Source organism: Myxocyprinus asiaticus, chromosome 15 (assembly GCF_019703515.2).
Source record: "Myxocyprinus asiaticus isolate MX2 ecotype Aquarium Trade chromosome 15, UBuf_Myxa_2, whole genome shotgun sequence".
In the NCBI taxonomy this organism is placed as follows: Eukaryota; Metazoa; Chordata; class Actinopteri; order Cypriniformes; family Catostomidae; genus Myxocyprinus; species Myxocyprinus asiaticus.
In genome coordinates, this window is record NC_059358.1 from 6,672,965 (window position 1) to 6,817,143 (window position 144,179).

The 144,179-nt window shown below is 37.8% G+C and overlaps 5 protein-coding genes across 11 annotated transcripts in view; 3 read left to right on the top strand and 2 right to left on the bottom strand.

The window, feature by feature from the left end:
• Window positions 1-4,039: 4,039 nt before the first annotated feature.
• Window positions 4,040-67,482, bottom strand: LOC127453089 (OTU domain-containing protein 7B-like). 7 transcript variants are annotated; one of them, XM_051719160.1, is made up of 13 exons: window positions 67,268-67,482; window positions 66,698-66,742; window positions 18,837-19,017; window positions 17,969-18,139; window positions 16,660-16,884; window positions 15,668-15,769; window positions 15,141-15,268; window positions 13,989-14,095; window positions 13,162-13,289; window positions 12,667-12,816; window positions 12,234-12,348; window positions 11,480-11,558; window positions 4,040-8,986 (listed from the first exon to the last, which is right to left on the bottom strand). In XM_051719160.1, the coding sequence occupies exons 3-13, from the start codon at window positions 18,919-18,921 to the stop codon at window positions 7,532-7,534; spliced, it is 2,745 nt and encodes a 914-aa protein (XP_051575120.1). In that variant the 5' UTR covers window positions 18,922-19,017; window positions 66,698-66,742; window positions 67,268-67,482; the 3' UTR covers window positions 4,040-7,531. The 7 variants fall into 7 exon arrangements, with proteins under 7 accessions (XP_051575120.1, XP_051575118.1, XP_051575119.1 ...); XM_051719158.1 differs by having other exon boundaries at window positions 11,474-11,558; XM_051719159.1 differs by having other exon boundaries at window positions 16,660-16,887.
• Window positions 67,483-69,287: 1,805 nt separating this feature from the next.
• Window positions 69,288-74,840, bottom strand: LOC127453233 (RNA-binding protein 8A-like). Its single transcript, XM_051719479.1, has 6 exons — window positions 74,740-74,840; window positions 73,047-73,106; window positions 72,864-72,941; window positions 72,595-72,731; window positions 69,780-69,916; window positions 69,288-69,639 (listed from the first exon to the last, which is right to left on the bottom strand). The coding sequence occupies exons 1-6, from the start codon at window positions 74,798-74,800 to the stop codon at window positions 69,594-69,596; spliced, it is 519 nt and encodes a 172-aa protein (XP_051575439.1). The 5' UTR covers window positions 74,801-74,840; the 3' UTR covers window positions 69,288-69,593.
• Window positions 74,841-78,335: 3,495 nt separating this feature from the next.
• Window positions 78,336-79,418, top strand: LOC127453236 (type-4 ice-structuring protein LS-12-like). The gene is made up of 4 exons (XM_051719485.1): window positions 78,336-78,348; window positions 78,475-78,553; window positions 78,859-78,985; window positions 79,124-79,418. Exons 2-4 carry the CDS (start codon window positions 78,508-78,510, stop codon window positions 79,341-79,343), a joined length of 393 nt encoding a protein of 130 aa, XP_051575445.1. The 5' UTR covers window positions 78,336-78,348; window positions 78,475-78,507; the 3' UTR covers window positions 79,344-79,418.
• A 2,507-nt stretch (window positions 79,419-81,925) lies between these two features.
• LOC127453237 (type-4 ice-structuring protein LS-12-like) lies at window positions 81,926-83,714 on the top strand. Its single transcript, XM_051719486.1, has 3 exons — window positions 81,926-82,478; window positions 82,718-82,844; window positions 82,984-83,714. The coding sequence occupies exons 1-3, from the start codon at window positions 82,433-82,435 to the stop codon at window positions 83,201-83,203; spliced, it is 393 nt and encodes a 130-aa protein (XP_051575446.1). The 5' UTR covers window positions 81,926-82,432; the 3' UTR covers window positions 83,204-83,714.
• A 33,712-nt stretch (window positions 83,715-117,426) lies between these two features.
• Window positions 117,427-144,179, top strand: part of LOC127453110 (high affinity nerve growth factor receptor-like) — a 48,524-nt gene continuing 21,771 nt past the window's right edge. Inside the window, exons 1-11 of the mRNA XM_051719221.1 lie at window positions 117,427-117,614; window positions 126,208-126,282; window positions 126,498-126,569; window positions 132,447-132,515; window positions 132,716-132,867; window positions 134,112-134,254; window positions 134,954-135,092; window positions 138,367-138,699; window positions 139,023-139,040; window positions 139,577-139,638; window positions 139,720-139,822. Coding sequence (XP_051575181.1) covers window positions 117,427-117,614; window positions 126,208-126,282; window positions 126,498-126,569; window positions 132,447-132,515; window positions 132,716-132,867; window positions 134,112-134,254; window positions 134,954-135,092; window positions 138,367-138,699; window positions 139,023-139,040; window positions 139,577-139,638; window positions 139,720-139,822 — 1,354 coding nt within the window. The remainder of the gene's footprint in view (window positions 117,615-126,207; window positions 126,283-126,497; window positions 126,570-132,446; window positions 132,516-132,715; window positions 132,868-134,111; window positions 134,255-134,953; window positions 135,093-138,366; window positions 138,700-139,022; window positions 139,041-139,576; window positions 139,639-139,719; window positions 139,823-144,179) is intronic.

Consider the following 144,179-nt stretch of genomic DNA (forward strand, 5'->3'; position numbering starts at 1 on the left):
CTCGATTACACGCACCATCTAGCGCTGCAGTCAAGCACTAGGAAGTGTAATCGAGCTTAAAATCATGATTGTGCCTAGAAACTGCAATGAAAAGATGTACAGTGAAAGTTATATTTTCATCTGTTCTCACCCAAAACCGATTATATCACTTCATAAGACATTGATTAAATCACTGGAGTCATATGGATTACTTTTATGATACCTTTATGTGATATTTGGACCTTTAGATTTTTGGTCACCATTCACTTGCATTGTGAGGACCAACAGAGCTGAAATATTCTTCTAAAAATCTTCATTTGTGTTCAGCCGATGAAAGAAAGTCATACACGTCTGGGAAGGCATGGGGGTGAGTAAATGATGAGAGAATATTGATTTTTGGGGGATCTATTCCTTTAAAGGAGTGACCGGGATCAAGAAAATCACAGAAATCACAGTTACGGTAAGGCACTTACAATGGAAGTTAATGGGACCAGTCCATAAACATTAAAATACTAGCCGTTTCATAAGTATAGCCACAAGACATAAACATTATACGTGTTAATATGATTTCAGTGTGATATAACCACTTAGCAAACCTTATCTGTGTACAGTTATTTATTTCCAATGTTACAACTTCATTGTCATGACGACGCAACACCTGTAACCCTAAAATCATGTTAAAATGTATAATGTTATCTATTCTGGTTATACATTCGTAAGTGTGTATTATTTTTCATTTATTTTTTTAACCATTTTTTATTGATTCCATATACAAATTATACATATACAAAAAGAGTAAAGAAAAGTGTATTCCATCATTTACTAATAACACCATTTAAACTATACTAAGTACTAGTAGAAGGTGTTTAAAAACTAAACCAACTAGACTGTTGGTTTATCTCCTCTCAGAGATTGTTTTTGTTTGAATAATAAAGCAAATAACTTGCTAAGCCCATGAATCAAGATTATGTAATTAAAGCTTGCGTTAAGTCCATGTTTTACTGATTTTAAATGCACAAAATACAGTCAGTACTCACACATGTTTACAAACTATTCCTATTGGTGCACAACAATCTCAAAGTCATTTTACAGGTGAGCAAACACACTTGACATTCTCCCATTTTTCGTCACCTTACCTTGTCACCTGCAGTATCAAGGAATCAATTCACAGGAACTTCCAAACAGCTGACATACTGGGAGAGAGATCTTTAGATTGTGGTGTGTGTGCAGCATCAGTGTTGGATATGATCTGATCATGCAATGTGCACTGTGTGGAAAAGGCTTAAACTTGAAATGGATACCTGCAAAGCAAAAAACAAATGAAAACTGATCCTAAAGATATCAGTGTTCCTATTACTAATTCATTAGACTCTCACTTAGAATTTATCAGAGCAAAATAATTCACAAGCAATAACCCAAATAAATAGGCTACCTCATATATATAATTTAACTTACACATGATGAGCACTAATCTTGCAGTCACTAAATATAAAAGTTGTTTCCCACCTTATATCTGCAACAACCAAATATATTGTTGCATTAAGTTTTTTTCTTGGGTTTGCAGGAAAAAAAATAATAATAATGGTAAATCATTATAAGCAATCATAAGGAAAACCATGCTAACTGACTGTCCTCACAAGGCAAAGTTCACATACTGCAGTAATAAGCAGCATTAATTGTCAGGCAGTGCCTGCTAGAAATTAAACTTCAAATGAACTGACTTTGCAGTAACTTAACAACTCTGGGGGAAAAAAAAAAGAGGACAGAGATTGGCAACCTAATAAATGAATAAACAAAACAAATACAGGATTAAGTTGAAGTTTAATTAATTTAATTTAGTTTAAAATTACGCAGTTCAGTTTGATGATAAAATTGAAATGCGTTAATCTTAAATACATTTTAAGATTTTACTATTTTTTCCAGATTTTTCATGACCTTGGGTCAGTTGCGACTGAAATCTAGTCACTGCAAAATGGTCTATAACGGTTATTAAGACTCCATAGTTAGTGTGCAAGAAGTGAAGGTGCAAAATAATAATAAGACCCATTCAAACAACTGTTTAAATACAGTGAGCATTTTATTAAAACGGTGCAAAAAAGAAAGAAAAATAAAATAAAATTAACATAAAAATTAGATGTGCTTTCCACCTAGATTGCACTGTCACACAGCCTGGGGTCACCTCTCAAAACAAGAAGAAAGGTAAAAACGGCTGAAAACAAACACAAATTGCCCAATTAGCCAGAAGTAATGCACAATATGATAAATTGCATCTGCCAGTTCTGTACATGCAACTGTTTCAGTCTCATGCAAATTAAGAGTAAGCTGATGACTGTAGCTCTGTCACACCCATGAAAACATACCATATAAAAACAGTAAGCTACATCATAATGAAATAAAGCCCACGGTATTAAATAAGAGAATTTAGAGTGTGAAAACTCAAGGTGGACACCACCACCACTAAAAAAAAAAGTATTCAAAATGTGATTAAGTAGCATATTTGTTTCAAAATAGAAATTGAAATTAGGAAACCTCGGGAGGTGTGTCTGTTTGACACCTAGTCATGTAAGAAAGAACATCCTAGTTTCAGACCTAAACATCCCAAACTTTTGAAAAAATCTTACTACAAATATATATTTTCAAATCATACCTTGTCAGATTGCTGATGGAGAAATTTGTTCGCAAGCAACTCTCAAGTTCAAGAGATTTCTCTTGGTCAGTCTATGCTTCAGAATACTGACTCCAACATCAATTCGGCTGACTGCAACTCAGGTTACTGTCCTACAGCATACATTCATATCTTTAAAAAACACTGTAAAACTGCTTTCGATTTACAAAAATAACTTGAACGTATTTACACTTTTTTTTTTTTATATCTCAATACAAAAATGTGTGCACTCTTAGTAAAGTCCAATGCTTGGGGTGGCTGAATGAGCTTTCCATTCATTAAATAAATGGATCTGTTAAACGTAAGCTACAAGCACATTGCAAGAACATAAAACTCCTAAGGAAAGTAGCTGTCATTTCACTAACAATTTCCTTTTGTTTGTGCCTTGAAGCTGCAATATGTTTGCAAAAGCACAATTTACCAAACACACACACACGCACGCACGCACACGTGCACACACACGTGTGCACACACACACACACGTGCACACACGCGCACACACTGAATTCCTTTTCGCGACTTAGCAGAGTGGAAATCTGATCTCTGGGTAGATGGTACATGAATTAAATTACATTGAGTTATTTGCTTACATTTTATATTCAAGTGCTTGACCAGAGAAAAAGTTTACTTTCCAAATCCAAAAGCAGCAGCATACTCTTTGTCCCTTATTTACACCATGAAATTGAAGTGTCAAAGGTCACTAAAAAAGTATTGTATTGATTCAGAAAAGGAGATCCTGTAGCAGTAGAAACCTAAACAAGTGCACCATCTATTGGTTATAAGAGAGGACAACTTTTCAAATTGATCTTGCTGCAAAGAAATACTTCACTCTGTCAAAAGTATTATGAAATTCGATGCTTTATAGGGACAGTTCACCCAAAAATAAAAATTCTGTCATCATTTATTCAAGCTTTTGTTGTTCAACACCTGTATGTATTTTTTGTATGAAAAAAATAAATAAAATATCAATGAAAGTGAATGGTGACTGAGGCTGTAATTCAGCCCAACATTTCCAGAAGTGTTCCATGAAAGAATGAACGGTATGGAACATCGTGAGGGTGAGTAAATTATGGCAGAATTTTCATTGTTGGGACTATTCCTTTAAAATGTAAATGTTCAATAGAATAGTCCTTATACACAATTTATAGCTTCAAACATACACTGTCTAATATTGTGTAGGTCTTCCTCGTGTCGCCAAAACATCGCCAACCCGCATCTAAGAATAGCATTCCGAGATGATATTCTTCTCAACACAATTGTACAGAGCAGTTATCTGAGTTACCGTAGACTTTGTCAGTTCGACCCAGTCTGGCCATTCTCCGTTGACCTCTCTCATCAACAAGGCATTTCCGTCCACAGAACTGCCGCTCACTGGATGTTTTTTGTTTTTGGCACCATTCTGAGTAAATTCTAGAGACTGTTGTGTGTGAAAATCCCAGGAGATCAGCAGTTACAAAAATACTAAAAACAGCCAATCTGGTACCAACAAACATGCCACGGTCCAAATCACTAAGATCACATTTTTTCCCCATTCTGATGGTTGATGTGAACATTAACTGAAGCTCCTGGCCTGTATCTGCATGATTTTATGCACTGCACTGCAGCCACACGGTTGGCTGATTAGATAATCGAATGGAAGATTGTTGGTGCCAGATGGGCCGGTTTGAGTATTTCTGTAACTGCTGATCTCCTGGGATTTTCACACACAACAAGTCTCTAGAATTTACTCAGAATGGTGCCAAAAACAAAAAACATCCAGTGAGCGGCAGTTCTGTGGACGGAAATGCCTTGTTGATGAGAGAGGTCAACGGAGAATGGCCAGACTGGGTCGAACTGACAAAGTCTACGGTAACTCAGATAACCACTCTGTACAATTGTGGTGAGAAGAATGTCATCTCAGAATGCTATTCTGAGATGCGGGTTGGCGCTGTTTTGGCAGCACGAGGGGGACCTACACAATATTAGGCAGGTGGTTTTAATGTTGTGGCTGATCGGTGTAGGTAGAAACCACACAAAGTGGTATGTTGTAGGTTAGTAAATTTTGTTAGCATACTAGCCTAGCATATATAATTGTATAATTCATTATGCAAATGTTGAAAAATTTAACAAGTGATGTGGCCTTGAGCTGACAAGAGTTATACACAAATTTGCATTCGACTGACTACATTTGTATTGAATGTTTTAAAGGTGGGAGAATCTACCACCAGTGCAGTACACTAACAGCTACCAACATCAGCTTTTCAAATGAACATGATCACAGCAGCAACATCTTTTACAGAACTACTGAGCCCATTACACATGAGCAATGAGAGCTGTCGCATCAGTTTAAAGGAACAGTTCACTCAAAAATAAAGTTCTGTCATCAATTACTCACCCTCATGTTGTTTCAGTAGGTAGAGAACAATTAGCATAATGTCCAGGCTGCTCTTTTCCATACAATGCAAATGAATAGTTACAGGCATTTTGAGCTCCAAAAATGCACCATAAATGTAGTTCATTCAAATTCTTTCAAGTCTTAAGAAGAAATGACAGACCTGAAAATCTTGCTAAATATAGAGTATATGTAAATGAGACTTGAGAGATATGGCGGAAGGGAAGATTTTCAGTGAGTAGCAACTGATCATCCCTACATAGCTATCCTACGGCTTCAGAAGACTTGTGTCAATAAAGTCGTATGAACTACTTTTATGGTGCTTTTAGAAAGTCATGTGGATTTACATGGAATTACATGAGGGTGAGTAAATGATGATAGAATTTTCATTTTTAGGTGAATGAACCCTTTAACAACTAGCTGGCTTTAACAAAAGCTGTACTGTCTGTTAACTGCGTAACAGGATTTTTGAAAGGTCATGTTTGTCATAAAATAATTTGTCAGTTTAGATACCGAGAGATCTGCTATCATCTCTCAAATGTCCATGAATACTGACAACACTATAATCAACACTGTGAACCCAAAAACAAACAAAAGCAGAAATTCAGTTCACCAATCTCCTGAAGGATTGAACTAAGACTTTAAAGGCAACTAGGAAACAAGTGAGCTTGCGCGCAACACAGTGGCACCTAAAGCCAAACCCTGACCTCCGCAGTTCACAGGAGGAAACTGCAAGCTCTACCTCTAGAATGGAGCATACCGCTGTATGATAGCCAGGCATGAAGTACAGCAACATAACTGTCTTATCATTGTCACGTCTTAAACCCACAACCTTACACGTACAACCTCTGGTCACAAGAAAAGTGCTTGAATTTGTGCAGCAAAGTCTACCGACTGCTCCGTCACAAGTATATGGAGCAATAATGCGACGTCTTTATGCAATGGAATATATGTCCAGTGAATTTGAGGGTAGCCTGATATCATCAAGGAACATCCTGTTTTATTTGAAGCAGTAACATTTAAAGGGAGCTTACTTCTAAGATGTCAGATATTTTTTCAATATTGGCCTCTTTTGACCTGCCAGTAACTTGCTTGACTTGAGCTAATTTATTAGTATAAATACTTCAGTATAAAGACCGCACAATGTACCATTCCTAAAAAATGGGGACTTGGTGCTCATCCCATGTATTAATATTAGGATACGACTACAGAAATCATGACATTTTCTATGGACAATACCAATGACTTTCCTTGATGAAGGGCATCAACTTGGATCTAATTTCAAAGGTTTTGCACTTAAACCCTTTTAAAATTTTGTTTTAGGAATTCCAACATGGAGGGAATTTATTATCTGGAATAATTTTGCGTTGCCTCGCATTAGTTTGTGTTTTCTTACAAAAAGTTTTGCGTCCCTTTGCAATGTTGTGTGTTCCCTTACAATTATTTTGGGTTCCCTTCCAATAGCTTAATACATCCCTTATGAAAATTAATTTACCATGGTTTTCTTACAGTAACCATATTTCAACAATGATATTTGTAGAAAAACTATAGTAAAAATACAATCTTCAATCATTCTGAAAAAAACAAAAAACAAAACAAACTAGTTACTACAGTTTTACTATAGTTATACCATGCTTAATTTGTGGTACACGTACAATGATTTTTAAAACCATGCTTCCCACCAAATACCGTAGCACTACGGTTACTGTAGTAAAAGAATGGTTAATTTTCGTTAGGTATGGGTAAAGCTTTGCGAGTGAACCCAAAACTGCACGGTAACGCAAAACTATTGCAAAGGATGAAAAAAAAACATAAATTACTTCCTTGTCCTCTAAGGGGCTTCATATAACAGAATGTAAACAACAGTAATTTATAATACAGACATTATGTGTGAAGGAGTGAGAGAGACCTAAAGCAAAACCTTTGGCTGTCAAGGTTCAAGCTGAACATCTTAGAAGCAAGAAAGCACCATTTCTGAAGACAGCTAATTTAAGCCAGCTGGTTATGTCTTCAAAAGGGGTGCAGGTTAAAGTATTAGAGCATGAAACAAATGGGCCCTCATGGATAGCGCTCACTTTCAGTTGACATTGTATTGTTGCCTTAAAAAATGCAATATGGCAAATCTTATAATGATTGCAGATGAAATCCGATCCCATCTCTAAATGCCTATTATTTTATACAAATGCAGCTGATAAGCATTTTCTGGTTGTGCTTAATGTGTATTTTTGGGGTATACGCATGTTTGTGTGATGCAAGGTAGCACGTTGTGCTCCAATGTCTATTTGCCTGTGCTCTACATTCTCGCCACTAGAGGAGACAGCTAAGAGGATGACCACAACCAAGCAAATGTGGGAGGAGCTTAAAGCTCCTGCCTATGAGCCACAGCAAATGTAACACAACAGCAGTCCCATTTCCACCACGGCCAATCGCCATTGTCCCCTCGGTCACGGAGTCTCAGTAACCTGGTTCGGAAAGGCTGATCTCATCTCAAAGAGAAAGCAGAACCGGCTGTCTAGTCAGAACCTGTGAATGGCTGGCTCTGTTTCCCTTCTCTTCAGCTCCTCTCTGTAGCAGTATGAGCAGTAGTTGCCCGTCTCTGGGTGACCGTAGTAATTGCAGGAAGGCGTTCTGCATCTGCTTGACTGCAGACTGGCCAGGCCACCTGCACTGCCTAAGGAATAATGTCTCACTGGCATTGGCCCATTGTGACTATCCAAATTAGAGGGGAAGTCCCGCAAGCCATTTGTGTACCCTCCCTTGGTCGGTTTGGTTGGGTATTCAGTTGGGTCATGCTCCTGAGAAAAAGACGTCAGGCAGGGAGTGATACGGGATGGGCTCCCCAAAGTGGTGGAAGGTGGATGGTACTGGGTATGGGGAGGACCCTGTGCTAGGGGACAGTGTCGGGGTAGGGTAGCATAGGATGGCAGGCCAGGGTAAGAGGATGGTGATCCTCCTGCAAGCTGCCGTCGAGTATCCATGTAACCATGCATATGCAGATGTTGGGTGATTGGGGAAGAAGAATGATCAATGATGGTAGGCCTTGGTATGGGGACAACACCAGAGTACATGGCTGGGCTGAAAGAGGAGGACTTCAAAGCACTGAAGTTAGGAGGCGAGTTATCAGTAGCTTCCTCCTTGCCTTCAAAACCTCGGTAACTCAACTCCGGCACGTCCTTTTTTAATTGGGATCCACCGATTGTTGTAAGACCACCCACAGCTTTGCGTTCAGCTTCCCTCCTCTGTTCCTGCTCTGCGTGAAAGCGCTCCTCTGCATCCAACAGGTAGCGCTGGATCATCTCCTCCTGGAACGGCTGCCGGTTGCTGGTAGTGAGTAGAGCAGCAAAGATGTACTTTCTCTCACCTTGCATGGTAGATCGGAGGATGCTAAGACTCACCTTCACATCCGAACTATATTTGAAAGGGTCACCTTCGGAAGAGCAGTTTCCATTTTGACGCTCGCTGTTTGAAGAGGGTGAACCTTTCCCTGAGTCCTCAGAGCCAGTCTGAATGGAGGGAGAGCTGTCTTTACTGCCCTTGCTACCTCTCAGACAGCCTTTGATCTTTTCCTGGCCCTCCGGTTTGCCTCCACTCCCACTTGCATTCTTCCCTGTCATCAGGCCTCCCACATTCTTCTTCAGCTTACTGCCCAGGCTTTTGCCAAAACTGCCCAGCTTGTTGGCAACAGAGTCTGCGCGTTTCTTGTCCTTATCCTTGTCTTTGTCTTTCTTGCCCTTCTCCTTGCCAATTGTGCCGGTCAGCCCTGTCGAGCTATTACTGGATGAGCTAGAAGAACTGGATGTTCCACCACTAGTTTTGCCTGTTCCCCAACTGGTTCCAGCAGTACTGCTGTCTCCGTTGCCATTGGAACTGCTGCTGACTGACTCCTTATCGGACTCTCCAGAGTCTGGTGGGGTGCGGGCATCCTCTCCTGCAGATGCTGTAGGTGACTCTGGCTGGGCAAGTGGAGCTTGCTGTGGATGCAGACAAAGAAGGTCAAATATACAAGATGATTTAGTATCAACACGTGCAGTCCAAACTGCTAAATCCTCTGGTTTACCAGAGGACATCTGGAAGTTCAAAGAAATGCGACTTCACACATGGCCAGTGAAAAGCTAGGACATACCAACTGATTCTTTATTATTACTCTTTTCACATTTTAGAACAATAGTAAAAGTCATCAAACTTATGAAATAACACAAATGGAAGTATGGGATTTATATTGTGACCAAAACTGTAATATTTTGACTTCTTCAAAGTAGCCAACTGTTTAGGGCTGTTACAGTGGCAATTTTTTTAACCACCGTGGTGGTTAAGGGCAATCACCGCTGATGAACAGAGTTATACAGTGGTTGAAGGGCAGGGGAGGGAGTGCGTGCAAATTATGTGTTTACTGCGCATCAATCTTTAAAGAGTGCGTCATTGAACACAAAATAAAAATTAATTTTTTGTTATTTTGACCAGTTGTCATTTTCTGCAAAAAAATGCTCTAAATGACAATATTTTTATTTGGAATTTGGGGAAAAATGTTGTCAGTAGTTTATAGAATAAAACAAAAATGTTAATTTTACTCAAACACATACCTATAAATATTAAATCCAGAAAAACAGATAATTTTGCAGTGGTCGCTTAATTTTTTCCACAGCTGTGTATATGTATACATATGTATATATATTTATGTAGCCTATATATCAGCTTAATCAACTATATCAACAATATAAATATAGTATTATAGCCTAAATCTGTGAATTAACGAAGGTAGCAAATGCACAACGGAGCTTGAGTTCTAGATAATGTGCATAAACTGGCGCAAGCCCTTTCTTTTAATGTTGTTTGTTTACATGTTATCACAAATAAACTCTTCTGCGTTAGTATGTGAAATAATTTAGGAATTGTAACTTCAGTCAGGGACGAATACAGCTAGTCGTGGTGTGCGTTTGGCTTGAGTTGCACGCTAATGTTTATCTTGTGAATATGCCGTTACCATAACAATGCGCTCTGAAGCTCAAAATAAAGAAGTCTCTAAAAAATGTATATGTCTCTATGATAAAGTAAAGCACAGTTACTAATGATCTAATACTTTATTATACACACTAAATTACATTATTTCAGATATTTAATTCAAGTTTTCTTAAGGTCTTTTATGCAAGTTGATATGTTTACGTCACGTGAATAACTGCCGGAGGCACACTGCCACCGCAGTGGGGCGGTTGTCACTCTGATGCTACCAGCCCTACACCTGTTGCCTAAATAACAGCTCTACACACTCTGGGCATTTTCTTAACAAATTTCACAAATTATAGGGATGTTTTTTAAACAGCACAAAAGTTTTTTCAGTGTATGCTGGAAACTTGTTGACTGCTTTTCCTTCACTATGTTCTCCAAGCATTTAAAGTCAACAACCATTTAAATCTTTTGTACAGAAATGCATACATAAGCACAATTTATATGTACAGCATTTTAGAATTAGTCTTTTATTTGGCCAGTGTTTTTTTTATTTATTAGAGCTCAACAGGACCACTAGAGAATCTCAATGGAAATAAGCCATAGGCGTTACTGTGTTTGTTTATCCTTTAAGTTTTATTATTATTATTATTGTCTGGGATAGTATATATATTATCATTCCTGTACATTTTGTAAAAATGTGTCAAATAAATCAGATGAAATAAAATACAAAAACCTCCATTCACTTTCAATATAAGGAGAGATTTCTTATTTTGTGTTCCACAGAAAAAAGTTGAGCGGCATGACGGTGAGTTATTGATAACATTTCTTTGATTTGGGGGAGAAACCTTTCCTCTACCATTACGAAAAACAAACTCCAGACTGTGTCCAAACTTTTGACCGGGAAGTGACTGGTATTTAAAGTTACATAATCATAAAACTTAATCATAAACATCATAAACTTGATACCAAGGGCACATGAGTCATTTGAAAACAAGCCTCTGAAAGTCCACTAGATAAAGCGGTGTTAGCAATAAAATGTACATTGGTGTTGTCAAAATAAACATTTTCTGTAAGTGATTTCTTTCATGGAAAAGTATGCAAAAAATGTTCCTACTCCCTTAAAGATATTAATGAAATAAGTGTCCTGAGGTATCTCACCGGTCTCTGTGACAGCTGTAGACTTTGTAAGCAGCAAACAAAAATGATACTTTTCACCTGTCAATCATTTGCTGCTCCTGATTTAAAGCAGATCATTTAGGCTATTATCCATAATGTTTGGCAGTTGAGGATGCTATTGTGCCACTATTGAATTTGACAGCCACAGGAACAAACAATGCTGCCCTTTTGCTCAGTTTTGGTCTCAAATTTATTTTTGGAGGGCGGGGTCTTGTAATGAGGGGGCATGGCTAATTCAAAAGCTCAGTCAGGTGAAAGCTTCAGAACACTAAAATCGCTTACAGCACCTTTAACCATAAAATAATTGTTAGCATGCCCAACAAAGCAAAATAGCTCACCTGTACCTCACACGGTAGAGGAAGCCAGGTGACAGTCATGTAGCTGTGTAGCAGATGGAGCTTGGCCTCCAGAGATAGTGTTACACTGAAAACAAACAACAGACAGGTCAGAGTGCTGATATTTGCATACAAGCTTCATTTTAACTGCTTCTGATAACAAAGATGTAACAGTTAGATGATGGACATATTTTATGCCTGATGCATAAATTACATTTCTTAAAATATATTGTGTATGATTATTTTTGACATGTATAAAAGCAACTCTACTTCTGTGCCCCTTGTAAGATGTGCCGAGGTGTTTAGAGTGATATTTAAGTGAAATATTTTAAAACAGTACATTAAATAATGGGACATTTATTAAACTAAATGCAGATGCTGTTTCTGTGGAAAAAAGGGAACTACAGGTGTGACAGAATAAACTCTGAGCTATTTGAAGGCTTCCCTGTGTTCTATTCATAGCAAGCGTTTAGCTATAATCTGCATTAAAGAGCGAGAGTTGCTAATCTTGTGTGTTGGCCAACACCACACAGTCACAGCAAGCCCTACAGGACTAATACAATCACTATGGTCAGACATTACTGAACTCTGCTGTAGGTCAGTCAGAGCCGAGTCATTTGGCACTGCATAGTGTTGTCAAAATAACCTGAATACTTGGAAACATTCCTGTATCTGTAGCATTCTTATAACTGTGACACGTTGATTACCACTGGAAATCATTTCAACTCATCCCTAACACAGACGAGTGCATTGAAACTTCTACCTTGCTAGCATCACATTGTCGTTGTCATCTTTGCCCCACTCCCAGTCTTCCCCTGGATCCACAGCAAAGTGCAAAGGCAGCATCTTATGATCTGAGTCTGTCAACGGGATAACCACTGTGGAGATTTTTTTTTAAAGGTAACAAATGGTCAATGCATTCTGAATCACTCTTTTTCTGTACCACATTTTTATTACTGCTTAAAGTACAAACACAATACAGTGTTCAAGAAAACTTCAGAGTAGAGTTTAAGACCCTTGAAGGAATAAGCTGGATAAAGAGGATAAATAAAGACTTCATGGCAGCTACAAATGGTTGGCGTGTTTGTTTGTTTGTTTTACTTGTAAAACCTGGTTTATTGGGTAAGAACAAAAAACTGCATGCACCATAAAAGCAAAATGAGTTGCTACAAAAAAATAAAATAAACAGTCATCACCTTGTTCTTTTGAACTGTCCTTCTGCTCCATTGAGACCAGGGCTGAGAAATGGGCCTGGTCATATGCCAGAACAAGAGGGGAGCGGTGACACTTGTTGGCTGGTACTTCCAGGGGCAGGTAAATCCCTCCAAATGGGATTGGTGCAAAAGCTGAAGAACAGAAAAAAAAAAAACAACTCACACATATGCTTTGCTTATGTAGAATGGAAAGATAAAACAAAAGTTAAATATGATATAAAAAAATAAATAATTATTTTCTACCATGTTGCGGAACGTGTTAATATGGTAAATATGCTCATGGTTGTGACGTCATTAAATTACAGATTTTGGGGAGGGAGCTTTGTGTTGTGAACGTTAGACTGTCTTTTTAAAAATGGCAAGGAAGAACCTATCAGTTAATTTTCCAAGGTTAAGAAAACATAACAAAACAAGAGAAGCACAAGCAGTGTGGAGTTTGAGAGAGATTTATTGTAAGTGTGAATATATTCTTCATACCTTCTCCCCCAGAGTCTCGCAGCATGGTGTCGGCCACCACCACAATCGGCCTGCGGAGCACGTGAGCCAGAACGAACACATGAAACTCCTCCAGACTCTCATACACCGGCTCCTCCTGCGACTCAGCACTGCATGACACAAAACACACTCACGGCATGAGCGCAATACAGCAGAACATTTCTGGTTGTTCTTCAGTGATAAGCCTCATGTCATATGGAGATACCCAAGATAAAAATATACAACTTCAGGGGCCTGGGTAGCTCAGCGAGTATTGACGCTGACTACCACCCATGGAGTCGCGAGTTCAAATCCAGGGAGTGCTGAGCGACTCCAGTCAGGTCTCCTAAGCAACCAAATTGGCCCGGTTGCTAGGGAGGGTAGAGTCACATGGGGTAACGTCCTCGTGGTCGCGATTAAGTGGTTCTCGCTCTCAGTGGGGCACGTGGTAAGTTGTGCGTGGATCGCAGAGAGTAGCATGAGCCTCCGCGGTGTCATGCACAACGAGCCACGTGATAAGATGCACGGATTGACTGTCTCAGAAGCGAAGGCAACTGAGATTTGCCCTCCACCACCCGGATTGAGGTGATTAACTGCGCCACCACGAGGACCTAGTAAGTAGTGGGAATTGGGCATTCCAAATTGGGGAGAAAAGGGGATTAAATAAATAAATAAATAAATAAATTATTTATTTATATATATATATATATATATATATATATATATATATATATATATATATATAACACACACACACACACAACTTCCAGTCTGTAGCATAAAATCAGCTTCTGAGGAGTAAAAAGGAGTAAAGAAAAAGGTAAACACACCCGTTGCTGCCGTTGGTGCTGTAGTGTATCCTGGGTTCACTAGACGCCAACTTCAACAACTCATTCCACTCTTTTTGCCACTCTTCCTCCGTGTACACCAGCCCTGACTGCAAACACACACACACACACACACACACACACACAAAAATTAGGCCTCTGTTTATTACTTATAATTATGATTTGCTTTCAATACAAAATTGATCTTTGCATTTAAATTTCTACAAAAATTATTTACTTCTTTTTATTTAAATACTAAAAATTAGGGATGTCCCAATACCATTTTATTGAGAACGAGTAGGTGTACCTGTTTTTTTTTTTGTTGTTTTTTTTTCTGAATTCCATATCAACAGTTTATTTCAATTTTATCATCAAAATGGTGTCTAAATAAATAAATTCATTAAAACTTTAATCAAATGAAAATAGATCAATTAATTTCCAACATAATACTGTATTATTTTTATCAAATAAAGTGCTTTAATACAGAACCTCACAGCACAATCCAAAATACAACATCGGAGTTATTTTTGTCATATAAAGTGCTGCAAAACAGAGTATCACAGATGTGAGATATTGCTTTAATATAATACAATTACTATTGATTTATTATTAGCAGTAGTAGTATTACAGTGAATATTGCATAACACAGTAGTGATATTTTTTTGGTCATACTTTTTCCATTTAAATTGAGCTTTTATTTTGACGAAAGCTTTATTTTGGAGTGAAGCCTTTTAAGTTTCTGCATGTTTTTGACAGTAGCTTCTCACTTTCAGAAAAACAGGTCGCTATGTGATCCAATGTGATTATTAAACCGCAAAAGGCAGCTATTTAATTAAATAAACATGTCTGCATTTGCCTTGTGCTACGAAGTGAATTAGCACTCTGCTTGCCGTCATCTGCTACAAACAGAGCACAAAGCTCATGATGGTGTTTTTAGTGTATTAGCCACAGAGCTCTAAAAACGTATGAGCAGTCGGCGTTGGCAAAACACCGGCTCCACACATTCACAAGCGCTCACATTTGAAGCACGCAGCACATGCTTCAATAATAACCACACTAGCATATAACGTGATTTTAATTTGTGTGCTGAATGTTTCCAGAATGACATTCTTATGTCAGACGGTATCGGTTTTGATAAACATAAACTGCTCTAACCTCTTTGTTCTGCATAGTCTGCTGCCATCTCCATCTGCGTTTTAGAGCCTCCCTTTCTTGCCCATGATCCATCAGTGCATAGAGAGACTTCCGCAACATCAGGTCTCGGTCATGGAAGCCCCACATACCTGTATAGTAATGTTCATTAATGTAAAATTAATTTGAGTAATTTATAATCTGCCCCTCCACCTTAGCACTCAAATCTCATTCATTCATGCAAGGATAGTATGGCATGTCATGATCGCTCAAAGATAATGACATTAGACATCAAACTTGATGTGTGCCAAGTTTGAAGGTGCGCAAGCATGAATGCCTCATTGATTTTTGAAGAGAATAAATTGTGTTATATCCGGTAAACTTTGATCTAAACAAACTGCTGGAAGCAATAAGGACTATGAACATGTTATGGCATGCATGCAAGATGTTTCTACAGTGGAATAAAAAGGTACAATGCAAAAAGGGCACAAAGTGTAGTCATCTGCTCTGTGCTGATCACTTGCAGATCAGAGGACAGTTTGGACACTCACCCAGAGAGGCTGCATGTAACAGGCAATTCCCATCTCCACTAGTAGCCAGAGGCAATAAACTCTGACAGCCAGTCCCCAAACGAGTCCACCAGTTTAGCCGGCCTTTTAAAAAAAAAAAAAATAGTCATAAATGACAACTTTCTCAAGTCTGTGGCTACAGACACTTAACACTTCCTAAAAGTCTTGCTATAGCTCTATTCAAAAACCTAGGGAGATGCCTAGATTGGCAGCATTTTAAGGTGACATAGGTGCACTCCAGACATGAAGGCTTTTAGGCATAATTATGCTACCTTTTAAGATATATTCTTCTGGCCAAATTCTAAGGCAGCACCGCATATGTCCTTTACAAGTGAGAAATGTTGATTATAAATATACTTGAGCTTTATTTAATAGTGAAAAATAAATGTACTTCTGCTTCATTCAATACAGAAAACTAATACAGTTAATGAAAAACAGAAAGTTCCTGCAGTTTTTAACCACATCCCACAGCAATACAGTGTACAAGAAAACAGAGAAATATGTACAATTGTACAATAACAATAATATACTGTAGTTATTTTTAGTTATTATAAAATGTCTACATTTGTAATATATTTCTGTAATTTCTTAATGTAGAAATAATAAACATTATTATTATGATTATTACTATTCAGAATTATTCAGTGTTACTGTAAATTAAAATGATATCATATTTAAGTAGACTGGGTTCCAAAAAAAAAAAAAATTAAGAGAAAAGCAGAACCCATCACAAGTGCTAGATTGCTAGATCTCTTTTTTGAAGTTATGATCTTTTGCCTCGATTCACAGTCTCCACAGTTTTATGTAGATTTCAGTTAGCATGCTGCCACAGAAGTATGGCAGCATGCAAGGGAGGTTTTGAAATGGAGCAGTTATGTCAGAAGAATTAAAAACTCATAATTTGAGAATATTTGATTTACATAAATCCTCAAAGGATTAAGATAAAAGCAGATTCTTGAAATGGAATGACTTACCAGCATGCTCCAATGCCACCATCATTGACTGCTCAATGAGGTCTCTTTCGATGAAGCCGCGGAACTCATCTCTGAAGACGGTGAGGTCGGGTAATTGGAAGGTGCAGAGCGGAGTGTCGAGAAGCGGCTCGTTGATGCTGCCCATACAGGACATGTGAGAACGGGCCAGAGAGACGATGGTGGAGCTGGCGTGAGAAATCCCCCTCGACAAGCGCTTCTCTGTGGCTGCTGCCATGATACATGTTCAAATTACTACGTATACAGGAGAATATGAAACTAAACACTGGTAACCTATTACTTGATAGACCTATTCTTACCTGCGCTCAACTCCTTTTATTTTATTAGTCAGGTGAGAGTGGGCAAGGCTTTAAAATGGCATCATATGCAACTAGTGTCATGATTCGAGTAAATCATTTACATAAATTATGAAACACAGATGGAGAACTGAGTACATGCCATGCACAGGGTTCCCACCATGGTCACAAATTAACCAGGGCTCGGTGCAAAAATACAATTAAAGGTGACAAAAACAGGCCAAATTTTAAAATGTGCCCCTGTTATGAATTCCTCAGATTTTTCCTCATATATTTCATGATGTTCTGTTTTAGGCCTATCTAGTTAGGGTTTTAATGCCAATGCAGACACCATTGTGACCTGTAGTTGTCATATACCTGTGTACACTGTCTCAAAGGCGAGTGTTGTTTAATATGTAGCTGATTTGAACTGGGCTTTCATAAAAATACAATCCACTCTGAAAACAGAACCAAAAACCTAAAACTAGAACTGGAAACTGTGATTTTATTAAAATCTAATATTATTCTAGACAGTAAAGATTAATAATATAACAGTGACTGTTTACGTTTTCAAAACATATTATAAAAGGACATTTATACAGTATGCTATAATATCTTGTGCATTATTTATCGCTCCTTTCGAATTTGATGTCGGTTTGATTTTATAGTATTTGATGTGGACTTTTGGTGTCCTTTTTTATGTTCTCCATCATTTTGTGTGAAAAGAAAAAAATAAATCCTCATAAAAGCATAAATGCATAAATTTCAGGGGGCAAATGTTGCCCCATAATAAAAAAGTATATTTTGACAAGTAACTTTCCATGACTTTGCACTCACAAAGAGCAATTTCTTGCCAGTGAAATATTTCAGAGTGGTAAATAACTGGTGGAAATTTTCATTACTTCTCTATAAAATATTTTTGTATTAAGTTCCATGACTTTTCTAGGCCTAGAAATGACAATTTTAAACTTCCCTGACATTTCCAGGTTATCAGTGCTTTCCAGTACTCTTCGTACCTTGCCAAACCTCATCTTGGCGATGCAAGAGGGACCGCCCCATCCGAGCCATCTCCTTATCAACAGTGGGGTACTCTCTCTCCTCTGTAAAGGTGCATGACAGGTTACCGGCATGCACTTGTCTCAGCTGCTCAAAGTCGCTCAGTGCAGCTGTGAGGTCCCAGTTCTTGCCTGCGAGGAGCGGCACATTAATAAAGTTCAAGAAAACCAAAGGGCATAGTTCCTCAGCACATCTGCTCAAGAAGTTAAACATTAACCCAAGCGTCAGGACATCCAGCAACAGTCAACGACACATTCCGCAGCAGTTCCCTGTGTAAATACTGGCCTGTTAAGTACGCATACTGCAGAACTATATATTTTTAACTCATTCTCTTATCTGCACTGAGCGTTGCTAGGCAACATGCGCTGGATTAGTTAAGTCTTTCCCTTACTGCACAACTTCACATAGACTCTTTAGCCACTACTTTTTGCCCTCCTGTAGTCAGTTAATCATAAAGCAATAAAGGTTGTCTATCACTAAGGTTGGGCGGTATACGCCATTTCATTTATACAGCTGTATTTCCACAGGACGATTTTAAAAATCTGACACCAAGCAGAAAACTATAGGTCCTCTGCACACTGTGTTGTAGGAGAATGCTGATGAAGACAGCTACGTTGATTATAAGGGAGAAATTTCGTTTGGGTTATCAGAATTTAGTAGATTCTGATTCCCAATCTGAATTTAGAGTTATTTTTATATCTTTTGTTTTGAACTCAAGTGTTACATTACGTGAAGCTGTTTTTGCGCTGGTGCCGCAATGATTCATTTTTTTATGCAAATATATTTTGCTGTCTGTCCATCAAGTTCCAAATAAAAGGAGAAAAATACCCTCCAGCAGGTCTCTGGCCAGTCCAGGTTCAGCTCCAGTAGAACGGACAAAGTCGGACAGGACCGCGTCCATATCCAAAGTCATGTGATCATGAATTTACGATGCAGAAGGGGACATCAGCAGAGAGAAATGACAGGAGAACAGTCCTCCCTTAAAACAAAAGCCCTGTTTTGGCCACACCTAGAGAGAAATGGAGAAAGAGAGAAGAAAGAGGCAATCGTTATTGAGTTCTTGCTCAAGCTTTGGCCATTGGTGCACATAACTGAGATCTGTTGACTCCAGCAGTCACATGTCTTTCCAGTGACCTCTGCTATGGAGCTCATCTGAACGCTTCAGTTTGCATTACAGAGAATTTGCAATTCATTAAAACATGACTAATATGATACAGCTGTTTTTAGACACATTTCCTAGTTCCATGTAGAGGTTGGCCGATTTATGTTTTTGCTGATTAATCTGTGCCAATAGTTGCTATTCAAACTATTGGTTATCAATCTGATATGGAGGAGAAATATTAATTATTTACACCTAATGGTGTTTTTCTGTATCTATACGTATCCATCGTAACTGACAAAATTATCCATATAGTTATCCTCACTTCAATTCATATTTTGTTATTTTGCTTAGATAATCAAGTGTTGTAAATAGAAGCGAGGGCATGCAAAGAAAAGTTTGACTATATGGAAACGTATATTATGTTTCCCTTGTCTGTTTGTGTGAACAGCGAGGAGCACAGACATTTCAAAATAAGAGTACCTGGTAGAGCTGTCATGATTATGAAATCTGGCTGACGATTAATTGTCAAACATATAATTGCGATTATGACGATTAATTGTCTGTTTTAGGTCTTCCACGATTAATTATCAAATAAACTGTCTTTTTTTTTTTTTTTTTTTTAAGGTGTGCTCTTAAGAAGTCATTTTTACTAGGGGTGCACAGATCGAAATCGGCCGATCTTCGTCTTAAATCCATGATCAGCCAATCGTGCCTAGATTTAGGGCCGATATTTTTTGCATGATGAGTGACTCCAGCCAGGTCTCCTAAGCAGCCAAATTGGCCCAGTTGCTAGGGAGGGTAGAGTCACATGGGGTAACCTCCTCGTGGTCGTGATTAGTGGTTCTCGCTCTCAAATGGGGCGCATGGTAAATTGTGCGTGGATCGCGGAGAGTAGCATGAGCCTCCACATGCTGGGAGTTTCTGTGGTCTCATGCACAGCGAGACACGTGATAAGATGCGCGGATTGAGACTTGTCCTCCACCACCCGGATTGAGGTGAGTAACCGCGCCACCATGAGGACCTACTAAGTAGTGGGAATTGGGCATTACACATTGGGAGAAAAAGGGGATTAAAAAAAAATAAAAATAGTGATATGTGTTACAGATGTTAACGATTTCTCACTGGAGCAGTTTTAGAGCTTGTAATGGATATATTTTTCTTATATTTGAACGTATCTCTGCTGTGTGTGATGCTCTCATGGATTTTACTGGTTGCCAGTATGTCAGAACTATTCATAACTGTGTTCAATACAAATAAAAGTTAGCAATTCACAATTAATGTAATTTTAATGCAATTTTGGTAAAAATGTATAAAAAGGTTTAATTTCTTTTACATTAGTTAATGCATTAGGTATTATGAACAAAAAATGAACATTATATTTTTTTACAGAATTTATTAATCATAATGTTAGTTAATAAAAATACAATTGTTCATTGTTAGTTCAAAGTGCATTAATGTTAACTAATACAACTTTTGATTTTAAAAATGTATTAGCATACAGTATGTTGTAACTAACATTAAGTTCATTAGTTCATGTTAACTAATGTTGTTAAATAATGTTAACAAATGGAACCTTTTTGTAAAGTGTTACCGTAATTCTTCTGTGTGGGGCATAAACGTATAACTGCAGCATATAACTTGCAAAAGTGTGGCAAAGGGCACTTTATAAAAAAAATAAAAAAAAAAAAAAATCAGTATCGGGTAATCTTAGTGTTAAAAAAATAAATTAATTAATTAATTAATTAATAAAAAAAAAAAAAAAAAAAAAAAAAATCGGCCTCAAATTTCCTGAACGGTGCACCACTAATTTTTACATATTTAACTTCAAATATATAAATCAAATACTAAAATAGGAATAAACTATTTAAAAACGTATGGATGACATAACAATTAAAATATCTAAATATTCCTAAATACTTAAAATATGTCTCTTTTTGGTCAACTTTAGCTTTGGTCAATTTGTTTATTGAACTCTCTCTCTCTCTCTCTCTCTCATATATATATATATATATATATAAAATAAAATAAAACAACCTTGAGCTGAACACGTTCAAAACGGTGGAGATGATTGTGGACTTTAGGAGGAACACCCCAACACTGACCCCCCTCACCATTCTAAACAGCACTGTGGCAGCAGTGGAGTCATTCAGGTTCCTGGGCACTACCATCTCACAGGACCTGAAGTGGGAGACTCACATTGACTCCATTGTGAAAAAGGCCCAGCAGAGGTTGTACTTCCTTCTCCAGTTGAGGAAGTTCAACCTGCCACAGGCGCTGCGGATACAGTTCTACTCAGCGGTCATTGAGTCTGTCCTCTGCACTTCAATAACTGTCTGGTTTGGTTCAGCTACGAAATCAGACATCAGAAGCCTACAAAGGCCAGTTCAGACTGCTGAGAGGATTATTGGTTGCCCCCTGCTCTCCCTTCAAGAACTTAACACTTTATAATATATATTGTCCTATTGTGTATTTCTACATATACTTTATTTTCTATCCACTTTTTATTTTTATTCTATTTATTATTATCTTGTTGCTGTATTGTTTGTGCGCTGGAAGCTTCTGTCACCAAGACAAATTCCTTGTATGTGTAAGCATACTTGGCAATAAAGCTCATTCTGATTATAGAAGAAAATGTAAGGAACAAAAAGACTTGACATTTAAGGTTGAATGACTCGTGTAATGATCACTTCTCTATTTTGATATTTCACGTATGCATTACATGAAAGACGAAAGAAACTATAACGGAATACTGCTGTCTGATTTTAGTAAGGGGTACAATGCATATGCACATATTACAGAACACTTCTCTAAAGTATATAGATGGAGCCCAGATTTGTATGATCATGAAGGTAATGTGGTCTGCCTTAAACAGAATAAATAAGACACTGACAAATCATCAGTAGTCTATGTGTGTAATAAATATGAAGTTAGACTATCCAGCTTTTTTATAAAAATATAAAAAGTGAGATGGCATGCTATAACTCAAGCAATCCAGACTGGTAATGTAAACAATTAGGTTCAGAATGTGTGTTGTACATTCGAAGTTCACTATATTTTTATTCAGCACTAGTACAAATGTGTAAGAGAAAGTGAAATATAATTTTATCAAACAGCCAAGACATGCAATACACACTTCTAAAACGGGTAAAGGCGGCTGTTGTTTCAGTCAGCCATAGGTCTGGTAAATGTCCTTTGCCCATATGATTATGAAATAAGGTTCTTGATGAAACTTGCTGTTAGGTGAAGGTGAAACATTATAATAAGTATCCCTGAAGTATACATTTTTGTGTTTTCACAATGTTGTTGATCACAGTTGTTTAAAATGACGTTTGAGCTGTCCAAGAGAGAGCTGGAATACATTGTTGCTCGTTTGCTCTTCCTTGCATTCCCGGATGTCATCCTCAAATTTTGCCACCTGAATTTCTCAACCCGTATTCAACAAACTGAATATTCAGACCTAAATTTCATGACCTGAAATCCACCACTTAAATAATAAAAACTTTAATTTCACAACCTGATTTTTTTTTATTTTTAGGTGAATTCACACAAAACATTTTCAAATATTTAAAATGAACAGCAACATTTTTCGATAACATCAAATTACACTCAGTCTTTTTTCAAAATCATGAATTCGGAAGCTTTTTCAAATTCAAGTTCTTGTGATATAAAAATGACACCATATATGCCAAACAAAAAAGGTATGCAGCTTGCTATGCCACAGACCAACATAAAGGGCCTTTTCAGTGAGAGAGTGCTGTCTCTTTGAAAGACTTTGACTTTGGCAACTACAGCAGATCTGACTAGAGAAAAACTTGGCAAAACAACCAAAACAAGAGAAATAGTTGAACCTGGAACATGCTCTGATTAAAGAAAGAGTTCACCCCAAACTCTTAATTATGTTGGTATTTACTCACATTTGTGTCATTCCAAACCTGTATGCTGTTATTTTTGTCAATGGAGAGAGAGAGACAGGATTTTTCGCTAAAACCTGACAAGCTCCAAAAAGGACCAAAAAAGTGCTATGACAGTAGTGCATGAAAGTAGCATACGTTTGGTATGATATGAGGGTGAGTAAATAATGACACTTAATTTTTAGGGGGTGAACTATTTCTCAAAGAATTTCTAGGTATGTAGTGAGCTCCTGCCCAGTAGGGCTGAAACGATTAGTCGGCGTTATCGACAACGGCGACAATAAAAAATTATCGACAAACATTTTCGTGTCGAATAGTCGTTTGATCTTATTAAACGTAACATGTGATCACATTAAACTCTAATGATGATGCGCGACAGGAGCGCTGACCGCAGCTTGCGCCTGATTGAGTAGAGAAAGAACACACAGCTCACAGACGCACTCCAAACTTTCCAAACAGCTTAAGGTGATATAGATCGTAAAGTATGAGGAATTATACAAAAATACAAAATAAGTGCTTACAGAAGCACTCTCATTGTGAAATAATGCGGAGCAGGTGCTGCCGTTCCGCTTAAGCAAAACTTGCACGTCAGAGCGTCTTTAAAGGAAACTGGGTGTTCTCTGTGCGGTCAATGCCTCTTCTACGAGTCGCGTGAAATGACCCAATCTAAGGGGGAGAGATTGAAACTCCACCCGGCTGATGCACACTCTGGCGCGGGGACGCTTGTCCCTCACGCTCGCAGCTCGCGACATATCGAATCAAAATATATATGTGTTGCGTGCGGTGTGTTATCATGAAGGAAATCGGTCACGACATATTGAATCACAATATTTGTGTTGCGGTGTGTATTTTATCATGAAGAAAATCGGTGATCCGCAGCTATTAAGAAGAGGGTTTTTTTTTTGTGAGTTAAAGATGGATCGAACAAGAGAGGGTAACAAAAGACGTTTTTGATTTGTTGTTGTATAAATCAATAAAACTCCTTTAAAACAATGTACATTTACTTTAGGAGATATACTGCAGAAGAAAAATTTGTTATCTGAGAATGTTGAATATAATATGAAATATTTTAACATTTTAAAATATCTAAAATTCCTTAAAACAAGATACATTTATCTGAGAAGCAACAGGAGCATATGTTGTTTCTCAAGTAAATGTATCTTGTTTTAAGGAGTCTTAGATATTTTAAAATTGAAAACAATACAAAACACTTGATAAGAGGATTTTTTTTTTTTTTTTTTTTTACTGAGTTAAACAGTTTTTTCCCTTTAATTCAGTGAATGTCATTTAGAGTATTTCTAAAAGATGATTTTATCCTCTTTATTGTTAGTAAGCACTAGAGTTGGGGTACTGGAGTTTGGACTCGGACTCGAGTCCGAGTCACGAGTCCAATTTTAATGGGCTTGGACTTGTCACATACTCTACTTTTACTCGGGCTTGTCTTGGACTCGAGCCTTTGGGACTGGGGATTTTTTTCCAAGTCCTACCGAGTCCATGACATTTGTTATGCAATGAAATAAATAACAAAACAGAAATTTATGAACACATCTCTGTCTGCATGCAGTTGTATTAGCCCCTGAAGTCATAGACGTAGCCAGAGTCGTTTCACTGTGTTTAAGCAAACACACGCACACATACGCACATGTACAGGTACACTCATCAGTCAACCAATACAATTGAATGTTACTACAGAGACTACTGTATAACATCGACTACTGAGGTGGCTGGCATGACGAAAACATAAAGATGGGTATGTATCCAGTGTAATAGAAACTAAACAATGCAGTTTCACATGACACGGGACCTGACAACTGGTAAAACTGCATGTGGCGTTTGTGCAGCCAAGACGGTGCTTGCCTTGCGGTTTCATCGTGGTTAAAAACTTTAAGTCAGGAACTTCATTGAGTCAAGTCACCCACATCATGTCTCTCACAGTTTACTAAAAACAGCATATCGAAATAAAAATACATAAGAATAGTAATAATATTGGATATTAATTGTTTATGCATAATGTATCTACACATGTAGGCCTCTGTAGTCTTTTGTGGTCCACGCAGTGTTTTTAACTTAACTTTTTAAATAGTCGGGGAAAAAAAGCGTTATTGCTAAAGCAGACAGCAACTCTAAACTGATAAACAGCACCATTATTATTGATTGACTATTTTCAAAGCACTGACGAGCTGCTTAAAATACATTCTTTTACAGCATTTGTCCACCATTCACAACATTCAACCATACACAATAAAACAATAGGATATTTTGGGCAGTGAAATATTTTGTTTATAATTTAATTATAGACTATAAAATAAATGTATCATTTGATGACAGAGTTTGTGTATGAAGCTAAACTTTGTTATGAGATGAATTTATTTGTTTATGATGTTTTTATTTTAAATTGTTATTTTATTTTTATTGTAAACCATTGGGTAACTTATGCACGTCTTTTTTTAGCCTATATCTCTGACACTTTTGAAGGACAATTCTGTTAAATTTATGACTCAAAATTATTATTCTCCATGTTTTTGCGGTTAAAGTAGAGCTCAACTAAATTTTCTTCGGTTTTAATAATTGAGATTTGCTTGAGCAACAGCCACGTTGGTCTGCAATCAATCTGAAATCTTTAAATAAATATGATTTTTTTTAATCTTCTGCGGCAGCTGCTGCGAGACGCACACGGACGCATCAGGGATTTAGGTATATGAGCAGCACGCAGAACTGCCCTGCATTGTGCGGTTTCCCGCAAAATAACTAGAAAATCAAGTCCGTGATGACATGGCCCTAATATTATCAGTGGGCTTTTCCAGTGTTTCCGGATGTAGCATTTGCAGTCGTAACTTCTCAGCGAGTGCTAATTACTACTGTGTTGACCAGTCAAGTGTTGAATCAGTCGGCAGATAGAGAAAAAAAGATTCAGAAAGAAATCTCAGTATAGACTATTATTTCTTTAGATAGGGATAATTTAAAATAAAACTAAATTAAATTGAACTGACAAATTGAAAATGAAATAGAAATAAAAAATAAATTAAAATTCAAAACACAATAACCTTGCTTGTAATGACTAATGCAGCTTTCACTTTCTTTAGTCTATGTTTGAGTGGAGGGGAAAAAGCAACAAATAATTGAAAATGTCAACAGAACGCAATAAGAAGTGTGTTGAAGGACAGTTTTTGTCTTCATACACCTAAAGCATTGCTTTCATTCTGAAACCACTTTGAAGTTTGTTCAGCAGGATAATAATCATAAATATATATATATATATATGAAAAGCAACAGATGTGTTTTTATTACATTTATATTGACAAACTGTTTTTCTTAGTTAAGACTGTTTTCTTAGCTTAAAATATTGATGTTGAGTTTACGGTTGCAATTTTAATTCAGATTCATGAACAGATTCATTCGGACCCAACTCGGACTTGGCATGTTATGGACTCGGTCTTGAGTCCGACTCGGCCCCTTTTGGACTCGGACTCGACTAAGGTGGACTCAAACCCAACCTTTTAAGTCAAGGCACATGCTGAATAGTCGGTTAAGAGTTAATGATTAATCGTTGCAATAATCGCCCGAATAGTCGAATAATCGTTCTAATAATCTTTAGAATAGTCGATTATCAAAATTGTTAGTTGCAGCACTACTGCCCAGTACAGCTAATCAGACTAATCCACTGGGTGGGATAAGATTAGTGAATAAACACAGAAGTTGTTGAATTTCTGTTCTGTCGAAGTTCAAAGGAACAATTAAGCGCTAAATAAAATCCTGAATGATTCAGTCAAGCTCACTTCACACTCACCTGATCTTTCATAACATTAGCTAGAGTAAGTCAGCCTCTTCTTATACTCTCGAACACAAACAAATGCAACAGAACAGCACTTTCAGAGGTGAACAGCTTGGCTCTGCAAACCATCCAACAAACACAGGTGTTGGTAGCAAAATAGTCAAATACCTCTGGCATTAGGAAAAGCTGTGCATGGTTGCATGAACACATGTGCAAAACAACAGATTTTCAAAATCAACTAGTTGGTGGGTTGCCTGAATGACAAGTTATCTTGTCAATCTAAAAGGAATATTCTGGGTTTAATACAAGTTTAATCGACAGCATTTGTGGCATAATGTTGCAAAAAAGCAAAAATCAAGGTTACTATGGGGCACTTACAATGGAGCCAATTTTGGTGGGTTTAAAGGCAGATATGTGAAGCTTATAATTTCATAAATCACTCATAATAATTCTGTTAAAACTTTAAGCTGTAAAGTTGGTTAAATCTGTGTTTTTATGGTCTTTTAGGGTTTACAGTGTTTTGTCGTCATGACAATGAAGTTGGAAATAACACCGAAAGGGTTTGTAAGCGATTTTATCACACTAAAATCATGTAAAGGGATAGTTCACCCAAAAATGAAAATTCTCTCATCATTTACTCACCCTTATGCCATCTCAGATGTGTATGACTGTTAAAAACAAACAAAGATGTTTAAGAATATTTCAGCTCTGTAGGTCCATACAATGCAAGTGAATGGTGGCCAGAACTCTGAAGTTCCAAATATCACATCAAGGCAGCATAAAAGTGGTTTTAAGCTCCAGTGGTTTAATCAATGTCTTCTGAAGCGATCCAGTCAGTTTTGGGTGAGAACAGACCAAAATGTAATTCATTTTTCACTATAAATTGAACTTGAGTCATGATTTTGCCTAGAGACTGCAATGGCAAGATGTACAGTGAAAAAGGAGTTACATTTTGATTTGTTCTCACCCAAAAAAGATTGGATCGCTTCAGAAGACACTGATTAAACCACTGATTAAATGGATTACTTTTATGATGCCTTTATATGATACTTGTACCTTCTGAGTTTTGGCCACCATTCACTTGCATTGTGAGGACCAACAGAGCTGAAATATTCTTTGTAAAATATTTGGCTGTATTCAGCAGAACAAAGAAAGTCAAACACATCTGGAATGGCATGAGGGCGAGCAAATGATAAGAGAATTTTCATTTTTGGGTGAACTATTCCTTTAACACGTATATAATTTACGTCTTGTGGCTATACTTTTGAAAGAGAGAGTGTTTTAACTTTTGCAGATTGTAAGGGTGCACCGATCGATTGGCAACCGATCTAAATCTGCCGATCTTCATCTTGTGTGTGATCGGCGATCTGTTGATCGTGCCTCGAATCAGGGCCAATCTTTTTTGCAGCATGCAAGGAAATCACACATACACTGCTACTCTAATGAATGAGCATTTCTCAGCCCTTGATGCATGACAGCGTGGCCTCTGGAGGGTGAATTGTTGGCAATATTAAGTATTCACAAAATTAAACTTTCAGACATGCTGTTATTCAGATGAATGTGCAGGTTTGTTTTTAAAAATGTATAAGAATTACACATGTAGGAATATTAAGTTGCCCATTTTCTAGAGTCATTACTGTAGTAATTCTGACTCACTGCACTGTGAGCACGGAGAGGATAAAGAGTCTGCAAACTGGTATAAAAACGAATTAAACAACAAATAAACATGAGTATACAAATCTGAGTATACGTGATGTAACGTGAGTCGTGACAATCAGACGTTGTGTTGAGTGATAGAGACTGTTTGAGCGATCATGAGCACTTTCAGCTTCACTCCCTTCAATATACTCCCTCGCAGTGTCAATCAAACATGCACGCTCTCCAGATGCTCTCAATATCTCATCAGTCTCTCATCTCAGTGCTATTCTCTGAGGATCCCAATTTAAATTGGATTAATATTGGTCACATTACCACTAATCACAGTAATTACATTTTAACCATAACGGCACCGCATCTTCACGCATTTGCTTAATAATTAGTGATTTGTGTTACAGCAAAACGCCAAAGACAACAAACAAATCATAGATATTAACGATTTCTCACTGGAGCAGTTCGAGCTTGTAATGGATTTATTTTTCTTATTTTTGAATGAATCTCTGTTGTGTGTGATGCTCTCGTGGTTTTTACTGCTTACCAGTATGTCACAATGACCTTTGATATTGACAACTGAAGTATTCATAACTGTTTCAAAACAAATATATGTTAGCAATTTAATGTAATTTTGGTAACTTTGTGAAAAGGTTCCATTCGTTAACATTAGTTAATGCATTAGGTATCATGAACAAAGAATGAACAATATATTTTTACAGGCTTTATTAATTGTAATGTTAGTTAATTAAATTACAATTGTCCATTGTAGTGCATTAACTAATGTTAACTAATACAACTTTTGATTTGAAAAATGTACTAGTGTATGTCGTAACTAACATTAAGTTCATTAGTTCTTGTTAACTACAGTAATGTTGTTAAATGTTAACAAATGGAATATTTTTGTAAAGTGTAACTGTTTGCGGCATAAATGTATAACTGCACAATATAACTTGCAAAAATGTGGCAAATTGCACTTCTAAAAAAAATCTATATTGGTATCGGACAATCTTAGTGTTAAAAAAAAATCTGAGATCAATATCGGCTTCAAATTTCCTGATCCGTGGACCATCACTGTTACGAACCTAAAATATTGTTACAGAATGTCAAAGACATTGTAAAAGTATTGTAAACAAGCAACCCACAACAACACCCAAGATATTTTACTGCATTGGCTAGCCGGGCTTTGACTGTTACGTAACGTGTGTTGCTGCCAACAGGTGGGTGCTTTAAGATAGCTAGATCATCGAAACAGACACACGCTCAAGCAGAGGTCAATGTGGCCATGTTTGCTCTGTGCATTGGACCCACTCTAGCCCTCTAACCTACATGACTGATGACTATGAACAGGTTAAACTAAAAAAGATATTTGCATTTAATATTTCATACACAATATACAGTAAATGCTATAAACTACAAATTAGCCTTCAAAAATAGTGGGCTACATTCAGGCTGATCAAGCAATAGAACTGAACAGAACCCATCTTATAAAAGTGTGTGTGTGTGTATATATTTATATATATATATATTTATTTTTTACATTTGTTTGTCATTATTATGACATTTTAACTTTATAAAAATATAAAAAAAAAAAAAAATCTACATTCTATAAATAAATATTTTACCGTCTTTGGGTAGAAAGCAAATCAATTCAATTCACGATTCATAGGTTTTTGATTCAATTCAAAATAATTTTTTGCAAATTCAGAACGATTCGATTCACAATGAAATTCTATTCAATTAAAGATTTCATTCTGCATTTTGTAAAATGCATTTATAGGATTATTTTAAATACTCCCTATAATGTGTCTTAAGCAAGAAAAAGACCCCTTTTACACCTGATATTAAGATGCGTCTTGAGTGATCCGATCACATGTGGTCTGGTGAGACACATTGCTGTTTAACCTGTTTGCTTAAAAGTGTCTCCCTGTTACCAGTTGTGATCAGATTTGGAGGGGAGGGTCTCTGTTTCATGACGACATACATCAATCACTATGTTAGTGTGTTACTGCATGACATTATAGGGCAAAGTCAGAAAAGACAGAGAAACCGTGAAAAAAGGCACGATATCTCTCAGAGATGCATCTGAAAATTAATCTAAGCACAAACGCAACATTTAGAGTAGAATTGTCCGTTACTTTAGTGGATTGCCTGTATGTTAACCTGAGCTGCAGATTATCGTGCTTCACATAAATCCCTACATGTTGATATCAGACACACTGAAGAAGATCCGTGAAGTTCTCATGCTTGTGCTGCCTTCGACACAACAGATCAAGACATTCTCTTGAATAGGCTGGAGAATTATGTTGGCATTAGTAGACTTGCATTAGCATGGTTTAGGTCCTATTTATCAGACCGCTACCACTTTATATGTTTAAACGAGGAATTGTCAAATCAAACAAAAGTTAATTATGGAGTGCCACAGGGATCTGTTTTAGGACCTCTGCTTTTCTCTTTATATATGCTTCCCCTGGGAGATATTCTCAGGAATCATGGAATAAGTTTCCACTGTTATGCCGACGATACCCAACTTTGTATTTCTTCTAAACCTAATTCTCCGAATTAGCAGAGTCGGATGGCCAGAATTTTCTATTCAATTCCGACAAAACAGAGGTACTAATAATTGGACCAAAAACCTCTAAAAATAAACCGCTAAAATATAATTTGACTCTCGATGGATGTACTGTTACGTCGTCTTCTTCAGCAAAGAACTTAGGTGTTATATTTGATACCAATCTGTCCTTTGAAAATCAAATTTCCAATGTTTGTAGAACAGCATTCTTCCACCTGAGAAATATTGCTAAATTATGACACATGCTCTCTGTTGCTGATGCTGAAAAATGTATTCATACATTCATGACCACAAAACTAAATTATTGTAATGCATTACTGGGAGAATGTACAGCAAGGTAAATAAATAAACTTCACTTGGTTCAAAATGCAGCAGCCAGAGTGCTGACTAGAACCAAGAAATATGATCATATTAGCCCCATTTTATCATCGTTACATTGGCTACCTGTTACATTTCATATTCATTTTAAAATTCTGTTAACTACATACAAAGCTTTAAATGGTCTAGCTCCGCAGTACTTAAGTGACTTTCTGACATGCTATATTCTGTCACGTTCATTATGATCACAAAATTCTGGCTTGTTAATAATTCCAAGAATATCAAAATCCACAAAAGGGGGTGGATCCTTTTCATACTTGGCTCGTAAACTACGGAATAGTCTCCCTAACACTGTTCGGGATGCAGACACACTCACTCAGTTTAAGTCTAGACTAAAGACTCATCTATTTAGCCAGGCATACACCTAATTTATCCATCAACTCACAGTTAGGCTGCTTTAGTTAGGTCTGCCAGAAACAGAAACATTTATCATGCTCTATAACTCTGCATAAAATAGAATGGCATCTACGCTAACATTATTCTATTTGTTTCCATATCTCAACCTCGGTACTCATATCCTGAGGTTACCATGCAACTCATTGATCTCTGCCTGCATCACCTTTGTATATTGATGGACTGCACTCTTGAAATGGAATACAAAGACTATCATTTAATTGCCAACAAAAGCCTTCATCGGCCAACTAACAAAGGACAATGCATCTGTGTAAACTACTGCAGTTAATCCAGGATGGATTTCAAAGACATTAGTCATTAATCTTACAGTTCATAAAAAAATATATTTTATTTAAATTTTTAAAACACTGGACCTTAACGCTTATTTAATTTACAAATGTAAAACCATGACTTGCACTGCACACAAATAACTAATATTGGCATTATATTATGTTGTTTAGCCAGAGGGGAACTGGCCCCCACAGTGAGCCTGGTTTCTCCCAAGGTTATTTTTCTCCATTAACCAACATCTTATGGAGTTTTGTGCTGCTTGCCACAGTCACCTTCAGCTTGCTCACAGAGGTTCTAAATACAATTATTTAATTTCTATACTATTTTACAATCATATTTAATCAAACTACACAATGATCACCGTAAGACATTATAGATATTACAGTTTCATTTTTGTTTCTGTTAAGGCATGATTTCCTGTAAAGCTGCTATGAAACGATGTGCGTTATGAAAAGCGCTATACAAATAAAAATTACTTGAATTGACTTGTGTATATATATATATACACATTTTCCAATCCAACAGTTATTTCCTTTTAAACCGCTCGTAACCAGCAAAGTTTAAACACTTGTTTTAGTGCAACGTTTGATTGACAGGTGAGGGGTGGCTCTTCACTGCTGTCTGGGATGCATACAGGACGGATTTGCATTTACACCTCAAATGCGATGTGGTCACATGCATTTTTCACCACATTCATATGTGGTTTTTGTGATCTAATCAAAGCATTTTAGACACCGTGTAGGCCTGTATTTAGCACTGACCACATGTGATCGGATAACCGGGTAGAGTCACATTGGGTAACCTCCTTGTGGTCGCTATAGTGTGGTTCGTTCTCGGTGAGGCGCGTGGCGAGTTGAGCGTGGTTGCCGCGGTGGATGGCGTGAAGCCTCCACACGTGCTATGTCTCCGTGGCAACGTGCTCAACAAGCCACGTGATAAGATGCGCGCGTTGATGATCACAGACGCGGAGGCAACTTGGATTTGTCCTCCGCCACCCGGACTGAGGCGAATCACTACGTGACCACAAGGACTTAAAAAGCACATTGGGAATTGGGCATTCCAAATTGGGAGAAAAAGGGGAAAAATCCAAAAATAAATAAATAAATAAATAAACTGAAGAGACCTGAGCCTCATGATCTGAATGTATGTGTAATACTAGAGAAAACTTCAAACTAACAGGATTGGAAAGGTCCACTACAGGAGAGGAGACCTCCTTGACAGATGTAGCAGAAGTCACTGTTAGACTGAAGGGTCTAATGGAATGGATTATCCCTTTGCTTTAGAGCTGCATTAATCATCCCAACTGGTATGAAAAGAGGTTGCTTGACAATCACAAGCGTGGCTGAGAACTTGACTCATGCCTGACACTCGAAAATTGTCATGTCACACCTGGTTATGACATGGCGCTAAAGTGACAAGTAATTTTTTTGTCCACACTGAAAGTGAAATGGTGAGCAAAGCAACAAAATCACAGCCAATAAAAAAAAAAAAATTATGTTTAAAGAGATGATGACTCTAAGGAACACAAAGGGAGACATTCCCTTACATTCCGCCTAAAGGCCCCAGCACACTTACAGAAAAGTTCTTCGTTCAGAGGTAAAAAGAAAAAAAAAGCTGAGCAATGACATACTGTTAGCAAAAATGCAGGGGATACTTACACTTGGTCACTTCTTGCGTTTTTACTGATCGGATTGTTACTCTATATATAGTATAAGCACATTCCATTTATCCTTGGCAACATCAATGTGTCTCCGCCAAACAGATATAAATTAGATCTTTAATTCCTGCGCTATATGCTAATTGATTATGCTAACGCTGAGCAGCAAATTTAAAAGATGTGATTTATTATTCGATTCCAAGTGACTTTGCCCAGGGCGCATGTCTGTGTGTACACGCCGTGTATATTTCCCCTCAGGGCTTGTCGTAAGTAAGATGTGTCATGCGCGTCAGCTGAACTCATTGTCAGTGTTTAATAGTGATCGACAGATATTGGTTTTTTTAATGGCCAATACTGATATTCAGAGAGCAGGGTGGCCGATACAATGCTGATATATCACACAATTTAATATAGTAAATAACATAAACATAATTACTAAAAATGAATAAACTTTTAATTAGCACTAAATTTACTCCATTTCACACTAAACATTAACTTTGTAAAAAAGAATCTAAAAAAATCTTGTATTTTACATGGTAGAAAGCAGTTTCTTCCGATTTCTGTTTAGTCATCAAATTTTAGTAATTTATTTGCACATGATTTGCAATGTTAATATATTAGTAAGAAGGAAATAACAGTACACACAGTAGTCCAGCAACCATGGATGGCATGTCCACGTTAGCAATCGCATTTTTTCAAAAAATATCAAATCAAACCAATTGTACATACAGCGCATAGTGAATAAGACATTTACTCATAGTGCACGTGATGCGTTTTTACTTTGAAGTTGCACAGCGCGAGCAGCAATCTCCTGACAGTTTAAATGGCCTGGATCGCCTGCTTGGTTCGATCCTGACCCTGAAGTTTGATTCTGGCTGATGGAATACGCGCTTCAGAGGAAGATAGTAGATGAGCACTCGATGGATGGAAACGCTGTATTTTCATGAGGTTTGTGAATTACATCTTTTTAAACGAGATATCTGCATATTTGCAGACAGTATATAACAGAAGTTTTATTGATATTTGCCTTTTATCATTAGAAAAGAAAGTTAAGTCACAGGAAACTGTTGAAAAGAGGCTGTTAGTATACGTGCTTTAGAGGAAGATTTATGAGCGTTCCACAGGATGCTGCATCTGCTGAAGTTGTATGCGGTTGTTTATTACATCTGTTTAAACAAGATATACGCATATTTGCAGACGGTATATGATATTAGTTTTATTGATATTTGCCTTTTTATCATTAGACAAGGCAGTTACAAGTTACAGGGAACTGTTGAGGAGAGAAAGGAAGAATGAAACAGGTGAGCACTTTAACATTATGAGCCGAAACGTGTCTGTGATATGCAGACCGTTTAAATGAGACTGTGTTGCACACCAGTCTATTATTGTAGTAAAATGATGGCACGTAACAAAAAAACAAACCATGACTGGTCTTTTACATGTCTCAGTCGCTTCACATGCAAGCAGGCAATTTTCGGCACCCTCGTGAAACAAATCGGGGAAAATGTATCGGCCGATGTGATAATTAAAAAAAAAAAATCAGAATATCGGCCGATTTATCGGCCTCAGTGATATATCGGTTGACCACTAGTGTTTAGTTTCAGTTTCGCCAGCGATCTGCATCAAATAAATGAAGAAAAAAGGTCCGTGTCTCCTACAATGTGCATCCGTTTAAAAATGTGTTATTATTGGGGGCCTGGGTAGCTCAGTGGTAAAAGACGCTGGCTACCACCCCTGGAGTTTGCTAGTTCAAATCCAAGGGTGCGCTGAGTGACTCCAGCCAGGTCTCCTAAGCAACCAAATTGGCCTGGTTGCTACGGAGGATAGAGTCACATGGGGTAACCTCCTCGCGGTCGTTATAATGTGGTTCGTTCTCGGTGGGGCGCATGGTGAGTTGAGCGTGGGTGCCGCGGTGGATGGCGAAGTCTCCACACGTGCTATGTCTCCGTGGCGACGCGCTCAACAAGCCACGTGATAAGATGCGCAGGTTGGCGTTCTCAGACGCGGAGGCAGCTGGGATTCATCCTCCGCCACCCGGATTGAGGCGAATCACTACGCGACCACGAGGACTTAAAAGCGCATTGGGAATTGGGCATTCCAAAATTGGGTAAAAAATAAAAAAAAATAATTTTTATTATGTGACGCAAGCCCTATACAAATACTGCAGCTTTTACTGTATATTTCACATTTTTCCTGCAAAATTTATTTATTTGTAATTTTTGTAATTTATGAATAAAAGAGTCTATAAAAGTGTGTTAATGGGAATCGTGATGGTCCTAATGTGATTATTAAACCATGAAAGGCAGCAATCAGTCTGCATGAGCTGCATGCTTTAAATGAATGTGTGACGCAGACTGCTCATACACTGGAAACTCCACAGACATTAAGAATCATTTACGTTGAATAAGATGACAAAGCAGAGCACTCATCCACTGTGAAGCATATAGCGCATGTAGACTCTATATTTATATAATTAAATCACAGCATTTTCACTTTAATAATCACACTGGGCTATGTAGCAAACAGTTTATCCGGAAAAGAGAATCTTCCATTGAAAACACACGTCAAAATAAAAGCTCACGTCAAAATAAAACACATATCAAAATTAAAGTTAGATGCCTGAAATTGAAGAAATTGCAACAGAAATATATCAAAACTGTATACTGAAATGTAACATTCACTGTAGTCATTGATAATAATAAAGATTAATAATAAAGATAAATAAAAATACAAAAATGCTGATATTGTAACAACACTAGGCAGAATACAGATAAAAGAATAATGATAGGCATATCTTATTTGGGCAGATGTGTGAATGCCTATCACTGCAGAAGGCACATGAGTGAAACAGCATATTAAACAAGAGTGAATGGGCACTTGAGAGTATACGAGTAGATGTGATTTCTTTTGTAGTCTACTAAGAACAAATAAATAAATACATCTGCATGATATGTTCTTGGAAAATGTCTCCAAGCGAACGACCGTACAGATGTAGGCTATGTAAGTTGGCATCAACTCGCTAATAAATCTGTATGCTGTTCATGTTGACTGATCTTAACCAAAGTCCCTTTCAAGGCAAGTCAGTCCACTCTACGGCCAAATTTGGAACGCTCTCGGGCAGGCTGGGCAGCTATTTTTCTATGTAAACAAGTGTTATAAAAGTACAGCTCCCATCTACTTAAATGGGGAAAGACCAAAAGCTCCAAAACGGTTAGTCAAGATTATGATCAAAGAAGATATTTCAAATCAGCAGTAAAACACCGTACAACACTCATAAATTATGCATCTTTATCTCAGATTAAAGAAAAAATTATATTGTCCTGATTTATCTAGCTAATACGCATGCAAGTTATTGAGTTGATTGACAGGTGATGTTTGTATCTAAAAGGTGATTGGCTCTTTTACCTGAGTGCGGGTGAGGTGTGTAGTTACTGTGCCACTGGCAGCACCAACAGCCGTTTGCAATAAAACACTAAACTGGGCCATGAGCTTATACTGGGTACTGCAGAGAAGGAGAATATACTCCCACATGCCCAAGACCTGACAAAGAGCTTCAGTGAGTCCACTACAAAGCCCTTGAGACAACAGCACTTCAAGAGTTGTTTGTCATGAAAACCATTTTCCACTAGTCATCTGATTTTATATCAGTTCATACAGTTTGCACTAGAGATGGGCATTTTGGTCATTTTGTATACTAATCATCGAGTACTCGAGGGGCAATTACATGTTCATAACTATATATATATAATAACATGTCTGACAAACGTCTATGGCTGCTGCATTGCGTCTTGTTGTTCCAGTGTATCGTCTATTCATTATTATAGGCTGTTACAAAATGTACAAAAGATTGCATAATCAAAATATTATGCATCACATTTTTTCATTATGTGAAGATTCGCTGCCCAACTCAATGAAAGAATGTGCACAAAGCATCTGTCTGTTCTTCCTTCAGGTTACTGTAGTAATCTTAGTAAGTGCGCACCACTTTTTTTAGTGACTGTCTGAACCGTCTATTTTCAAATAACAGGAGACGCCATAGCCATTGCGTTTTAATATGCGTGTTAAGTTGAAGTTCAATTTTGATGACGCTGCACTGTGTTCCATTTAGCTGCGCTCTGTCTAGCTGTTTGAAGCTGTTGCTCTGTATTTTTGTTGCTGTGATGATTCATGAAGCGTACCATTCAACTCGAAGTGTCTGAATTTCCACCTTTCAACTGGGGAAAGTGCAACGGAATGGCACTTCATATCAGACATCTAACTTGGAAACTCATGCGGAAATCTTCAACTCCCATTTCGATGAGATGCAGGTGTGTGTTACGTCATGTAAGGCAGGGAGGTTTACAGTCAATGACAAACATTCACTTTTATTAAATAATATCCATTAACGAGTCAAAGTTCTTACATTAAATGATAATAAAACGTGTTTAGCAAACGTTTTGCAGAGACAGGTGTTCAAAACACGGTTAATTACACTCTTTTGATGATCGTGACGATAGCAATGCAGCGTCGTATATCAGTTTGGTTGCTATGAGACGTCTCTGATAATCAATGTACCCCTCAAAATCACAACGTAATCAATCTCAAAATTAAAAATAAGCTACCTCTTTGACACGTTTGTGTTTAGTTGTCAGGTAATTGTCACTGGATTTCGAATTAAGTGATAAGTCACATCAAGCGTGATCACTATCGATCATCGTTTTCATGATCGATCATTGCTGCCACATCCGAGTAACCAAGTACTCGTGCCCATCCCTAGTTTGCACATCATACAATACTGTTTCAGTCCAAACAAGAGGAACAGTAGTGGAACAGGAGTTGTATTAACCGCTTATGTTCTTCTGCTTATTCCTAAAGACATAATTTTAAAAGAAAAAGTTACAATACCAGTCTATCGCAAAAAAAAAATTGTATTTGTGTAAAATGATCAGATATATGCATTAGGCCTTGCAATGTAAATGCAACCAAATAGGCATGCCAATATTCTCAATACTGATCAAACAAAAGGTTTACATGCAATGCGAAATCAGGGTAATGAGACCAAATCTATGTTTGCAGATCATTTCTTTGTTTAAACCATTTATGAGCTTATGAGATTAAGTTAAGTTATTTAGGACATTTACAAGCCTTCACACTTTGTCGCCACATTATTAAGAATGAATGGCAATAAAAAGAGGAAACTACTTTTATTTGTTAATATTTATATTTATATAAAGGACTGTGTTCTGTATATTAGATTAAGCTGTATATCGAAACTAGTATCAAGAATCAAGAAATTGTAAAAATATACTAGTATCATGACAACCCTTGTTCGGTATCATATTAGATTTAGCTGTATATCAAACTGGTATCGAGAATCATGAAATTGTGAAAGAATACTAGTATCATGACAACCATAATTCGGTTCCATTTAGATTTTGCTGTATATCGAAACTGGTATTAAGAATCATGAAATTGTTAAAGTATACTAGTATCATGACAACCATAACTGATATACATTCAAACAATGACAAATTATTTCCAATGAAGTAGAAAAATAAATGTCCAATGAAGTCAAATAAAGATGCGATGAACCTAGCAAACTTAACTGTTGGGAGCTGGCGTAATCCGTTTAGGCATGGATGCATAGTATTATTACATAACATCACTGCTAGTGCTTGGCAATGCAGCAGAGAGGGGATTGAGCCGGTTTGCTCTCGAAACCCAGTTTGCAGCCTCTCGCTACTTCACAGCCACGGTTCTACACTAACTTGCTAAGACAATATCTGAATCTTAAAAGCAAGGGGCCTGGGATGTGTAAAATCTAGGTACAGGGAAATTACTCAAGTGTAGAGCATGAGGTCAGGGATTGCACCACAGATATCTGCTCTTCAGCATCCTGCACAGCACTCATTAATAAGTCATAAGTGCAGAGCAGCAAACCAACTGTTTATCAGGACTTACAGCCTCTGTTGTTTTGGCCATTTGCAGTTAAGCCAATGTACTAAATTGTCTTTGAAATTGACTAATGTCTCCAAATGCATTCCCAAATTACTCCTAATCACTGTTCAATTTGTTTCGCCATTTTCTGCCGCTTATCATGAAGAAAGACAAAATAAAACTTTTGTGATTAAAATACACAGGCCCTGTCCTGCTGGTCTCCTCCTCTCTCTGGTTTTAAAGGGATAGTTCACCCAAAAATGAAAATTCTCTCATCATTTACTCACCCTCATGCCATCCCCGATGTGGGATGACTTTCTTCTGCTGAACACAAATGAAGATTTTTAGAAGAATATTTCAGCTCTGTAGGTCCCAACTGAATGGGTCCCAAAATTCTGACACTCCAAAAGGCACATAAAGGCATCCTAAAAGTAATTAATATGATTTTTAATCCACATCTTTAGAAGTGATATGAAACGTGTTGGTGAGAAACATCAACCAAGTCCTTTTTTGCTAGAAATCCTTCTCCCTGCCCAGTAGGGGGCGGTATGCATGAAGAATGTCAATCACCAAAAATACAAGAAGAATGTGAAAGTTAAAGTGGAGATTGACTGAGCAGGGAGGAGAATTTGCAGTAAAAAAGGACTTAAATATTCATCTGTTTCTCACCCACACCTATTATTTAGCTTCTGAAGACATTGATTTAACCACTGGAGTCTTATGGATTACTTTTATGCTGCCTTATGTGATTTTTGGAGCTTCAAAATGTTGGCACCCACACTAGAATTTACTAGGGGTGCACCGATCGATCGGCCACCGATGTAAATTGGCTGATCTTCGTCTCAACTCTAGAATCAGGGCCAATCTTTTTGCAGCATGCAGGGAATCACACATACACTGCTACTCTAATGAATGAGCATTTCTCAGCCCTTGATGCATGACAGCATGGCCTCTGGAGGGTGAATTGTTGGCAATATTAAGTATTCACAAAATTAAACTTTCAGACATGCTGTTATTCAGATGAATGTGCAGGTTTGTTTTTAAAAATGTATAAGAATTACACATGTAGGAATATTAAGTTGCCCATTTTCTAGAGTCATTACTGTAGTAATTCTGACTCACTGCACTGTGAGCACGGAGAGGATAAAGAGACTGCAAACTGGTAGAAAAACAAATTAAACAACAAATAAACATGAGTATACAAATCTGAGTATACGTGATGTAACGCGAGTTGTGACAATCAGACGTTGTGTTGAGTGATAGAGACTGTTTGAGCGATCATGAGCACTTTCAGCTTCACTCCCTTCAATATACTCCCTCGCAGTGTCAATCAAACATGCACGCTCTCCAGATGCTCTCAATATCTCATCAGTCTCTCATCTCAGCGCTATTCTCTGAGGATCCCAATTTAAATCAGATTAATGTTGGTCACAGTACCACTAATAACAGATATAACTGTGTGAGAAGGTTTTGGTTCTTCGGGGCAATGGAGGAGTCAGGAAACAACGAAGCAGTTTTAGGCAAGTCTTTTTATTTTCTGCCTTCAGCGTCTTGTATTGTTTGGCTGCTTTATCAAAACACTCAATACACGTAGCTTCTTTGCCACACTCAGTCAATGGAGCCATTGGAGTGGGGCGTGATCTGAACAGAGGGTGAAGGCCCACCCCAGCAGGTAGTAGCGGAGAGTGAGGACGGCCCACTTAATCGGCAGACACTCCATCTCCACGGTGCTGTACGTAGTCTCTCTCAGTGAGAGCTTACGTCTAATGTACAGCACCGGTCTCTCCTCCCCCTCCACCTCCTGCGAGAGCACTGCACCCAGCCATCTGTCAGATGCATCCGTCTGCAAAATAAAGGGGAGAGAGAAATTAGGAGCATGTAAAAGCGCCCCCCACAAATCGCAGATTTTATTTTTAGGAAAGCTTGCTGGCACGACTCCGTCCACTGGACCGGATCGGGGGTCCCCTTTCTAGTTAGATCAGTCAGCGGGCTGGTGACGTCAGAGTAACTAAGCACAAACCTTCGGTAGTAGCCAGCCTGCCACAGAAACCGTCTCACCTCCTTTTTGGTCTTGGACCTCGGACAGGCCGCGATTCCTGCGGTTTTGTTAACCTGCCCGTGGCCCAAGTGGAACCCCAGATACCGAACTTCCACCCGCCCAATTGTGCACATCCTCGGGTTGGCCGTGAGCCCCAACAATCGCAGCAACCTCAGGACAGCTCTCAGATGTTGCATGTGCCGCCGCCAGTCATTACTATAGACAATAATATCATCTAAATATGCGGCAGAATATGCTGTATGGGGTCTGACAATTTTGTCCATGAGACGCTGAAACGTGGCCGAGGCCCAAACAAACCAAACGGAAGGGTCACAAATTGTTGTAAGCCGAATGGTGTGGAAAATGCTGTTTTTTCTCGGGAGACTGGAGTTAAAGGGATCTCCCAATAACCCTTTGTTAAGTCCAGTGTCTAATAAAATTGAGCTGTGCCCAACCGATCAAGCAACTCATCAATCTGAGACATTAGGTACGTTTCAAATTTGTACATCAGGTTCACTTTGTGATAGTCTACACAGAACCGGACCAACCCATCGCTCTTAGGTACCAGAAGCACCAGGCTGGCCCAATTGCTGTGCAACTCTTCTATTACACCCATATCAAGCATTGCCTCTAATCTTCCTTAACAACCTTTTTTTTGTGTTCAGGAAGGCGATGGGGTGGCTACGAACTACCACCCCCGGGGTGGTGTTGATGTGGTGCTCTATGAGGTTTGTGTGACTGGGGAGAGGCGAGAATACATCCACATATTCCGACTGCAACTTGGCCACGTCTGTGAGCTGCGACGGTGAGAGGTGGTCTCCACACGGGACCAGGGTGAATGAATTTGGTTTGATCGTCACCTCCGGCCCAAGCTCCGCCCTCTCGGGGACTACTGTCGCTAAGACCACAGGGACCACCTCCCTCCATGATTTTAGGAGGTTGAGATGGTAAACTTGATGTGCTCTGCCCCATCAGTTCTCTTAACCTCATAATCGAGATCTCCAACTCGCCGTGTGACCTCAAAGGGCCCTTGCCACTTGGTGAGTAATTTAGAGCTTGAGGTGGGCAGTAATAAAAGCACTTTATCTCCCAGTGTGAATTCCCGTAGTCGAGTGCCCCTGGCTTTGACGTTCCTGAGCTTGCAGCAAATTCTCCTGTGTTAATCGACACAAAGTGTGGAGTTTTGCTCTAAGATCAAGAACGTACTGAATTTCATTTTTAATGTTTGAAGGCCCCTCCTCCCAAGCTTCCCATATGACATTGAGCATGTCGCACAGCCGATGCCCATACAGCAGATCGAATGGGGAAAACTTTAAGGTTTTATTAAATTGTTCCACCAACCCATCTGTTTGTGGGTGATAAACACTGGTGCGAATCGATTTAATACAAAACAATTAGTATAGTTTACGTAGTGCTCGTGACATAAAGGTAGTGCCTTGATCAGTGAGGATTTCTTTTGGAATCCCCACTCGGGAGATTATTTTGAAAAGTGCCACCGCAACACTACGTGCTGAGATGATGCGCAGGGGCACTGCTTCAGGATATCGCGTTTCATAGTCCACCAGAACTAATACAAAGCGATGTCCGCGTGCGGTCCGTTCTAATGGCCAGACAAGGTCCACGGCAATTCTTTCAAAGGGGACCTCGATCAGCGGTAGAGGGTGCAATGGCACTTTTGGGGTGGCCAGTGGATTTACCAACTGACATTCATGGCACGCCGCATACCACTTGCGAACATCCCTGTGAAGGCCCGGCTATTATTCGGTTAAGCATTTTTTCGTGACCTAAATGGCCAGTCATTGGATTATAATTATAATGTCCTGCATCACTCGATACAACTGATCTTTAATAACTCCGTGCCTGCGGAGCGTCAGGGATCTGGACCAGCATCCCCACCTCCACCACTGGACAACGATCCTGGCAGTACCCGGCTTCCCCGCAGCTTATTTCCAGCAGGCATCCCGGAGCTGTTGGTCAAAGCAAAAGGGCGGTCGTGCCTCCTAAATTTCAGGGATCAGACGCGTTGGCGACTCTGCTCCGGACTACGGCTGACCCGCTGCATGATGGTCTTCTTCACATCCTTATAGTTGAGGAGGCTGGTGGCGGGAAGTTGCCGGGCCGCTAGCTGCACCTCCCGGAGAGTAACGGCAACAAGCGGGTCACCCACTGGTCGGGCGGCCACTTCCACACCTCTGTGTTTTTTTCGAACAGGTCGAAGTATCAATCAATCAATCAATTTATTTATAGAGCATAATAAAAACAACAGTAGTTGACCACTGTGCTGTACAACCATAATAAAATATCACAAAAACACATCACATATATACATCACCAAAATACATCAATTCAGCTATGCTGTACAAACCGCAATGCAAGATAAAGAGGTACACACATCACAGCACATATATAAATGTACACCTCTGGACTCTAAGGACAATCGTAAGCCTGCGCAAAAAGAAACATTTTTAACTTTGATTTAAATTCTGATTCTGTCGAAATTTCTCTAAGGGATATTGGTAAACTATTCCACAGTTTAGGGCCAGCAATGGCAAAAGCACAGTCACCCTTGACTTAAGTCTAGACCAAGGAACCATCAATAATCTCTAATCAAGACATCTAACAGATGTATTTGCACTCAGAAGGTCAGAGAGATAATTCGGTGCCAGTCCATTCAAGGCTTTAAAAACATAAAGTAGGCCTCAGGATCATCATACGGCCCCATCTTCATCAGGGTCACGGGTGTAGTGGGCTACGGGGGAGGTTGCAGCACCAGCCCCCTCTCGATCGATCAGGATCTGGAACACCTGCCGGTCCTCTGCTTGGGCCTGGAGCAGGAGTTGGAAATGCTGTTCCTGCTCCAGGCGTAACTCCATGAGGGCTTGGTGCTGATTCTGCTGGATGCTGGCGAGGGACTTGATAACTTCACCCAGCGGTGACAACTCCATATCGGCGTTGTCATCCAATCCCGGGTTTCGGCACCAGTGCGAGAAGGTTTTGATTCTTCGGGGCAATGGAGGAGTCAGGAGACAACGAAGCGGCTTTAGGCAAGTCTTTTTATTTTCTGCCTTCAACGTCTTGTATTGTTTGGCTGCTTTATCAAAACACTCAATTTACGTAGCTTCTTCGCCACACTCAGTAACAAACTTAAATACACTCAGTACATGCTGACACCATGCTCTCGTGTCGCTCTCTCTTTCACAAACAGATGCGCTGGTGCGCCTTTTCAGGTCTCCCTCTGCCACCACTATAACAAGAGGCAGGTGTTAGAGATAATTACAACCCAGGTGACAAGCCTTACCGTTCTCCCTCTCCCGCAGACAGACACATGACCATGATTAACACGAGACAAACGCGTGTACTGTACAGTGCACCGTGGCACTCACATTATATGACGTGACTAATAATTTGTTGTCCAGTATGGTTCAGTTCACAGCGCAGGTTTGACAAAAATGCGGTTGTGAGTCCTGAAAATGCGCAGGTGTCAGTTCGGTTCGACATAACCATATTAAGCACTCAAATACAGGACTGACTATTGTGTGAACGTGGCCTAATTCACTTTTAACAGAATTTCCAATAAAATTACTTAAAAGTTGAGTTCCGAATAAACTTTATTTTTGAGACACACAACTTTCAGCCCTCCAAAATTCTCACTGTAAAGTTTTAGAAGTGAATAGGACACTGCGATGAGCACTTCTGATTGAAATGTACGAGTTGTTGTTGCTCTTCTCCTTCTCTGCTTTGTTGCACTTGACTGCCAGGTTGACGTCGCGTGGCACCTCTGCATGCGCATATAGCCAAGGCCTATTGTGGACCGACTGTATACATGCTAGACGGAACCAATCTACAAATCGCATTATCTAGGTCTGCAAGTGAGATTTCGCAAAAATGGGACTGGTACGATTCAGTCTGAATAACGAGCTTGCAAGACATTTTAAAAAGATGAATTACAGCTTTTTTTTTATTTTCTTCATGATAAGATACATGCAGTGAACGTGACACATATATTATGATTTACTATGTCGCGAGCCATCATGTTATAATCTGGCTGCAGCAAATGCGCATGAGTGACGAGTGTCCCCGCACCAGAGTGTGCATCAGTTGGGAGAAGATGCAATCTCTTCCCCGGTCACTTCACGCAACTCATAGACGTGGCGCTGACCGCACAGAGAAATGCTAGTTTCGGATTTATTTTCAAAACCCACTTCCTTATTATTTGAACTTTAATAAAGGATGCTTTAAAGATCATTGCAAAACGGATTATTCGTTTTATCTTGATTATCTTGTTTTCATAATTGTTGGAAGCCAAAATTGTAATTGAAAATAAAAATAAAAACATTTTAATCACCCAGCCCTGTTTTCAAGCTCTTTTCAGCAAAGAGCTAGTTTAGAAAAGCCTCTTCTTGACTGCTAAAAATAGCCACATATAATCATAGTCCAAAAAAAGCAAAACAAAGTACAAAGTAAAATCTGCAAAACAGTAAGCAGTGAGAGGGGAAGCAGGAGAGAAAGAAATCTGGCTAACCCCTACACTATGAATGTGACATAACACAATGGCCTGTACTGATATGACCGAGAAGTCTTTCACAACGAGACTTGTCCACAGCCACCATTGCTTTCATATCATTATCAATCCTGAAGTCCCTTTCACATGACCTGTACCAGGCCTTCAACATACCTCTCCACACAAGCATCAGGCAAAACTTTGACCTTCTTCCCATGAAAAACATTGCAGATAACATCATGGAAGGGTTTTATGAGAATGAGAAATGTATGATATGCCTTCATAATTGTGCTATATAATTTATAGATGTGCACAGGATCACCCCAAATGATAATGCATCCAGGGAACTGCCCAGTACCCCATTGCATGCACATTGAAAAATCAACAGCAAACAGGGTCAGACTTGCAAGTTCCTGAACTCTGAGCATCACATTACAATGCCTGACCTGCAAGGTAACACTAAATGCATCGAGTTTAATGCACTGACACAAATCAAGGGCCTTATTACTCTAAATAACACAAAAGTATGACTAAAGGTCACAGCAGTCTTGTTTTCAGCCCTGTCTAAGGAGTCTGAAGGAAATGCAGTGTGTCACTGAGTTCAGGACCAACAGAGGAAACAAATTGCACTGCAAAGTAACTAGAGATCTAGAACATGTAGGGAGGGCAGTAGCTTTCTAAAACTATAGAGCGTGCATTCGAATATTCAGAGTTTTCAATCAACTTTTTTAAATATCATAACAAAACAAATATGAAGAGATAAGACTTTCAAGCAGGCCCAAACAGAATCTGCCACTGAATAAAGCTCAGCAGATTTCCACAGAATTGGAACACCCATTTCATATCTGCAGATTTCATAAATTTCCAACCAAAATCAGCACACACACACACACAAAACACAAAAGGTGTAAGAAAAGTCCACAGATTCTGTCTGGGCTTGCTCACTGTCTAGCGCATTGACAATGCTGCTCCATTGCTAAAAAGGCTTCTGCGCTGAAAAAATAAAAGATAAAAATAAAAGATAGCAACAGTAATGTTTTCATTGTCCTTGGCGAACAATCCGTCATAGTTTTTACGTTGCACAGGAGACTTGCCAACCTAAACTATTAATGGTTTGAACGAGGAGTCATTCTGTACTGTGTGTATGATTTGGTTTCCCCTATTCACATTTGAGCCCAAAACTCACACTTTTGTATGTGTTTCAACTTTATTTACAGGGCTTAAAAGGATAGTTCACCCAAAAATGAAAATTCTCTCATCATTTACTCCCTCATGCCATCCTAGATGTGTATGATTTTCTTTCTTCTACAGAACACAAAGATTTTTAGAAGAATATCTCAACTCTGTAGGTCCATACAATGCAAGTGAATGGTGGTCAGAACTTTGAATATCCAAAAATCACAAAGCCAGCATAAAAGTAATCCATATGACTCCAGTGGTTAAATCCATGTCTTCTGAAGCGATATAATAGGTGTGGGTGAGAAACAAATCATTATTTAAGTAAATTTTACTATAAACCTCCAACTTTGACCAGAATGCGAATCGCCCAAAATATTGATGAAAAATAGATTTTTTAAATTTAAATAATAAAAAAAATACATTTATCTTAATGCTATAATTATTAATAGATAAATATAGAATGCTATATTTGTTCAGAGTTCCACATAACAGGTTTTCTCTTGAGAAGTTTTGCCTCTTTAATTCTTTACATTTAGTCGTTTAATGCACCGCTGCTACAGCCATCAAAGCTCATTTTGTTTACTGTTGGACTTCAAAATCCTCTGCTGTGATCAGTGTTTCTGTTATTATGTGTAATCCAAAAGTTTATTTGAGAGGTGTTGTGAAGAGCATTTGTCAGAAGTCATTCTGCAGATTCTGTCTGACACTGCTTTAATAAATAGTTTACTTGTAAAAAGGCTTATCAAATTGTTGGATTTCGTAAACTACATGTTGCGCCCCTGCAATATGTATTCATGTACAGTGGCGGATAATTTCGCACATTTACCCGCAACTGTCGACAAGAAATGCTGCTAGATACAAAGACGCATGCTTGAGGAAACACACCTGATTATATTTTGAAGAACAGTCGAAAGAAATGCCGGCAATGCGCGTCTGATTTGCTTTTTTGTTCAGAAGTTAATTTGTGCTTTGGCATCAACGCGCGCAGCACGATCATGTTTTGCAGAACACAAGCAAACTGAGTTCTCAGACTATCTCAGGATGCATATGCAAACAATATTGGGACTACAGTTGAATTGTCAAGTGTGTCATAATTCAGTAGTCCTACAGCCCCAGAAATGGTTCTTGAACAAGTTTACTTTTGGCCTCCATTTGTATGTTGCAAAATTATCATTATGATAATAGCATTAGGCCATGGTAATACATGTTATATTTTATATTCTAAATTAACAAAATTAGTTTGATAAGTTAAAATGATATATATTTATTTGTTGAATACAAATGGACATAACGCAGCTTTATACATGGGTTCCTAACTAGTAGTCTAACTAACTAGTCGCCTAGCTCAGACAATGCACTGTCCGGTTGACTGGTAGTTTAAGGGTGTGTTTACACTTGGCAGATTTGGTTCGATTAAAATGAACTCTGGTGCGATTGCTCTGTTAGTGCGGATTATTTGAACAAGTGTGAACGCTGCCATCTGAACCTTGGTGCGCACCAAACAAGCGGACAGAGACCGCCTGAATAGTGGGTCTTGGTCCACTTCCAAATGAACTCTGGTGCGGTTCGATTGATATATCAGCGCAACATGGACCAAAGACGTCTAAACGGACCAAAAACAGGAAGTAATTTGCCTTATACTGACCTCAAGCATACCTGGTTCTTCTCATCATAGGAGCTATGTTGCCCATTACAGTTCAGTAAAGGCGCCGGAACCGCCGTCAGCCGTCCTTGTAGCATTTCTTTGTTTGTGTGTGCAACGGAGGAATTCCGGGTGCTGTTTTGACTCCTTTACACATTTTATTAGCTCTTCATTTGTTCTCAGCTGTTAAAAATACCACCATATATACATATATAAATATAACAAGCACATTTAGCCCAGCAGCCAGCATTGTTTTGGATGTTCGAAAGTTCCGTCGCAAAATATACGTCATAAAAGCTGTCCAATCAGATTGCGACTTTTTCCTGATGCCTTTTGTGTTGTATTGTTAGGTTCGGTGTTAAAAATGCCAGTGTGAACGCTTTTTGGTCCGGACCAAGAGGACCGAACTAGAAGTGTGAACACACCCTTAAATTGGTAATTTTGCACATCCCTATACCTTTTACCTACAAATTCTTCAATAGACATTTCTTTCTGAGAAAAAGGAGTTAGTTTGTTTTTTATGAAGTTTTCATATCAAAACGTCAAATTACAATACTTACAGAATCGCAATACATTTTGAATCGGCTAGGAAATATCATTGTAATATCAAATCGGGAGTTCTGTGTCAATTCTCAGCCCTAGCATCAATGGTTTCTATATACAATGTGTTTTGGCAGCGATTGAGTATTTTAACTAATCACAGACATGTAACTGAAACGGCAATGGACAATCAGAGATGCTTCAATAGGTTTTGTCAATAGTTCAGAAAGAACCTACATACTGTATATTTCTTCTATACCATAGATATCTCTTCAAAATAACTTTTATCAGGCCTAACATTAACAAACATTTTTACAATATTTAATGCTTAATAGATGCTTAGAAGAAACTGGAGTGCAGGTCATATCCACCATTGAAATCTGCTACTCTGAAGAACCACGTGGTTGCCTACTTTGTGACGTCATAGTAATTTAATCTTTTAATCAACATTAATAATCACGATTAGGACAATATCAAGGGCAATAATCAACAATTATTATTTTTGGGGCCTGGGTAGCTCAGCGAGTACTGACGCTGACTACCACCCCTGGAGTCACGTGTTCGAAACCAAATTGGCCTGGTTGCTAGGGAGGGTAGAGTCACACGGGGTAACCTCCTCACGGTCAATTAGTGGTTTGCGCTCTCAATTGGGAGCGTGGTAAGTTGTGCGTGGATCGTGGAGAGTAGCATTAGTCTCCACATGCTGTGAGTCTCCACGGTGTCAGGCAACTGAGACTTGTCCTCCACTACCTGAATTGAGGTGAGTAACCACGCCACCACGAGGACCTATTAAGTAGTGGGAATTGGGCATTCCAAATTGGGGAGAAAAGGGATACATTTTTTATTATTTTTGTCATAATCGTGCAGCTGTAGTGTATATGTGTCATTTCTTTCTGCACTTGTAAACCCTTCATTTCTTGTCATTCTGTGGTATGTAGTAACCAACAACATTACTAACTTTATTCAAAGCTTTATTTTAATTTTTTGATCTTTCTATGTGTCTCAAGGGACTGGGTGCTCTGACATCACAATTTATGAATGCATTCTCTCTTGCAAATAATAAGAGTAAATTGACAGTTAAAGGAATGTTCTGGATTCAATACAAGTTGAGCTCAGTTGACAGTATTTGTGACATACTATTGATTACCACAAAAATTTATTTTAACTCGTCCCTCCTTTTCTGTAAAAAATAAGCAAAAATCTGGTTTACAGTGAGGCCCTTAAATGGAAGTGAATGGGGGACAATTTTTGAACGTTGTAATACCGTTTCAAAAGTATAGCCACAAGACATAAACGATATGTGTAAACATGATTTTAATGTGATAAAATCACTTACTAAACTTTTCTGTGGAAAGTTATAGCCAAATTTTACAACTTTGTTACCATGATGACGTAATGTCAGCAAACCCAAAAACCCTAAAACAACTGTAAAAATTACAATTTAAACAACTTTACATCTCAAATAAAACAAGTTAACAGAAGAATTAATGCAAGTGCTTTTATAAAAATATAAGCTTCACATTTCTGTTTAAACCCTCCAAAAACTTGACCCATTCACTTCAATAGGCCACATTCACTTCCATTGTAAGTGCCTCACTGTAACCTCGATTTCTGATTTTTTTTAAAGAAAAGGAATGACAAGTCGAAATAAAATTTTTGTGGTAAGCAACATTATGCCACAAATGCTGTCATTTGAGTATTTAACCCGGAATTTTCCTTTAATCATGGCAGCCCTCAAGGGAAATACGAGAGCTGTTTGTGAGTGTCTGAGACAATGAAATGGTGATTTTAGAAAACTAGACATCTAAGCAGGCATAGTCTGAAGTGCGCAATCATGATGGGCACACCAAAAAATGCAAATCGCTCAGTGTGCAATGGGAAACTAGCTGCGGCTTATACAAAGGATGGTATTGATGAATGGTATGAATTCAAGTGACTGTTGTTGTATTTACTCTGAGGTTGTTATATAATCCGCATATAGGCGTATGTGACATTTCTTGAGATTTAATCTAGTGCTGCTGATTAATTAATCAAGCATTAAGAAGTCTACCATGACCACGAGTAAATACAAAGACACTTATCTGTATGAAGCATTTAAGCAAGTCAAGCTTAACTGCTTAAATAAAGCAATTCAAACAAACCAATGCAAGGGGATAGGCATCAAACTCATCAGCATTTAAATGGGAAGAATATCAAATATTTCTTTATGTCAAACAAAATGGCTATTCTGTAAGGATGTCCGGACTATACAACAAACTACAGGATTTTCACAGTAAGTGTGTGCAACAGCAGCTCAACACAAATTATCCACAGCCTAAGGCAACTATTGCTCATGTGAAATCCCACGTGCTGCACGTTCAGCAACCAGGCATCTTTACGTCAATCCCTGTGATGTCATCCCAGACGAAAGACTCTTCTTCAGCTTCTCTGGGATAGGATTACAGCTGGTCTGAATCAAGACTGATGTCCAGCGCATGAGGAATGAGCCATGTGACCAACACACTTTCACACCAGGCATTTGGCCCAGTGACAGTCACAGTGTTGATGGCTTGGGTAAACTGACTGCCGCATGGAAGACCTCGTTTATTTTACTCTCTGGCCACTGTTTAAACCACTGGGTTATGCTTTTGGAAACGGGTGTTGCACAGTGTTATCAGAGGCATTCTAAAGAATAACTTATTTTTTAATGAATGCTGTGAAGTTGATGCATAGGTCTGGTATAGCGAGGTATACTGCTTATGGGACTCTCCAGAGTAATGAATCAAACTATGGGCACTGGCTGTTGTCACATGACCCTTTGGAGAGAGCTGCTAGGACAGTCAGTTCCTAGCAGCTCTGTAGCAATCAGTGCTATGTATAAAGTGGACAAAACAATGGCTGCATTTTACAACTACAGCTTAAAATCAAGTAAGAGACAAGACTCTCTGACTAGTCTTAATTGCAAGTGAGAAGTCACTTATCAGACACTTTTATCCAAAGCAACTTCTACAGGGTCAATCACCCTTGACCAAGTGCTTTGCTCAAGGGCACAATAGTGATGGCTCATGGCTCTTTCATTCGGAGTCTCAAACCAGCAACCTTCCACACCGCCTCATCTGATGGAGCCTGGGTCAAATGTGTAACTTAGTACAAGTTAAGCTTAATTGAAAGCATTCGTGGCATAATGTTGATTACCCTCCTTTTCTTAAAAAAAGCAAAAATCTGTCAAAGAGTGAAGCACTTACATGGAAGTGAATGTGGACCATTTGTAAACATTAAAACAATCACTGTTTCAAAAGTATAGCCACAAGAAGTAAGCTAAACAATATGCTTGTTAACATGATTTCCATGTGATAAAATTGCTTACTAACCTTTTCTGTGTAAAGTTATTCCCAGTTTTACACCTCTGTTGCCATGATGTTGCAACATGATTTAAACAACTTGTGTAAGTGCTTTTATAAAATTAAAAGCATCATATTTAAGCCAGTAAACCCTCCAAAAATTGCCCCAATTCATTTCCATTGTAAGTGTCTCACTGTAAATTCGATTGTTGCTTTTTTTTTTTTTTTTTTAAAGTAGGGACGAGTTGAAATTAATTTTAGTGGTAATCAACATTATGCCACGAATGCTGTCGATTGAGCTCAACTTGTATTGAACCCGGAGTATTGCTTTTAAATGTTGCCTGTATTTGTTGGGGTTAATGACTGCTGTGGGAGAATTTTGGCTCCGTGGATAACACTAAGTGATATGAAGTCCCTGCCCCACCTGCTCTCATTCACCAGCTGTTCACAGGTCCACTGGAGAGGGGACACCACTTAAACTTTCATAACTAACAAGTAGCACCAGCAGGTTTACACTCAGACTCTCAGTTTCCAATTAGCTGAATCAGCAAACAGCAAAAATTATCAACTGAAGAATGAAGTAATGTAAACACAGAAATACAGAGTGGTGCAAAGCACAGAACATAAGCATCAGATATCAGGTAAAGCAGACCTGTATCTAAAGTAGTACCCAACAGTAAAACAGAGCAATTCAAACACCGATTTTAATAAGTAATTCAAGATCCAAGTGTTATTGCAAACTAGCCCAAAACAAACACTGAGAGCGAAGAAAATTCTTGAATAATGCCTGATTTTATGAACTATCACAACACTTCCTTCCCTCAAAACTGTTAAAACCGTTTTTTGAAGTACCCAAATACCACCAAAGCCTAAACAGCCAAAAGTCTACAGTAGTGGCGTGAAAAGCACCTATACTTTGGTACCAAGTCGTATTAAAATAAAAAAAGATGTCACGATACCAGTGTTTCTGCAGACTCAATTTGATACCCGTACGGTGTCTGACTGACACGACTGCTCCCAAATACTCACACAAATTTAATATACACTACCGGTCAAAGTTTTGAAACACTTGCCTGAAATGTTTCTCATGATCTAAAAAATCTTTTGATCTGAAGGCGTATGCTTAAATGTTTAAAATTAGTTTTGTAGACAAAAATATAATTGTGCCACCACATTAATTTATTTCATTATAAAACTAAAATTTAATTAAAAAAAAAAAAAGTTTTTGAAATTGATGACTTGGACCAAATAATAAAGAAAAGCAGCCAATAAGTGCCCAACATAGATGAGAACTCCTTCAATACTGTTTAAAAAGCATCTCAGGGTGATACCTCAAGAAGTTGGTTGAGAAAATGTCAAGAGTACATGTCTGCAAATTCTAGGCAAAGGGTGACTACTTTGAAGATGCTCAAATATAACACAGTTTTAATTTATTTTGGATTTTGTTTAGTCACAACATAATTCCCTTAGTTCCATTTATGTTATTCCATAGTTTTGATGATTTTACTATTATTCTAAAATGTGAAGAATAAAAATATAATAAAGAATAAGTGTTTCAAAACTTTTGACTGGTAGTGTATTTGGTAAAAAAAAATAAAAAATAAAAAATGTATGCACAATTATTCAAATTAAAATTGTAATATGGCCTAGTGTTACAATAAAACTGCAATCTTAGTCTGCATGAGCTGCGTGCTTTAAAGTGAATGTGTAACGCATATTACTCTTAACTCCAAACTCCACAGAATCAAGAGCTCTGTGTGTTACTGTATAGGAGATGACAGAGCAAAGCACTCAAACATGCAGCACATGCAAACTATATATTTATAAAATTAAATCACAGCATTTGTGCTTTAATGATCACACAGGGCCATGTAGCAAACTGTTTTTCCATGTGAAGCTTAAGTCAAAAACACACGTCAAAATAAAAGCTAGACGCCTGAAACTAAAGAAATTGCAACATAAATATATCTGAATATTAAAATATAGTATTCACTCTAAAAAATAATAATAATAAATAATAATGATTATTAATAAAAACAGTAACATAATTATTAATACATAATAATAATAATAATAAAGCAACATATCACAATCAACAGTGCTGTTGTACTGAATAAAAGTTAGGTAACAAAATGCAACGGTATGTTGAGAAGTAAGTGTTCTATATTAATTTGTTAAAAGTTTCAGGAATTAGTTTAATTAGACACTAATTTGTTGATGAAATTTAATTCAACTTTAAAGCTTGGAATTAAAAAAAATAATAATAATAAAATGGAAAACACAGAATTTGGGAAAACAGATTTCAGTAGGACCCAGCAAGTCCTCGAGTTCCAGAGTACTCGGAAGTAACAGCAATGATCGATCATGAAAACAATCATCGAAAATGAAAATGTGTGATGTGACTTTTCAATGAATTCGAAATTCAGTGACAACTACCTGACAACTTTGCATAAACGTGTCAGAGGGGCCTTTAATTTTAAATTGATTACATTGTGATTTTCAGCAGTACCTTGATTGTCAACAGAGATGTCTCACTGCAACCAAACTGAAAAACAATGCTGCAATGCTAGTGTTTGTTCTATAGATTTAAGATAAAAGAAAGTTTAATCCACTATGTTTTGAACATCTGTCTCTGCACACATTTGCTAAAAAAGTTTTATTTTCATATAATGTAGAAACTTTGACTCAGTGTCTATTATTTAATAAAAGTACAAATGTATAATTGACAGTAAATCTCCCTCTGTGCCTACATGTTTGGATGATGTCACACACCTGCATCTCAGCTAAATTCTGAGCTGAAGATATCCACACGAGTTGTAAGTCCAACATAAAATGCCATTCCATTGCAGTTTTCCAGTATGAAGTTTAAAATTCAGAGTTAAATGTGCATTCAGTAATTTGGGGCAAATTTAAAAAGTTTTACACATTAACAAATGAATTGTGTTTTTGTGAAGAGTGATCTGAACAGTGTACACTCACATGAGATGAAGACTGTACTCATAATAGTTTTCTATAAAAAGTGTTTTTATTTTACATGGTGCAGGTCACCCCCTTCAAAGTGTTTCGCCATGTTGAAATGACATGACCCGCTGCGTTTCACTAAACATCAAAGTAGAGAATCGTTGCGCTCATTGGCTGCCACCTATGTAGATAAGCTCGGCTATGCTTAGCGCAGTGGTGTTTGGTGATACAATGAGTGAAAAGAACACAATGGAACATATTTATTATTGAGCTTTAGAAGAGGAGACAACAGGAGATTCAGTTGCTGTACTGCCGAAAAAGTGAAATAGTGAAAAAAACTAGAGTAAACATCGTTAAGGCATCCACAAGGTGGAAAGATTTGATGACGGAGAAAAGAGTAGTGATGCCAATGTTGCTTCTTTTTTGTTGGACAGGTACAAAATTATCAGTTGTTTAGACCACTCTCTAAACTAGTATCAGTGGAATCAGTACAGAAAACTCATACAAGTTTCCCTAAAACGTTTTAAAATTACGTGTGTAGTCAACATACGTTAGTAATGGACAGTTTTCAGCGGTGTTTACAAACATAATCGGAAAGTAATGTGTAATTTTATTTTCTTTGCTATCATAGCTATAGTAAGGGTGCCCATCTACCTCCACCTCTATGAAACGACATACGTCTTCATTCGTTTAGTGCAAAGTAGCTTGGCACAGTGATTATTGTGGATTTTGTGTAAACCATGACATTGGTTTGCTTGGAAATAAAAATGAGTTCTTCAAATACAGTATTCATGGCCATGCTAAATTTGATCATCAAAAACAATTCTAATCTTTCCTTTACAATGACATTCTGTATCGCTAGATAATTGAGGTTTATTTCACGCTAAACAGTTCTCTAATAAAGGTAATAACTGTCTTTTGAAATAATGTGAAACGTAGACAGTCTCCAAAGATTATTGATATGAGGGACAATAATAATCTGTCCTTAACCGTAGAAGTCTGTTCACTTGAATTCTGACATTTGTTTTTAGGCAAAGCAATTATATTATATTAGTAATAAATAACTTTAGAAATTACCTCAAACTGACATTTTCTAGATGCAAATGATATTTGAGACGATCATGCTGATCCACGTCGACAGATGGCATTACATCATCTAACACCACTGCCGTATAGGTACTTAAAGTACATGAAGAAGAGCAATGCTAACACTAGCTAGAGAACTACTGAATGCCCCTTTAAATGGGAGGAAGCATGAATAATCACAGCAACAAACTCCATCAGAGCACAGCGTGACTTTCTGTCCGAGGCAAAGATAGTGCTCTACACTCTGGAGAAGTGCGCACACACACAAGGCGAAATCTTTCGTTCAAACATCTAGATGGAGCACAGCTGAATGTAACAGAACGCAGGGTCTTCAAAACTATTTTCAACTTAACACAGCCTTTTAAAAATGCGATGGTTATGGCATCTCCAGTCACGTCAACCGTGGTTTGCATATACATGGTTCAGAAACAGTGGTGGCACTTACTAAGCTTATTACGGAAACCTGAAGGAAGAACAGAGACCCGCGTTCTGAGCATTGTTTCAATTAATTGGCCAGCGAGTCTTCACATATTGACAAAATATCATGCATTATATTTTTATTATGCCCTCTTTTGTACTTATTGTAACAGACTGCAGTATAACAGCCTATAATAATGAACAGACACTGGAATAACGAGATGCAATGCAGCTGCCAAAGACGTATGACATATATGCACGTATTCGGGCCTTTCCCACTGGTGGTACTAAAGCCCATTTTAAGTACTTTTCCCCAGGTCTAGTGCTTTTCGTCGCTTTTGCACCTAAGGAACTATAGTTCCTCAAAGCCGTTTTAGGGGACATTTTTAGCTCCTACTCCGGGGCAGATACTTTTGGGGCGTATAGGAACTGTAGTACTGTGGGAGGTGCTGCAACCTGTGATTGGTCAAAAACCAGCATTGAGAAAGGAGAGGAACTCCTCAGCCACAGTTAGTAAACAAACCAGCTGCTAGCCTCAATCGGTGTTGTTGATTTTGTTGTTGTTACTATTAAAATGCGCATGCAAATAACGTCAGAAAAATTGTCAATACTAGATGGCGTCACTACGGTGGTTCCTTTTGTGAATGCAAATGCAACGGGAAAATTCTCCTCGGGTGTTCCATTCCTCGTAAGAGTTCTCATCTAGAAAGTTACTGAGGGAGAAGTACAAAGACTGTAGGTGGTCAAAGGCCTATTGTATATCTACATGTCTTTTTAATTACTTTGAGTTCCCGAGTAGACAAAATGACCAAAATGCCCATCCCTAGGCCCTACTTAAAAATACTTAAGCAATGCTTTGCATTGAGAAACACGAAGGACACATGCATTTGTTTGAATTTATTATTTATATTAAAATTACCGTATTAGAATATTTTTGCTGTGATATCAATATTGGTATCGTGACAGCAGTAGTCTACATAATATCAGCATAATCATTAGGGATGTCCCAATACCGATATTGGTTTTTAAATCCTGTGACTGAATCAGACCAGAAAACAACACAAAAATATTTGTAACTTCTGAATGAGAGACGTTTACAGTGATGTACCGGTGGGCATGTGTGTACTCGCCAGTCACACATCAGACTCGTCAACGTACGGAGATGAATTGTGGATAAAATATCTTTAAATGTTCGCGAAAGTTCAATTTGTCAATATCTGTGCTGTCTTCAAACCTGTATGAACTTTTTCTGGGACTGGGCATGGACCAAAAGCCATTTTTGATGTTCTTCTTGAGAAAATTTCTCAGGTGTTTTTCCATTCACCACCATTGTCTCCTCCCACTGATGGTCACAAATATGGCGGCTGCGGTGAAAAGTGATGTCACTGAAACAGGTCAATTGCTTTTGACGCAACACAACACCCACGTCCGGTGAAAAAATGGTGTAACTAATAATGGAGCAAAGAGCCCCAAAGCACAGTTCTCTCTTGTTCTACTGTTACAGGTGTGCTGTAAATAGGGTATGACTCACATAAAAACCCTAGGATCATGTAACTTTCAAACTGTTTACCGGAAACCATACACAAAACAACACACAAGACTTTTCTGGGTGATACACAGGGCCTTGGCAGTACTGTGTGGCTACTGACTCTAACAATGGGCCAAACTAAAGCCAGAAAAAAACACTGAAAGAATGGTGGAGCACCTCTAAAGCAGTCCATTCAGTCAGCATCAGAACCTGATGTGGGCTTAAACATCTCATGACAAGTCTGTGCACTTAGATTTAGAATTAAAGTCTATTAACTTCAGCTTGTCAAACTGTCAGAAGGCAAATTTACTGATGTTAATTGTGCCATAAGTAGCCTACAGTGTTAAAGAAATGTTCCAGGTTCAGTTAAAGTTAAGTTCAATCGACAGCATTTGTGGCATAATGTTGAATACCACAAAAAACTATTTTGACTTGTCCCTCGTTTATAAAAAATAAAAATTAAATTAAAAAAAAAAAAGGCTAAAATTATTTACAGTAAAGCATTTACAATGAAAGCACAAAGGGCCAGTCAATATACGCTATATTATAAAAGTATAGCCACAAGATGTAAACATTATACGTTACATGATTTCAGTGTGATAAATTGCTTACTAGCCTTATCTGTGTAAGGTTATAATCAGTATAGGGATTACAGGGTTTACCAGTATTATTGTCATGACAACAAAGTTGTAATATTGGATATAACTTTTCACAAATATGGTTGGTAAGTGATTTTATCCCACAATACTGTTATCAAGTATAATGTTTACGTCTTGTGGCTCTACTTCTGAAACTCGTGTGTATCCACATTAATCCGGATAAATTTGAAAATTGTGTTTTTGTTTTCGGAAAAGGAATGGCCTTTGAAGCAATGCAATGTCAAGGTTGTACAAGGTAACATTTATCTTTAACATCTCTATCAAAGTGGATAGCAGGTGTCATGATCAAATGAGTCTGCCCATGAAATCGAGCCCCCATCTGATGTCATAGCAATTCCATTGGCTCATAAAACTTTGAAAAAGAAGCATTTTCAAACGAAACATATTAATGTGGACTTGGTTTTAATGTTTGTGGATTCGCTAGTTTGCTTCCATAGCAGATGCCTAACTATACCTGTGATTTTTCCTTTTTTTTTTTTTTTTAATAAACAAGGGCTGTGTCAATTTTTTATTTGTTTGCGGTATTCAACATTATACTACAAATGCTGTTTTTGAGCTTAACTTGTATTGAACCTGGAATATTCATTTAAGACCTCTACTGTAAATCCATTAACATCCTCTGAAATGGAAACAATAATATATATGTGTGTGTGTGTGTGTGTGTGTGTGTCACTGCTCCCTGTCTCCTCGAATCCTGGGTTTTGGCACCTGTGCACACTCCTTCAGGTTTGGGTATGGGAAAGGAGGAGACGGGGAGCAGTGACACACTTCAGGTAGGCTGTGTGCGTTCTTCACAGTGCGTTTCTTATTTCAAACAGGTCAGTGTAACTAAACTCTCAGTCAGCTTAAACATCTTGAAATCTTCAGTTTCACAATACTAAAAACATTAGAACACTCAAATAAGACACGGCAGTCGCTGCACACTCGTGTCCCTCTCTCTCTGCTCTCTGGCGTGTTTTGGCTGCTTTTGAGGCCTCTGCCCGCTATCACTGTAACAAGAAACAGCTGTTAAAGATCATGTCAACCAGCCTGATGAGCCACACCACTCCCTCTCTCAGACACGACCATGCCCCCATCACCACAATATTTATATTGGAAAACAAGCCAAAACAAAAACAAATCAAAAGTGTATTTTGTTGCAGTGTATAATGGGGCAAAGACTACCCACTCTCACCTTTTTGTTTACTTCGCTCCATCTTTAACTCACAAAAAAACAAACTCTCTCTTATTAATAAAGCTGCGTATTGCCAATTTTCTTCACGATAAGAAATGCACAATAACATTTATTATGATTCAACAAGTCGCAAGCCATCACGTTATAATCTAGCTGCATTAAGCATCCACGCTCTAGGGACGAGCGTCCCCGCGACAGAGTGTGCCTCAGCTGGGTGCAGTTTCAATCTCTCCCCCTTAGATCGGGACATTCACGCAACTCATAGAAGAGGCGCTGACCGCATAGAGAAATGCCAGTTTCGGAGTTTATAGTTATTTACATGATCTGCTTCCTTATTATTTGAACTTTAATAAAGCTATAACGTATTAAATATAACTGCATTAAAGATGTAACGCCGGGGTGTTTCATTTAAAGACACTCGACACGCAAGTTTTGCTTCAGCAGAGCGGCAGCTCCAGCTCCACTTATTTTGTATTTTTGCATTATAATTCCCTCATACTTGGCGATCTACATCACCTGAAGCTGTTTGGAAAGTTTAGAGTGCAGCTGGACCGTGAGCGGTGTTCTTCCTCACCTCAGTCAGGCACGAACTGCAGTGCTGCTCTCGCACTTTATCATTAGAGTTTAATGTGATCTCATATTATGTTAAATGAGATCAAACGACTATTCGACAACTAAAATATTTGTCGACAACTTTTTATTGTCGACGTTGTCAATAACGTCGTTTCAGCCCTAAAAGGCAGCATAAAACTAAGCCTCCAGTGGTTTAATATATGTCTTCTGAAGCGATGCAAGCAGTTTTGGGTGAGAACAGACCAAAATACACAGGTCGGTTGTTTACAAGAGTGACAACTGCATTCTAGAACAGAACTGACACCTGTACATTTTCAGAACTCGCAACCACATTTTCGGCAAACCCGTGCTGTGTGAACAGAACCGAACCGAACTGGACAACTAGATGTTAGTCATGTCATTTAATGCGAGAGAGCAACGCTCCTCTGTACACACTTGTCTCGTTTGTTTCATGTGAGGTTTCCTTAAATCACACAGATGGTGATATGAACTGTGTGTGGAAGATTCAGCCGCTGACTTCCACCGGATGCTTACCAGCACAAGCCACGCAACACAAAAGCTGTGCTCTGCACTCGGTTAAAAAGCATTCAAAGCTGCAGTTGGTTAATTGTGATCTGATGGATGATCTACTCTAATTTTGTCATGTGGAATTAATGTTTATAATATAGAAATTCTGCTGCACAGCGATGATATCTGAGATCATTACCTCGTCTCTTGTATGCTGCGCTTAGCAAAGGTAACTCAATCTATGCAACGTTATCGTTCAGGTAGAACTATTCTTTCAACCACTAAAGATAGCTTCACTAATCTTCCAGACTTGCCTCAAATACTCAATATGCCAAAAAGTTCAGAAGAACTCTATGTTGTCACAGAAAATATGGATTCAGTCTTCTGTAGCACTCTAGATAGTGTCGCCCCCCTTCGATTAAATACAGTTAAAGAGAAAAATCCTGCACTATGGTACAATGATCACACTCATGCTCTCAAGAGAGCAGCTCAGAAAATGGAGCGTAAGTGGATGAATACAAAATTAGAGCTATTTTGCGGTGCATGGAAGGATAGTGTCTCTAACTACAGACTGGCTCTAAAAACTGCCAGGTCTGCATATTTGAGCAAACTCATAGAAAATAACCACAACAATGCTAGGTGTTTATTCAGTACTGTGGCTAAACTGGTTAGGAACAAAACTTCTAGGAACCAGATATTCCATCGCAGCATAGTAGAAATGACTTTATGAATTTCTTTATTGATAAAATCGAAATCATCAGAAACAAAATAGGACTAACGCATCCGTCTGCAACAGCACCCCAGAAGACTCAAATTATTCCCTATAACGAACTTCCATCCTTCGTTGTTATAGGTCTGGTAGAGCTTACAAAAATGATCAAAATATCAAAATTAACAACATATATGTTAGACCCAATACCGATTAAACTCCTAAAAGAGGTGTTTCCTGTCATCTCAGAACCTCTTCTTAATATTATTAACTCATTATCCTTAGGGCATGTCCCAAGAAACTTTAAACTGGCTTGATCCAGGACAACTGGCTAATTATAGACCGATTTAAAACCTCCCGTCGAAAATACTACAAAAGATAATGTCCTCCCAACTATGTACATTTTTACAGAGAATGGTATATATGAAGAATTTCAGTCAGGATTTAGGCCCTATCACAGTACAGATACTGCACATATCAGAGTTACAAATGACTTGTTCTTATCATCTGATCGCAGCTGCATTTCTCTTCTAGTGCTCTTAGATTTTAGTGCTGCCTTCAACATCATATATCATGACATTCTCTTGGATAGGCTTATTATGTTAAATTATGTTCTCATTTGTGGACAGGCATTAGCTTGGTTTAGGTCCTATCTCTCTGACCGCTACCACTTTGTGTAAATGAGGAACTGTCAGATCAAATAAAAATTAAGTATGGAGTGCCACAGGTATAAGTTTTAGGGCTTCTGCTTTTCTCCCTATATATGCTCTCCCTGAGAGACTTGATCAGGAACCATGGAATTAGTTTTCACTGTTATGCTGACGATACATAACTTTATATTTCTTTGAAATCTGACGAAATTCCACAATTTTCCAAATTAACAGAGTGTATAAATGATATCAAAGAATGGATGGCTAGAAATTTCCTTCTACTCAATTCTGTTAAAACAGAAGTACTAATTATTGGAACAAAAACCTCAAAAAATAAGACCATAAAATATAATCTGACTCTTGATGGATGTACTGTAATGTCAGCTTCTACAGCAAAAAATGTAGGTGTTATATTTGATAGCAATCTAACCTTTGAAAAACAAATTTCCAATATCTGTAGAACTGCATTCTTCCACATCAGAAATATTGCCAAGTTATGACACATGCTATCTGTTTCTGATGCCGAAAAACTAATTAATGCGTTCATGACTTCAAGACTAGATTATTGTAATGCATTACTTGGTGGATGTCTTGCAGGTTTAATAAATAAACTTCAGTTGGTTCAAAATGCAGCAGCGAGAGTGCTAACTAGAACCAAAAAATACGAACATCTCAGCCCCATTTTATCGGCGTTACATTGGCTACCTGTTAAGTTTCATATTAATTTTAAAATTATGTTAATTACTTACAAAGCTTTGAATGGTCTAGCTCCAAAGTACTTAAGTGACCTTATATCACGCTATAATCCATCACGCTCACTACGATCGCAAAACTCCGGCCTGTTAACAATACCGAGAATATCAAAATCCACAATAGGAGGGACATATCATTTTCATATTTGGCTCCAAACTATGAAATAGTCTTCCTAGCAGTGTTCAAAACTCAGACACATTTTCTCAGTTTAAGTCTAAAGACTTATCTATTTAGCCAGACATGCACCTAATTTATCCCTCAATTCATAGCTATGCAGCTTTAGTTAGGTCAGCCAGAACCAAAAACACTTCTCTTTTCTTTAACCCTGCTTTAAATTGAATGGCATCTATGCTAATTTTATTCTGTTTCTTTCCCTGTCTAAGCCTCAGCATACCAGAGCCTGCCAGATCCATCTCCGGTCCTGCCTGATGTCCGATTCCCACTGTGTCACTGAGTGATGATGACCAACTGCAGCATGTGCCAGCCAGGCTTCACTTCAGTCAACTAAGACAGATTTCACAGAGGATAAACTGATGCAAACTCAAAGACATGGGATTCTTCATGAGCCACTGTCTGAAGCATGGGCTCAGGATGGAGTTCACCAAAATTACCTGCCATAAGCTTCCAGCTGCACTGCGATGCTCCTCACTGAATGATACTGATATCAACTTGGTCAAAGTAGAGACAACACTTTCTTGAAATTAATGAAATGAATTAACCACTAACAAAGGCCTTCATTGGCCAAAATCAAAGGACAACGTATCTACGTCTATTTCCTCCATTAATTCAGGATGACTTCAAGAACTTTAACACTAAAACTTAATAGTTAATATAAAATAGATTTAGTTAATCATTGACCCACAACTCTTACTTAGTTTACAAATTTTAACCACTAATATTTCTAAACATAGATAGCCAATATTGGCATTATATTCATTCATTTTCTGTTATAGCTGAATTTCATGTACAGCTGCTTTGAAACAATGTCTGTTGTGAAAAGCGCTATACAAATAAATTTGATTTGACACGAACTCACACCTCAGTTGGAAATATTTATTTAATAACACGGCGTCAATTGAGATAAAGCATGACGTGTTATGGACGTCGCCATCTTTGATATTTATGTAAGTCACTGTCACTATGGTTACAGCTGTTAGAATACAGGGTTGACTTCGGTTGTTCATTCATACAGACAGTATTCGACAGTCTCGAGCTGCTACTGTAAGATGTTGTATGAACAGGACATTTCAAGACTCACACCTGTAAGTAAATACAGTTGTCAATCTCAAACACTGACTGTGTGAAAATAGCCATGGATTAAACCACTGGAGCCTTATGGATTACTTTTCTGCTGCCTTTATGTGCTTTTTGGAGCTTCAAGGTTCACTTGCATTTTATGGACCTACAGAGCAGAGATATTCTGCTAAAAATCTTTGTTTGTGTTCTGAAGAAGACAAAGTCATACAGATCTGGGATGGCATGAGGTTGAGTAAATGATGAGAGCATTGTAATTCTGGGGTGAACTACTAGTTTAATCCAGTTAAATGTTCGCTTTTTACCCAAAAGCTTTTCATAAAACTAAGCCAAAACATCCCTACACCACTATCAGTGTCTACTTCAGATTAGCCTAAATTCATTTGTAATGTGCAAGGTTATATTTAGCTCAATAAATCTTATAAAATGTCATGATGATTCCAACTGGGGATACAGCAAAGTTCAGCACGTCGCATATAAAACATATATTACATTGTTAATAGCACTGCATATAGCATAGCCAATGATACAGTACAGAACGCATATATATTACACAATATGTAATACTTACAGTACTGTGCAAAAGTCTTAGGCACATAAGACGTTTCACAAAAGCATTTGTCTTAAGATGGTTATTTATAAGGGAGCCTGGGTAGCTCAGTGGTAAAATACGCTGGCTACCACCCCTGGAGTTCGCTAGTTTGCTAGTTCGAATCCCGGGGCGTGCTGAGTGGCATTCACTCAGCCAGGTCTCCTAAGCAACCAAATTGGCCCGGCTGATAGGGAGGGTAGAGCACATGGGGTAACCTCCTTGTAGTCGTTATAATGTGGTTTGCTCTCGGTGGCAAGTTGAGCGTGGATGCTGCGGTGGATGGCGAAGCCTCCACACGCGACAAGTCTCCGTGGCAATGCGCTCAACAAACCATGATAAGATGCGCGGGTTGACAGTCTCAGCGCACTGGGAATTGGGCATTACAAATTGGGGAGAAAAAAAAAAAGATGGTTATTTATATCTTAAGCTTTAGTGTGTCAATGGGAAATACAAATGTTAGACAACCAAACATTACTTTTGCAAATAGAAAAGATTAGAAGAACAGGGAGCCCTGCAACAGATGTCATGGCCCCCACTGAACATCGTGTCAGTTTGAGATTACATGAAGAGACAGAAGCAATTGAGACAGCCTAAATAAATAGAAGAACTGTGGCGAATTCTCCAAGAAGCTTGAAACATCCTATCTGCCAACAACTGAGAAAAACTGTATCCAGGTGTAACTAGGAGAATTGGGGCTGTTTTAAAGGCAAAGGTGGCCACACCAAATACTGATTTAGCCTTTTTATGTTTACTGGAGTTTGTATGACATTAAGTGATAAATGAAAACTATTTATGTCATTATTTTTGAAGACATCCTCACTATGCAACATTTATAACAAGTGCCTAAGACTTTTGCACAGTACTGTATATAACAAGCCTACAGCCTGCAACTAAAATAAAAGATGAGGCCGTAAACAATACAATTCAATAAAAAGTACACTATATGACATAACTACCGATTAAATACCTGGGATGCATGAAGGGTTGCTGGGCTGAAAGGAGGGTCCAAAACCTGCCAAGTGAAAGCTACAATGAACTATAACAATGTAATTTGTTAAATTTCGCCATTTATAGTTTTAAATCAATAGAAACTGTGCTTATCACTGTCTGTCGACGCTTGAACGGACTTTACGAGCGTCTCAAAGTTGCTGAGGCACAAGTATCGTGTTAGCTCGCAAACTGACCATCAAGTCGTGTAATACGCAATTCTGTGCGTTTTATAAAGACTTTTAAAAAACTTTTATAGTTTGTGTGAATGTTGTTCGTCTAGTTTTCGGCAGTAAAGGACTCGCCCACTGTCCCCACAGAGAGTCAAGCCTAAAACACACAACCTAACGGCCAACTTTCCCTTCTAAAAGCTCTACTTTCACACCGTTTATCCACAGAAAACATCTCATTTGCAGTCAAATTACAGATAAAGCAGAAATATGGGACACTTTCCTTTCATAACCGACACTAAGCCACTAATGAAATCGACCCGGTTCCGTGAAGCTTTTTCGGGCTCGCGCAGCTAAAGCTAATGCAGTCGCGCGCTTACCTCGAGCGGCCTCTCGGAATTTCTCTCCCATTTCCTCTCGCTCTGGCTTTTCGCTTGCAGAAAATCCCCGCGGGATCGTCTTCCTTTAGTTTGATGTGTTATTCAGCTTTGTTTAAATATCCAAAATACGGCTTGTGTACTGTCTTAAAAAAAGACTTAGCGACTAAGTACATTCTTACACCCACAACAACAACAATGTCAACCAAGGCGCTACAAATCCGCCCATCTAAGGAAACTCTACTGGCGTTTTGGACCAATCAGAACGCGAGCTGAGTTTGACGGACACAAAATTGAACCATTGACAGTATGTACTGTCTAGTCAGCTCCGCCTCTGGGCAGATAAGGGCAAATGTGAAGCGAGAGTGGGAGCTCAGTATTGCATGCTGGTTGGTTAACCACATTCTCTGGTGGGCACCGGTTCGAGGAGCCTCTGAACAATAAAACTGATCAAAATGACAAGTGCCATAAAGTTGGCTCGACGTTCGATATTCAGAAATAGACACAAATTTAGGGACCATCTCTAAAGTTACATACGACATTGGTGTACACATTTCTAACTTCAGTAGCATTTTAAGCATATCACGTACAGTCACAAAACCAACTCCAATGTGCTCAGCTAGGTATATGAAAAATCTAAAAGGTGTGCATTATTTCTGACACCTAGCTGGACACTTTGGAGTTGGTTGTATGTCTCTAAGTCATTCTGTTCAAATGCTTTTGAGCTTCAAATTATGGTATATTTTGTGTATGAGCCTATTCAGTAGGGACATACATAGCAATGTTTACATATGATCTGACAGTTTATTTTAATAGACATAAAAAATCTATAAGGTGTGCATTATTGCTGACACCTAGATGAACACTTCTGAGTTGGTTTTGTGACAGTAGGTGATATGCTTCAAATACTATTATGCAACTTGTAACTTTAGAGACGGTCCCTAAATTTGCGACTATTTCTGTATATCTAAAGTCCAACGTCGATCCAACTTTATGGCACTCAAATGACAACGCAATGACGTCATTTGCTGATGCTCAAGATGATGATGCTGGATAAATGTCATCAGCATCAATTCCACATGTTGTGACAGCATGACCTCTGCTTGACACAGTCAGAGGAGACTCGAGTGCAGTTTGCAGAAGTCCGTTATTTTGTATGATGACATGTTAACACCTAACATTTATGTGGAAATTTCTACATCTACATTTAAGTGGTCTGAAAGACATTACATAATCGAGATGACATTTGATTCAGGAATTTCCAATGAGAGCAGACTTCTGTTCAAATGCTGCATGCACCTAAAATTAATTATCTTGTACAGATATCTCAAAAAATTAAAAAAAAGTTCTGAAGCACTCCATTAAACATTTTAAAAACCAAGTATTGCTATTTTATTAGACAAAAGTATTTAATTTTTTACCCAGTCTTTATGAATTTACCTTGGGCATTTCTGTTAAAATATATAATAAAATATAATTTCAGCACATATTACTTCAAATAATCAGGGTTCCCACTCCTTTTGACCAATGAATTCTACAAGTTTTCCAGTTGTTTCTGATTACTGGATGAGGATTTTAAAAATACAGTAGAAATTGCACTTGCAAAGTACAATTTCTAGCTATTTAAAGATTTTAGATCTCGGCAAAACCAAAAACATTTATATCTACTTTAGAAATTACCACAAATGACCTGATGCTTCCAGGTTTTTCTTGACCAACCTTGAATAATTCTGATGCGCTACTGAGACGATTATTGTCAAATACTATTTTATAAGCAACAAACTTTTGACTAAATTCTGTGCAACATACAGTACGTTACAGTGACAAAAGCAATGCCATGTGTACACAGATGACAGCCAAGGTTAGAAAACATTCTTGCTGATAAATAAACATATTAAGAAGTAATGTGATCTGGAAATATTAATACATGACAAGCCAATGTAAATTCCTCTCCAAAGAAGCATTGTGAAATATCTGGTAAATCGGGTCTGACTGAAAACAAAACAGGCACAAAACAAAGAGGTAAATCCAAATTAATTTATTGGAAGTGTACAAATCACTAATCATGACACAGATTCCAATGAGAGAATTACATGTACTGCCACTTTGTACAAAAAGAAAAACTACATAAAATCAAACACATATGCTTCAGCAGTATTCTGCATTCTTCAAAAGTTACTAACAGTTAAGAAAAAAAACCTCTCTGACCAGGGCAACACTAAAATCCTTATTTTGAGAAATTCACACACACTCCATTCGAACACCAAACTGTCTTGAAATTATAAAGCGACAGGCTGGGAAACGGACACTGGTGGGAAATAAGGGAAAATCAACGTCGCCGTCTGTCAGGGCTCCTGCTGCGCCGCCTTCCACCCCTAGAGGAAACATTGCCCCATTAGTCATGTTTTACAAGCACCTGCATCATTAACAACTGCATTAGAAGACAAATCTCCCTTACAAATAAAGTCTGTGGGAGTATATAAATCAAATTTAACAGGATAAGAAACTGAGTTACCTCCTCTTGCTCTTAGGGGGTCCTCTTACAAAGCCCCAGTCGACACTGATTGGTTGCCCCATAAGTTCTTGGCCATTCAGCCCTTCCATCGCTGCCTGGGCTTCTTTGTAGGTCTCATACTCCACCAGTGCATAGCCCTATGAAAAACAAGGTCTCATTGAGTGCAAGATAAGGTGAGAACTCTTACTCAAAAGGATCCTTCGTCTGGTTCCAGAAGACTTTCACAATCTAAACATATTTTTGCATTATAATTTTTGTCAGCTTGCAAATGTAAACAATGTACAATTTCAACTACAAAACAGAGGGCGAATTCCAAACAGCGTTTTTGCGCCCTTGTAGGGCACTGGGGGAAGGGTACGGCACACTAAAGGGCATTCCAAACAAAAGTGAGCAACTCAACCCCTCCATGAAGGGCCCTTCCACAAAGCTGTTACGGAAGGGCACATGTGATAGTCACTTCAAGGAAGTAATTTTACCATTTATGATTACGTGACCCTGGGTGGCGTGTCTTCGCGATATATTTTGAAGCAAGGTTGTCAGGAAGAATGTATTGCATGTTCAAATACTCGGGCAAGCACTATAGCCCTTGTAGCAGATGCGTCTCCCCCTCCGCAGTTTACATTCATCCTCATATATTAGATAGTAGACAGCCATAAGCAGAGGTACTCCAAAAACAGGGTCCATTTTTCCTGTAGTCAACACACCCTGAGGTTTGTTTTTATTTATTTATTATTAAGACCTCTTGTGCACCAAATAACTTTCAGCGGGAAATGTTCATTCATGTTTTTTAATATACATTTATGTAGCACAGCTATATTATTATTATTATTATAAAAACAGCACGAGAAAAACTTCAGGCAAAGATAACGAGGAAGTGACGTATGTCTTTCATTACTCCCTTCATCAAATGGCCATATATGAGAGGCAAGTGCCCTGCTCCCTCCGGAGTTCCCCATTCAAGGGCTTTGTCTTTCGGAGTGAGTAGGGCATAGGGATGCTCACTTCCTATTGGAAATCGTCCAGAATGTGCTTCATTCCCTTCATGTAGCGACTGCTGTGGCAGTACGCAGACCTAAATGAAATCTCCCTTGTCATGGAAAATTATGTTGTCAACACTATTTACAATAGTTGGAATGCCTGCCCAAACACAACGCTATTTGGTCAAACTGAATTTAAACTTGTGGGTCAACCCTTGTTGACCCTAATGACAAGTGTTTTGTAAGAAACCGTTTTCTTTAAAACACTGCCATCTGGTGGACAAACTCAATCACACTGAGGTGTTGCCCTGTGTTTATCACTAGTCTGTAGGGTTAGACATTACAATAAATATTCATATTAACATAATTTTGTGGGCAATGTTTAAATAAGCAATGTCTTGAATATTAAAATGATTTTAATGCACTATTTAGTTTTTCTATTACATTTCTTAAAGACTGTTGGATTAATTGCACAACTCTTCATTTTCTCAAGACTTACAAGTTTAGGAGTTAAAGGAACAGTTCATCCGAAAATGAAAATTCTCTCATTATTTACTCACCCTCATGCCATCCTAGATGTGTATGACTTTCTTCTGCCGAACACAAACGAAGATTTTTAGGAGAATATCTCAGCGCTGTAGGTCCATACAATGCAAGTGAATGGTGACCAAAACATTGAAGCTAAAAAAAAAACACAAAGGCAGCATAAAAGTAATCCATATGACTCCAGAGGTTTAATCCAGGTCTTCTGAAGTGATCCAAATAATTTAGGATGAGAACAGACCAAAAGGTAACTCCCTTTCACTGTACATATTGCAATTTCATATTGCAGTCTCTAGGCACCGTCATGACGCTTTCTAGTGCTTGATGCATGTGCAGAGCACTAGATGCCGCAAGGAAATGTAATCAAGCTTGAAATCATGATCGCCAAGGAGACTGCTGATGTTAAGTGATGTTAAGTTTTATAGTGAAATTGGAGTTACATTTTGGTCTGTTCTCACCCAAAATCACTTAGATTGCACATGGTTTTGCAACTGGAGCCATGTGGATTACTTTTATGCTGCCCTTATGTACTTTTTGGAGCTTCAAAATTTTGCTCACCATTCACTTGCATTGTATGGACGTACAGAGGTCCTACAGAGAGACATTCTTCTAAAAATCTTTGTTTGTGTTCTGCAGAAGAAAGTCAGTCACACATCTAGAATGGCATGAGGGTGAGTAAATTAGAGAATTTTCATTTTTGGGTGAACTATTCCTTTCAGAGATAGCCATTTTAAAGCACCTTCAACTTTGTTTCAATTAGGCCTAATCAAATTCGAATCAATTAAAACTGGTTCAACTCTTTTTGCATCATCATTCAAAAATCGCATGACATTTTCCATGTATTAAAATGTTGCAGTAAAGTTATATGTAGGTAAATATTGCAAGTATTATCATTTTGGTGCATTTTCTTGAAAATTATTAAATATTGTTCCAAAGAATTGCATGGAGGCAAAAAAGCCTTCCAGAAGCATGATAAATTCACCAAGTAAACCTCAAACTAACAGTTGTCTCACTGTTGCCACAGAACACAACTACTATTTCAAATGCCACAGGAAATGAACAGCAGTCACTGGGACAATAAAGAGAGAAATATATGCAAAGTGAGTATTATATAATGTACGACACACACAAAGCAAATGTCAACAGACTCAAGCTGTGGCAGATAAACTACAAAAGGATTTTGATAAAATTCAAAAGATCTTGTATAAAAAAAAAAAAAAGAAGAAAAAAAAAGTGTAATACACCAAAGATCATAAAAAATATTACATAGCCCCAGAATTAAAAATCTGACTAACCTTAAGGTAACCTGTTCTTCTGTCCAAATTCAAATGCAAGTTCTTGATTTCTCCAAACTCTGCAAACTTGTCGTGGACGTCCTCTTCAGTCGCCTCCTCATGTACACCAGTCACAAAAAGAATCCATCCTTCAACAGCTGCAATGACATCACAGCATACATTTAAAGAGGGCTTTACAGACTAGAGGTGAAATGTTAGTCTTGAGTTATTTCAGAAGATTTTAACAGACTCGTAGGCATGTCATATCCAGTGCAGCACATTACTCTTACATCTCTGTGGTCCAGGCTCATCTCCGTCCTGTTCTACTGTGTCATAGTCCTCTCTGACTCTAGATCTTGCTCCCTCCTCTGTGTGGTAAAAAAAAAACAACAAAAAAAAAACAAACACCATTAAATAATGATTCACAGAGCCATGGGAGGAAAAAAATAAAAAATGAAGAGGTGGTGACTTACCTGATCCGAACCCACGACCCTTTCTCTTCTTGGCCTTCTCTTTTAGCTTGTGAATGCTCTCTGTAGGGTAAACACAACAAACAGGAGAGTTAGTCATTAAAATAAACAGTTAAGGAAGTCATGATTACAGTACATTAGAATCACAAGCAATAACTTAAAGGATTTACTCAAACTGAAAGTTGCAAAACCATTGCACTATTTCCACGACTAAATAAAGGCGCACAAATTGACATGCATAATTATAACAACATAGCATTGGCATACAAATCTGAGCAATATAAGTCCTACACAACCAGATGAAATTACCTTGTTGGTGATTAACCCTTGTGCGACCTTCAGGACATTTTTGTCTTTTTCAATTTTGTTTTTTCGATCATTCCGGCTGCGTTGATGTCAACGGCATCAATTTTGCCGAAGGTGTGTATTTTTGGGGGAATTTTGATATTTCAACCTCAGTTCCTATAATACATCTATAATACACCGTGTACACAAAATAGTTACACTCAGTATCTTAAGGACAATAATGTCCTCATTGAAACCCATTAAAATTGCAATATTTGATCCCAGTGCCATTAAAGCATAAAATCATGAATTCTATGATATTATGCTTTCATTCCGGAGCACTGACTTCAAAATTTATTTTTTTAATATTTCCACCAGATAGCATCATTTTTCTCATGTTTAGCCTATGGAGCAAATACATGCTTTCTCCCTATTTTCTGTTTGCTGTATTATAGAGCACTGCAGGCCAGCTGAATAAATGATGCAGCTAAAATTGTGTGGGTGTGTTGGTATGGATGTCAGAGTGTGTTTTGTATGTGTGTATTGAGACATTTGTGTGTGTGTAAAAAAAACAACAGTGGCACTATGTAAACAAACTGGCATTTAAAGGATTAAAATCCTGAAAATGAATGAATATTTGGTAGTTATGATCAGGACTGATGTTGGTTAAAAAAAAATCTATGTCAGTGAAAGTGTAAAATAATATTAATATATTTTATGGCAGTTTTTTGATGCAGACATTTCTGTCCTCTAAGGTACTGTTTTTTTTTTTGTTTGTTTGTTTTTTGCTTTTCTGACACTGCACAAAAAATAATAATGCATCAAAATCAATGTTGTTGCTAATCACTGGTATATCCCAGACTGTGATGATGATAAAAAAATAATTAAAAAAATTATTATTTTTTTTTTAAAAAACCCTTAGCATTTAGTATATGGACAATAATTTTTTTGTATTTTATTTATTTTTATAAAAAACAACAGTGCCATTATAAAACAACCATAATCCTGAAAATGAATGAATATTTGGTAGTTATAATCAGGACTGATGTTGGTTAAAAAAAAAAAATTAACTCACTTAAAGTGGAAAACAATATATAATATTATTATGGCAGTTTTCTGACGCAGACATTTTTGTCCTCTAAGCACCTCGGAGTAACTTTTTTTTAAACTGACGCACAAGGGTTTAAAAAACAAAAAACTAAGAGATATAAAAACAAAATAATAGTGATGAAGTGCGATGAAGACAGAAACGCGCGAGTTGTTTGTATTAGCTAGCGGTTAGCACGCTCGCTAACAGCAACAGGCCCACCGGAAATTAACCCGAGCATTTACTATTCGAAAACTTACGAGGTAATATAATATCAAACAAATAAGCTACATTTGGAGCATCTGAATACAAATGAAAATTCACCATCTTCGTCCATAGGAAAGTCTTCCCCTCCCGCTTCATGAAGATCCAACACGTCCGCCATGATGCCTGCGTGAATGAGAATGCGGCCTCGAGCATGCGCAGAACGTACAACGCGATGCTGCCTCTTCTTCGTTTATTCGCATCAACTGCTGCTCGAGTATTTGGCCATCTACTGTTTTGGAACCTCAAACCTCTATGTATTTGATTGGCTTGAAAACGAAATTTGGTCTGTTGTCCTTTTAATGGACGAAAATTTTCATTTGTTAGCTTATAGCTAACAATTTTGTACCACATACAACTTCTACTGCGAACATAATCATTTTGACCAAAGTGTTTCCAAAGCCATAGAGCTGGTCAGGTTGTAGTCCAAAAACCCTCAGAAAAATAGCATTTGCGAGCTATGGGTTCCCTCAGGATTTTTCTGTTTTTTATAATTGCAGTTTTGGATTTATGAGTAAAATGAGGTCTGTGGTAAACTTTACTTGAAGACGTTTTGTTCTACAACATAAAATCACACACAATCATACCCCAAATGTGAACTTTGTAGTTGTCTTGTTTTTAAAAAAAAAAGGTACACTGAATAATGTACAGATTTTGCTCTTAAGGAAAGAGATTGGTACTTTTATTCACCAAAATGGCAATCAATTGAACACAATGTATAGTCAGGACATTAATAATGTGAAAAATTACTATTACAATTTGAAAAGAATGTACAGAACTTCTTAAACTACTTCAAAGAGTTCTCATCAAAAAATCCTTCATGTGCAGCAATGACAGCTTTGCAGATCCTTGGCATTCTAGCTGTCAGTTTGTCCAGATACTCAGGTGACATTTCACCCCACACTTCCTGTAGCACTTGCCATAGATGTGGCTGTCTTGTCGGGCACTTCTCACGCACCTTACAGTCTAGCTGATCCCACAAAAGCTCAATGGGGTTAAGATCCATATCACTCTTTTCCAGTTATCTGTTGTCCAATGACTGTGTTTCTTTGCCCACTCTAACCTTTTCATTTTGTTTTTCTGTTTCAAACGTGGCTTTTTCTTTGCAATTCTTCCCATAAGGCCTGCACCCCGAGTCTTCTCTTTACTGTTGTACATGAAACTGGTGTTGAGCGGGTAGAATTCAATGAAGCTGTCAGCTGAGGACATGTGAGGCATCTATTTCTCAAACTAGAGACTCTGATGTACTTATCCTCTTGTTTAGTTGTACATTTGGTCTTCCACATCTCTTTCTGTCCTTGTTAGAGCCAGTTGTCCTTTGTCTTTGAAGACTGTAGTGTACACCTTTGTATGAAATCTTCAGGTTTTTTTTTTTTTTTTTGGCAATTTCAAGCATTGTATAGCCTTCATTCCTCAAAACAATGATTGACTGACGAGTTTCTAGAGAAAGCTCTTTCTTTTTTGCCATTTTTTACCTAATATTGACATGCCAGTCTATTGCATACTGTGGCAACTCCAAAACAAACACAGAGACAACGTTAAGCTTCATTTAACGAACCAAATAGCTTTCAACTGTGTTTGATATAATGGCAAGTGTTTTTCTAGAACCAAATTAGCAATTTAGCATGATTACTCAAGGATAAGGTTTTGGAGTGATAGCTGCTGGAAATGGAGCCTGTCTAGATTTGATCAAAAATGACTTTTTTCAAATAGTGATGGTGCTGTTTTTTACATCAGTAATGCCTGACTGTACTTTGTGATCAGTTGAATGCCACTTTGGTGAAGTAAAGTACCAATTTCCTTCCGAAACAGCAAAATCTGTACATTATTCCAAACTTTTGGCCACCAGTGTATGTTGCTAAGAAGTTGCTAAATGAGAACTACAGTGGTTTTCTGTCTAGTCAGGCATGTACAGTCGCAAGCTTGTGGTAGTGTAGTCCTTAATTAGCAACTTGGTGGCTTCAAAATTCACGTTTGAGGCATGACTGTGTGTAATTTATGTTCTTGAACAAAGTGTCCAAATATCTTCAAGCAATATTTACCACAGACCTGATTTTACTCATAAATCCAAAACTGCCATTATAAAAACCCATAGGAAAATCCTGAGGGAACCCATGGCGAAATAGCTTTCTGGGTTCGCCTAAAAATACTGTATATGTTACAGGCAGCGTTTTCTTTCTTCAGTACAGAACTCTGGTGTTACCATCTCCCATCACTTCTATTTTATGGAAAATAGCTCATAACACAAAAAAGACTCACTTGTTGTGACCTTTTTTTTTTTTTTTTTTTAACAAATTTAAGTCGCTGGAAAGAATCCAAATTCTTTTTTTATATTCTTTTTGTCACCTAAACATTTTGTCAGTATTTGTCAGTATTTTCCAATTTATAGGCCTATACACAGTATATATTTCTTTCCCATTAACTTTTAACTATAATTATGATTTCAATTTTTGAGCTTGAGCTTCCAACGATTATTGTTGTACACTACATTAACATTAATTTGATTTGATAATATAAACCCAACCTGCCTCAAAAATATTCTCGTCCAAGCACCCTTTGAGAAGACCATTGAGAAGGCCAGCGGGGGGAAATGTGTTATATAAATTTTTTAAACACATCTAATGGCAACTACCTGTATACACATATGGTATTACTCTATAAATCTGCTTTAAATATGGGTCTACTCGACAGTGACCTGTTAAGAGAGTGTAAAGTTCAGAGCTTGCTCAAAACGTTGGACCCCAATAATCCTTTTATTAGCTAAAGAGGGACAAGATAACCAAGAAGGCCTGATCACAGATATTTTCCCTACTCCACAGTTTTAGATAAACCCAATCAGTTTGTGACAGAATAATGGCTGAGCTGGCTGGTGTTGGTGTATGCCATGTAGCCACATTGTCCCCTTCTGTCAAAGCATATTAAGGGGTAGTATATATTGTAGGTTTCATGAAAAAAACCCATATGGCATTATACTCGTTGGTTTTGGACATTTTAAGAGAAAGATATTATGCACCAACAATGAACAATATCCTTTGTAATTAATGCAGTCTATTAATTGTGATAACATTTCCTCATTAAAAGTATAAGAATAGTCCATCACAGTAGTTACATCAATTACCGACATTATAGATAATTAGGGTTAAAAATTGAAACTCAGTTTTTAAGCTCTCCCCATAAACGTCTCTAGTATGTAAACTATAATAATTAATTAATACTTCATAATAATAGTTGTCTAGTTATCTATTTTTTAATGGAGGGTCTGTATATACTATGGCAGTTCTAGAGTTTATCCATAGTTAAAATTAAGTTATGTCTATGTTCTTCATTAATGTTGTCAGGGGAGGCCTGTCTGATATTATAAATTATTGGATATTTTAAACAAGGTATACTAGTTGGTAACAGTACACAATTCATTAACCCATCTCTTTAGTATCTATTAAGTTCCACAAGTGTGAAATATACTTCTGCGATATCATCACACAAATGTGATGAAGTCATCAGGTGATGAACTTTGAGTCGATCACTTCAGTGTCAGGTAAAGCCTAAAGGTTCAGTCTATAGAGATGAGTTCATCAGCACAGGACACCCTTTGAACACTGTCCTGGGACTATAAAAACCCACAACTCCTTTGAGAACTCACCATCAGGTCTAAGAACCAGAAGACTTAAGGTAAGCCTGCAGCTACATTACTCCTATGGACATTCTGATCTCTGAAATCTGTATTTTGTTCCAAAATGTTTAATATACTTATGAACAAGAAATATGCCTTAACCTGAAAAATAATTGTTGTCTCAGTCTGCACAGGCAAGTCTCACCCAATTTGCAGCCATGAAATTCTCCCTCATCACCATCCTTGTTGTCGCCCTGGCTATTGGTAAGACTTCGAACCATATTGTGAGCCTGTGAGCTCTCAAGAAATGTATTTTCTTGGGTATGCAATATGGTAACATTGTCTTTACTTTGTAAAATACTTAACATAACAAAGTGGCTTGTAGATAATGTAATATCCAGCCATAGAATCTTTCATTTGATTTAGGTTAAGTAGGTAAGATTAATGTCCCTGCATGTAATATTCTCATTTGTAAGTCAGTTTGGATAAAAGTGCTAAATGAATAAATGTAACGGCATTTAAGATTGTAATAAGACTGTACTGTTAAAACATCTTTGCTCTTATTCCAGGGTCCGAGTCAGTATCTCTAGTCAAGAGAGAGACTCCTGCTGAGCTTGACAAGATCGCCAAGTACTTCCAGGACCTCGTGGACACTCTTAAAAACGTTGAGGCCCCTGAGCTGGCCAACAAGGCCAAGTAAGTCCATGAGCTTCATCATTGTCATATGCTGTGGTGAAATCTGCAGATTAACTGTGAACTTAAAAGATGTTAACGATTAACACAGTTATTATTCATTTGAATTCAAATTGATTAATTCTCTTTTTTCTGTCATAGGGCTTACTTTGAGGAGAGCAAAGCCCAGTTCCAGCCCATGGTTGAGAAGCTCCAGGAGCAGCTGAAACCCCTCTCCAGCAACATTGAGGACCACATCAAGCCTCTGGCTGCCTCTGTTCAGGCTCAGGTCGCCCCCCTTACCGATATGGTCCAGACCCATGTTGAAGACATGCTCAAGTTTGTGGCTGAGAAAACCAAGGCCATCCTGCCCCCTCAGTAAACCTCATTCTTTAGTCCCCTCCCCCTTTTGAAGTGATCTCTTTATATGTATGTTTGAAATAATAAAAGCGATAGAATGGTCACTACTTTGTGCTGGCTGATTATTCAATAACTGTTGTTGTAGTGTATGTGTTGATTTGTAATGTATGTGTTGAATTTCTTTCTACAGCAGAACACAAACATAGATTTTTAGAAGAAAATTTCAGCTCTGTTGGTTAATCCATGACTTCTGAATATATGATATATATGAGCTACATGATAGGTAGGTGAGAAACAGATCAATATCAAAGTCCATTTTTACTATAAATTATCCTCTCTGCCTAGTAGGTGTTGATGCAAAGAATGTGAATCGCTAAAAACAAAAAGAAGAATGTGAAAGTGTAAATTTATAGTAAAAAAGGACTTTAATGTTGATCTATTTCTCACGCACACCTATCATATCTCTTCAGAAGACATGGATTAAACCACTGGAGTCACATGGATTACTTTTATAATGTCTTTATGTGCTTTTTGGAGCTTCAAAATTTTGGCCACCGTTCACTTGCATTGAATGGACCGGCAGAGCTGAGATACTCTTCAAAAAATCTTTATTTGTGTTCTGCAGAAAACAGAAAGTCATACACATCTGGGATGGCATTAGGGTGAGTTAATGAAAAGAGAATTTTCATTTTGATTGAACTATTTCTTTAACATATCAAATAGTACCATGACATTACCATGTTTTTTTTTCATACCTTGTAAATACCATGGGACTTGGATGCGGTAATCATTCAGTATGATACCATTACTGTACTGTGGACCTTTTAGAGGCCAAAGGTTTCAAAATGTGTGAATGAATGTAGTGGGACATAGGCCTATGCAGTTAATATGTAGAAAAATCTATCCAGTTACTTTCAGTCTATTTTCTGGGTCAATGATAAGGTGAAAATTAGCATGTAAAATATGTTTAGGTTACACTCCTGCAGATAAGAAATTGAACTAGTGACATCATCCGTAGGCCATGGTCACACTACAGTAGTTTTCAAGGTATATATGAAAATGGTAGGTAGATGTGTCTCTTTAAATTGTGCTTAAGTACATAATTTTACAGTTTACATTTTAGAACCTAGTCAAGATGTTGGCTTTTGCATTTAAAACCATTGTATGAAATAACATTGCATTTAAAAAAGGTTAAAAATCCACACATTTTCCAGTAAATAATCCCAGGATGTCTGCACCCACTCGCACAACAGCAGCTCTGTGCAGGAGTTAATATTGGCAATTAATTCATGTTATAGATGTAATTTATTTTAAAATATTTACTTTGTTCTGCTACCAGTAGTTCTTTGTACTGCAATTTAAAAGAAACCCTAATGTATACACTGCATGGTATCTTTTTTCAATGTGCCATATTGTACCCTATACCAATTGTTAACGCAGAGAGAAAAAAATTAAAACTTTTTTCTAATACTATAATTCCTACTATAATCTCATTTCATAAAAAAAAAGAAAAACAGTATACTTTCTTGCCATTTTAAGATCTGTTTTGATTTTATATCCTATTACTACTGTATATTCCAATGTCAAAAAGAAATACATAGTAATAATAATAAAAAAACAAAAAACAAATTAAATTACATCAACGGGTGACTGAGACACCACAAAAAATGCATCAATTGAGCACAAACAGAGAAAGAGATTATTGATGAACCTTGCGTTGATCACTTTAGTGTCAGGTAAAGCCTAAAGTTTCAGTGTGTATAGATGATTTCATCAACACAGATCACCCTTTGAACGATTGGAATCCTTTTTGTCCTGGGACTATAAAACCACACAGCTCCTTGGAGAACACACCATTAGATCATAGAACCCCTGGACTTAAAATCAACAACTATATTATTCCCATGTTCATGATTTTATTTTACATGGTTAAGCTAACCCTTTAAGTGACATGTCCAGGGGGAAAAAAATTCAGACTAAAAAAATATCTAGAATAATCATTGAAAATATGCAAAAGATTCTGTAAAAGTTTCAAAGCGGGGTGGCAGTCCAGGTAAATCAGGCTTTAATGGTTTTTCCCAGTCTAACAAACAGTCTTTGGCTCTTTAGCTTCACGACAAGGTATCTACTTCAGCTTCAGTCATAAGAGACAACATAAACTCATAAATAATTAAGGTTAACAGTTTTGCAGCGTTTAGCGTCAAGATCTGTTAGGTCCGTGTGACTGGGACTCTCTCTCCCTCACTGTCGTTCTCGGCGGCCTTTTCAAGCCCATCTCCGTCGTCACTGTAACGAGACACAGGTGTTACGTATCATTAGTCACCAGGTGATGGCCCTTACCGCTCCCTCTCTCCCCCAATTGCGGTGTCTCGTTTGGAAGGCTGCGACCTCAGGAGGTCGCATTTGTCGGCCGCATACGTCATCGAGGCTGTCTCGTTTCAAAAAAGCGAGTAGGACACTTCGAATGCGACATTCTTTCACGGGAATTCGAAGAATGCATGAGGTGTATCTTTCGTGGGCACTCACAACCCACAATTCTTTGCTTCAGCGGAAATGTCTAAAAAAACAAATAAATAAATAAATAACGCCAACTTGCCCGTAAATATGATGTTCAAACGCAAGGAATGTTAATTCCCAAGTTGAAGTACCTCAGTAGATGGGTGCAGAGTATATAATATGTATCATTATTTTAATATATAATTAAAATAAAGTATTAGACTAAAACTACACCTGCAAAATCTGTTTTCTTTTCTCTTTACCTCTTTATAACTCTCCTAAAATGTACCTCATACATTCCCTTCTAAAGGGACTTTGTTCCCTTCTCACACAAAGCGCTCGTGCTTGTTAAAGAGTGGCGTGCTGTCATAGCAACCATGTTACATTCCGTTTCCGTTTGTCCTAAGAAGGCCGTCTCGTTTAAACGAGACTTGTTTAAAGGACGCTCGTTATACTGCAGCCTTCAAAGGACGCGTCCTACCTAGCACGCAGCCTTCAAAACGAGACACAGCAAGTGACAGACACATGACCACGTCCCGCTCCACAGATGTATTATAAACTGCAATATAATTATTGTCACTGTCCACACAGGCAAGTCTCCCTCAATCTGCAACCATGAAATTCTCCCTCATCGCCACCCTTCTTGTTGCTCTGGCCATTGGTAAGTCTTTAAACCATATTAACGTGCGATGCTCACAAGAAATGTTTTATTTGTATGTGATAAGGTAACATTCTAAGTACTTAGTATGAGTGTTTAACATAACGAAGTGCCATGTAGAAAACTTACTGTAATAGCCGACCATAGAACCTTTCACTTGATTAAACTTGAGTGGGTGAGAGTAATGCCATTTAAGATTGTAATAAGACTGTATTGATCAAACATCTTTGCACTTGTTCCAGGCTCTGAGTCAGTATCTCTAGTCAAGAGAGAGACTCCAGCTGAGCTTGAGATGATCTCCAAGTACTTCCAGGACCTCGTGGACACTCTGAAAAATGTTGAGGCCCCTGAGCTGGCCAACAAGGCCAGGTAAGTCCACGAGCTTCGTCATTGTCCTATGCTGTGGTGGAAACTGCAAATTAATGGTTAACTGAAAAGATGTTGAAGATCAACACAATTATTATTCATTTTAATTAACATTGATTTAAATCTCTTTGTTCTGTTATAGGGCTTACTTTGATAAGAGCAAAGCCCAGTTCCAGACCATGGTTGAGAAGCTCCAGGAGCAGCTGAAACCCCTCTCCAGCAACATTGAGGACCACATCAAGCCTCTGGCTGCCTCTGTTCAGGCCCAGTTTGCGCCCTTGGCCGACATGGTCCAGACCCACATTAAAGACATGCTCAAGTTTGTGTATGAGAAGTCCAAAACCATCCTGCCCCCTCAGTAAACTCGCAGGAAGCACCCATTTTTACTTCCCTTTTCATTTTCTCTTTATATGTATGTTTGATTTAATAAAAGGGGTTGAAAGGTGACTGCTGTGTGCTAGCTGGTTATTCAGAAACTGTTGTGTTGAAGTGTATGTGTATCAGGGAACTGAATAAGATAACACTGAAATTTGTTTCACAACAGCAGAAAGATATGATTTAAAGACATTTTTTAAAATCTTATTTTTAAGATGTGAAAATCAATGTGAAAAACCACAAAAAACAAACTTTTATCCTTTTATTCTAATTGCATAAGCCTAAATACAGTCCAATTCATAACCAAAAAAGAAAGAAAATAATGGTTCCAGTCCACTAATTTAATTGGATAAGTGGAATCCCAATAGTGCTGATATTTGGTCTAATATGCCGCTTGTCTGTTTTCTACATACAGTTCTTGTGGAACTATTTTCATTGGTGGAGTAAAAATAAATAGCTGACTACATTGTGTCTGAAATGTGATTCACTGTATATTAAAGGAATAGCTGACCCAAAAAATAAAAATTCTCTCATCATTTACTCACCCTCATGCCATCCCAGATCTGAATGACTTTCTTTCTTCTGCTGAACACAAACGAAGATTTTTAGGAAAATATTTCAGCATTGTAGGTCATTACAATGCAAGTGAATTGTATCCAGAAACTGAAGGTCCAAAAAGCACATAAAGGCAGCATGAAAGTAATCAATAAGACTCCAGTGGTTAAATCCATATCTTCAGAAATGATATGATAGGTGTGGGTGAGAAACAGATCAATATTTAAGTATTTTTTTTTTCCTATAAATTATCTTCCTTGCCTTATCGGTGGCGATATGCATAAAGAATGTGAATCGCTAAAAACAAATCAAGAAGAACGTGAAAGTGAAAGTGGAAATTTATAGTAAAAAACAACTTGAATATTGATCTATTTCTCACCAACACCTATCATATCACTTCTGAAGACATGGATTTCAACACTGGAGTCAAATGGATTACTTTTATGCTGGCTTTATGTGATTTTTGGAGCTTCAATGTTCTGGCCACCATTCACTTGTATTGTATGGACCTATGGATCTGATATATTCTTCTAAAAATCTTTGTTTGTGTTCAGCAGAAGAAAGAAGGTCATGCACATCTGGGAAGGCATGAGGGTGAGTAAATAATGAGAGAATTTTCATTTTTGGGTGAACTATCCCTTTAACTTCTTGTTTATACAATTAAATAAAAACACGATCACACTCACAATTGTGCTGTTGTACTATCAGCACTCTTATGGTGTTGATTAACTTATGATGTCTTGAATTTTTTAAGTTATCTACTTGGATCGTATATTCAGATCCAATGCCATGAGATATCATAGAATGAAAACCAACAAAATTAGTTTAATAAAAAAATAAAATAAATAAATAAATAAAAAAAGACCAAGTTTGAAAGTTTCACTCACCTGCTCTAATTTTACCACAGAAAAATATTTGATGCCAAGAACAGCCTCAAAAATGCTTTTTACAATAAGAAAATAGAACACAAAAATGTAACTGATTTAGATCAGCTACCATAAATAAAATCGTATACATTCACCCCATCCCACATACACACGAATAACCACACAAGCAAGTTTGGGTTAATTTATTTAAATAAAATTCCAAACAAATACAGTCAGTTCATTCATTCACATCAGTCATTTATCTTGACAGCAGAGGGCAGTGTACATAAATAAACTCTGATTATTTTCAGTGTTCTGAAGACATGTCTCAGAGCCCTGAGGTAGACTATGATTTGTTGTCTTCTTTGACATCAAAAACAACAAAATCACTAGTCTTCCACACGACAATGGACCTCAAACTGAGAATAACCACATCTGCGTCAATAATAATAAAAAAAGCTATCAAATGATGCAAATCTAAAACTAAAAGATTCATGTATTAACACGTCATATATTGTATTTTCATGTGAGAGACATTTATGCACAGACTCTCCTGTCTTGATTTTGTTGGCACCGTATTTCTCTCGGTGCAAGCATTGGCCTGCCCTCACTAGAACGTCTGTGTATAAAACGATGTTTAATATACATATTTGTGAGAGTTTTAACTGATTATACAGCAATTATTTGGTCGCTGTCAGCTCACATCACTAGTACGGTGTAATTTTCCGTCTGAAGGTTACACAGGCGTGAGGGACACACTGTTAGTTCGCACTGACCTTCTCCTTGTACAGGGAGATAAATTACTACAAGCTTTTCAAGAATCCCCATGTTAGCCTTCGTGAAGCAAATATCTCTTCTTGTATCTCTCTTTGAAATCCAGCCATCTTTTATGTTTTTGTTTTTTTATTTTTTTGGACTATACACCTCCAAATTATTAGATATTCCAAATTGCCACAGTCATTATCTGACACAGTCTCAGAGTTTGTGTGGCTCTTATGCTTAATTACCTAACATTATGTGCATATTTTTCCATTATTAAAAATCAGCATTAATTTCATCCTAAACTAATATGGGGTGAAACTGATGTAGCCATTTGGATCAAATTGAAAAAATAACGGCAGTGATAAAATATCCGAAAGTGTCCCACTATTCCTGCATTCACCACCTACACTGTATCTATATCTTTACACTTTATATCTAAAAGAAATTGTAGTTTTTGCCAATGCAATCCATTTTATATCACGAAGCACATTTCTTCTTATCTCTCTCTGAAAATCAGCTTGCCAGCAATCTTTTAAGCTTTTTTTTTTTTTTTTTTTTTTTGGCTATATATGTCTCCAAAATATTAGATATTCCAAATTGCCACAGTCATTATTTGACATCGCTGGAATAAATGTCTTGCAAAAGACAAAAAGTAAAATAAAAATACCAATAAAAAGTTAGTCTCAAAAGATTTATATATATATATATATATATATAGTATATATTAAACATATTTTCTAGTGTGTGTGTGTGTGTGTGTATGTATGTATATATATATATATATATATATATATATATATATATATATATATATATATATATATATGTATGTATACACACACACACACACACACACACACAAATTTAGGGTGAATACAGGAAAAGTGGGGCACTTAAGCTTGAGCTTAATCATTATGTGGATATTCTTCAATTACTGAAAATCATCATTTATTTAATCCTAAATTAGTATAGTGAAACATAGATGTAGCCATTTGGATTAATTTTACTGCGTATTTAGGGTGGATACAGGAAAAGTGGGGCACTTATGCTTAATCTTTATGTGTATAATTTTCCATTACTAAAAATCAGCATTAATTTCATCCTAAACTAGTGTGGGATGACATCAGTGTAGCCATTTGGGTCATTTTTAACAAATATTGGCAATGACAAAGTATCCAGAAGTGTCCCACTGTACCTGTAATCAGCCTATAACTATATTTTTTCTGACTCCATGTGTTCTGCAATACATATTCAAAGTCCATAATACACGGTGACCTAAGGATGGATTAAAATGGATGAACTAAAATGGTGATACAAATGGCAACATAATTTACTGGAAATAAAGCATACATGCAGGTGTGTTCTGCCTGGCATTGGTCACCATTCTCACAATAATGACATCAAGATAACTTAAAATAAAAAAAAACACTTAGTACTCACCATGAACAGCCATCGTGCGTCTCACAGTTTACAGTCGAAAGGGCTTGTCTTTGACGAAAAGAAAGAAAAATAGAAAAGAAAAAGAAGGAAAGGAAAAATAAGGCTCCCGCTGATAACTGGAGTCTCTGCGGCACTTGAAAATTAAACACAGAGGCCGAATGAATGGAGTATTGATACAAAACTCCAATGTGCTCTAGCAGAAATTTGGGACAAAACTACAGGTTTGTTTTGGACAGACTGTAGGACCAATGGTCCGTGTCTGCGGTTCCTTAGGAAGTCTACGGTCACATCTCTTCAAAGCGGCCGATCCTGAAGGGCCTCTGACACAAGGAAAGCTCTGCATCTCTGGTCAGTGGTGGGTATTAATGGCTAGGTTTTGCAGATATGGGTTATGCTTTTTACTCAAAGCTGACAGACAACCCCCCTTGCACACAGGTGCTATTCAAGGATATTGTGTAAAAATGACGTCAACAAAATTTTACTTAACCTTTTCAGCGTAAAAGTCCCTCCCCCTCTTTCCGGTCTATATAAGTCTCTGCCTTATAGGCTATCTTGTTCTTTAAAGTGCTTCTCTGACTGTACATCTTCTGTTCATTTAATATACATCATTCATTTATATTTTAGACTGTGCACTGTTTATCAGTTACTATGCAATTTAGTGCATGCATATGTTTTCGACAGGACTAAATTTCAAGTTCTTTTTAGCAAAACATAGAGTAATGTACAGTAAGCATAAAGATGAATTTGAAAACATACAGTGGCTGTGCTGGCAGTGCTTTGCCTCGGCAACAATGAAGCGCTGACCTTGGTGATAGATGCTAGGCAATGGAGGAAATACAATGGTCTCTTTAGAAACTATTGGCCGTTTTTGGGCTAAAAGGAGCAGAGGCAAGAAAATTAAACTTGATGTACTGAACTAAATAGTGGTGAAGTTCATTTCCAAATCATAACATTTTTGAATTTGTGTGATTTTAAAGCTGATCTAAGTGGTTTTAGTTGCACTAAAGGTAAAAAATGTATGATTGTTTAATAATAAAAGAATCCCTTTTTCCTTAACCATCTAAATGAAATACATGTTCACCTATTGCATGTACTCCAATTGTATTATCCTTTTCTATTTTTTCTTACAGCAAAGTCAGCTTTAATTTGAACTTTTTTTCAAATTTTTACCTGATTTAGCAAGATTGTGATAGAGGGGAGACCGGGGCTGATTGTCACAATATTTCTCAGGGTAGATTTATTTTTGAAAGTCTGTATCTGTGTAGCCACATACCTAAGGTCTTGTGTAATTAAATATAAACTATTGAACATTTCCACCATTATTGTTCAGGAAAAAATACACAGTTAATTTAATACATGTAGACTTTTTGCGACAATTAGCCCCAATAATCTTAAATGTACATCTCCCTTGAAATCTAAAGCAAAATTTGAAAAGTGATGCAATTATGAGCGCAAAAGGATTCCTAAATCAACAAAAACGGTAAAGGTAACATATTAAACATTGGCCAAAAAATATTGTAATTTATACATTGTATAAATGATGACATTTAAAACACATGTGACAACCTGCCCCAATAAAAATGTGACAACATGCCCCAACTTGACTCTCATGAAAAATGTCATAAGAACACATTTAAAAATGTGTGTAAAAATCTGCCTTCACAAAGTAGTTGACTTTTACCTGAATGTATGTCAGTTTGGTTATGTTCTTATACCCACCAGAATATGATGATTGTAAGAATTTACTTTGGAGGGTGGAATTCACAAAAATTATTCTAATTTAAGAGGAAACCAACACACACCTCTGCTACAGAAAACATGCATTTACGCAATTTGACTCCAAATCTTATTGTTACTGAGATATAACCTTTGTGACAACTTCCCTGTGTGACAACTAACCCCGGTCTCCCCTATACTGGTTTCTTTTAATACAAATTCTATATCATCCAAAGGCAATTTGGGGGTGTTTAAAATTTAGTTGAGCAATATGCTCTTTAAACATTCAAGAAATAAACTGGGTGGTTGCTGACAACAACATTTAAAGACTTAAAATACATACTAATAATAATGGAATTTAAAAGTCTTCATTAATGAAGAATGCAAATTTACAAAGTCCAAACATGCTGCACCATTTAAGTCTTTTAGTTAGCACATCAGCATTGTGTCTTTAAAGGAATAGTTCACCCAAAAATGACAATTCTGTCATTATTTATGCACACTTTTGTTGTTCCACACAGTATACTGTTATATTTTCTGGGACACACAAAAGGAGAATTTTTAAGAATATTTATGCAGCACTTTCCAGGCAGTTCATAGTCTCGAGCTTCAAAAAAAAAAAAAACCCACATAGAAGTACAATAGTCCATACGACCCATGCACTATGTCTTTTGAAGCCATATGATAGCTTTGCTGAGGAACAGACTGAAATTTCCAACTGAAAAGTAATTTTTTACTGATAATCTTCTCTCCTCTGAAGCTTGATTGATGTGTGACGTTAACGTGTCCGAAACAGCATTGGTTCTCACGTGCTGCAACCAAACATGGTGTGCCAGTTCGAATTTGTGTAATGGAAAATTCAGTTTGAATATTTGAGCAAATATTTCAGCCAGATCTCATGAACATTATGTGACCGTGGCAAAACAAAATAACGTGCAAAACAGATTTTTTGCAAAACGAAATGATGTGCTTCATTACACACTTCGCTGCAGTTTCCCAGTGAAATGTCCAGCGGGGGGCACCAAAAGCGAGTGAAATGGTGTTGTAATCAGATAAGATTTTTACGTTGTTTCTTTTTTAAATTATTAGATGGCGGCTGTAATGAGTAAAACGTAGCTGCCTAACCTAAAACTTTAACCTTCACCAAATTAATAGTGTTCTAAAAGCAAATGAGAGGTAGACACAAAACAGGCACCCTTACCCTTAACCAACACCTAAACCTAACTGATAGTGACCAAAAACAAAATGCGAAATAAAAAGCAAATTTTCTGAAGCAACCATGTCATTTTGTGTCGCTTTTATGACACTTTTGTCTGACGTGTGAACTTGCGAGCTTAGCTGGGCTTGAACCGTGGTCTTCCAAGTCTAACATCAGGTGAGCTACCGCAGAAGCGAATCACAATGGAATAAATGTGTAAATTTCGGTGAGTCTGTAATACAAGCATTAAAATGTGTCGCTGTTCAAATGATGCATTAGAGTAAAAGTGTTTCAATATAATAACTTTGCAGTGGGTAATAATGCAAAAAATAAGTATTAAAAAAAATTAGCTGTTGCAGTTGTGATTTGTGAGAAAGGGAATGAAACGCACAGTTATGTGGCACCTCCAGAGTTAATTTTACCATAAAAACTGCGGCGAAACTTAGAGCGTGGCACGTAAAATTCAGTTTGCAAAAATGTAGTTATAGTAACGTTCATTAAGACTAAGAATACGAATATTTTCAGGGAATACAAATTTTCTAATAACAAAGCTAACTATTTCTTAGAATACTTCGAATATAGTAGGCTAGTCATACTGACTATGTTTATACCCTTTTATATTGTTGTTTTTTTGTTTGTTTTTTGGTCTTTTGTGGAGCTTGACAGCGGTGGTCACAATGAACTATCGTTGTATGGAAAAGAGCTACATGAAAAATGTTTTTTGTGGTCTTCTGAAAAAATCAGGAATACAGATTCGGCAGGTTTGGGACAACATGTAAGTAAATAGAGTGTAAATAGTAAATAATGGCAGTAAATAATTTTTTATTTTTGGCTAAACTATTCTTTGAAATCTAAAAATGTATTTAGCGAAATTCACTATGCAGGTTAAAAGCAGATCAAGAAGACCATTTCATCTTTTTTTTTTCAACCAAAGTTATTCAACTTAACTTATGTGGTAAAGACATGCAATTTTCTAAGGCAAACGCTTAGCAATTAGAAGACTTCTCTTTCATTAAGTTGAGGTCAGCCCATTAACGATGGCAAAAAAAAGAAAGAAATGCATAACGCAAGTTTGTCTCACCCCAGTGAGTTTTAGACAGGTTTTCACAATGGGACCTGCAGGAAAATGTAAATTATAGTAAATTGCTCTAATACACATCCAGTGGTCCTAAGAGGCACAGTGGGTCTTTTATGCCCATGACTGATGGGTTCAGCTAAAAAGTGGAGGTGAATTAGAGAACTGACTTGAAAACAGTGGAGAGTCAGCACTTGAGCACGAGGTAGGGCATTGAAGGATTATTCTTTTGTACTGAGGCAGGTGCACTTTGCGAGATGCCGAGAAAGACAATGGCTGGCTTGCTACGACACATTATTTCCAAGATTAAAAAGGACAATTAAATTAAATGTATTTTTCCTGGACCACCCCCTCCCCCAGCCGCCTCCAACCCCCACTTTCCAAATTTCTTCTTAGTTAGGAAATTAAAATTATGATTATGCTATGCACAATCCATAATAGAAATGAGCTGGCAGATTTGACTACATCTCATTTCTTCTAATTTGTCCTAGCCCTTGCAGCTGTGTGAAATTAACCATCACTTACAGAAATGCACTAAATTAACAATGCTAGTATGATTTTAAACACAGTTTAAACCCCTAAACTAAACTTAAACCTAACCATAAAGTCTATCCCCTTTACCAAACCCCAAACCTAAGCATATTTAAATAGGGAAATGTATATCACAAGACCATGGTATTATGTACCATCTGATACCATCAGTGTACCATGGTACTGCCACAATACATTTCTGAAGCAGGATTTTTAAATCCTTGATGCTGCAAAAACAGAAACCAAGCAACCAACAACCAACTGCGGCTTGTTAGTACAAAAACTCATATTAACATGGAAGGTTAGTCGCATGCTGCTCTTTGGGTGTAAATAATTACACTAATACACAACAATCCTTAGACTTAATTTTGCACTAATCTGCTGAAATAGGCACAACAATCAATCAATCAATCACTCTGAAAAACAGCTTAAAGGAATAGTTCACCCCAAAAAAAAAAAAAAATCTCTCATAATTTACTCACCCTCAAGCCATCCCAGATGTGTATGACTTTCTTTCTTCTACAGAACACAAATGAAGATTTTTAGAAGAATATTTCAGCTCTGTAGGTCCAAATGGGTGCCAAAATGTTCAAGTTCTAAAATCCACATACAGGGAGCATAAAAGTATTCAGACACGATATGATAGGTGTGGGTGAGAAACAGATCAATATTTAAGCCACTTTTATTTATTTTTTAATCAAAAATTCTCCTCCCTGCCCAGTAGAGGGTGATATGCACAAAGAATGTGAATCACCAAAAACAGAAGAAGGAGAAAGTGAAAGTGAAGGAAAAAGGACTTAAGTATTGATCTGTTTCTCACCCACATCTATCATAACACTTCAGAAGATATGGATTTAACCACCAGAGTCATCTGGAGTACTTTTATGTTGCCCTTATGTGGATTTGGGAGCTTCAAAATTTTGGCACCAATTTACACACATCTGGGATGGCATGAGGGTGAGTAAATGATGAGAGAATTTTCATTTTTGGCTGAACTAACCATTTAACCAACATGCAATTCCCATGCTGATCTAGGAAGGTTTATGCTGGTTTGATGCTGGTCTAGATGGTCTACCATGTTGTACACCAGCAAAACTAAGCTTGTAAAGCCAGTTGAAAAGTACGGTTGTGGTAATGCTGGTTAAGGAAGTTGTGCTGGTTAAGCCAGTCCAAAAAGCCTTGTTGAAGAACTAGCACACCAGCATACCATGTTAATGACCGGCATTCTAAATGCAACATATGCTGGTGACCAGCTTTGCTTTAAATGTTTCAGCAGGGATGTAACTGTGTTAGTAGGAAATACACACATTTAATGGGAGAATATTTGCTTGTTGCTTCTCCATTAATGCTTCCTGTGTACCTGCTGCTCCAATACAGCAATTTCATTTTCATTCTTCCCAGCAGCCAGCTGAGGAAATGGTGAAGTTCTACGCTACACCCCCCCAACCCCCTTCAGTGCCACAGAAGGCACAAATCAGAAGTGTTCCACTCCGTTGGGGCTCTTAATGTAAATTCCATTTCAGTGGCTATTATCCCTGCTTATTTTCCAGAGCTTTCTGTTAGTACTACATGCATCTGCCCGTCTCCATAGAAGCAGCCCTCATTCAGCAGCACCCAGCCCTGGGGAGCCCTGCAAACTGCTTATTCAACAACTGCTTGCCATAAACATGCGTAATGACATATTAGAGGCAAAAAGGCCTGTGTGGTTTTTAATCCATATTTAATGGTCGTCAGGCTAAATAGGTCCACTATCCTAAATGAGGACTCTCTCTCTCTCTCTCTCTCTCTCTCTCTTTCATATTATCATATTAGTATCATATTAATATTATTAGTAATAGTATGAATAATAATTATTTGGTATATCCCCCTTTGCTATAACGACAACATGCACTCAAGCTGGCATAGACTCCACAAGTTGTGCAAAACCGTATGATCAAAAATTATCCAGCATGACAAAGAGAATCTTATGTGATTCAATGAAAGCAAGAAAATCTGACCATCAGTACAAAGAGTTAACATGATCAATGTTACAAAATGGCTTACATTCAATTACAGTATTTTCTGGAATATAAGTCACCTGTTTTGTCATGTGAAATGTTCTGTGACCTAGTCCAAAGCAAATCACTAATATAATTCATACGTAATTGATGTCAGGCAGTCAAACACACTGCACACCAAAACACATATGCTTACACAAACAGATGAAAGCATCAGCCCTACAGATGGACAATAGTAACATTTTTAGTAACCTATTCAGAGTATTTTGCCTTTACAAAGTATTTTATGCAACCAGCATAAATATTGTCCAACTTGACATTATTGTGCCAACAAGCAGGATTACCGGTACTCTGAGACTGCTGTCACAAACAACTCCTCACATCCCCACAAAATGACGTTTCATTGCTAACCTCATAAAAACACTCAGTTAGTGAACCAGACAATTAGTGCATAGCACATGGGGTTGTACATTTCAGAAATGGCCTTGATCGTCAGTAGTTAACGCGAATGAAATGAATACAACACGCATATTGCTTCACTCACAGACTAAAATGTGTTTATTCGTACGTGCAAGCACACAGAGTTACATTTGTTGTAAACAGATGTGGATAATTTGTTGCGTTTGTATTTTTTTTATGTTACATAAACAAAATATGAAAAAAAGACTACTTAAATCATTACTAAAAGCATATGCTCCCAATTAAAACAAGCCCAAATACAACGATATGATGCGTTGAGATAATCTTCACGGAGCGTCTTTACATACTGAGCGGCGGAAGGGAAGTAAGCAACTCCTGGATCCTAACGCATGCCGAATACAATCTCTGCCAGGATATCAGTGCGACTTATCCATGGGCGCAACTTAACTGTGTGCTTATTTTCCTTTCAACAACGCAGTTTTGGCCAGGTGCGACTTATTTTCAAGTGTGACTTTATTTCCGGAAAATACGCTAGTGACCTAGGTAAGCATCGCTATTATAATTGATCATTTTTAGGATTAGGGATTTAAAGGGAAGGGATGGTTCACGCAAAAATGAAAATTCTCTCATCATTTACTCGCCCTCATGCCATCCGAGATGTGTCTGACTTTCTTTCTTCTGCTGAACACAAAGATTTTTAGAAGAATATTCTCAGCTCTGTATGTCCATTTTCAATGCAAGTGAAAGGTGGCCAGAACTTTGAAGGTCCAAAAAGCACATAAAAGCAGCATAAAAGTAATCCATACGACTCCAGTGGTTAAATCCATTTCTTCAGAGGTGATATGATACTGTAGGTGTGGGTTAGAAACAGATCAATATTTAAGTCCTTTTTTAACAATAAACCTCCACTTTCACATTCTTCTTCATTTGTTTTTTTGGCAAGGAGAGTTTACAGTGAAAAGTTGACTTAAATATTGATCTGTTTCTTACTCATCATATTTCTTCAGAAGACATGGACTAAACCACTGGAGTCATATGGATTACATTTATGCTGCCTTTATTTCCTTTTTGTAGCTTCAAAGTTCCTACCACCATTCACTTGCATTGAATGGACATACAGAGCTGAGATATTATTCTACAAATAATTTGCTTGTGTTTGAAGAAAGAAAGTCATACACATTCTGGAATGGCATGAGGGTGAGAATTTTAATTTTTTGGGTAAACTATTCCTTTAAACAAACCTAACTTTAAACTATTCAATTTTGGAATGCAGAAATCATCCAACACTGTTTCTGCTATTAACATGAGTGATACCTAAAATTGTGTGGCTTATTGAGGAGATGCAGATACTTTTCTGAGCAATTGGGCTTTGGGTTTTTGCATGGCGAATGAAAAATCCTTTATATTTGCATTAAATGTGCAACCACACAACAACGCCATGGGAACCACCCAGAATACCTAGGCAAATGTATAACAATACAGAAATCAAACACATAGCAAAACACTCGCAACCACCCAAAACCCTAACAACCACTCAGTGATGCAGTAAAAACCCTGAGAACACCTTAGCAACTGCATAGCAATGCCCTGGCAATCACGCACAAAACACCCTGGCATTGTGCCAGTGACTTGACACAAGTCACAATATAGTTTTCTTTGTATATACCTGCCATTTTTACCCAAGCATCTTAAATACAACAATATATTTACATAAAATTACAGACATTTCTTTCTGCCTTTATAAGTTTGTAATACAATATAAATACAAGTGTTCCAACCTGATCAAAAAGTAAATAATTTTGTATTACGCTATTAAATCTTTAAAGTCCACATGAAACGCCATTTCCATCCCATTTTACTTCCCCAATCTGATGTATTCAACGAGAAAAAAATTTAGGTCGGGACTTGATTTTATTCATCAGGAATTGATTAGATCAAGAAAAGTGGGCGGAACATGCTTAGAATGGAGCCATGGTGGGTAGGGTGGAGAGATTGAATAACCAAATAGGAAAGTCGCTTCAGAGGCGAGGCTTCGTAAACTGGTAAAACTTTATGAAGATAAACATTTCATGACTGTGCATTCAAAAAGTAAATAGGTTCAATTTTGATTTGATATTGACCTAAAAATAATAGATTAACATGGAACTGGATTTTACAAGCAAAGAAAATAAAATTCATTCCAGGACAGCAAAGTTTTAATGTACTAAGGGAGGCACAGAGATCTTCAAACACAATTCGATCATCAGCAAACACTGATGCTTCCTCATGCATTTTTGTTCTTTCTCCCTTTCTCTCTCTACAGACAGGGCTAAGGCACTAAAATGTAAATAAATCTATCAGGGCAAGGAGCTCCAATATCAAGTTACCACTTCTTACAATCAAGAGCCTTTCATGCCACCCATGAGGGCCATTCTTGTAATGCTAGCACACAAGAGAGGCCCACAAATCATCTCTCTCTCTCTCTCTCTCTCTCTCTCTAACACACACACACACACACACACACACACACACACTCTCTATCCATTTTCATTAAATACCTCCTGCTCTCCCAATTGTATGCTTCAAAAATAATGATCTTAATTAGTATTTTGTTTTACTGTAAAAATATCTAAACAATATCTTCCTAAAAGAAGCTGTAAATGATTTTTATCATGGAAAAGTATGCAAAAAAAATTTCTACTCAATTAAAGATATTTATAAGTGTCCTGAGATATCTCACTGGTCTCTGTGACAGCTGTAGACTTTGTAATCTGTAAACAAAAATGTGTCTGCAGACCACAGTGAGCTATTGTGCCACTGTTGAATTTGACAGCCACAGAAACAAACAATGCTGCTCTTTTGCTCGGTTTTGGTCTCAAAATAATCTTTGGAGGGCCGGGTTGTGGAATGAGAGGGCGTGGCTAATTCAACGGCTCAGTCATGTGAAAGCTTCAGAACGCTAAAATCACTAACAGCACTTTTAAAACAAGATACATTTGGTAAAATTGTAAACAATATTCTTTTCTTTTTTTTTAGCAGAATATATCTTGCATTACATTAATTTTTCTGACCCAACTTGCAAATAGTTTTTACTCATTTAAGTAAATACTTAAGTAAAGTTTGTTAGATTGATGCTTAAAAAACAAAACAAAAAACATAAAAACAATTAGGGTCAGAAAAGGAAAGGTAAATAAAAAAAATATATATATATTTTCTGAAAACACGTCCTATTATCTTACACAGTTATTCTTCTCAGGTGATTTAGTCTTGTTTAAAACATGTTTAAGTATGTATACTGCAAAATAAGACAAAAATACTAAGTAAGAGAATAATGTTTGTATATATAATTTGTTTGTTTGTTAATAACACATGTAGAGAAAGCAGCATATTGGCCTAGAGAGGTGGGCTTGTCTGGTTGGCTTGCCTGTGATTGATATCTGATAGAATCTGGTTTGGGCTCATGCAGCCACTACACAAACATGTTGAGAGTACATCTGAGCAATGAGACTATCTCCAGCCATGATCAATGTCAGGCTCAGCTGCTATCGATCTGTCCCTGTTGGCACAGCCACGCTCTGACCAGGAACGGAAAAACAGCTTACATGGGTCAGTGGCATGTTTACATAGACAATTGAAGAGGTCAGTAGCTACTAGTAAACACAGTAAAACAACAAGCTATAGCATGTTTAAGCAGTTAAAGGGAAGGTTCATCAAATTAAACATTTGTCATCCTTTACTCACCTTCATGATGCTCAAAACCAGTTGACTTTCTTTCTTCTGTGGGACACAAAAGGAGAAGGCAGAATGTTAGCTTCAGTCACCACCCACTTTCATTGTATCTATAAAACATGCAACAGGAACCTAAATTAAATTACATTAATTTACTGCCAGGGAAACAGTCTTAGGATCTGAGAGCAGTGATAAAACATTTTACCCAAGGTTTATTTCATGATCAGTAACAAACATCGTCTGGTGACAAGCTGTGATACCGCTAAGATCTGATTTGCTAACAAATCCCATTCTTTGTACTGCTGGGATATCTGATGATCCCATGACCGGTACCTCCATAAACAATGATCAGTTCGGGGCAGGGACCATCCATATATGCCAACTAGTAACTCTGCAGGCCTTCCCATAGGAAAGAATAATCACAAATCATTATAATTTAATATCAATTAGAAGGGACAGTGGAAATTTGTAGGAGGGAGGAAAATCTGAAGTCAAGTTGTTACCTAAAGGTGCTGTGAGCAATTGAAGCGACTGACACACAAACTCTCCAAAACCCGCCCTCTAAAGACAAATGACTAATAGATAGTTTTCTGATTGGCTAAATAAGTAGTGGTGGCTCCTCTGACTTTGCTGTTTTTAGACACTAGGGCTGTCACAGAGACTGGTGTGATTTCTCAAGGCACCATTTTTAGAGAAATCTGTCAGGTAATAGGGACATTTTAAGCGAAGTATTAAAAAAAATGGCCTACAACCCCTGGAGTCGTGAGTTCGAATCCAGGGCATGCTGAGTGACTCCAGCCAGGTCTCCTAAGCAACCAAATTGGCCCGGTTGCTAGGGAGGGTAAAGTCACATGGGGTAACCTCCTCGTGGTTGCTATAATGAGGTTCTCGCTCTCGATGGGGCACGTGGTGAGTTGTGCGTGGATGCCACGGAGAATAGCGTGAAGCCTCCACACGCACTACGTCTCCGCGGTAACGCGCTCAACAAGCCACGTGATAAGATGCGCGGATTGACGGTCTCAGACACAGAGGCAACTGAGATTCGTCCTCCGCCACTCGGATAGAGGCGAGTCACTACGCCACCACGAGGACTTAGAGCACACTGGGAATTGTGCATTCCAAATTGGGGAGAAAAGGGGAGAAAAAAAAAATGGCTTAGCACCTTTGAGGGAAAAATAACAAATCATTAACCTTGTGCGATCCCACATCTTCATGCATGTAGATTGTGTTTTGGCTTCAATATATGCTATGCATAATTTAATTTCATTTATACTGACTTATCTCAGTTCAGGACACTAAGGGCTGTCATTAAAAGGTTAAACTTTCAAGTCATGTGACAAAACAACATAGCGCCGGTCTCAGCAAAGTTTGTCTATGGGAGAAACGGCAACAAAACTACATCTGGTAAAAAAAAAAACTCATTACATTTTTACATTGAAACCTGTTTGTATCAAAAGAGAAAAAAGTCTAGTTTCAAATTCCTAATTTGCACCATGAAGGGAGCATCCTATGGCTTTCCTATGCAGCCAAGTTCATCCACTCCAAACTTCCAGTCAATAGTTCAGTTTCAGGCTGCAGATGATGTTTGGACCACTCAACATGGTTAGCAGACATGGGAAAATGGTAATCAGTACATACAGTAGATTCAGAATTAATGATGCTTTATTTTTTTTTTTTTACATGGATATTGGATGATGCTGGCCATTACTTTGAATCAGAATTAATTATGTTACTTTCTGATTGGTAAAATGTTTCAGCACTGGCTATGAATTATTTGTTTGATAGTGCAAAACATTGAGATTTTTATTTGTATATTTTTGAATTTGTGCTTTTCCCAAAACATATTGTTCCTATGCAGCTTTACAGAAAATCAGCTGTAATGTCTGTAACATCTTAAAATCATGAATAACCAACACTCCTAGAAACATACTGTAATAAAAAATAAATAAATAAATAAAAAAAAAAAAAAAAAAAAAAATATATATATATATATAAAAGATGACTTTCTATAACTTGCCATTATTAAAAAATAGGCCCTCTGTCCCCATATGAGGACATCATTTTTTTTTTGGGAAACTATTTGCTCTTAAAAAAATATACAGTATATATATATTTTATACATTTGCACATTTATTAGGTGCTACTACTTACAAATCAAAAAGGGAAATGAAAAATGCACACAGCAGTCACACGGGGATCTCAAGAGGTTAATCACCTGAGCTGTGAAAGAGCAACCTCTGAGCAATAAAGTTTCCCTCTGGCTTATAGAAGATCAAAGATGATCCCTGCTGTCTACGGTGGCCACTGATATGCCAATTAATTCAGAAGTACCTCAGTCTGAAAAGTCAACATGATCAAATGGGAACTCGACATGTTGCTTCCCAATGTTTCCGGTACTCTTACATTGACCCTAATCTGCCTTGTTACTGACAAGCGGCATCTCCCATAAGACATTTTTTGCATCAAATAATTTTTTTTTTTACCTTTTCCTCTAGCACTAGCCTCAGAGACAAGGGTTTTGGTCCCAGGAAAAATTAATCGCATTCACCTAATAAATGATGAGCGTGATTCAAGGGTTGCATTTTCCCTCTAAGATTTACTCCACTGACTGTTTAGGGTTGAGGTCTGGGTTGGGGTGTGTGGTTAGTAAAATATGCATTATTGTGGACTGTGTTAAATAATTTCTAACTAAAAACAACTCTGTGGACATTTCATCCAGAAACTGGAGCTAACATGTGCCCATTCGTTCAACACTTTGTTCAACACTTCCAGCTTCGGCCACTGGGGGCAGATTTTCACATTTCGCTAAGCACAGACTGATTTCAGCGTAAAAAATTTTGACCATTCTGTTGCCGAATTCACTGTGCGATCAGACCTATATTTGATTCTTGTAGATTTTGTCCCTTCCAATAGTTTCTAATCACAATTGTATCTAATAACTAATAACAGTTAATCACAAATTCTGGAGAGTGACTTAAAAAGCAGACGACTACTAATTCACTAATTCATTGTATTTTAGCAGGACTAGGAGCTCTCAAAGACAATTTAAATGCATTTAGATCACATCTAAAACACTTTCATGAAACGGTAGATGACTCATTATCAGCTCAATGAGTCACCTTATGAAAAACCACATTTATAGATTTTTCTCCACACAAAATACTGCCTTAAAAAGGCATCTGAAAATGTAATTCCAGAAGTGAACAAGTATGGGTTTAAAGGGTGAACAATTGTATATCTTTTTATATAACCAAAGAAGAGGCCATGCAATCTCAATGAGTGCGCGAGAGCTCTTTAAGACTGTAGACTTTAACTTTGTTGTCCACAGTGTGGAAATTTGTCTTCAACTTAAACAATTAACACTGCTCCAAACAGTCAAAGTACAGTATGTGATATTCTGTTGCTGAGATTTAGTTTTGGTGTGTTGCTATATGGTCGCTAGGGTGCTCTGGGTTGTTGCTAAGGTGTCAGTGAATGGCTTGTTAGTCAGAATAATCTACAATGTGGACCAGATATTATTCCAACAGTGAAACTCTTGCTAAGTGACACTATTCTGACAATAGCTTTTGGCCAGTCTTTCCTTAGTATCCAATGGAACAAACATCAATAACAGAAAAAAACATTCTGAGAACAACAAAACATTTAACAATCGTATTTTGGAATTGCTTCTATTTACTGCAAAATCATTGTTGACTTATGAATAAATCATTATGCATAAGATTATAATGCATCAAGCCATATAGCCCACAGACCTTTAACCCTTGGTAGGTTGTGAGATTAATCAAAGAAAAAGCACTCGCTCAGATATCTAGTTAATATTTGGCCTCAAATGTCAAACCACCAAATGGATTGGTCTCTGACAAACACTTGGAAGATGAGAAGGTTTTATTTAATGTCATAAGTCCATCACCAAAACATTATGCTTTCTATTGAACATAGGACCACATACTGTATATACTATTATGATCATAATAGTAACAGGGCCATTCCTATTATGTAGTTCATTTTCATATAATCATCATATATGTCTTCACCCTTCTTTTTGAAAAATATCCAAACAAGCATTTTTTGGGGTCGAAAAATAAATAGAAGATAGTAGATATACAGCACACCTCCCTAAATTATAAACATGAACATTGACATAGGCTTGTTTTTCACACTTAACCCTAAAAAGGTTTTTGTATCCTGCAGCATACAAACATTTTAGAAGCTGGGGAGAGGAACAATGAGTGAGTCTGAGCATTTCATCTAAAAAGAGCACCACATATGTCAGTGGTGGTACTATTCTTTTACAGTATAGATACAGAGCAAACCCTTCATTTTCAGTGTGAAAATCTGATAATTGGAATACTTACACAAACTTCTCATTAAGGGAAATTGCTAGAGCAAAATGTACCAGTATTTTCAAAAAGGTCATGTTCACACACAACCTGTACCTGAAAATTGCTGTAAATTTTCTGGAAAAGGCTGTATGTGTGAAATGGGGTACTATATCTATTCAAACAAATACAGAATTGCTGTTTCAATTTTAAAATATTTTTATTTCAGAAATGTCCAGCAGACACAAATAAGTAAAAAATCCCATAGACTTTAAAATGATAAAAGCTCCTCACACATATCTAGCAACCACCTAGCAACGCCCTAGCAACCACTCAAAACACAGTGACATTGCAAAAATATAAACAAGTATCATTAAAAAGAAATGATTCATTTATTCATTGTTGTGGATAATCAAAAGGCATTTTGATGAAATACAAGATAAAGATTCGTTTTTAGCTATTAAACAGGTCAAAATATATCTGAACATTACTGGATAAAATACTGAACTCACAATTGATAGACGACATATTAGTTATGTTTTATTACAACTTATAATTTGCAAAATAAAAAAACTAAAACAAACTGGCTATTAATTACAAAAATATTGAGCTGATAACTTTTGCCTTTCTCTAATCTAAATGTTTACATTTGGTCATTTTAGTCATTTTGCTTATGTTTTTATCAAAAGCGGCTTAAAATGAGTCTTACAAATGGTATTAGTTGGCTTGTCTCACTCAAAAACATTCCATCCTGTTTGATAAAGTTCCAGAAATCAGCATATTGAGATATTTTATGGAAATACTTCCTTAAATTACAACACAAGCATATTTATTCCAATGACAAAGTTCAAAGTGTTCTACATAACAAGTCGATTTTTATTTGTATAGCGCTTTTCACAACAAACATCGTTTCAAAGCAGCTTTACAGAAAATCATGCATTAACAGAAAATGAAACTGTAATATCTATAATTAACAGGAATGACCCAGTAATTTCACATAGTATTTTGGTGTTTCTGTGCAGTAGAGAACAGGATCTATAAAACTTTCTAAAAAATAATGTTGCATAAGAAAATCTATTCTATTCCAGCTGTTTATTGAGGCAGAAATGGCCAAATGAAAAGACTTGTTATTTACAGCTTCTTCAGGGATCACAGATGCAGGGCTTTTCATATATTCCTATGACCTACCAAAGATTCGTTTAGATTCATGAAACAGCCTTGTTCAGGACCTTGGACTTTTGAGGACTAATAAATAATAAAAAAAAAAAATTTTTTTTTGCTTTGAGGTCAATCATGTAATTGGGCTATTTTGTAAGGATGCATTCTAATAATTGAATGGATTCAGAAAAAGACCAACAAAAGGATGAGTCTATACATAGAGAATTGTTTTTGATTTACTTGCTTGTCTTCGAGAGACGAGACTTCTTTTGATACCTATTTTATTAGAATTTTTGAAAGGAAGCAGTGCGGATGATGAGAGTGCCTCCTTTAATATAAAAAAGGCACCAAATGAAATCACTATGCTTTAATTTCAGTTAAGAGGTACAGTGGAAATTAGATCATATGAATGAGCTGATATGTGAAATAGAAGACAGGGATGGCAACCTACAGGAAAGAAAAATCACAAATGAAATCTCTTTAATATCACCATTTTTCTCTCAGACAGCCATGAGATTTAATTGAGAGCAAATTGAGTTTTTTTTTCTTGCCTCTCAGATTGCCTCTTTTCTTCCTTAGAAAAAGAACCTAGTAATCTCACATGTGTCTCTTCTATAGTTTCAGAAGAGATCTCAACAGTGTCCCAAACAGTGCTCAAACTTGCCAAGATATCAAAGCAACCAAAATCAGTGAATCGAACCATTTGAACCTAAATTTTCTTCCAGAAAAAGAGGTACAGATGAAGATAGCAACAGTAAGATGGAGCTACAATGGAGGGAGGAGGGTACGAGGAGATGCTGCGTGTTCATTAGTCTTTGGCGAATTGCTCATCTTAACAGCTCCTCTTGTTTCGGCTCATCTGCATGAAGACAGGCTTCTTGTGTCCCCAATGAGAGAGCCTAGATACAGTTACATTACCAAAACATCCAGCAGCGTGAGCCAATCGATGCCAGGTTTACCCAAGCGGGTCTCACTAACACTGCTGCTGTGAATACTATGATTTGGTTGTTGATGGGATTTTGTTCCTGGAGATGATGTGAGGGGAAGATGAGGCAGAGGATGCAGTGCACCGGAGATGGCCACACCCTTTAGACTTCTCAAATGCAGTTTATCAGTTTAAGGAGGGGTTTGATCAACACTAAACCAATCTCATTATCTGCAAAATCCTAAAACTTTATTTCTAGATTTAATTTATATTTTGAATAGACTTGAAAAGACTTTTGAACCCCACGATGTGGGTTTATGTTTTCTCTTTTAATCATTTAATGTAATTTTGAGTGTAACTATGGTTTAAGGAGGGTGTACCTGTATGCTGGGTTGGAAATCTCAAGGATTAATAGTGGTGTTTCCTTATTAAATCACATATTGTTCTGAAAGTAAAAAGAAACAAATAAAACAAGGAATGTAGGCTGTCATCCACGCAGCCTGACCGAAGCAAAGCGGGTGTGTTTACTCGCGCGATTAACCGAACGTGAAGCACTGCTGGCTCGTGATGGGCGAATGGCTTGCACGCGCTGCACGAATCTGTTGGGTATACTGCAGTCTCATCACATTTTAACTTTTTGTTTAGCCTCCTATTCAGCTCATGAAAACACGCTGCGTGATCATGAGGAAGGATTACATCAAGATGTAGATTGGAATGCAGCTGTGGAATTTATATAAATAAAATAGTCAACTATTTTACACGCCGTTGCTGGCATGCCAGTGATGGCACGTGTGCCATAGGTTGCCGACCCCTGCCCTAGTAAGAACCCAGACCACCCGAGCAACTGCTAAAATCTCTCAGAACAGCCTAACAACCATCCAGCAATGCCCTAAAAAAACACCCAGAACACACTAACATCCGCATAGCAACTGCTAAAAACCGCTCAGAACACCCTTGCAACCACCTAGCAAACACCATAGCAACCACCTAGCAATGCCTGAGCAAACACCAAAAATACCCTAGCAACTACCAAAACCCCCTCAGAACACCTTAACAGCCATCCAGCAATGCCCTAAAAAAACACCCAGAACACATTAACATCCGCATAGCAACTGCTAAGAAAACCCTCAGAACACCCTAGCAACCACCATAGCAACCACCTAGCAATGCCTGAGCAAACTCCAAAAAGACCCTAGCAACTACTAAAAAACCCTCAGAACACCTTAGCAACCACCTAACAAACACACTTGCAACCACCTTGCAATGCACTCGCAATTGCAAACATTAAGAACACCCTAGCAACCGCACAACAACATCCTAGCAAACATCCAGAACATCATAGCAAAGGCTAAAAACCCCTCAGAACACCCTAGCAACACACTAGCAAACACCAATAACACCCTAGCAACCACACAGCAACATCCTAGCAAACATCCAGAACATCATAGCAAAGGCTAAAAACCCCTCAGAACACCCTAGCAACACACTAGCAAACACCAATAACACCCTAGCAACCACACAGCAACATCCTAGCAAACACCAAGAACCCCTTAGCAATGGCTGAAAACCCCTCAAAACACCCTAGCAACCACCTAGCAACCACCACAGCAGCCACCTCGCAACGCAACACCCTAGCAAACCACAAAAATCCAACAGCAACTGCAAAAACCACTCAGAACATCTAAACAACCACCTAGCAAACATCCTAGCAAACACCTAGAAATGCCCTAGCAAACAATCAGAACAACCTAGCAAACACCACAGCAACCACCTAGCAACGCCTGAGTAAACACCAAAAAGACCCTAGCAACTACTAAGAACCCCTCAGAACACCCTAACAACCACATAGAAATTAGGGCTGCCCCCAACCAAAGATTTTCCTAGTCGACTAGTAGGTGTTAGTTTAAGCCATTAGTCGGCTAGTTGTTGCACGTTTATGATATTCATTTAATTACTTAAATATATATTTTTGGGGGCATCAGAAAATGGTTTGAGTTCCAGGGCTGAGAAAGAATGTTATAAGTAACATTGCTAACACTGTTCTACATTACAGAGAAATACTAAACCGTAATAATGAGCCTTTAAAATATAAATTTTGCAAGCGAATGCACGAAGCAACTGCGGCGACACCGGCAAAAGCGGTAATGATTCTGAATGTGTCGGAAAAACCAGCAAGGAGACTGTCTGAACATTTTGTTAATTTATAGAGAGAAATGTATATAAGGGTTGTGCCAACAGACGATGATCTTGGGGATTGATGATGGTCAGAGTGATCGGCAATAGCTGATGCCTTTGAAGTTGTCAAGACGATATTTGGCTCATTTTCCCATGAATGTATTAAATTATTATTATTATTATTATTATTAGGCTATAATTATTATCAAATTAATATTACAAATAATTTGCCCGTAGACACACAGACACGCACTTGAAGAAACACAATGACAGAAAAGCCATCTATGTGCATGTATGACACGATGTTTGTACGGTTTTTTGACCACTTCATTATTTTAATTGTTTTTTCATTTCATTTGGAGTGCAATGTGAATTTAGAAATGTATTTGATTTAAGTTTTTTATTTTTAAATTTTTTTATTTAATTTTCAATGCAAAATCACTAAAGCAAGAATATTCACCGATCCCTCAGCCTGGGGGTTGCTGATGTAATTGGATATTGCGATGTGTAGGATTAACCCTGACCCTGCTTAACGAAAATTACCCCATGAAACCACCTAGTATCCAACCAGCGGTAATACTGGTGTTCGTAAGTTTCCTGTGGAGTTTTTTTTTCTGCGACCAACCGACCAATCAACTTGGTCGACCAAGACTCTTCTCATCGACTAACATTTGGTCAACTATTAGGGGGCAGCCCTTCTAGAAATGCCCTAGCAAATAATCAGAACAATCTAACAACCACATAGCAACACCCTAAAAACAACAAGAATACCCTAGCAACTGCTAAAAACCCCTCAGAACACCCTTGCAACCACCTAGCAAACACTATAGCAACCACCTAGCAATGCCTGAGCAAACACCAAAAATGCCCTAGCAACTACCAAAACCCCCTCAGAACACCTTAACAACCATCTAGCAATGCCCTAACAAACACCCAGAACACTCTAACATCCACATAGCAACTGCTAAAAATTCCTCAGAACACCATAGCAACCACCTAACAACACCTGAGCAAACACCAAAAAAAGACCCTAGCAACTGCTAAAAAAAACATTCAGAACACCTTAGAAACCACCTAGCAAACACCCTTACAACCACCTAGCAATGCACTTGCAATTGCAAACATCAAGAACACCCAGGCAACCAACTAGAACACCTTAGCAACTACTCAAAACCCCTCAGAACAGCCTTGCAATGCCCTCGTAAACACCCAAAACACCCTAGCAACCACACAGTAACATCCTAGCAAACATCCAGAACACCAAAGCAATGGTTAAAACCCCCCCAGAACATCTTAGCAATGCACTAACAAACGCCCAGAACACCCTAACACCGTGTCCTAACCAGATGCGGCACCGTGACACGTGATTTCCATGTAAATCAGAGTTTTTGTCCTAACCAGCCACCACACACGACCAGTGACAGGGCTTTCTATTTTTGAAATGGTTTCTATTTCTGCGACGTCGCACCAGGCAGCGCAGTCAACAAACAGGTGTAAAATTATTTTTATTACAGTATATTAAAGCTCACTAGCCAGTTCACAACAACTTGATTTTGGCCGAGGGTGTCACACACCTACCGAATGTTGTGGTTGAAGTCTCATTCTCTTCAGCCGGAGCTCTGTCACACACACACACACTCATGTTGGTTTAGTTATCCTTATGAGGACTCTCCACAGACATAATGATTTTTATACTGTACAAACTATAGATTCTATCCCCTAACCCTAACCCTACCCCTAAACCTAACCCTCACAGAAAACTTTTTGCGTTTTTACATTTAAAAAAAAAAACATAATTTAATATGCCATTTCCCTTGTGAGGACCGCTGACTGGTCCTCACAACATAGGTGATCTCAGGTTTTTCTATCCTTCCACAGCTGTATAAAACCTGTACACACACACACACACACACACACACACACACACACACACAGACACAGACACACACACACACACACACACACACATTCTGACTTTCTCTCTGCTTCCCTGTCACGTGGAGATCGGCGAAATAACTACAGGAGTACCGCGTGAACATAACCATAACAGACTGAATAAGGATGCGATTCATAATGTAACTTTTCCCTGCGTATGTGTGCGACTGTGTATTTATCCTCTTGGGGCTTGCCGTAGAAAGCGTTATGGCGCTTATATGAGAAAATTTGTTGCGTTCCATCTGTGATTGCATTTTCTACATTACATTTTTCAATTATCCTCATTTTAGTGTATGAATATCGCAGTGTCGCGTCACGCCTGGTGTGAACAGACAGATTGCTAGTCGCTGGAATCTTATCGCGTCGCGTCTGGTTAGGACAAGGTGTAACAACCACACAGCAACGTCCTAGCAAACACCAAGAACACCTTAACAATGGCTGAAAACCCCTCAAAACACCGCTGCAACCACCTAACAACCACCAAAGCAACCACCTAGCAATGCCCTAGGAAACCCCAAAAATCCCCTAGCAACTGCTAAAACCAATCAGAACATCTAAACAACCACCTAGCAAATACCCTAGCAACCACATAGCAATGCCCTAAAACACCAAGAATACCCTAGCAACTGCTAAAAAAAAAACCTTTAGAACACCCTAGCAACCACCTAACAAACTCTCAAGCAAAAAATGAAAACATCCTAGCAGCTGCTAAAAACCCTCAGAACCGTACAGCAATGCCCTGACAAACATCTTAAACACCCTAGCAAAGTGGCATAGAGGTTTACATGGACAAGCGCCACTCACAATGTCTTCAGAAAATGTAAAGATCTATTTTTTTTTATTTTATTTTTTTTAATTCCAGACTGTTGCTTGGAAGAACTTAGAGACCAATACGCTGATCACCTATTACATAACATCAAGAACATTTTCCAAAGAACTGTATAGCCAACTCGTTAACCCAATACAGCGACAAATTATCCTTGATTAGAAGAGAGCTCTTTGCTGCACTTTATAATCATCGAAGGCCCTTTGTTTTGGGTGGAAGGAAGTTTTTTATTTGATATTACTCATAAGTCATAACTTAACAAGATATGTAAATGTAGCATACGCAGGTCGATCGTTTGCTTTATTGTGGGTGGCAGTGGCCAGCAGTAGTGTCTATATATTAACCACTGCAGGTGTCTTTTCTTGCCTACTCTACCAGTTCCAGCAGAGCTTTTACTCCGGTCCACTCTGTATTGCTCCCTCTCTATGGCAGGGCATTATTTTGATGTGAGTTGAGTTTTGTTTTAACATCAAATACACACAGACCCTGCAGGTTACTCTCCTCTCCTGTCTTAATACAATGTCTTCATGTCTCCAGGTTCCAAAATCACTATTTTATATTAAAAACGACGCATGCTTCCACAAGACGGTAAAGACAAGGAATGATTAAAATTATTAAAATATGTTAAATGTATTAAATGTAAATGTGCTGCATTCAACAGAGCATAGTGTGCTGGAGACTGTACCCCACAATGCAATTTGCTTAACTTGACCTTTTTCAGAGTGATGAATGAGCCAGAACTGAAGCTTTAACAACTCTTTAACATCTCCTTTTTGATTGGACTGCAAAAATTAGGACATTCCACACAAAATTCTTTTAACGTTTATTAATATTTTATTTCCAAGATGATAACTGGTCATCATAAAGTATATACTGCACACTAAATAGTAAGCAGTACACTAGTCTTCTATTCTGAACAAAGCCTCTGGGTGGAGGCCCGGTGTTTCCTTCTTATTTGCAGCATTACCAGAAGTTCTGCTGTGTGGGAGTTGTGAATTTTGTCTTTAATTGAATTATTCTCTGCTGTGATTGGCAGACTTGCTCAACATATCCTGCTTAAACTCTCATTATTGGAGCCTTCCTTTTCCAAACTGTCTTGAACTGGAAGGGTGCACAGAAAAATAATGACAACAATGTTTTTAAATAAAATTTATGAATATATGAATCTATGATTCATATCAGACTTCTGTTCTGCCTGGAAATCTTAATAATTGGCTACCAGGGGCCTGGGTAGCTCAGCAAGTAAAGACGCTGACTGCCACACCTGGAGTCACAAGTTTGAATCCAGGGCGTGCTGAGTGACTCCAGTCAGGCTTTCTAAGCAACCAAACTGGCCCGGTTGCTATGGTGGGTAGAGTTACGTTGGGTTAACCATCTCATGGTCACTATAATGTGGTTCTCGCTCTCGGTGGGGCATGTGGTGAGTCGCAGAGAATAGTGGGAAGCCTCCACATGCGCTATGTCTCCGCGGTAACGCGCTCAACAAGCCACGAGATAAGATGCGCAGATTGACGGTCTCAGACGCGGAGGCAACTGAGATTCGTCCTCCGCCACCTGGATTATGGCGAGTCACTACGCCACCACGAGGACTTAGAGCGCATTGGGGAATTGAGCATTCCAAATTGGGGAGAAAATGGGAGAAAATCCTAAATAAATAAATAACATAAAATAAAAGGCTACCAATTACCTATCGCATTCAATGCAAGATATTGTTGATAAAATTCAAGGCTCTTCACACACTTGCTCCTCAGTACATCAGTGAGTTGCTTCGCCCTTATATTCCCGCTCGCACTCTACGGTCTACTGGTGCAAATTTCCTGTTTGTACCGAAGTTTAGGTTGTCTTCAATGGGAGGCAGGTCATTTATGACTGTTGCTCCTTGACTTTGGAATGCTCTCCCACAACCCCTTCAGGAACTCATCACTTTCTCCTCCTTTGAATCATCTCTTCAATCAGGGTTATCTCTCGGCTACTTGTTAGGGTTTTTTTTTTTTTTGAGTGTATGTGTTATCTGTTCATTTGCTGTATTTCATGTATTTGCTTTCATGTAAAGCGATGTAAAGGCGCTATATAAAATAAACGTATTATTATTATTATTATTGATAAATCCCCTAAAAATACCAAAGATTAACATTCTGTCATCATTTACTCACCCTCATGTTGTTCCAAACTAGCATGACCTATTTTTCTTTAGTTGTCTTCTTCAATATGTTACAACTTAAATCCATGCTATAGTTTTTTGTAAGGAACCGAAATGTATGTAGTTAATTGCTGAAAATATAACCGTCTGGCATTGCTCTTAAATCGTGCACTTCTACATGTATGACTAAAATTTTGGTGTGGTTGTATGACTTTAGAATACTAAGGAATATAGTGCATGAGGCCAGACTGTTCACACTGTGTATTCAACAACAGTAGGTCGAAAGTTTTGCTGCTAAAATCGGTCTGTTTCCCAAAATTCTAATCACCGCCTACAGCGGTTAAAACTGGAAGTGTTGTTGAAGCGTGAGCTCCAGTTTCCGGGTGAACTGTCTACTGAGTGGTGCCAAAAGTGAGTTTTACTTTTAGTTGTAAATGATATAGTACACTAAACAGGACTGAATATTTTAGGAAGTCTACCCCCTAACCCAAACCCCAACCCTAAACCTAACCGTCAGTGGAGAACAATGTACTTTTAGAGTGAAAATGCAACCTCCGAATTGCACTCACCGTTGTTTATGTGCACACGATTACGAACCTGTGGATCGCTTGGGTGAAATAATTTTATGTTTGTATTAATGCAAAAATGTCTGATGGGGGATGCCACTTGTCGATAATTCGGCTGAAAGGTGTTGATTTCAGGTTAAATGAACTTTCTAAAGCAAAATGTCGAGTTCCCAAGTGATCATGCTAATGAGCTGTATGGTCTACTTTTAGTAGTATGGAACGACATAAGGGTGAACTATCAGGTATGGATGTTTCAGTGGCGAATGCTGTTTTTAAAGCACACTGAGGGAGTATTAACAGCCAGCTTCTCATGCTGATGGTTTTAGCTCTTTCTAAAAGAGCGAGAATGGCGTTGAATAAATGGACTGTGGAAGCACACAGGTGCACAGCTAGATGTAAAGAGGTAAACAACTGCTGCAATAATGGAGAGTCCGGAATCTACGAAATGGACTTAAAAGCCTCTTCACAAGCTGAGCTTTTAAAGAGCAGGAGAGATCCGTGCAACCTCCAGAGATGCCATTTTAGGGCCACGGGATAGAACACCACCATAGATGGATTTTTCTCTCGCTCACTCAATCTATCCAGCCATACTTCTGTCTTTACTGATTCGGATGAAGAGGGAAAGAGGGGAGGAAGTCTGGAGCCATCACTGTGTCCTGATTGCAGCAGAAAAATGGTCTACTCGGGTCCTGCCAGTAATTGTGGTCAGGGCACTATGACCTTACTGCTGTGTGTATGGAGACTCTCAGGGATGGAGGCAGAGCAAAATATTTATCCCAATGGGAGGACAAGACTCAGCAATCACAGGAGTCGGCCAACAACATCCATCTTCCTCTGGGTCTTTCAGTACTAGAGAGCCTTAAGTGTCTCTAAACTGAACTGAAGGTACATTAAGCCACAAATTAAAATTACAACAGAAGCACAGCTGGATCTGTAACACACCACAGGAAAGAAAAATCTCAATTGACATTTCTTAAATACATCAATTGTTTCTTCTAGATAGCAATTCAATTCTGCAAATTGAGTCTCCTGGTTATCAGATTTGTTTCCAGGAAAAAAGAGATACCCCAGTAATCTCGCAATATGTCTCCTTGTTTCAGAAGAGATCTCAACAAGGTCTTCAACTGTGTTTGGACTTGTCAGATACCAATGTTTGTGATGAAAAGTAAGAGATTTCAATATAAACTCCAAGACAAATTATCTGTGCTATACTATTCACATTATTCGTACAGCTCTACACTCTTATATGTCTAATTTGTTGCTGTTTTTCTTTCTTTCTTAGGGATTTTTAGGAGAAATATCAAGTCTCCTGAGCTATGAATGAACCTCAGTAGGAAAGAAATATCACTGATAAGATCTCTGCATTATATCAGTTGTTTCTCCAAGAATGAAATGACATAAAATGGAGATTGAATGGATACTTTTGCTAAAATCTCCTTCTTCTCAGATTTATTCACCAGAGAAAAAGACCCCAGTAATCTCACACGTGTCTCCTATAGAGTTTTAGAAGAGATCTTAACAATGCCTCCAGCTGTTCGGATCCGCCATGATATCAAAGTCTACAGTCAAATGTCAGAGATTTCAGTAGCAGTGATACAGTAGTATTAGTGCATAATGAAACAGTAACAGTAAGAAATTGTGGTGCCGGCCAGCGTGTTCGGGAATTATAACGTTTACTGGACAAATTGGAAAAAAATCTGGTCATCTTATTTCTGTTGTAGTGTGATGGTCTATGCATAATATGAGATGTAGTAATGATACGTAGTAACAGACGTTTGTTCATTATAGCTGCTTTTCCATAAAAAAAAACGGCAGTCATGGAATTAGCATCTTCTCTAATCAAAAACATTCAAAACAAAAACAGAGGGCAAAGCAAAAAACTAACTGCAATTTTCCAAATATCTCTCCGTTCACAAAGAAATATAAAAATAACAAAAATCGTTAGGTTATGTTGTATAATTTCTAACCTTGGCTAATTTCTTTATCTTTATTTTTATTACTATTTTTCTTCTACATAGCAGAGAACCGTTTTATTGCCAATGTGAAGTCAAACATGTGCAGCATTTCTCTACAGCTTGAGATGCACAAAAGCCCAGTGTCCTTCTCCACCAAAAGATGACAATGCAAGGCTGTTTCAGTGTGATTCTGAAGTGAGAAGCTTCTCACTGTGTGTATGCGAGATGAGAAAAACAGGCTGCTTTTGCCGTTGTGCAGGATCCAACCAGCTGTAGTTTAGGATCAGGACTTTGCAACCTGATGGGAAATTTTAAACTTCCATGGCAGCAAAGCACTGTCATCACTGGGATGGTGTCATGATGTACACTTGTTGCATCAACTAAAGGGGTTGCTGACGCTTCATATTAATATTTTCACCGAACATTGTGCATTAGGATGTTTTAACTTCAAACCGTTAAAACCGTTGAAACCCTGGCTGGAGCGCTGTACTGACCAATTGGCATCCAAAACAAAACTGATTTATAAATTAACAAACTAATTCATGAATTAATAAGACTATTGTACCAATTGCACTGAAACATTTCAAATAATACCAAAAATGGAAAAGTTTCACAAGAGACCTCAGCAATGTCTTAAACTTTGCTTGGATCTGCTGAGAAGTCAAGAGATTTGAACTCAAAATTTCTCAACATATTCTTCCAGATGATCTGAGCTATGCTATCTATGTTAATTTTACAGCTCTATCTGCTATAAGTCATTTGTGTCCTTTTAATTTATTTGAAAGAATTTTAAGAGAAACTTTTGACAACAAGAATATTTAAATGAAACATGGCTGAGAACTTCATTAAAGCAATATTTCACCTAAAAATCCAAAGTCTGTCATCCATTTCACATGTGGAACACAAAAGGAGGTGTTAGGCAGAATATAAGCCTCAGTCACCATTCACTTTCATTGTATGGTTAAAAAAAGGATGCAATGAAAGTGAATGGTGATTGAGACTAACATTCTGCCTAATATCACTTTTTTGTGTTCCATGGAAGAAAAAGTAATTTGAGTTTAAGACAACATGAGGCTGAGCAAATGATGATAGAATTTTCATTTTGGAGTGATCTACTACTTTAGTTGGTAGTTAGTTCTTTAATATCAGGTGGATCTCTAAAGAACAGCGCCTAACAACAATACTTCAATGCACTGTTTGCATAAATTATATATTTTTTACATAAAACATAACATAAATTAAAATGACAAGTAGCATATTAAGCTAAAATTTTATTATTATTATTATTGGATTATTTATTATGCATATGCTTTTTGTTGTCATAGTGTTATTATTTGTTTAGTTATTGTGTTAAAATGATTGGTTCTGCAAAGGACACTTAAAAATAATGGGTTGTAAAAAAACAATATCGTTCAATCTCAAGAGAAAATGAACAAGCAATGGATTTTGATCATTATTCGCTAAAAATTCTCAATGTTAGGAGAAAATATTCATAGTCTAACATTTTTCATAAGTCCTGAACCATGTAATAGCTAAGTCCCTAACTAGATTTCTTTACATTTTTTTCTGAGAGTGAATACAGACAAAGACTTTGGCAGATTAAGTTGAGAAGACATTTTTAGAAATATTGTGTTCTATAGAGGAAAGAAATCCATACAGGTTTAGTTATTTTTGGCTGAACTATTCCTTTAAGTCAATTTTAAGAACGAAATATCAAATCACTCCCATTCACACAGAAAATTATTAAACTTTGAAAGATCTGAACTTCATCCAAAGAGGAGGTAGGGGAAGTAGGTAAGGAAGTGTCGCAATCATAGGATTATATATAGTGCGTGGTGAGATGTTTATTGCTTAAATGCTTAAAGCTCTTGTTGACTTTCATCCTTGCATCACCTAAGATACAGTTGTGCTCAAAAGTTTGCATACCCTTGGAGAATTGGTAATATATGTACCATTTGTAAAGAAAACATGAGTGAGCAGGCAAAACACATTTCTTTTATTTCTTATGGGATTCATATTCAACTGTAGGTTATAACAGAATGGCACAATCATAAAACAAAACATGGCAACAAAGAAAAAAATGAAATGACCCCTGTTCAAAAGTCTGCATACCCTTAGTTCTTAATACTGTGTATTGGCCCCTTTAGCATCAATGACAGCGTGCAGTCTTTTGTAATAGTTGTCTATGAGGACCCAAATTCTTGCAGGTGGTATAGCTGCCCATTCATCTTGGCAAAATGCCTCTAGGTCATGCAAAGTCTTTGGTCGTCTTGCATGAACTGCATGTTTGAGATCTCCCCAGAGTGGCTCGATGATATTAAGGTCAGGAGACTGTGATGACCACTCCAGAACCTTCACCTTTTTCTGCTGTAACCACTGGAGGGCCAACTTGGCCTTGTGCTTAGGGTCATTGTCGTGCTGGAAAGTCCAAGAGCATCCCATGCGCAGCTTTCGTGCAGAAGAATGCAAATTATCTGCCAGTATTTTCTGATAACATGCTGCATTCATCTTGCCATCAATTTTCACAAGATTCCCCGTGCCTTTAGAGCTCACACACCCCCAAAACATCAGTGAGCCACCATCATGCTTCACAGTGGGGATGGTATTTTTTTCACTATAGGCCTTGTTGACCCCTCTCCAAACATAGCGCTTATGGTTGTGACCATAAAGCTCTATTTTGGTCTCGTCACTCCAAATTACAGTGTGCCAGAAGCTGTGAGGTGTGTAAAGGTGTTGTCGGGCATATTGTAACCAGGCATTTTTGTGGCATTGGTGCAGTAAAGGCTTCTTTCTGGCAACTCGACCGTGCAGCTAATTTTTGTTCAAGTATCGTCGTATTGTGCTCCTTGAAACAACCACACCGTCTTTTTCCAGAGCAGCCTGTGTTTCTCCTGAGGTTACCTGTGGGTTTTTCTTTGTATCCTGAACAATACTTCTGAAAGTTGTGGCTAAAATATTTCTTGGTCTACCTGACCTTGGCTTGGTATCAAGAGATCCCCGATTTTCCACTTCTTAATAAGTGATTGAACAGTACTGACTGGCATTTTCAAGGCTTTGGATATCTTTTTATATCCTTTTCCATCTTTATAAAGTTCCATTACCTTGTTACGCAGATCTTTTGACAGTTCTTTTCTGCTCCCCATGGCTCAGTATCTAGCCTGCTCAGTGCATCCACGTGAGAGCTAACAAACACATTGACTATTTATACACAGACACTAACTGCAATTTAAAAAGCCACAGGTGTGGGAAATTAACCTTTAATTGTCATTTAAACCTGTGTGTGTCACCTTGTGTGTCTGTAACAAGGCCAAATATTCAAGGGTATGAAAACTTTTGATCAGGGCCATTTGGGTGATTTCTGTTATCATTATGATTTAAAAATGAAGCCAAACAACTATGTGATAATAAATGGCATCATATGATCACTATCCTTAAATAAAAGACAGTTTTTTTTGCATGATCAGTCATATTTTCAAAATCAATGCCAAAATTTCACAATTTCTGCCAGGGTATGCAAAATTTTGAGCACAGCTGTACCTTACAAGAACTTGTTGACCCACTCTAATAGGTTAAGCACTTACATTCATGTCCACCTGCAACTCATTGGCCTCTCTTTACAGCTCACTTCTGCAAGTGTCACAGAGATATCTGGTGACCATTGCTCTCTCCAATCTCACACTCAACTAATGGACTGCTTGGCCCCTCCCCTCCTGTTCTCCATCTCGGACTGGGAGGCAGTGAGAAGAGGAGAGGAGGTAACAGCCCGCGTTCCCCTGGGCCCTGCTACACAGCTCAATAGCTCAGCTCCTAGACGGGATCATAACCCTGAGTGCTGGCCAAGAGAAGAGCTGCCTTGCCGATACTCCAGAGTTCTTGCTTGAATCACAGCTGTCTTTGCCGCAGGGTGGAGTTGACCCAGGATACCAACTCCTTTGCACCCACAATGGCAGTGAGGACTGGCCGTAGTGTGCCCCTGGTTGTGGTACTACTTCTCATCTTGGTCGCCCCATCTCAGAGTGGATGCCCAGGTGCTTGCCGCTGTTCCTTTGCCATGCTGCAATGCCTGGAGACAGATGGAATCACCAGCATTCCGGCGTTGGCACCACAGGAGAGCGAAAATGTCACAGAAATGTGAGTTTAGTTTGGATTTGAAACTGTTGAGGGCAGTTTGTGGCCTCCATCATGGTCCATTTGAGTTACGGAAAGTTAAATCGTGTTGAAGTTTAGTAGCTGCAGTTGTCCGGTGCTCAAAGTGTCGCTCTTGCAATGAGATGGAACAGGTTGTGAGTTCAATCAAAGCGAGTGGCCTTCATGAATTTTCATGGAGAAATAGGAGCATATGGATATGTAGTTTTACAGATGCATTCATACAGTCCTAAACTGATGTTCTCTCCTAGTGGACCACTCCAATTATCAGACCCGGTATTATTGCTTATATAGGTTTAATTTATTTCGTGGAATTTGGACCCAGTGCAATGCATGCATAAGTTTCCCAAAACAACAAAATCCTTGGGAACTAATCATGGAATGGAGGAAAGCGGCCTCATTCCATGCAGTTGCTGGTATTTCTGAGATGCTCATTGCTGTTGAGTTGTTTGCTGCTTCTCTTTAAGTGCTTTTAACAGTGTTAGGTGCGTAATCTATTCTCGGAAATGGTGAGAAAAAATCATAGCGTTACAGATGTGTACAGTCAACTGGTATTCCATAGTGTTCCAGATGTGCAGTAGTTTTAACATTGATACAAAGCCTTTGAGAATGTTTTGCTAAACAGATCTAATGAGATGAGCATGCTTCATTACAGGAACACAGTGTTAATATCATTATGGCACTAATATGGTGACATAATCACCATACCTCTTACATGCTGTCTCTCTTTCTCTCTCATGGATCCTCTCTTTCTCATCCCTTACTGTAGAACAATTGCAATTTTAATGGAAAAAGATTGTAAAAATGCAACTGTAAAAAGCTGTTAATTGATTAAATGTTATGTTACCGGATCACATAGGCTATCGAAATGCTATTACATCTAAAAAGACAAATAATCTTTTTAAAAAAAGGCAAATAGTTTTAGTAAGCTCATAATATAAAAAACAATACATTATAGGGTAACACTTAACAATAAGTTCAATTCGTTAACATTAGTTAATGTTTTAGGCATCATAAAATAACAATGAACAAAACTTGATTACAGCATTTTGTTTTTTTTTATCTTGGATTATGTTCATTTTTAAATGTACTATTGTTCGTTCATGTTATTTCATTACACATTAACTAATGGGAATATACACTACTGGTCAAAAGTTTTGAAACACTTATTCTTTATTATTTTTTTTTTCCTTCACATTTTATAATAATAATAAAGTCATCAAAACTTTTGGAATAACATAAATGGAACTATGGGAATTATGTTGTGACTAAACAAAATCCAAAATAAATCAAAACTGTGTTATATTTTAGCATTTTCAAAGTAGTCACCCTTTGCCTAGAATTTGCAGACATGTACTCTTGACATTTTCTCAACCAACTTCTTGAGGTATCACCCTGGGATGCTTTTTAAACAGTATTGAAGGAGTTCCCATCTATGCTGAGCACTTATTGGCTGCTTTTCTTTATTATTTGGTCCAAGTCATCAATTTCAAAATCTTTTTTTTTTTTTATTAAATTGTAGTTTTATAATGAAATAAATTAATATGGTGGCACAATTATATTTTTGTCTACAAAACTAATTTCAAACATCTAAGCATACGCCTTCAGATCAAAAGATTTTTAAGATCATGAGAAACATTTCAGTCAAGTGTTTCAAAACTTTTGACCGGTAGTGTATATATATAACTTTTAATGTTAAAAAAGTACCAGTATGTTAAAATATACATTAATCAAGATTAAAAAATGCTGTAAACATATTGTCCATTGTTAGTTCATGTTTGTACATAATTGAAAACGATACAATTTAATACATTTTTTATTTCATACTTTTCTTTATTGAAGTTATGCTTCGCTGCATTGGACTGTTTTATGTAATATTTTATGTTATTTATTTAAAGGGACAGCTCACCCAAAAATGTAAATCCTGTCATCATTTACTAACCCTCATGTTGTTTCAAACATGTCTGAAATTCCTTTCTTTTGTAGAACACAAAAGATGTTGGGTAGAATGACAGCCTTAGTCACCATTCATGTTCATTGTTTAGAAAAAGATGCAATGAAAGTGAATGGTGACTGAGACTAACATTTATAAAACCTGTTACATGAAAGAAAGTCATCTGGGTATGTAACAACATGAAAGTGAGCAATGGCAGTTAATAACTGTAAAATATAAAGGCACCTAAATGCCTGAAATGCCATAAATCCAATTTTTTCAGTAAGTTCTAGCAACCACAGCAGCCGTTTTTTTTATCAAGAGTTTGCCCTTGGCACCTGTCTGTTCTTTGTCTACCATCAGTACACCTGCCCAATTGTTATTCACTGAACTCCAGTAGAGTCTGTACATTTACTACAAGCACACAATCAATAAATGCGAAAGCTCTTTCGCCATGTGTTTACACCGAACACTTTGTGCCCATAAAATTACAGCATTTCACCATATTAGTGAGCTGGGCACAGTACAGAGGAACACAGCTTCTACCAGGGAGGAAAACAAGTGGCCATTAACTCCATACCAGCGGCAGAAATTCATCATTCATCATGTTGTAAATTCCATTCTGTGAATTGCTAGCAAATGCCCCACTGAAAACAATAGATGAAATATTACCCACTCGACTCGATTCAATAAGGCAAAGCAGTTTGAGATGCCGTCCCACCTGCTCTGTAATTGCATTACAGCTCTCTGGGTCAATCAGACACTAATAAATATCTGTTTGTGTTTCGGACTGTATTGTTGAGTATACAGCTGGACAGAATCAAAGAGCAGAAGATTCCATTAAAGTAAGTAGAATGTCTTTAGTTATCAGACTATTTAAGAGAACAGAACAGATTACTAAAATGTAGCAACATTATTGTCATCATTACTGTAAACAGTATTTAATGCCTCGTTATTGGTCTAAACTTTGTGACCAATCATTTGCAATTAATGCACAACAAAAAACATAGGAATAGTTCCCCAAATAGGAACATCTGTCATCACTTACTCACACTCATGCTGTTCCAAACCCGTATGGCTTTTTGTTTCTTCTGTGGAAGACAAAAGGAGATGTTAGGCAGAATGTTAGTCCTAGAGCAGCATCAACATACTTTACAAATTATTCTGTTGTGTTCCATGGAAGAAAGTAAATTCATATGGGTTTAGAACAACATGAGAGTGTGTATATGCTAACAGATTTTTTTTAGTTAACTAAAAGTAATTAATAATAATACAGAAACTTTTAACAGCAAAAAAGTCCAAAGCCCACAACAGTCATAAATTCATGGGACCAAATTTCAGTATAATACAGTGAATGTCATAATTTGTAAACATGGGCCTGACTGTACAATATTATACAAAGTGGCTTGTCTTTATTATGTGTCTAAAGAGACTCTAAAAAGCAATAATCAGTAACATCAGGCAAAGCACATTAAGAATTTTTATATTAGTGCTGCTATCAGTTGATTATTTAAGGGATTTTTGGGGATCCAAACAACATGGTACTATGTCCAAACCCTAGTGGATAGATTATTTTTTAACTATTAGTTATTAATTATTAGATGTTTTTATAACAATAGAAACACAAGTAAAAAAGGCTTTGTTAACCTATTCCAACAAAAGTAAATAATGCTTAAAGGAACAGTTCACCCAAAAATGTAAAATTCTCTCATCATTTACTCATCATCTTGCCATCTCAGATGTGTATGACTTTCTTTCTTCTGCAGCACAAACCAAGACTTTTAGAGATATGTCTCAGCTCTGTAGGTCCATACAATGCAAGTGAATGGTGACCAAAACTTTGAAGCTCCAAAAAGCCCATGAAGGCAGCATAAAAGCAATTTATATGACTCCAGTGGTTTAATCCATGTCTTCTGAAGTGATCCAATTGGTTTTGGGTGAGAACAGATCAAAATATAACTCCTTTTTCACTATAAATCTTGACATCAACACTCTCCTTGGCGATCATGGTTTCAAGCTCAATTATAATTCCTTCGAGTGTATGTGTCAAGCACTAGGAATGATGGTGTCTAGAGGCTGCAATTGCACGATGTCCAGTGAAAAATGAGTTATATTTTGGTCTGTTCTCACCCTAAATGGATTAGATAGCTTCAGGAGAAATTAATTAAATCAATGGAGTCTTTTGGGTTACTTTTATGTTGCATTTTTGTGCTTTTTGGAGCTTCAAAGTTTTGGTCACCATTCACTTGCATTGTATGGACCTACAGAGCTGAGATATTCTTCAGAAAATCTTGGTTTGTGTTCTGCAGAAGACAGAAAGTCATACACATCTGGGATGACATGAGGGTTAATAAATGATGAGAGAATTTTCATTGTTGGGTGAACTATCCCATTTATATGACTTCTGCATGATGAAGGGATCATTTAAACCACATATCAATGAAAATTTGAGTTCTTCCTGGAAACAGAAGTACTGTTCCAAAAAACGGCTTGGAAATAAATAAATAATCAATTTCAATATACTTTAGTGATGGTGCTTATGCCTCATATTAATGGCTGAAAAGGCACTGCAGCATTTAATTTAACTCACAGATATCTGGAATCAGATGTTGCAACAGTGCAATAAATCATATTTCAAGCTCAGAGTGTTAAAGCGGAGTTAAAACAAGAGTGTTTTTTAGGTGATCGTGAAAGCATTGTCATTAAAACATTCCTACAATGCAATTTCTGGAAGAAATGTATTTAGAAATAGAGAAGTAAAGTTCGTCAGGGCAAACTTTAGGTTGGCTTGAAAAAGCCTAGTCTGAAAGTTTACTGATAGATAGAATGATTAGCTAGGCATTGCTAACATGTTTTATCACTTCGCTAGGCAATGTTAGCAATAGTTAGCATGATGCTAGCATGAGACTGAATCAAACGAGCCAAACAGGAAGTTTCTACAATGTTCTGGTGCAGTGATATGTGTTTTGCTACTTGGTTGCTAGGGTAAGCCCATGTGGTTGCTAGGCAGTTGCCAAGGTGATACTAAGAAGGCTGCTTGCCAGCCTGAGTCAAATAAGCCAACCCGGATGTGTCTAAGATGTTCTGGTGCAGAGATATGTGTGTTGCTACTCAGTTGCAAGGGTGACCCCATCTGGTTGCTAGGCAGTTGCCAGGGTGATACTAACAAGGCTACTTGCTGGCCTGAGTGAAATAAGCCAAACCTGAAATCTCTATGACTTTCTGATTTGTAGATATCCTTCTTACCAATTTTGAATGGAAGTCCATGAATTTGGGTTGCTAGAGTGCACTAAATGGTATGTACAACATTTTTCAGCATGATATGTAAAGGCCACTTGCTATTCTGAGTAAAAAAAGCCAAAGTTGACATCTGTACGATGTTGTGGTGCAGAGATGTGGGCTTTGCAATACGGTTGCTAGGATAAGCACATGTGGTTGCTAGGTAGTTACCAGGGTGATACTAAGAAGGCTGCTTGCTGTCCTGAGTCATACTAGCCAACAATGAAGTCTCAACGACATTCTGATCCGGAGATATCCATCAAAGCGGTTTTGAATGGAAGTCAATTTGTTAAATATTCACTCCCCAAAGTGGGATTTGGTTGCTAGGGTGCTATAAATGGTTGCTAGGGCATGGATAGCCAGTAACCAGAGTGATTCTTATTGGCTGCTTAATAACCTGACTGAAAAGAGTCAATCACCAAGCCTCTATGACGTTCTGTTCTGAAGATATCCTTCTGAGCCATGTTGAATGGAAGTCTATGGGGTGGTTCCTACTAGGGTGCCATAAATGGTTGCTAGGGCATGGCTACGCCATTTCCAAGATGATACTTGAAGACTGATTGGTAGCCCGAGTGAAATGAGCCCGCCCTCACGTCTCTACGACATTATGATTGGGAGATATGTCCCCACAAATTTCTTGCCTTGACTTGTCATAGTAGGAAAAAAATCCCTTCCCATAGTACCCTATGGAACTTTTTGAGATGTTTTTTAATCAATAGGCCGGTCATTTTGACACCTCATTTGTGGGTCTACGACAAACGGTGCGGGACAAGTTATGTGCCGGAAAAGTGTACGGACGAATAATAATAAGTATGTGAGATTATAATAGTGATGCTTTGCTTCACAAGCACCACTAATAAGCTTAAATAGTAGATCAGTAGGTTGGCTCTTTCAAGCCAACCCACTCAACAACTTTTGGGCCAGATTCTATGTAAAATCCAGGGCCGTATTTTCTTCCTAGTCCGCCCCTGAGTGACTGCATTTCTATTTTTTTGTAATATTTCAACAAAGCAACATTATTCTCAAATCAACGTGAAGCACCATAATCTGAGTGAAACAGGATAGTCGACAAAAAAATAAAAAATAATTAAGGGTGCCACTTGACTTTATCTACTGCAAGTCGATTGGATCATGAAAAGTGGGCAATACATAAAGGAATGGAGTCAGGTGATTGGAGGGGAGGGGATTAAAAGTGAGTGGGAATTGTGACTTCAGCTGAAAAGGACAGTCATTTCAGAGTCAGAGGAAGTTGTTACATTTTGGTAAAAAATTGCAAAAACAAACAAAAAAATTCTTTGGAATTAAATGCACGATAAATCGGTTACAACCGGTAACTCGTTACTAACTTAAATGATACCACAAATCATGCGGCTTGTCGAGAAGAGGTGTGATATTACTTTTCTAAGCGATCTGACTGAAGTTTCTTGCCTGGCAGATTATAAAATGTGAAAAAGTCATATCTAGATTATCACAGAGACTAAGCGTTGGGCATTTTGTACCTGGGGCAGTTAGCAACCACCTAGAACACCCAAGCAACTGGACAGCAACACCCCAGCAACCACCCAGAACACTTTAGCAACAACATAGCAACACCTTAGCATTGTGGTGGCAACTTTTGAATGGGCAAACACATTTTCTTAAGGAACTGCTCAAGTCTAGGTACAGTTGAAGTCAGAAGTTCATATACACCTTAGCCAAATACTTTTAAACTCAGTTTTTCCACAATTCCTGACATTTAATTAAAGAAAACATTCCCTGTCTTAGATCAGTTAGGATCACTACTTTATTTTAAGAATGTTAAATGTCATAATAATAGTAGAGAGAATTATTTATTTCAGCTTTTATTTTTTTTCATCACATTACCAGTGCGTCAGAAGTTTACATACACTTTGTTAGTATTTGGTAGCATTGCCTTTAAATTGTTTAACTTGGGTCAAACAATTTGGGTGGCCTTCCACAAGCTTCTCACAATAAGTTGGAATTTTGGCCCATTCCTCCAGACAGAACTGGTGTAACTGAGTCTGTAGGTTTGTAGGCCTCCTTGCTCACACACAACTTTTCAGTTCTTCCCACAAACTTTCTATTGGATTGAGGTCAGGGCTTTGTGATGGCCACTCCGATACCTTGACTTTGTTGTCCTTAAGCCATTTTGCCACAACTTTGGATGTATGCTTGGGGTCATTGTCCATTTGGAAGACCCATTTGCGACAGAGCTTTAACTTTCTGGATGATGTCTTGAGATGTTGCTTCAATATATCCACATAATTTTTCTTCCTCATGATGCCATCTATTTTGTGAAGTGCACCAGCCCCTCCTGCAGCAAAGCACCCCCACAACATGATGCTGCCACCCCCATGCTTCATGGTTGGGATGGTGTTCTTCAGTTTGCAAGCCTCACCCTTTTTCCTCCAAACATAACGATGGTTATTATAGCCAAGCAGTTAAATTTTTGTTTCATCAGACTAGAGGAAATTTCTCCAAAAAGTACGATCTTTGTCCCCATGTGCACTTGCAAACTAGTTTCAATGGTGGTTTTGGAGCAGTGGCTTCTTCCTTGCTGAGCAGCCTTTCAGGTTATGTCGATATAGGACTTGTTTTACTGTGGATATAGATACTTGTCTACCTGTTTCCTCCAGCATCTTCACAAGGTCCTTTACTGTTGTTCTGGGATTGATTTAAACTTTTCACACCAAACTACGTTCATCTCTAGGAGACAGAATGCGTCTCCTTCCTGAGGTTGCGTAAGGCCGCATGGTTTTGGTGTTTATACTTGCATACTATTGTTTGTACAGATGAACATGGTACCTTCAGGCATTTGGAAATTGCTCCCAAGAATGAACCAGAGTTGTGGAGGTCGACAATTGTTTTTCTGAGGTCTTGACTGATTTCTTTTGATTTTCCCATGACGTCAAGCAAAGAGACACTGGCTTTGAAGGTAGGCCTTAAAATACATCCACAGGTACACCTCCAATTCAGTACACCTCCTATAAAAAGCTAATTGGCAAATTGGCTTGACATTATTTTCAGGAATTTTCCAAGCTGCTTAAAGGCATAGTAAACTTAGTGTATGTAAACTTCTGACCCACTGGAATTGTGATATAGTCAATTAAAAGTGAAACAATCTGTCTGTAAACAATTGTTGGAAAAATTACTTGTGTCATGCACAAAGTATATGTCCTAAACGACTTGCCAAAACTATAGTTTGCTAATATGAAATCTGTGGAGTGGTTAAAAATTTATTTTAATGACTTCAACCTAAGTGTATGTAAACTTCTGACTTCAACTGTATAATTATGCAGTATTACTTAAATTACTGATAAGACCTTCAATAACCTGATAACTTGATATTTGATTTCACCCCTCAAGCTACATAGAGAGTCAAGCCAACCTGGAGAATATCACCGACATAGACCTCGCCAACTACAGAGAACTGAAGAACTTGTAAGTAAAACACTGACAACAAAACACAAGATTTAAATTAAATCGATGTTGTACGTTGCACATCATTGTGCTTTGTAGTATTATAGCACCTCTTTAGTTTTAATTGTATGATTAGGAACAATATATACTCATCCAAAAAAATAAAAAAATAAAAATAAATAATAAAAAATATCTGGCTGACCTGTGTGTATACAGTATGTGTGTTTGTGTTTCAGGACAGTAACAGAATGTGGGTTGATGTACATCTCTGAAAATGTCTTCCAACACAATTTCAAGCTGCAGTATGTGTGAGTGTTCTTTAAGGAATACTGGCCTTCCCACAATACACTTGGGTCTCAAGGCTTGTACCTGTCAATCACTTCAAATCCTCTACTCTTGTGATGAGTGAAGCTGCTTTATTTGTCTCAGGCGGTAATAAAATAAAGGAATGGAGTAAAAAATGCAAGTATTGTATTGTAGTTCAATACAAATTAAACTTAATTGACAGCTTTTGTGGCATAATGTTGATTACCACAAAGATTTATTTCGACTTGTCTTTCTTTAAAAAAAATAAAATCTGGGTTACAGTGAAGCACTTACAATGGAAGTAAATAGGGCCAATCTGTAAACAGTAAAATACTCACTGTTTCAAAAGTATAGCCACAAGACAATATGTGTTAACATAATTTTATTGTGCTGAAATCACTTACTAAACTTTTCTGTGTAAAGTTATATCCAATTTTACAACTTTGTTGCCATGACGAGGTAAACTCTAAAACAACCATTAAAAACAAAGATTTAAACAACTTTACAGCTTAAATAATACACAAGTTTGAACAAACAAATTAATGCAAGTGCTTTATAAAATTATAAAATCCTAATTTCTGACTTTATACCCTCCAAACATTAGCCCCATTCACTCCAATTGTAAGTGCCTCACTGTAACCTCAATGTTTGCTTTTAAAAAAAAAATTAAAAATAAGGGACGAGTTGAAATATTGTTTTTTGTGGTAATATCATTATGCCACGAATGCTGTCAATTGAGCTTAACTTGTATTGAACCCTAAATATTTTGAAAATAAAGAAGTTTTTATAGAATAAAACTTTACATTATACGAATAAGATTTTTTTCACATGGATCTTCAGAAAACTTGATTCTGGTTGGTCAATTACTTCTAAATAATGACCACACATCCGGGGATAAAGTGATATTTTACCAGTCATCCAAGTATTATGAGTCACTTTTTTCTACTTTCCGTATCACTCTGTGATCTCTACAGGTAATCTACTAGAATTATTTGAATTCAAATCAATATTTCATGTCCATTTATTTATTTATTTGGCAAGTAGTCGTATAATAAGCAGGACAATGAGCTGCAAGATGGTAATTTTTGCAATATAAACAACTTGCTGGTGGAATTCAGTTGTTTCTGGAGACTCCACTGTCTCTTTCTTCTTACATAATGATGTAATTTCAACATTTAATTACATATTTGGGATGTAGTCATTTAATAAGCATGGTAATCTACAGTCAGCCGGTCATTATAGAAAAATAAAGCCCTTCAGAGTCTGCTTCGTGTCAAGGTCCTGACCATTCAGGGTTTATTTTGCGATAATGACCGACTGTAGATTATCCTGAACGTAACATACAAACAAACAGATACATAATAATTCAAAACAAATGCATCAATATCTTTCTTTCAAGGATTTTTGGATTAAACAAGCCAACTTTTCCCTCTTGAAGGGAAGATTTCCAAGTACCTCATGTCAGCAAATGTCTAATGACATTAGCTGTACACTTCCAAAGGTTGTTGACCCTTATCTCCACTATCTTGTAATCGTTATCTCCCAGAGTGTGCGACATGCCCACTGTTGTTGATGTGGGGGAAAGCGGTCGCACTGGAGGAGGGGGGATGGAGGGGGGTTTCTGGGGAAACATGAGAGCATATCCAGCAGTCACCTTTTACTCGCCCACTTTGGCGTATTATTGACAACTGATGCATAATAAATACACTCCACTAAGGGTCCATTATCACGCAATCAATATTTCACATAGGGCTGTGCACGAACAGATGTTTCTCCCAGATGCAAGCATTACATGGTAGGGGGATATACAGTATGAAAAATCACAATTATAAACGAGACTGTATTTTATTCATCTGGCGGCCCATCCATTGCTTTCTTGCCCAATTTGGTTCATTAATCCATGGCCTGTCCCCTCCCATCGACGCCAGTATGATACAGCAGCTGCTTTTCTCAGACGTGCTCTCCCTACGGTGGAATCGAGCTGTAATAGATAGGTCCCGATGCCAGACTCATCTGACATTAACTTTTTGGAGAAGCGAAAACAAATATTTGAACCCTTGCAGACCCCCATTAGCCCTTGCCACAGAGAATCTTTATCAGGGAAGCTGTTATTGTCCATTTCAGCTGTCATCTCCATATTTGTTTAGATTTTGTATCCAGTTTCCAACCTCCTGAAGAAGTCTCACAAATATTAGAGAAGAAGATCATTTTTTGTACTGTAACAATCTCTGAATCAGAAACCTTAGGGATAGTTCACCCAAAATGAAAAAATTTACATTCATTCTATGGAAAAAGATGCAATGAATGTGAATGGTGACTGAGGCTATCATTCTGCATGACATCTCCTTTTGTGTTCCACTGAAAACAGAAAGACATACAGGAGTGGAACAACATGAGGGTGAGTAAATAAATTGTTTTGGTGAACTTTGCCTTTAAGACTGTATTCAAAACAAGGCATGAACCCCTTAAAACTGTGCCTTTGGTCACATAGACAACAATAAGTCAACACATAAGCCTTCAGAAATCACTTCAGTTTACTCGTCCAAGTTGCACTTTGTCAAACCTGATTTGGCTCCATGTCTATATTAAACAGAACAATTTAAGTCTGCTGATTGAGCTTGAGCCCATTTGTCAGCCAATACAGAGAGATGTGGACCAGTGTTATTTAGAAATGCAGTTTATTGCTATTAAATATCCTGATGCATTAGATCTGTCACTAAAGAATCATATTAGTGGTGCTTGCTTAGGAAATCTGAAAATTCTGCAATGAATTACATACCTTCATGTTGTTCTAATCCTGCATGATTTTTTTTTTTTCTGTGTGACACAGGAGATGTTAGGTATAATGTTAGCCAAAGTCATCATTTACTTTAATACAGTGAGGATCTTGGGCCAGTAATCAATCACCTAGCAACCTGCTAAAATACATTAGAAACCACCCTAGCCCTGGCAACCACCCAAAATGTCTTAGCCCTCATGTGGCAAGTTCTGAACTGGAAAACACCACTCACATTTTCTTGTAACAAATCTGGTTAAATTATAATGTTCCTCCAGATAAATATATACAATCTACTATATAAAACAGTGTTTACATTTTTTTACATTTATTAATTCTAATAATAATCTAAATATAAATGTATTCTGCTAAGTAATATAGTTCATTAACTGTTTATCGTTGCCAAGCAACACATCAACACTGTGATCTTCATTTCTACTGTACATTTAATTAAATGCTGTACTGTGCTAATTTTAGACATTGTTGTTTATTAACAATGAAAAATTATCAAATATATGGTAATGAAAAATTATGAATGAAAAATAGATCCTAAAAATAACCATTATAGAATTTTTTGTATAGGTTCTTATAGGATGTCACACAAAAAGCTCTCTGCAATGTTCTGGGAATGTTTGTTTATGGTTATAAAAATAAAACCTAAAAATAACCATTAGTGAACATTCGGTATAGGTTCTTATTAGGTTTCCACACAAAATCCTCACTGCAACGTTTCTAGGTAGATTATTTTATGGTTAAAAAATGAAACCTAAAAAAAACCCCAGAGAATGTTTTGAATAGGTTATTATTAGGGGTGGGAATCACAAGGTAACTGGCGATATGAAATAATATAGATATTTAGGTCACCATACGATTGCGATTCAAAACTACAATATACTGCGATATTTCACTCAATGTTTCTCATTCTTCTTCATCGGACTTAAAGGATTAGTTCACCCAAAAATTAAAATTCTCTCATCATTTACTCACCCTCATGCCATCCAAGATATGTATGACTTTCTTTATTTTGCTGAACACAAACAAAGATTTTTAGAATATCTCAGCTCTGTAGGTCCATACAATGCAAGTGAATGGGTGCCAAAATTCTGAAGCTGTAAAATCCACATAAGGGCAACATTAAAGTACTCCAGTCGACTCTGGTGGTTAAATCCATGTCTTCTGAAGAAATAGGATAGGTGTGGGTGAGAAACAGTCCTTTTTCCTTCACTTTTACTTTCTCCTTCTTCTGATTTTGGTGATTCACATTATTCTTGCATGTCACCCCCTACTGGGCAGGGAGGAGAATTTATGACAAAAAATGACTTGGAAATGGATCTGTTTCTCACCCACACCTATCATATTGTGTCTGAAGATATTCATTTAACCACTGGATTACTTAAATGCTCCCTTTATGTGGATTTTGGAGCTTCAAAATTTTAGCACCCATTCACTTGCATTGTGAGGACCTACAGAGCTGAAATATTCTTCTAAAAATCTTAATTTGTGTTTTGCAGATGAAAGAAAGAGAATTTTCCTTTTTGGGCGAACTGTCCCTTTAAGAGAACTGTTTCCAAATCACCAAATGCATTGTTTTCTTTTTATTATTATTTTCTCCAATTTTTATCCCCAATTTGGAATGCCCAATTCCCAATGCGCTCTAAGTCCTCGTGGTGGCGTAGTGACTCGCCTCAATTCGGGTGGCGGAGGACGAATCTCAGTTGCCTCCATGTCTGAGAAAGTCAATCTGCGCATCTTATCAAGTGGCTTGTTGAGCGCGTTACCGCGGAGACATAGCGCGTGTGGCGGCTTCACGTTATCCTCCGCGGCAACCACGCACAACTCGCCACGTGCCCCACTGAGAGCGAGAACCAGATTGTAGCGACCACGAGGAGGTTACCCCATGTGACTCTACCCTCCCTAGCAACCGGGTCAATTTGGTTGCTTAGAAGACCTGGCTGGAGTCACTCAGCATGCCCTGGATTCTAACTCATGACTCCAGGGGTGGTAGTCAGCATCTTTACTTGCTGAGCTACCCAGACCTCCCCAAATGCATTGTTAAATTAATATAAAAGTGCCAGTTTACAAAACAAGGCCAGTTTATTTCCTAACATCTATGTACAATGCAAATCCATAAGCATTTAAGACCATAATGGCTCTCTATTTCTGTGGTTAAGTCAATGCAGCTATTCTTTCTAAAAATAAATTATAGTATTTATGAATACAATAGTAGTCTTAACACTTTAAAAACATTATTTATTACAACACAGTTTTAACACACAAAAGTATAATAGATTTTGCATAAAATGTTAGCCTACTTTATGTGTTACTACTTTAAAATCATCATAAATTTTAGTAAGGGAGGGTGATTATGTGTAAAGCATGATAACTGCACCTAGATCCTAGATCGATTTGGCAATGATAATTTTCTTCCCATTACTATAATATTAATGAGGAAAAATTTAACTAATAATATCGATATTTGGCATGAAAATATCGATACAATATCACAAGGAAAAAGATCATGATACTTTAACATATTGATATTTTTTCCCACATCTAGTTCTTATTAGGTTGCCACACAAATACCTCTGCAACATTCTGGGAATGTTAGTTTATGGTTTTAAAAATAAAACATAATAATAACCATTTGTAAACTTTCTATATACTGTAGGTACTTCATAAGTTGTCACACAAAAACCTTTCTGCATTATTTTGGGAACGTAATAGTTTATGGTTATAAAAAATACACTTTACATAGAACATTCCTAAAACATTAGCAATTGGTTCCCAAAAAAATTACCAAATAGGTACCATACTCTAACGTTAGGGGAATGTTCTGTGTTTGCTGGGATAACATAAAATGTGTAGTCACAGGTGTGCATAACTTAAACTTCGAAATTTGAGCATCGAACTCACCCAGCCAAAATAATAATCGGAACTATTCATTTAATAAATATTTTTTAAAGGAAAGTCACGGTCTGTCAGTAACTACCTACAAGGCTTAAATAAATACTGTACAAAAGAGCTGATAGAATTGAAGAAATAAGAAAATGCATCTCTCTCATCTCTATTGGATGATTTATTCACACACACTGTTCTTTTACAGAAATCTGGCTTCTAATTTTCTGATGCACATCAGTTGGAGAGTGTTCCAATCTGTTCCTTTATTGAGTCTGTGAGTAGCAAACTACACTCATGTACCGCAGGGCTGACATTTTTACATTTCTTCCACTCTGTGAAAATGTGTACAATTTACCTCTGTGTGAGAAATTTCAAAAATAGATTTGAGCACTCTGTGCACGTACTTCAACTGCTTGCATTGTTGAAAGCAAGAAAGAAGCATAAGAAATATCATATCTCTCTTTTTTTGCGTAGAATTTTGAGGGATAATCCGCTCACCTGCTCATGTGATATTTACTGGCTTCAGCAATGGAACAGAAAAAGACAAGGTGATATTGACTCTCAACAGAACTGCATTTACAATGGAAACAGCATTCAGCTGGATTCATTTGAAATGGACAACTGCAGTAAGTGGGCCTGTTTGAAATGCAACTTATTTCAAGGTGAAGGGCCTCATTCATGGATGTGAGCAGAACGAATCTGTGTAAATAATTTGTACAACCATTCTGATGTAAATTGTTGCAAATTGTTGCATATCTACTTGCTTGTGTGAGAATTTTGCGTCCATTTGTTTGTTCACCTGTGTTTGTGTTTATGTAATGATGGACACAAAATAATCTGAATGCATGTATGAAAATCATTTTTCAAACTAGAGTGCAAATACTTTTACCATAAACCAATTTTGTATTTGAATGTTTGCTGTTCTTTGTTTGTTTGCATATATTGTTTGTGAATGTGCACGACAATTTAAAGAATGATTTTATGAACAATTAAACAGGCCGCGTTTCATGAATGAGGCCTGAAGAGTGTAATTTCTGTGCCATTTGCAGCACCAAAGAGAATTGCAGTGAAACAGTATAAAACTAAACAGATTGCACCTCTGTTTGGTGCCACTAGTTGTTCAGAAATTACACACTGCACCTTAAAGGAATGTTCCGGGTTTAGTACAAGTTAATGTTAACTGACAGCATGTGAAGCATAACATTGATTAGCACAGAAAATAATTTTGACTTGTCCCTCGTTTATTAAAAAAAGAAAAAAAAGAAAAGGGAAGGGAAGCAAAAATTGTGGTTACAGTAAGGAAGTGAATGGGGCCAGTCCATATACACTAAAGTACACTTCAAAAGTATAGACACAAGACATAAACACTCTACATATTAACATGGTATTAGTGTAATAAAACCTCTGTTCTACATTATTTTAATGTGATGAAATGTCTTACCGTGATAACAGTGTTTACCTGCATTATGTCGTCATGGCAAAAAGCTGTAATACTGGATACAACTTACAGCAGATAAGATTAGTAAGCAATTTTACCACACTAAAATCAAGTTAACATGCATAATGTTTACATCTTGTGGCTATACTTTTGAAATAGTGAGTATTTTAATGTTTATGCACTGGTCCCATTAACTTCCATTCTACAGTGCCTTACTGAGCTAAGGCCTAGTAATTAGCACACATGCTCTTATATACTAAGCACTGGTGCTCATGCAGGCAGTACATGTTTGATTCCTGCTCATGACATTTCTGACCTGTTTCCCATCATTTCCCATCCTATCTCACTGTTCTTGTAACTATAAGTGGAAAAATTACCAAAACTTGTAGACATTTCCCTCTGTTTGTTTGTTTGTTTGTATCTGGTTCACAGGCGTTCCTGAGGTCACAATCCACTCATCCACACTGACCTCTCAGGAAGGTGGAAAAATGACATTTACATGCCAGGTGATGGGAGTACCCACACCTAGTGTCAGCTGGAGAACAGAGCGGTTACAGTCCAACTGGACCATTCAGGTACATGACACTTTTATAAATAGGGAGAATATTTTGTGATGTTATATATGGCAGGACGTGATATTCCTAGCACCCTGTCTACACTGGGCACGTCCATTAATGCGACGCAACAGCTTGAGGCTGTCTACACTGGAAGGGTCGGCAGGTATGTTCTAAACCGTTTATTTGTGTTGTTGGCAGTAGTAGCACCAGTGTAGCGGTAGCCGGCTGGTACGCGATAGCTGTGCAGTGTATGAACCTCACACTCCTGGCCTTAAGAGACACACTAGCAACCGAGGCTAGAGGCCATGGCTTTTCTAGCCTCCCTGCTAGCATGTCCAACTCCCATGCCAGGGATTGCCGGTTCGAATCCTGCTCAGGGCGGGTCGAGTAGTACCGGTGACACGAGCATGTGCAGCGCAAAATGGAATGGGACATCCGTTTACTGTTGGCATGACACGTCTGGTGTAGACACGTTGTAAGAAGGACAATGAAATTAGGAAGTGGGACATTGTTGGTATTGGAACAGCATTCCTATTAAACAATCCTTAACCCTAGCCCACCACTCAAATCAAAGTCCAATGATTGGTTGAAACAAACACTGTTCAAGCCCCTAACCCCAAGCCAAAGCCTAACCCCATCTCTAAAATTGAATGTTGTCCCAGGATTTCAAAGAGTTATTAACTGAGTCAGTTTAATCTTGTCAATCCTTGTCCACAGCGAGGAATCTGGGGTTCAACCCTGGAGTTGGTGCTCCATATGTGGAACGTGTCTTCTGCAGACAATCTGCACAACCTCACCTGTAAGGCGGCGAATCGAGCTGGTCTGGGAGAGGCCATTGTGCAACTGGACATCGAATGTGAGCCCATAAACTTCATGCTCTGGTTCTTTGAGTATAGATTACTTGTTAGCTGGACAAAATTCAAGATGACTTGGCCATTTGTGTTGCACATCATGTTTGGCTACGACATACATGAGAAGCAATGGCGATTGGCGTCAATGATGTCAAACGTGGCACTGAGCATCAAAACACCATTTTCAAATCTGAATACAAACACGGATGACATTTCAGAGCTTCTCCGATTCTGTTAACAGAACAACGACTTCTCAAACCCAAACTTATCTGGCTACCCAACTAAGGGGCTGTTCACACAGGATGCGTTGAGCGTGTTAACGTACACAATCTTGCATCGTTTATGCCTAATAAGTCAACCACGTGTATGGTCATGTGAACGCAATAAACACATTTCCTTTATTGGAGTAAGGTCATAACTGATCGGCACAATTTTGCCCATTACCTCGATTTCACGTTGCATGTAAACACCTTTACCGTTCTTACTGGCTTTTCCAATGTGCGCGAGTGTTATGCCTATGCCTGTTTACGCTTTGACGTCAAAATAGATAATAATCAGATGATTTCAAATCTGATGTAAACCCATTTTGTTTTTTTGTTTTTTGTTTTTTGTGAAGCTGATTTTTGGTAGTTGTCAGCATATTGGTGTGCTTGTATATATTCTCAGTGACATCTCCATCACCAAAGTTATACCCCAAACTTACTAATTAAGGCTAACCAACTCAGGGGCTGTTCACACAGGACCTCTTTTTTGCAATTCAAAAGCTACTGTAGGTGGAGCACAACAGAATGGAACAAAACATACGAGACACTCTTTTAAAAGTTTAACTGTGTCTAACTTGACATGTAATCTGTGTGAGACACTAAAAAGAAATGTTGCAATAGTCAAACACATCTATTTAGTGCATGTTTACATAGAAGAACAATAAAAAAAACTGATGCAAGTTTGGATCCTGTGTGAACAGCCCTTAAGCGATATTTAAAGTTTGAAAGTACTTCAAACCAAATCCAACATCCAACAGGGGCATATTGGACACTTGATAATATTAACAGCATTGCAACAGCCGAGTTTTTCCATCTAAAATTCTCCTGTATGACCACACTCCATACCACAGCAATTATCATTGTTTATCACCTCATCTTTAGAAAGAGGAAAAACAGTGCTTGACTTCAGACAAATGTATAGCCATCAGGGGAGCGATAATGACTGTCAGGAAAATGGGATGATAACTGTCTTCACATGTTGTTTGTTCTCTGCTAATGGATTTCTCTCCCCCATAGACCGGAAATATAATTGTGAGGATTGATTGGCAAGTGTGTTAGCTGCCAGTCAATCAGAGTTATCTTACTGGTGGACAATGGTGCGTTGGCGACCACTGCTTAATTAGCTTGTAAATTAGCAGGACACTTATAGCAGCGAGCTAACAAAATACTGCAGCACATCTCAGTGCGCAGGTGCTGCCGTAGCATAATTCAGATCTGTTGTAAGCCTCTTTTATTACATCCAGACAGTAATCGATAATATAATTCCCTAGCGTTAGTTATGGTCTTAGCTACTTACTGCTAACTGTAGCTCTGCGGATTAAAAATTATGAAATTCACCTTCGGCCACCTTTCTTAACCGCAACCCGATTATTGAATTCAATTATTTAATTCCTTTCAACTATGACAATTAGAAGAGTTCACAGACAGTTCAAAAATGTGCTCGACTGTTAACATCAGGGCCGAGTAACAAGGATGGCTTTTCAAACGTAAACTTGAGGTTATGACACAAATGACTGTGATTCTTAATGCGAAGCACTTTCTGGGGGAAGGGTCACGGGTTAAGAGCAGTGAAATGGTTATGGAGCAGCAACAGGGCTGCGAGCATCAGCATGTTCTCCTGGCTAAAAGAACCATTTCCTGTATCCCACCTCCACCGAGCTCTCAAGTGCCTCTTGTGGTTAGGTCCCCTAAACAGACAGGGATTTATTATTTATAACAGGTCAACAGGTTTACTGTAAAGATGGAGCACACTGATTCATGGAAAAATTAGGACGAACGCACCAGTCATTTGAGCTATGCTAAAGAACAGGTACTGGACATGGAAAAGCGTTATTCATCTAGGAAGACAACTTTCTTCTATTATTTCATTGCTACTTTCTTTTTACATAAACGGTGCATGAATACTCAACATAGTGCAACAGTTTGAGCCCAAAAGTAAAAATATCATTCATCTCAGACTGTGTTATTGCATCTTCATTTGTAAAAAAAATTGTTTAATAGCAGAATCTCTGGTGAAGAGCTACACTATACATGATCCTGAAAGGAAATGATCCACGAAACAGAAAATCGCACTTTCAAACTACTTATACATTTGCACATATCTGAATATTATGCAATAAAATTTAAATATATTGATTATTTACTTATAATCAACAACCTTAAATCAGTAGGTTTATATTTTTCCACTGTTTTTAATTCGATTACGTCATTCATTCACAATTCTTCGTGGGACTGTAGTTCATTCCCTCATTCAAGACGTTAAGTACACAGTCTTGTGCCTTTGTCTTTTTGTCTGATTTTCAAATACATTTAAAGTTTGTAATGTTGTGATTCACATGGGACCTGGTTGATTTGGTTAATGGCTTAGAACTCTTTTATGATGACTTTTAATGTTTTCCAAACATTACATTGTGGTTGTGGGACAGCGAAAATGTCCAGTTATTTTAACATGACTAAAATGTTCCTGAAAACACTCTCTCAGCTTAACACAAAATTATTGATCAGTTTTCACTCTTAGAAAAAATTGTACGAAATCTAGTTTAAAAGACGTACGAAAAGGTGCACTAAAAACATTACCTCCTAACATTGTCAGAACTAATATTGACTAATATTGCTTATTACAACCAATTTTTTTGTCTGAAAGCCGATGTGCAGAACCCATTTTACCGCAATAATTACAAAACAAATTACACTACAACAAAAAAACATATGCATAATAAATATTTCCACAATAGCAATAATAATAATTTAGCTTAATATGCTACATGTCAATCTAACTTAAGCAAAAATGGCTGTTACACAAAAATGTACTGTAATCATTTATGCAAAAAAACACATTAAAAGACTTATTACCTAATACACTCACCCTCATGTTGTTCCAAACCCATTTGACTTTCATTCTTTCATTGAACACATAAAGAGAGAGACTCATTAGAACCAATAACCAATTAAGTAGAAAAGTTTCGGTCTATCTTTAATCGTTGCAAACCCATTAAAATTATCTTTATGGGTTCAGTTCCAGTGCGGATCTTGTTTCTAAGGGATCCAGAACCACAGCATCACTGGTGTTTCCCATTTGCTGTGGACAGCAATCCCCCCGCCACTATCAAATGGCTGTACAACAACACCCCGCTCATCGAGACCCGCTACACCTACACAGAACTGATCCGAGATGCAACTGATGGTTCTGTTCAGCATGGCTGCCTATTCCTAAACAAACCCACCCACCTGAATAACGGCTACTACACCCTCATAGTAGAAAATAAACTGGGGAGGGACGAAGCCACTGCAAATGCAAAGTTCATGGACAATCCCTTTGACCCCTTTGATCCAGAGGGCATCATTCTGGGTGAGCGCACATCATTACACACTTTATGTAGCATGCACTCAAATATATATATATATATCTTAGAGCCGATTTACAGATTTCAATTCCATCAAATAGCATTATGTCAGTTTTAACTAAATTAAATGAATAAAACTTTTTTATGATTATATTTAGTTAAAGATTACTCAATTAAATTTGATGGAATTTTGTTTTGAAATAGAATTTTTAATTCTTTAAATCTTAAAAAAATGTAAGTGTGTACAGCATGCAATGCACTGCGTCAGCAGTGTTTTACTTGGATATCAAATACTTATTTATTGTTATAATCTCTTTCCATATGCCAGTCCTCAGTGATGACCCACGTAAGTTCTTTTGAATTTCCTTTGATCAACTTCCTTTAGAACTTTGATTAACTACATACTGGACCCTTTTCATAGACTTTGATGACACATTTTATACTTTATTTTCCTGGGGTTAATCTAGCATTTTAAATGCAAAATTTTTAAATATATATTATTATATTTTGTATAATATTACCCTGAGATTAAATGAAAAATTCAGAAAACTAGTCAACACAGCTGAGATGGAGTTTCAAATTCAGCCACTAACAGAATGACAGTAAATTTGGCATCTTTTTTGACTGCTGTAATCCATTTTTTTTTTTCATTCTCTGGAAAGTCGTGAAAATATAATAGTTTTTTCTTTAGCTGTTGAAGCAAATGGGAATACTGCATTAACATTCGCTAAGCTCTCTCATTTACCTCTACGCCAGAGGCGCCATTTAACCTACTATAGTTTAGTTACACATTCCAATCTCAGAATTGTGAAAAGGGTCCATAATGCAATCATATTAAAAATACTCATTTATCTAATTAATAATCCAATGTTTTAATATCAGCAGCTCCCACGAACCAATCAACAGACGATGTTACTGAAAAACTGGAGAGCAGAGTATTTGGGGTAAGAGATCAGTCACATACTGTATGTTTACAGAATAACTCAGAATAATCTCACACTAACAATGGACATTTATGTTGACAGGTCTCAGTAGCTGTGGGTCTTGCTGTGTTTGCGTGCACATTTCTGCTCATCATGGTTGTTGTCATTAATAAATGGGGGCAGCACTCCAAATTTGGTATCCATCGTAAGTTAAACATCTGCATACAAGTCAACATGAAATTAAAATTACCCTATTTACTTTCTTAATGCATATGCCTGGTCTTATTGTGTACATTAATGTGCACTTCATAATCTTTCATCAAAATAAATCGCTCCACCTCTTAAACCACATTCCTTTTTGGCTTAATTTCACAAATCCCTCTTTTCAACTCCTCCCCTACCCTCCAACTACTGGGCTTGATTCTGATATTTAACATAGACTTTTCACGATCCAAACAATTCCTGATGGACAAAATCAAATTCAGTTTTTTTCTTGTGGAATATCCTATTTCACTCGGAAATATGTCACATTAAAGAAGAAAATGGGTTGAAATGGGTTTAAAATGGGTTTAATTTTACATTAAAATGGGTTGCAAACAGCATTGGTCAATACAGTGGTGGTCTTAGACTTTGTACTGACCCCTATCTGCATGGAGGCAGCATGACACAAAATCAAATGTTATCCGCTACAAATAGTATTTTAGAAATACCCTATTTATAGACGTATTCGCCACAAAAAATATAAAATAATGACTTCATGCACCACTAACATGGACACTTCTCTTTGGAAAGATACAGTATTTCTCCCAAAATCCAATTAAGGACCAACATAAATTATTTATAGCAAGAGCACAGAAATTTTCGCTAGTTCAGAAGACTAAATGCTAAATTAGTGTCACTCTGTCTCAAATTAAGACAATTCGGGGTCTCACTACTTTTGAAGAAAAGGGAACTACTGCATAAAGACACATTGCAGAAACACAAACCATGTGTGATATGCAATAGCACATGTATGTTAGGAGTAAACAAAAAACAAACAAAAAAAATTAGACAGTGCATTAACAGGCCATACCAAAATGACTTTATCCATTATTATTTTGTATCCTGAATAAGTTCCACAGGAGGCATTGTGTTGCTTTTAAGTAATGCACAAAAAGGCATCGAAATTCGGCTTCTTCTAAGCTGTAACTTTGTACAGTGTCAGCCTAACAGCTCAGAAAAGTGCTGCCATTCTTAATTACAGCATGCAAAGTAAATAGCATCGGGAGCCCCAGCCGCGAGCTAGCCATTAAAGAAGAGTGATGGAGCCAGGCTTTTCAGGTCCACTCGCTCCACTCACAAAGTGTCTAGTGGACCTGATTGCCTCCCTCCCCTGTCGCCCTCTGTTCCCTGCATTCCTCTTTGTGGTTACAGCTTGAGTGAGTTTTGTGATTTGAAGGAAAAGCTTTTGCCTCTAACACTGCTTCCTAAAATGGAGGTGATTTGGTTTAAATAAGGTAAACATTCTGTTTGATATCTTTTTTTTATATGCAGTCATAACTGACTGCAATTGGCAGCAATTTGCAGTCAATTTTAAACAACATATTAGTAGTACTTGCTAAGGCAGGCATAAGCAGTCCTATTGCTCATGCTTAGGGTTAGGGATTTGAACAAACCCCTAACCCTCAATACTGAGCTTTGGCAGATAACTTGTCGGTTCCAAGGTAAAAAAAAAAAAAAAAAAAAGAAATAAATTATATCTGAAATCGTGTGGCTTGTTGTGGAGATGTGCTATTACTTTTCCAAGTGATAGGTATATGTTTTTTTGGCTGTTGGACAACAAAATGGGCAAAAAAAAAAATCATGTTCCAAGCCACATTTACGGACCAGAATATATATTAGCAGCCACCTGGAACACCCTAGCATCCACACAACAGCATGCTACAAACCACAAGCAATCTTATACCACCCACAAAACCCTAGCATTTTGGCGGCAACTTTTGCACAGACAAGCACCACACACGTTCTTCAGAAAATGTTCAAATCTTGTTGAAAAATACTATTAGGAAAAATAAGTTTAATAACTTCCCCCATGACGAACTGCACTGTATTATGTGATTAGTATTTGTTCAATCTGGCTTTCAAGAAGACTGTCTCAGGCTGTACAATCAAGTACTTGAGAACAGGGCAATGGCTTTTAGAGCTTTTTGCTGTACCCTGCATGATTCCCTCAAAGGATTCTGAATTAATTTTAAAAATTAGTTTTTGTGTTCAAGATTCAGCATAGGTTATTTCTCCTTATTTTATGATTGGATATTTGAATCGTACCAGGGATGATTCTAGTTCAAATCTTAGATGAAGTGTGTAATTTTTGCATCACTAGCAGCACCAAATGAAATGTTTAAAAACAAAATTTTGTTTTTACACATGTTTCCTGAACACTCCCCAGTCTTCCATTGTTAGAAAAACAGGTAGTCAGGATGCCACTGGCAGAGCGACGATGCTGTGTAGGGATGCTCAAACAAAAATGGTGTGTTCAAGTCATGTCGGAATGATCATATTTATGAGTTGAGCACACAAAACACCACCACAAAGTCGTAATTACCAGTGGAAAACTTAGACATTCCAAGTTTCTGTGTAGATTAATGAATGATGGTGGAATTGGTAATAATTAGGGATGCACAGATGTATCAGCTGCCAATGTTTATCTGCCAATTATTTACTAAATTAAAACCATCAGCATATCGGTTATAAGCATGACAATGCCAATATGAAAAAAACATGTTTTATTTATAAATAATTAGTAACACACTTTCTAAAAACTCTGTGAATTCAAATGGACAATCCAGAATTAATAATAGCCAATATAATACAGAATTTAAAAGGGGGTTTTGTTTCTTTGGTAAAATCTTTTTATTTTTCCACGATGTGGTTGACATTTCCATGGAATTGCCCATCATATGCATAATTTATAATGTTCTATCATATACAGTACATACATGAAATGTGAGTTCTGTAGTTTTAAACTGCAAAAACAAAATGCCATGATCCTCTTCTGTCTACCCTCTGGTCTCTGTCTGTTTTCTGTTTGTGTGTGTTTGACATTTGTATGTGTAATTAGTTGTGTCTCTGTTTCTGTTAGCCGTGTGCTTCCCTGTTCCCGCCTCCTTGTAACCCTTGTCACTCTCCCTCATTTACTCCTTGTTATGTTAATTGCCTTCACCTGTTCCTCATGTGTCTGGCCTATATATTGTGCCCTCTTCCCTCTTGTATTTGTCAGATCATTTTGTGAGTTTTGTTTGTGGTCAATATGTTCCTGGTCCTGTCTTGTTCCTGTCGGTCCTAGTTTTTATTCCTTATTCTAGTTTATGTTTTGTTTTCTCTCCCCCGTGTGAGTTTTGTGTTACCTGTTTTGTTTTCAGTTGTTTAATTAAATATATTTTAGTTTTCAATCATTCCTGCTTTTGGGTCCTCATTCCTTACACATTCTGTGACGATCTGACCAATATGGTCCCAGCAGGAATGAGTGTTTCTTTTTGTTCACTACTTCCCACATGATGCAGAGACAAGTAGGCAAGGAAACTCTTCAGACTCCGGCAGGAGGACAAGTTGGTGAGGGTGTATGCATTAGAATTTTTGGTGCTGTCCTCAGGTCCGGGTTACGATCAGGCCAGCCTTATGCAATTGTTTAGGGCTGGTCTGAATGAGCCCATCAGGTCTGGTGTGCCAGAGATGGGTGATGGGGAAAGTCTTGCCACTATAATCAAGTTTGCCTTGAAATGGTATGAGTTCCATTTCTGTGCCTCGGAGGACTTCCTTCCTTCATCCCAGCCCAAGATCAACGATACTCCCTCACCAGCAGCGGACGCAGCTGACTGCCAGGAGGCGGAGGGGGCTGCTACTGACCACAAGGAGGCAGAGGGGGCCGCTGCTGCTAACCACCAGGAGGCGGATAAGGCCGATGCTGAACACCAGGAGGTGGCGGCCATTACTACTGCAGTGTTTCCGACTGTCCAGAGAGAATGAAGGTGGCCATTCCCCACTCACTGCCAGCACTCCCGACCACGGCGGCCGTCGAGTTCCCTGAGGCCATTGTCGAGCCCGTCCTGTTCCCTGAGGCCGTTGTCGAGCCCGTCCTGTTCCCTGAGGCCGTTGTCGAGCCCGTCCAGTTCCCTGAGGCCGTTGTCGAGCCCGTCCTGTTCCCTGAGGCCGTTGTCGAGCCCGTCCTGTTCCCTGAGGCCGTTGTCGAGCCCGTCCAGTTCCCTGAGGCCGTTGTCGAGCCCGTCCTGTTCCCTGAGGCCGTTGTCGAGCCCGTCCAGTTCCCTGAGGCCGTTGTCGAGCCCGTCCAGTTCCCTGAGGCCGTTGTCGAGCCCGTCCAGTTCCCTGAGGCCGTCGTCGAGCCCGTCCAGTTCCCTGAGGCCGTCGTCGAGCCCGTCCAGTTCCCTGAGGCCGTCGTCGAGCCCGTCCTGTTCCCTGAGGCCGTCGTCGAGCCCGTCCTGTTCCCTGAGGCCGTCGTCGAGCCCGTCCTGTTCCCTGAGGCCGTCCTCGAGCCCGTCCTGTTCCCTGAGGCCGTCGTCGAGCCC

Excerpts from the sequence above, each read along its gene's own strand:
- LOC127453089 (XM_051719155.1), bottom strand. The coding sequence starts at position 18,921 with ATGACTTTGGATATGGACGCGGTCCTGTCCGACTTTGTCCGTTCTACT. Across the intron at positions 18,140-18,836 it reads GGCCAGAGACCTGCTGGAGG|GCAAGAACTGGGACCTCACA; the intron begins GTATTTTTCTCC and ends CGCTCCTCGCAG. Across the intron at positions 14,096-15,140 it reads AGACTATGCAGAACAAAGAG|TCAGGGCTGGTGTACACGGA; the intron begins GTTAGAGCAGTT and ends GTGTGTTTGCAG.
- LOC127453237 (XM_051719486.1), top strand. The coding sequence starts at position 82,433 with ATGAAATTCTCCCTCATCGCCACCCTTCTTGTTGCTCTGGCCATTG. Across the intron at positions 82,479-82,717 it reads TCTTGTTGCTCTGGCCATTG|GCTCTGAGTCAGTATCTCTA; the intron begins GTAAGTCTTTAA and ends CACTTGTTCCAG. Across the intron at positions 82,845-82,983 it reads GAGCTGGCCAACAAGGCCAG|GGCTTACTTTGATAAGAGCA; the intron begins GTAAGTCCACGA and ends GTTCTGTTATAG.
- LOC127453233 (XM_051719479.1), bottom strand. The coding sequence starts at position 74,800 with ATGGCGGACGTGTTGGATCTTCATGAAGCGGGAGGGGAAGACTTTCCT. Across the intron at positions 72,942-73,046 it reads GGGTCGTGGGTTCGGATCAG|AGGAGGGAGCAAGATCTAGA; the intron begins GTAAGTCACCAC and ends TTTACCACACAG. Across the intron at positions 72,732-72,863 it reads TGAGCCTGGACCACAGAGAT|CTGTTGAAGGATGGATTCTT; the intron begins GTAAGAGTAATG and ends ATGTCATTGCAG.
- LOC127453236 (XM_051719485.1), top strand. The coding sequence starts at position 78,508 with ATGAAATTCTCCCTCATCACCATCCTTGTTGTCGCCCTGGCTATTG. Across the intron at positions 78,554-78,858 it reads TGTTGTCGCCCTGGCTATTG|GGTCCGAGTCAGTATCTCTA; the intron begins GTAAGACTTCGA and ends CTCTTATTCCAG. Across the intron at positions 78,986-79,123 it reads GAGCTGGCCAACAAGGCCAA|GGCTTACTTTGAGGAGAGCA; the intron begins GTAAGTCCATGA and ends TTTCTGTCATAG.